Below are 105,707 nucleotides of genomic sequence, written 5' to 3'. Positions count from 1 at the left end.
CTGTAAAATGACTCCTGAAGTGCTAATAACTTGTAATAACTTCTAAAGGGAGAGAATTGAACTGTGGAAAGAGCAGCTCTGTCGTATTCTGATTATTTAAACACAAGCGTGGTGGGGATGTAATGCTGTTTGTATTTTGGCTGGAAGAAACTAGTGAGAAAGCTTTGAACTAAGGAAGCTCCAGACCAAAAGTGAAAAAGAAGAACCAGATTGGATGAATCAGTCTTCCGAGCGTGAGTTGTGTCCGCACAGCCCATAGACAGCCAGATGTGCTCCTGCTTTCCTCGTTCCTGTTCCCTCCAGAGGAAGGAAAGAACACCTTTAGAAAGGACCATAGTTTTGTTTCTATGTTCAGTAAGTTTGATACAATGTTCCCCTACTCTTCAAAGCTGTCTCAAGAACTTTTGTGGCTTTTCCTGCCTTCATTCCTCTTCATCTGCTTTCTCGTCTTTGCTCCCTCTAGTGTCCCCATGCTGGTGCTGGCTTGTTCTCCTGCTCTAGTCAGGGAGACACAGTATGAAACTATTTCGATTTATTTTCCCTGCATTTCACATAAGACGAGAATGACATCAGCCTGTCACCCTTCAAAGAGTCTCTGCAGCCTCGCTTGAGCTCCTTATGCCATTCTAGCACTGCACTAGCACCAGCTTTGCTCAGACCTTGAGGCCAACTTAAAATTCGTTAGATTTTCAAAACTACACCTGCGTCTTTTTGATTATTTCCAAGTCTTTAAGTCATTCTCAGTTCAGGGTCTAGGATTTATTTTACAACCACTAAAATTCCTTTCTCCTTCAGGGAGCTGGGAATACAGGAATAATGTAGGATATGACAATTGGGTTAGAGCCACAAGATTTTGGTAACTGCAACAACATCTGTTGCATCTAGATATTGTGCTGGCTCATTTTGAATGCTTAGATTTGCTCTACCAACAAAAGCTTCCATCCCTTGTCCATCCTGCTGTGGACAGCAGGATGACCATGAGCCAGCACTGGGCCCTTGTGGCCAGGAAGGCCAATGGTACCTGGGGTGGGTTAGAAGGGGGTGGTCAGTAGGTCAGAGAGGTTCTCCTGCCCCTCTGCTCTGCCCTGGGGAGACCACACCTGGAATATTGTGTCCAGTTGTGGCCCCTCAGTTCCAGAAGGACAGGGAACTGCTGGAGAGAGTCCAGCGCAGCCACCAAGATGCTGAAGGGAGTGGAGCATCTCCCGTGTGAGGAAAGGCTGAGGGAGCTGGGGCTCTGGAGCTGGAGAAGAGGAGACTGAGGGGTGACTCATTCCTGGGGATCAATATGGAAAGGGGGAGTGTCAGGAGGATGGAGCCAGGCTCTTCTGGGTGACAACCAGTGACAGGACAAGGGGCGATGGGTTCAAACTGGAACACAGGAGGTTCCACTTAAATATGAGAAGAAACTTGTTCCTGATGAGGGTGGCAGAGCCTGGCCCAGGCTGCCCAGGGAGGCTGGGGAGTCTCCTTCTCTGCAGACATTCAAACCCGCCTGGACACCTTCCTGTGGAACCTCAGCTGGGTGTTCCTGCTCCATGGGGGGATTGCACTGGATGAGCTTTCCAGGTCCCTTCCAACCCCTGTTACTCGTTGAAAATCAGAAAGTATGAAAGGAGATTGGAGATGTGTGTGTATCTCTGAATCACTGCTGCAGAGAGAATGTGGAATCAGAAATGAGGGACTCCTCTTTGCATCACATAAAAATATTCTTTACAGAGTTTTTACTGAAACTTAACTGTTTGGTGTGCTCTAAAACTGTGTGTTACTCTCATGCAAATGGAACGTATATGAGAGTATCTGCATGCTTGTATGTGCACATCATAGGTATTTCAAAGATGAGAAAGTACTGTGAGGGCTCTCTTTTTAACTTGGAGTCCAGATCTAGACTGTAGAGATCAGTCTTTCAGGTTTTGGGATTACTTATTGGCATTTAACAAATAAGTTTGGAAGGTTTTGAACAGCCTGCTTAAAAACCACACAAAGTTGTCCATCGTCACTAGTGATGAGCTGACGTTTCTTATGTTAGGAAAGAAGACTACAGGTAAGGAAGAGCAAAACTGGGCTTCCCGCTTTAGTTTGCAGAATGATGCCTTTGTTATTTAAACTATATAAGGTTACCAAGGTGAAGAGGCTTAAATTACTGTGACTTGCATGTATTCTGTGGATAACAATACAGATACAATATAGATAAAATACAGGTATAATATAGATAAGTGTTTGAGTCAAGTCAAATAGTTCTTTCACTGTTAGAGTACTAAATTTAGTAAAAAAGAAAAAAAAATAAAGAATATAGTCAAACTATAACAAATTGAAAATGGGTCCAGCAGAAAATTGTTGGATGACGTGACATTAACTCTCCATGGACCACTCAGCACCTGATGTTGAAATCTGACGTGATCTTTGGGTGGGATGCAGATTTATAACTATGAGGAGGATCTGCTGGGCAGATCTGGAGTTGGTTGGCTGGAGACAAGTCATCCTCTGCTTTTGCAGGAACAGCGAAGCGGAAGAGTTTCCTTCACAGATGCCCGTTTGCACACTCCGGGGAGGGATGCTATCTCCAAGAGGCAGGAATGGCTTCCACTAGTTCCCAGGAGCGCGTGAGTGGGTGAGTGACAGCTGAACACGAGTCCATGGTGATGCTAATTACCACCTCCCTCCACTTTCCCTTCCGACAAGTGACTTCCTGAAATCTGTTTCAGGGAATTTTGTATGTTTGTCACTCTGCATTAGGCTGCGGTGCAGCGCAGCTTGTCCCTTTGCATTATGTGTGACCGTGCTGTCTGGAATCGCACCCAACCTAATGGAAAATGACGTGGGTATAGTGGGATTAACTCCTCGGGTTGCTTGGAGAACATCTTTCGCGTTGTGTCATTGCTCTGTTGCAGTGCTGGGTGCTGCTGCATCACAGGGGAACAGAACAAGTGATATGATACAATAAAATACCCTATCTAGACCAAAACGTTTGTTCTCCAGGAGTACATGGACCTGTTGCTTCTAGCTCAATGGAATAACGTTGCTTGGTCACACATATTAAAAATGTAGAAAACCAACGCTTTTTTGAAAAGCCCAAAATATTACTGTATAGCATATGGCACCCAAGATATGAGTAAACTTGCAACATCCGTTTATGTTTCTCTTCTTCTGGTACACTTAAGGTGTTGCTTTGGGATTTTTAGTGTAGAAATGGAGTTGCTGCAGGGCAAGGAAGGTGTTTTATGCCTTGTGATCTGTGAGGAAGCAGCGAGCAGATATTCTGCTCACTTAGTTGAGACTGTGTGTGTATTGCATGTGGGTAAGTGCACTGGATATGATGATCCATAGGGAGACTTGGCTCCTAATTACCCTGTCAGATAACGCAGCCGCATCCTGGTGACCCTGTTTTTTGGGGGTGTCTCCAGGGTGGGCTGAAGGCTGGACACTGCTGCAGGCCAGAAGGTGCTGGAACCTTCTCCTGTCGCAGAAAACTAAACCACCACCGCTGGTCCACAGCCCAGTGAAATTACTGTTCGATGAAGTTACTTGTCTACTTATGTACATGCATAACTCTCCCAGTGTATTTAGGATCATTAACTGCACTGAGTTTCTGCAGCATGTGTAGATTGTGTGACATTGCTGAAGATGCCATTCGCATTTTCAATGAAACTCTTTTACCAGTAGAGCGGCTGTATGATATTTTGGGCATTCAGGAGCCTGTTCTGGAAAAGCAGAGCGTCCAGATTGCTCTGAGGATGATGCCTGTTACAGCCCTGATTGTGCAGCGTGCGGAGGTTTGCACTTGAAGTGAAACAACCAGCACTTTGCTGATAATAGTCCGTGACCTCTCTGCTTCCCAACAGCTGGCTTACAAAAAAGAAGCACGTGTTGAAATGGCACCTGCTGAAGCCCGAAGCATGGGATGGCAGTCACAGTCCAGGAACGCCTCATTATCTGATCAGCAGTAATACGTATTTTCCTCTTGTTGCTGCACCCTTGAAGAACACAGCTAAATACAAGGCGCTTTAAGGGTTCAGGGAGGGCGTTTTCAACAATGGTAATGCTGCCAGCAAATTGGCATTATTGAGATCTGATTGTAGAATCCTACCAACAGGAGTGAGCGACAGCAGAAGTGCTGCTCCTTTTGTTCCACTCAAATGATACCAATCACTGTGTTAATGATACCTTCGTTAAAACGTGCCAATAGAAAGTGGCTATCTTGGTTTTGGCGTTTGTGTTCCTAGATCACTTTTTCACTGTGACCATAGGGGGCTGACACAAATCACTGTGCTGTCAGCACAGCTGTCCTACGTAATTTGTTGTTGCGTAGAGTTAGAATTAATGATTTTCACACATATCAAGGCAGGGATATGAGGATTGCACACTACAGAGCTTCTCTAATAAGACCCCTCTGTTATAAACCATATACAGCGTAGCAGGAACACTAAACAAGGGGTGGCTCCCTTATTGCAACTAAAGGACGTGGAAAGAATAAGCCCAAACCAGTACAACTGGAACTCTAAACTGGAAGCTGTGAGTGAACCAGTATGATGGCAGCCAGTGGATCTATAAACCACTCAGTCCCATCTAGAATAGAGAACGCTTTCTGTGTCCCATTATTTGCAGAGATTAATATTCTAGAGCTCTGGGAAAGCTGAGATTCACATCCAGAATAAGCAGTTCAGGCCTATTGATGCACAACGTTCACTCTGGAAAGGAGGTTGCAGGAAAGTGTAGAAATAGTAGCTAAAACAATGTTTATATTTTTCCCTCACTTCTGATTATTGGCAATGGCACAGAAGAAAGAGGATAGAAAGCTATATGAGGTGAAGTTTTTGTTCACTTAGTGCTTCCTCATATTTCAGGTCCTGCCAAATACCAACTCTTCAAAGAGATAGGGAAATCAGATGTGTTTAAAGTCGTTGCTTTTTCTTTTTTAAACAGACAAAAATACAAGTCCTAGGAATTTGATTTTATATTCTACTTACTAGACCTTACTAGACCACAGAGAAGTACTAGAAGAAGCTTTATTGATTTGGAGTTTAGGCTGAAGCTCAATGAGTCGTGACTCAGAAGACCTAAGGGAAGGGGAAAAGCCAGTGAAGGGAGAGGAACAAGTTACTTATATTCAAGGTCCAGTCATGGAATTCACAGAACTTCCATCTTCCATCCCCAAGACAGCTGAACACAGTCTTCCCATTTTTGTAAAGAATTCTATTGTTGCTGTTGCTGATTTATTTTGGAGCCTGGTCTCAAGAGGTGCAGGGCACTGCTTGCTGTAGTTGGTAGAAATTCTGGATGCTGATAGTTCACAAGATCAATACTTCTGCTCTCCAGGGCCTTTCAGTCTGATCCCTTATGAAAAACATTTTTCTTTAGCCATGCATTAGCAAGTTATTGCTCAGTGGGAAGAGGAGGTAGAAGGTTAAGCTTGTAAAAGGTGCTCCAAAGGCCCTAAGAAAAGTAAATAATTCCAGTGAGTCCCATTGCAGACTGGCCATTAGCAAGATTACATCTTTATATCTGCAGAACAAATAAGTGGAACCAAAACCAACAGTTTCAGAGGAAGGAGAATCACTCCCTGAACTGCTTTAAATGTTAGCAACAGCAAGAGACAATCAATGCAGACACATCAAGGGGTGAGTTAAAAGCCTTTTGGTTCATCTTCAAGCACTTTGTTGTAGGGGAAACCAGGGTGGTGTCAAGATCTGTTTTATACAGAGCTTGTTTACTCAAGCAGCACAAAGCAGGAACCCAGCTTGGTACTATGAGATGTGCAGAATATTGTCATTTTTGTTCTGCTCGCTTTTATCTGAGACAGTAACATCGGATTCTCTGGTTCTTCCATTCTCTGCAAAGCAGTTTTGCAGTCACTGCTTTCAAGATGCTTTCTGCTGGTGCCGGGAAGCCTGTGAGTTAGTCCTGCTGCTGCACCCATGGCTGGTATCCAACTTCGTCTCCTTACAATCAACAGAGAAAGGCAGATGCAGTAAGCAACCTGAAAAGATCTACCCCCCTCCTTTGTTATACAGTCTGAAGGACGTTTGTTCTCTTTAATGTAGGTGTCTGCAGATAGCTGGTTTGAATTCAGCTTAAGAGCAGTAAAACTTGAGCAGAGACCATTTCCAGGAGATACCAGCACCAGTGGAGCAGATATGAAAGGGTGCAGAGAAGAGGGAAAATAATGGAAGTGCCCAAGGCAACAGGTGGCTTCCTATGCAGCTGTAAACAGGAGAGGAAGAGCCCTTGGCCTGATGAGAAATCCGACTGGAAATTTTGCCAGTGGTGATGCACCCCAGCCTCCCAGTGGGAGATCTGCTGCTGATTGTATTTCTTTGGTGGCATGAGGACGTATGACCGCATCCTTACAAACAGCAGCCATCTCCCACCTCCAGGATGTTAAATAACTGCAGGTGCTGACAGGTCAAATTTGATTGTTGGTCACTGTTATTGAGACCTTCCACACTTAGAGACACACTATAGGATCAGACTGTTAACTGATGCTCCTTAAGATTCTGTAGTTTTCTTTGAAATTGGGTGTTTTCTGGTTCATGGGAAAGGCTTCTCACATCAGTGCTGCTATCCAGCTTCTTCACAGATGGTTACGGAGAGGAGACACCTGGCACTCTCTGGGGCTCTTTGCGTTGCTCAGATGATATTAATTACAGCTCCAAGCGAAACAGCCACCTGCCAACCTTTGACTTGGTGCTGTTTGTGTTACGAATGGCACAGAACACAGTTCTTTCTCGGCAGATGTGCAGTTTACCCTGCTGAGAGTAATTCATTGCCACTTTCCAGGTTTCCGGCTACTCCATTAGTGTTGCAGAGCCTGAGGACACTCTGCAGGTGACAGCACGGGGTGAGCATCGGGGCTGGTGACTGCAGGCTGCTGCTTTGTTCCTGGCTTGCCCTCCTGCACAGAGGTGTCATCTGGCTGAATGTGTTCATGTGTATAGAGAAAGTGGTTTGAGATCACTGGATGAAAGGCAGCAAAACACGCTTTATTCAGAGCTGGGTTTTTTTCTGTGCTTCATCCAGAGCCAGGGAGCTAAATGTTGTCCCAGGTCCCTCTCCTGTCCTCTTGTTAACAACCCCATCCCCTTCCAGCCTGAACTGCCACAGCGATGGCTGCAGGGCAGGGGGTTGGGAGGTAAAATGGGGAGATTTAAGAGGTTCAGCACACACAAAGAGAATGAGCACAGTTGTATAAAAAGGCTGGGCTCATTATGATCGCCCAAATGCTCCTCCCCTCTCTCCACACCCTTACTTTGGCTTTCTCCATATATTTTCTCAAATGATTTCTCGCATTTACTGTGCAACTGCAGTTCTCTCCCATTAGTGCCTCACAGCCATGCTGTGTTTCTTCTCCCAGGGGAGGTTCTTTTTATCTCACTTGGGAAGGGTTTCATTTATCCATAGCAAGGTACATTTACTGGTCTACGTGATGTGTTTGTGTGGCTGCATTTGTCTTCACTGCCTGGAACCGGATGCCTCTTCCCTTCCCCAGCAGTGACAGGGCTCCACCCAAGGGCTTGTTCCTGTGAGTGCAAATGAAGTCAGTGTTTAACCCAGGTTGCTTTTTACTGAGCATCTAGATGCAAGATCGAAGTTGTTTTGCCTTTCTTGTCCCTGCATAGTCAGGTTGTTTCTTAGGCAGAAAGAAAATATAGAGCGAGTCACTGATGTGCAAGACACAGCCAGAGACTTCCAAATCACGATGAAAGGTTTGATGGGAAGCTGTGTGCTTCAGAACCATGTTAACAGACTTGAAATGGTCTGGAAATTTGTTGCCTGCTTCATTTTCCTGCATGTTACTAGGAATCAGAAGCTGTTAATGTCTCCAGGCCAGTGGTATCCTCCAGGAACTCAGTCGCTGATCTCTGTTCTGCTCCCAGAGGATGTGTTGATTCATCACAACTGTTCTCTTTACATCCAAGAAGGGGCCATAATCTTAAAGAAATATGTCTCCCTTCTCATTTTTCAATTCCCTTTCAGGGTTGACTGCATAAAGTTTTAGATGCCACTTCATATGACCAGGTTAGAGAAAATAACACATGCCCATCACTTTAGACTCTGAAGGACAAACCAGCTCATTTGAAAGAATGGATGGGGGGAAATGTCCTGTATACACAGGCCTGAGGAGGGTGGCAGCATTCTGTGAAATCCCATATCTGGTTTTAAAAATCAGAAATGGCATTTAATGAAAGATCAGATCCAATATCCCATGTGCAGCCCCTGGATTTAGGCGTTCTGGGACTCTCTGAATTTTGGGCCAGATTCTTCTTAGCAGGGGATGAGCTGACGGGCCCATTCGTCCCCTAATGCGCTGTGGCATCTGTTGGGCAGTCCTGCGTTGGGCAAAGCCAGTGAATTTCTGCTCCTGTGGTATTTTCAAGGGGCCAGTGAAGTGCCAAACCTTCTGTTTCGCATCCGTGCCCTGGTCACGGTGGCCAACCCTCGCAGCTCTTGCACATGGAGAGGTTTGGAGGGCTTAGTGCTCCCATGGCACTGCATTCCCTGGGCCAAGTCCTGGCTTCATCATCTGCTGAGGAAGTTGCTTTGGTTAGGACTTTATTTCCAAATACTGGAGAAAAGCAGAGCTCTCCTGGCTCCCTTGGTCTCTCAAGGGGAACTTGCTCTGGCGTCATGTTTTCTCCTTCATTTTTTACCGTAATGAAAACCATTCACAGTGTTTTCTCTTTGATTCTACCCCCTTATTCTTCCATGGTCTTAGCACTGGATTTGTTTGAAAGATTTCTACTAAAGCTGGTTTCTATTAGAAACTCTTTATGTAGCCACACCAAACCACTTCACAGGAACATCTACTTACACAAAACTTCCACGAGACAAATGCTCAGACATTCAAGACCTTGTGCTGTGAGCGTGAGTGTTTCACACTGGTGATGTTAGACTGGTTTGTTCACTTCTTTGTGTCCTTTCATTCTTCAGAATGATAAAGCTGGAAAGAAGTGCTTCCACCTAGGAAAGTAAGGCCAATGAAGCTGTTTCCAGATCACCCTTCTTGCGTGTATTTATTTCAGGAGAAATTCCTAAACTTCAGTTTTCTGCTCCGATTTAGGAGAGAAGAAAGTTTGTGGAGCAAAAAAAGTTCAATCGGTTCTTAGTCCCTAGATTCAAAATTTATCACATGTAAATGAAAAGAAGCAAAAAAAAAATCTAGAAAAAAATATCTAAAGCTCTTCATGATCTTTCAGTGTTGTATCCCTGTCCTCCCATACACTCTTACACATCATCTTCCCTTGCTGTACTCTAATTATAGATTTCCCGAGGCAGAGACCTGCAATGTTTCTGTCAGTAAAGCGCCATGCGCATCCATGATGCTTTACAAATAATCATAGAGAATGCATATTTTGTGAAATGGTTAAGCTTTTCCAGTTAAAAAAAGCCACAAAAAACAATCTATCTGCCATATCAGGCATGATTAAATTCCAGTGTGCCATCCTTCCTCTGTTAAGATGTTAAATTGACGTTCTTTTCCTCTGTCATTCTTACTTGTTGCAAATTAAAGGCGAGGACCCCTCTCCCCTCTTCTTCTCACATTTAAGAATTTTGTTTCAAAGCCCAGCAGCTCAGAGAGCAGCCCCAGTCCTGACAAAATCATTTCAAGATCTAAGGTGTGTATTAATAAGGGACAGTAATCTCAAATCTTCTTTAGCTGCCATGGAGTCTTTGTATTTACTGAACTTAAACGCTTTATTACCTAAAATGACACAAAATACCAAGAGTATAAGAATCACCGTGTCTAAGGCTACGTAATTCTCCCTGTCTTCCCTAGAACTCCCCAGGACCTGAACACATTGAGCATCTTGCAGAGGGATGACTGGATCTGGCAGATCATCTGTGCTTGTACAGCCTGGTTTCCAGTTACAAGTCCTGCAGAGAGCTCCTGCGAAACGAGGCTTCTCAACTTTCTTCCCTGAACAAATTATTGATCATTAAAAGCAAACAGGCCTATAGCACTCAGGAGACATGGGGCCTCTCATAACCAGACGTGTCGTTATAAATTTGCCTGCGGGACTGTCTCTGGAGCTGGGTGTCCTGCAGCACTGACCCCTCCTCAGCAATCAGCCCTATCGTAATGCTGTTACTGCTTCGTAATCTACACTGGAGGATGGGAAAACGTTTATTCGTGCCTCTATGCAGAAGCAAAGGAGATGAACACCAAGATTCTGTGTCTGAAGGAGCTGGCAAAGCCTTAAGTGTCTGTGCGAAATGCTGACTTGTGTTTGCAGAGGTCCCCAGTGCTATTCCCTGCTCCTGCTTCCCAGTTGCTGGGCCAGCAGCAATGGGCGCTCCCGTCTCGGCTGTCGCGCCTGCTCTGTTTGCAGCAGCGTCCGGGATGGTCTGTGCCTGTTGTGTCACTCAATATGCATCATGCAGGCTCAGCAGTTGAGATTTAAATTGCTTCGTGTCACTGTTTGCTTAAACCTAAATGCAGATGTTGCTGTTCACCGTAGTGAGGTTTGCCTTTGGTTACCTTTTTCCCTGCTCGCTTCTGTCTTTGCAAAGAGAACACACTTTTTCACAGTGAAATGGCAGTTCTTAGAAGAAAAGACTGAATGATCCCAAATGAAGTGAGAATCCACCAGCAATAAAAGCCTCCTACGATATCAGAATTTACGCATTGTGTGAGCACGGGTGTGGGAGCATAAGAAAGGAAAAATCTGCAGTTTTGAGGCCTCAGATCCTTTGCAACAAGATAATGATTTCAGGCTGAAAGCAGAATTTGACTGATGTTTTAATAGAATTCTTGATCAGAAAAGATCTATTCAGGGATCAGAGACAACCAATAGCAGCACTGACCCTGTGTTACATTAGACCTAAGGTAAGTCTTCATGAACACAGTTCTTTTTCAGATAACAGAATGTTGTTTTCTGGTTTACAAATCCAAACATAGTTGCTCCAAATTTGCTTCATCAAAAAGGAGAAAGCTTTATTGGCTTTTTCAAGTCTTTCTGAAGTCTGCTTTGCATGAATTTGCCTTTCTTCATCTGTCAGGAGTCTTTCTTGAAATGAAATGGTTTATTCTTCCCTCCACAGTAAGGATTTGGGAATAAGTAGTTTTTCTTTAAGATCTTTTGGGTTTTGGTAATTTTGTATTAATATCACTGTGTTACAAACTAAATTATACCTGTACATGCTGAAGGAACTTCAAACAGATAGTGATTCCCTTTGTGTCATCACAAATAGTTCTGTGGATATTTCCAGACCTGTGAAATTTGACCCTCCAGCTCAGAGTGATTCAGGATAGTGACATTAGGGATATCAAAGTAAGAAAAAATTCCCTATGGAAATCAATTTTATCGCTTGCCTTTATAAAAATAATTTATTAGTTCCATGATGTATTACCAATGAGTCCTTACCTCACTGTCAGGCTACATAGCTATTAGCTACCCATAAATCCAGCCTGTTAATGATTTTTGCTGCTGATCTGCAGTCACAGAATCCCAGAATGTCAGGGGTTGGAAGGGACCTGGAAAGCTCATCCAGTGCAATCCCCCCATTGAGCAGGAACACCCAGCTGAGGTTCCACAGGAAGGTGTCCAGGCGGGTTTGAATGTCTGCACAGAAGGAGACTCCACAACCTCCCTGGGCAGCCTGGGCCAGACTCTGCCACGCTCACCATGAAGAAGTTTCTTCTCATATTTATGTGGAACCTCCTGTGTTCCAGTTTGCACCCATTGCTCCTTGTCCTGTCACTGGTTGTCACCGAGAAGAGCCTGGCTCCATCCTCCTGACAATCACCCTTTTATATATCTGTAAACATGAATGAGGTCACCCCTCAGTCTCCTCTTCTCCAGCTCCAGAGCCCCAGCTCCCTCAGCCTTTCCTCACACGGGAGATGCTCCACTCCCTTCAGCATCTTGGTGGCTGCGCTGGACTCTCTCCAGCAGTTCCCTGTCCTTCTGGAACTGAGGGGCCACAACTGGACACAATATTCCAGGTGTGGTCTCCCCAGGGCAGAGTAGAGGGGCAGGAGAACCTCTCTGACCTACTGACCACCCCCCTTCTAATCCACCCCAGGTACCATTGGCCTTCCTGGCCACAAGGGCCCAGTGCTGGCTCATGGTCACCCTGCTGTCCCCAGGACCCCCAGGTCCCTTTCCCCTACACTGCTCTCCAACAGGTCATTCCCCAACTTACACGGGAACCTGGGGTTGTTCCTGCCCAGATTCAAGACTCTACACTTGCCCTTGTTATATTTCATTAAATTTTTCCCTGCCCAGCTCTCCATCCTGTCCAGGTCTCTGGATGGCAGCACAGCTTCCAGTGTCAGCCACTCCTCCCAGCTCCATGTCATCAGCAAACCTGCTGATAGTGCACTCTATTTCCTCATCCAAATAATTGATGGATGTATTGAATAGTACTGGTCCCACTATCGACCCTTGAGGCACTGCACTAGGTACAGGCCTCCAACTGGACTCTGCCCCATTGACCACGACTCTCTGGCTTCTTCCCTTCAGCCAGTTCCCAGTCCACCTCATTACCCGCTCATCCAGACCGCACTCCCTCAGTTGAGCTGTAAGGATGCTGTGGGAGACTGTGTCAAATGCCTTACTCAAGTCCATGGTATAACCCTCAATATCTGAAGAGGTTGGTCTGAATTCAGGTACATGTAATGATCATTTTGTTCCTCTGTGACACACAGTTATTCGTAAGGCAAAAAAAAAAAATCAAGCACCTGGGCATTATTGCATGGAGAGGTAGAGAGACATAACTGTTAAATCAGGCAGCAGAATCAGAAGATGTGGTGAAGGACGAGGATGATCACAGAAGGAGACATCCAGCATCCCAGCAGAACAGCCTCCTCCTGAGGCAATCACAGGCTGATTATTGCTGGTTATTTGTCTTAATAAGCAGATTATGAATTTTTTTTGGACTTCTGAAGCATTTGTCAGTGCTCCATTGCTGGAGACAGGATGCTTGAGGCAAGCATCTGAGTGAGATGAGCTGTGAGCTCATCTCGTGAATCATGTCCCTGTAACTCATACTTCTGTTAGATACTCATGTTCCCCAAGATGAAGATGATGTTTTCTAGGTTACCTTTCATGAGCAAAGGGGTTTTACCTATGAGATCCAAGTTTATGAAAGATTTTTGTCATGGCATGAGCTCCTCAAAGTGACCAAAGGAGGGAGAAGAGAGTTGGACAAAGCATCTCTAAAGGTCTCCCTGAAAAATGTAGGTTGTGCTGGGCTACAGCATTGGCAAAATTGTGATATGAGATGAGTGGAATTGTTGAATAATGTTATCAGAATTGTGCTTTTTATGATTTCTGTCATGACAGTCCTCAAAATGTTGTGGTCTGCCAGAAGAAACCCGCTGATGGGAAGAGTGCCGCTGGATAGTGAGATTAAGAATATAAGCAGGTGGTAATGCTGTTTTGAACAAGAGAGCAGAAATGGAGCAGGTTGCTACTCTGTGTAGGTGTGGTGGACGGAGGTATCCAAATGCACCAGCTTTAAGGTCTTGCCTTAAGAGATAGTGCTCAAGGTGTGTTTTCAGTTTGTAAGCTGTGCCTTGAGTTTGTATGGCTAGTGCATACCTCAAGGATTTGAGATGACAGCTGGGGAAGAAATTTGGCGCTAAAATTACATTTTGGTTTATTTTCTTCTTTTTGTAATCTTCTTTCTCACTTAATTATTAAGAGCCAGCCTAACCTTTTTCTGTGCTAGAGTTGAATTACAGGCTTTCACCTTTAATCTGTTTGACACTGAGTGAATTCAACCGAAGCTAGCAAAGATAAACCAGATTACTTCTCCAGAGGAAACATATCCATTTAGAACAGTGAATGGTGGAAACCTTTCGATGTGTATGTGCCATTTGAGGTGAACCTTTCAATGGAATGTGTCTTCTGCTCTTCAAGAATGAGCTTGATGCACCTGTGGGGTGCTAGAAACAAGTCTCTCTATCAGTAGAGATCAACAAATTATATCAGACTATGAGATTGATTGAAATCAGTCTTGCATTTCAACAAAATATGCGGTCTCTATATATATTTAGAATATTATAGAGTTTAGAATATTATAGAGTATAGAATACTATAGAATATATAAGTGGAGCAACAGGGTCTTGATTTCTCACATGTGGTTTCCATACCTTATACAACATCTCAACATTGTGTTTTTTTCATTAAAAGCTTAATAATTAGATCCCACCTCACTGGGATTATATGCTCTGCTTGTCCTCAAACAAGGCAGCAATAAACAAGACCTTCCTGCTGATCACAGCATGGCTCTGTGCTAATATGCTAATAAAACCATCCAGGCAGAATAAAGGCCAGTAAAAGGATTTGACGGGGTCGTAGGATCTGTGTGGGGTTGGTCTGCAGGCTTATTCCAGTACTGGGGAGAGAAATTCTCCCCCTTCTTATGCCACATCGGCCAAACCTTGAAAAATCCTCAAGCAAAGGTGTGTCCCCAAGAAATAAATTATTATTGTCATTCCAGTGGGATAAAAAATTAACTCAGTGCATATGTGTGTGTGTGTGTGTTAGGAAAGAAGAAGAAATGTTCACTGTTGAATGTAATGCAGTTTCAAAAGCAGTTGAAGCTGGAAGATGCAAGATAAGACCCTGAGCTACAAAAATAGTTGTAGAAGCAAATGCGTAATGTGACATTACACAAAAGGATCAGTGGGAGTGAGAGTAGCGTTAAACTTTGCTCTTTAACAGGCAGTGTGGGACACAGTCACGCTCAAAAGAACCAGACTCAAATATAATTACTGCATCTTCATCTAAACGATGGACCCCACGCTTGTAGTTGAACAGAATAGCTCACCTTGGCGTAGAGGAAAATTATACTCATCAGGCTGGAAGTCAGAGCACCAAATAGGGGCAGGGAGCTTTAAAAAATGTCCTTGAAGCTTGAGGACACCCAAAAAAGCTGCTGTGACCTCCTGATAATACTAGCCTAGGGTGGCTGCCAGCAGTTTCCTTCCTTGTGTAGACAGGAAGATGTAGGTATGAGAACAATGATCTCCAGAAGTGAGAGAGGATGAACTGCAGAGACAAGGCAAGCAAGACATGGGCTGTGAGCCCCAACGGACGTGGTGCTGTGATACCCAACGGGCTGGCAGACACAAGTGTTTCTCATCACCTATTTGCAATTTTTTCCCTCAGCTGCAGAGCTCCGGGCTGCCTTTGGTGAAATAAGGATTGCCCTATAGACAGAGCAGCACCCTCCTGGTGACAGTTGCAGGGAAATGACACTCGGCAGATCCATGGACAGGTGAGATTTCGTGATGCAGATGCATGGCAGTGATCGGTCTTTCTTGTCTGAGCTGATGAATGACCTGTATTAAAGACCCAGCGTAGAAGCTGTGGCTCTGTAGGTACATTCATACGCCATCCAGAAGGGTCAGGGTAACTCAGACACACTGGCTGTTGTATTGCCACAGTTTACAAAGGATAGGGAAGCAAAAACTTAATCATATTCCTCCTAACCTCTTTGCTGTCTTTGTGACCAGTAAGTAGGGACTTGCCCCCTCTGCATAATCCCTCTTCCTCCTTTCTTGTCCAGTAAGAATCTCCAGTTGTGGCTTTTTTGGGGAGCAGAAGCTACAGACAAGAGGTTCAGACTGTGTCCCCCAAAGCAGCTATATCTGTATGAACACAGTAGGTTTCAGCAAGTTAAATCTGTTTCTAATTCTGTATTTGAAAATGAGCTTAAATGCCAGTGGTGATGTAATGTTCATTTACATTTAGATTCTGTTTCTATTTATTTTTACTCCTATTAGTTGAATCTCAATTCTAACTGCTTGATTTTTTTATCCATCCAGGCTCTTTTTGATATGAACAGCTCATTTTTTACTTAAAGCCTGCCAAATTTCATGCCTTATTGATTCAATAAACGAAGAAGAATGACAGGTAGAAGGGGAAATGGATGTTTCCTCCCCAAGGGTAGGCTTATAAATTTGATATGAACTGATTCTCTAGGAAATGTTTCCCCCGATTGCCACTAAAATGGCTCTGGAAGAAAGTTAGAGGGTATCATTCACCTCAGGTTTGCCCTGGATATGCATAGCTGGAGAGAGGCTTTGGTTTTAAGATATCTCCTGCGCCGTATTCCATAAACATGAACTGCCTGGATGTGAGAGAGGGCTTAAAAATAACTCCATGTCTCTGCAGCCTGTCTCTGCGGTGCTTTGCTCTCGGCGCTGCTGCGTTCCCTGCCGCTCCCAAGGACTATCCTGGAGGTAGGAGCTACCAAAACACACCGCAGTTAGTTGTGTCCTCGTTTGCAAATAGGCGCAGTTCACACGCAGGTGTTCCAAGTAGTTTCTCAACCGCTTTGTACCCCCAGAGCATGAAGCAAAGACAAAAGAGCCCCGGGGAACAGATCAGGAGGTGGCAGCTGGAAATCAGAGGAGCAGCCCAGGGAATTAAGGCAGAGACCCAAGTGCTTCTGTGTCTTGGGTTCATTTGTTCTCCCAGAAAGATCAAGGGGATTTATCATTAGAAGAAACAGAAGTAATAACAGCTAGGGCCATCAACAAGATTTCTCCAAGTATTTCCCCCCCAAAATACTCTCTGGGCTGACAGGGTTCCCTAATGGGATGGTGTTAAAACAGTTGCCAGAATAATTAGTTTTCTATTAGGATACACATGACATTTGATATCTCTCAAAACCATTGTTTCAGGCTCTCCACAGACACAAACATGCTGGTTACACCGGCTTCGCCTACTCACCCTTTTCATCACAACAAAGAGGTTTACAAGAGTCCTATTTTTTAATTTAAGATACTGAGATAATTACATGACTTCAGGAGGCAAGAGACTCATTGTGCTGTGACTCAATCCAGGCAGGCATGCAAGTGAGAGAATAGACAAACCACAGCTAATAAGAAAGCTCTTTATTGTACACAAAAAGTTACATTAAACTAGTATTAAAAAGGCTGCAAATTGAAGAACTCTGCGATCAGAAAATAGCAGAATGGAGGTTGATTTTATGAATTTAATTAGCCCCTTTGCCCATTTACATTATGATATACTCCTTAATTACATGATCACATCTTTTTCCAGAGGACTGCTGTCTTGAGGTTGGATACTGTTGCCAGCTTTATGTATCATTAATTTACTGTTTTAGTGGAGCAGACAAACTGAATGTGGCAATTGCTTTCTACTCATTTTTTCTGTTATGGTGAACTGTTCTTACAGAAGAAGGTTGCAGGGAATATCAGAGTGTGGAACAAATAAGATGCAACCTATCCTACAGATTTCCACAGGCCTTGCAGAAGAGGTTTGACTTTCTTTTATTTACTAGCAAGGTTGCATCGTGTTGATGAGCTCAGAGATACTGGTCTCCTCAGTTAACCAGCTTTGCTCATAATGAGGAGATGTGTAGTGCCATTATTTCTGTGCTGGGCATTTCCAATGTTTCAGACACAATGAGCCATATTTACAAATGATGTAAGCTGAAGTAGTTCCAACAAAATCTGGAAATCCATATACCGGGATGAAATTTGATCCTTAAAATAGATTCAGTCAGATTCACAGGTAGGAATTCATCAAACCTCAAAAGATACTTTTTGTTTTGTTTTGTTATAGTTGTGGTTTGTTTTTTGTTGTTTTCTGTGTTTGTTTGTTTTCCGTTTTTTAAACTTGATAGAATCATAGAACCATTTTGGTTGGAAGAGACCCTTAAGCTCATCAAGTCCAACCATAACCCACCCCTGGCACTGCCCCATGTCCTCAGAACCTCATCTCTGTCTGTTCAGCCCCTCCAGGGATGGTGACTCCAGCACTGCCCTGGGCAGCCTGTTCCAATGCCCCACAGCCCTTTGGGGAAGAAACTGTTCCCCAGATCCAACCTCAACCTCCCCTGGCGCAACTTGAGGCCATTTCCTCTGCTCCTGGCGCTTGTTCCTGGGGAGCGGAGCCCGACCCCCCCTGGCTCCAAGCTCCTTTCAGGCAGTTCAGAGATCAGAAGGTCTCCCCTCAGCTCCTGTTCTCCAGCTGAACCCCCCAGGTCCCTCAGCCGCTCCCATCACACTTGTGCTCCAAACCCTCACCGGCTTTTCTTTCCTCATGGTTGCTTGCAATCTGAGTATTTCTCAAGTTAACTGCCTCTTCATTTTCCACTTTCCTCTCTTGCTTTGCTCCTCATCAGGACTAACAAGAACAACAGGCTTTTAGAAATACCCTCTGTAAAACCTTCCTCGTCAGAAGTTGCTCCGTATCCCCTGTCCGTGCTGCTCTGATGAGGATGTGAACAGGACAGCCCTGCACATTGGCCCACACAGCGTGTGACTGGGAACACGGCTCACTGTGCGCTGGTCTGAGATGGTCATGTTCTTCCTTTGCCACTGAGTGGGGATCCTTCAAAATAGTTGCAATTCTGTTCTTCTTCTTGTGTTGTATAGTTCTAAGTCAGAATGGAAAACAGCCCCTGTCTGACAGTGTCCCTTGTGGCAGTGGAAGCATTTTTACCTTCCTGAGCTGAACCTCTTTGCAGTTGTCGGCCAGCACAGCTCCCAGCTGAAAGGCAGGAGTAGAAGTAAAATCAACTCTGCTTCTGAGGATTGTCTTCTTTTTCTCTACTTCCACACCAGCTTGAGAAAACCAACCATCCCCGTTTGATCTTTGTGGATGCTCAGTCAGAAGCAACTTTGCCTTTCATTTGAGGATCGTCTCTGCAGACAAAGAGAGCGATGGACTGTGCATGTCCTCACTGTGCCAAGAGCCAAACGCAAACAGAGCAACACGTACGTGCAAGGAAGCGCCACACGTTTGGAGTAACAAAGCAAGCGGCAAGCAAGGACATCAGATTTATGGAAGAGACATTGAGACTGATTCTCTACCCAGTTCTGCACTTTATAGAAATGGACCCTTTCTTTTTAGCCTAATAATGACTCCAGAATGTGGTCTAATGAGTGCTACCCCTGTCAGACAACAGACCTTTGAGTTTTCTCAGCCTTTTAACAGACACAGACAGACTTCCAGCCTCTTTGTCTGAAGCTTTGATTAAACTCTTGCTGAAGTTTCCCTTTGTTGATGCGTTTCTTTTCAGGCAAAGGTGAAGCGTAGGAGAAAAAAACAGCCGATGTCTGAGAGCGTGTCGGCTCCCGTCCCCGTCCCCAGCACCACCATCCAGATCTAAGCCACTTGTTGCCTTTCCCTGCTCAGTGTCTTGACTGGTTGGGTCATGTTCCTTATGAAATGTCCCACTTAGTGAGGGCACTGGCTGAGGTGATTTATAGCGTTTCTATGTCAGAAGACCAAACTGTCTCGATCCATGGAACAGAGCTTCAAAGCCTTAAAAAGAGCAGAATCTCCAGTGGCCACAGGAGCCCATTAGTGATTTTCTGCGTTTGAATCTCAGCTCAGGATGTACCATTAGGATCCCAGACAACCTCATCAGAGATGTCCAAAGGAGTTAGCAAGAAACTTGCGCTGTTTGATTCCTGTCTGACCACAGAAGCAAAAGAAAAATAAGAAGATGCAGACAGAGGAGGAAATACTCCCATGGGGAGGGTTGTCCTTGCCTCTGAGGGAGTGTTAACGAGCATTAATAGATACTAGATGACAACATGTTAATAACAAAATATCAGTGTTTATCAGGTATTACATGATAGGTGAAACTCCTCATCCCAGTGTTGATAACAAGTCCATCCAAGAGAAGTGTTTCAAATTGGCTGCAGATTGTAATTAGCTTTTCCCTCTGCCTTTTTTTTCCCCCTCTTTCCTCCTCCCATTCTGGTCTGTCACTCTCATTACTCACACAATTTTTCCTGTCAGGATTCAAGAGTAAAACGAAGCCATTTCTGATCTTTCACCATGAGTGGTTCCTGAATCTTGTTAATATTGTCAGATCTTATCAGAAAAGTGACGCAGACGTCTGCATCAGCCCTCTGCCTGACCGCGTCTGCCACCAAGCCTGGCAGCAGAGGGATGTGGCACCTCTGCCTATTATCTTTAGCTAGCATAAGTCATGACACAAAAGTTGTGTTAAACTTTTCCCATACCTACTTCTTGCAGAACTTATATGGTGCTCTAAAATAACAGAAAGAGAAAAGGCAACTTTTGGTTTTCTTTGCAATTAAAGGTTTCTTCTTTCAGGCAGCTGTCAATGTGAAACACAGCTGCTGCTCCGTTGCCAGCTGCCGTAGCCTGATGTGGAGCCAGCACAGCTCGGCTGCAGTCACAATACACTTGAGAATGCCATTAGCGTTTGACCTTAATTACAGGGTAAGTGTTAACTACTTTATCTGATCTTCATTTCACCATATAGCCATACCTGTAACCCAGGTGTCAACCTAACTAGGATCTGATAATTCTCTTCTTGCTACACATTAAGCTCAGCAGAAGGATTAGGATGTCTAGTTGAGGCAAGTAATGGCCTTTCAACCTAAGCCTCTGCTTGGTTGCTTTTTTTTTTTTTTTAATTTCCTCTTCAAACTAATCCAAGACCACTGGTCTTAATTTTAAATGTATAAGAGCTTTCAAGCTTTCAGCATTAAGATCTGGGCTTAGGAGTCTGGTTACCCATCGCTTTGCCTACAAGATGAGATGTCCCTTGCTTCTTACCTCCCCTTCGTGTGTCCGGAAGTTTTCGTGATCCAGTGGAGATCTGAGAATGTAGCAGGATGATGGAAGGACAATAAAGATCTAAGAAAAAAGGTTGGGAATCTGTGGGCAAGGGCTTCTTAGGTTGCTTATTCCTGTGCCTGCTGAGTGGAACATCATGGGACACTTCCACACTGCCTCAGGCTCCTCTTCAAAAATCCTGAGAGTATGTTTTCCTCTGACCTTGTTAGGGCAATCTCCCAGACCTGAGATACATTCCCAGGTATTTGTGGGGGAACCTGGTAGTTAGTGATAGTCATGAATACCTTAAAAGTTTAATCAGAAGGCAGAGGAAAAAGAGTAAAACCAGAATTCATGCACATTGGAGCTTCATGAGCATGTAATGATTGCTGGTACTTTCTCAGGAAGCAAGCAGACTGGTTCATACTGTCCTTGCTATAGTCCACAGAAAAACCCACCGATTTTCATGCAATTCCCAGTTCTGACTATGGATATTTGTGGCAGGAGGGGGGAAACAGAGAAAATCAGTGTTTTTTCACTCTGCGCTGCAATGCATGATGAAAGCATTTGAAGATGAACAATCAGAGGTTCTGAAAAACCCTGATTCTTCTACCTCTGAGAACAGAAATAACATAACTGTACCTCGACACGTTATCATGATGTACGGCAGCAGACACGGCTGTTGAAATGTCTGCACACACTGCAAGTGTCTTTCCACTGTCATCCTGCCTGAGCTACCGCTGAGACCTCAGGAGAGAAATCAGTTCAATGCCTCCTGTTTGTGTCCTTCTCCTTGACGAGGATCACGACTGAAGCCTTTCAGCCCCTGGAGATATTTGTTTCCCAGTGGCCAACAAACCCTGGCAGAGCATTGGGACAGGTCCTTACAACGAGGCACTTGATCCTCAAACAGTCATAGGGCTGGCCTTCACGCCTCTGCCCAACCAAGACTGTCCGGTGACATGATATAGTAAAGTCCTTTGAGTTCATGAGAGAAGATTGTGGCAGGATTAGCAGAACGCTTGCATCTTGATACAGAAAGGATAACATTACACAAAGCTGGGACAGATCTAAACCCAGCCTGTTAGGTGACTCAATTCTAGTTGTGCTCCATGGAAGGCTCCTTGGCAAACCCCGCTCTTCAGGATTTTGGCTCCTCTCCATCAAAAGCCAAACCCATGCCCAGGTATTGTTATTTCTCAAGATGACAGAGTCTGGAACAACCGTGAGGAGCGAAGCCAGCCTGAGAGATTCAACAGGTCTGAGGAACCTGAGTGTATATTGATGCCCTGGGCGAGCAGCCTTGGGATGGTGTTCTTGACAAAGGGCAGGTACCGGTTTTAGCTGTGAAGTGTTTGATAAGGGACAGGGTAACTCGGGAATGAAGGATGTGAAACGGTAGGGATGCCATCTCTGAACAAAGCATATGAAACAACTGATTTCCACTTAAACAAGACCCTGCGCAGGGATTGTCTTCCTCCGTTTTCCCCTTGATGTCTCTCTTCTCGTTACTGTGTCACTTCATCACTGGGAGGAACGTGCTGAGGTGCAAGAACATGCTCTGTCTGCTCACAGTGCAAGCAGCTGGTAGCTGAGAAATGAGCTGCTCAGAGAGGTGTTTTAAAATACGGCGTGGTTTTGATGAACATTAGATTTCTGTTAGAGGACAACACGTTTCCATACAGAGACACCAGATCTCTTCCCTGTGAGTAGACAGCAAAGTATCAAGCCTTCCTTTTTGTTTTTATAGAAAGGTTTTAATTGTGAGACAAATGGATGTGAATGCCTCCCCCCCTTTCATTTTACAGAAAAAGAGTGACTAGGAAACTTATTAAGTGGTTGGTTAACTTTATGCATATAAGTAGCTTCATTTAAATTTAAGCTACTGCAGCTTCCTATTGAAAGGATCAGCAGAAGGGCGGGCAACGAAATCTCCATAAAAATGCTGTTAATCTTGAGAAGACCTTGAATGGCTCCTGCGTTCCCTAATGGAGCCTTTCATGCTCTTTTCACAGTCTCATTCCTATGAGGTGCATTTTTGCTTATGTGCCAGTAAAAATACAATAATTCAGGGAGAACCATGAACTGTCCTTGAAATAATAATAATCTGTAACTCCTGTTGAATAGGAATTGAAGTAGGATGCATATTATGAACCTGATGTTGGCTCAGTGGTGCAGCAGGCACACAGGACAGTGGCAGCTGGTACCTCAAATGAGACACCTGCCGGGTTTCTTCAATGCAGGCTACTTAAATTGTAGAAGAATTGATTCATCATGCGAGATTTTTGTAGGCCTACAGTGAAGTTTTATGGTGTTTCTCATTATTACATGTCCACGATGTGACTTTTTGCACAGGAAGATGCCAATTTATGCATATTCATCCTGAAGGAAAAGGAAGATTTTAATGTATTTAGGCTTGCGCTCACATCAGAGACGGCAGGTAAGTCTATATCATATTTTGGGTGTGAGGTTGCGTCAGTGCTTGAGTCCAAAGGCCACTTATTTGCCCTCGAAGCGATGCTGAAGCACAGCTTTTGGTGAACTCTGGGAGATAGGGAGGGAGAGCCTTTGGGTGCACACTGTAGATTGACATATGTAAAGCATTTTGACATATTCCAGGCTGGGCCTGAGGCTTTGGGTCTTTCAGGAAGGACAAAGGGCAAACGAGGTCTTAGGCTCAGCCTGCTTGTGACTGCGCAGGCAGCCCGGGTCTGCTGGACTCGGGGGCGAGCAAGCGTGGGGCCCATGACAGGTTTTAGCACTTTCAAACAAAATGCAAAACGCTTCTGATTTTTCCATGCTCTTTTTCATGTTCTCTCTTGCAGAAATCATGCTCCCCTGGGAGAGATCCCCTGAAAGTTTTGCCTCCCTCTTGCACTTTGCCCATCTTGTAGGACTCAGCACACCGAGACACACATTTCTCACTTTGAGCGGCGTGGGCGGCTGCCACGGGGCAGGTGGAGAGAGCGCGGAGCCCCAGGTGCAGACAGGAAGGCTATGTAATCACCCAAGTAGAAACGTTAGCAGAAGGCAGACGCTGAGCCAGAAGCAGCCAACAATGCAGAAATATCTTCAGAAAGAGCAAAAGCAAAGGGTAGGGCAGGAAGAAGACGGAGCAGCAGCTGAAACAGGGACGGCAGCATCTCTCTTCCTCACATGCTCTGTCACACAAGCCACGGGACACTTTTACCCACCTGTACCCGTCACCGTGAATGGGTGACACCTTGTTGCTGCCGCAGATAACTTGACTAATTCGTTGAGCTTTCAGGGGTATTTAGAATGGAAAAGAGCCCTCATCTGTCATTCCCACGTGCCCTCTCCCATGTTGGCTGTTGCTGGCAATATTGCTGTTTGTCATTGCGTGGTTCAGCTGGTTTGCCTGCTGCTTGGGTTTCATAGAGGCTTTCTGGCTTTAAAAAAGAGTCCAGTTTTAATGCCAGTGCAGAGGTGGGGTTCCAGTGCAGCGTGTGAAATGCCATCTACCCATTTTATTTTAATCCTGTGGGGCACCATGATGTGGGGTGGCTAAGGTTGGAGAAGCAGGCCATCCATTAGCTTGATGTATGGCTATATCGTTACCTGCATACCCCTCACTGTTCCTGAACACTGGATATATGTGTGTTTTTAATTTCTCCTATTCCTTTGAGTATACCCTCTGTTTTTGGTGTGCATCTGTATCTCTTTAGGGACTGGACTGAAGAAATCAGTCAGCCTTCGCCCTATTCCATCTTTGTTGTGGTTTTGTTACAATCAGCTGACGTGAACTGGAGAGTTGTTTATCCCCTGAGAAAGCCCTTTACTGTCAGGCTCAGTTTTTGTTCTAGCAGTTTGTTCCACTCACGTACTTTACCCTAGAAACTGCAAGATCCAAGGCTATCAAGTGCAACACAGCATTTTATCCAGGAGCCAAATCTAAGATACAAAAGTTCAGCCATGAATTTCCCTGGGTTTTTCAGATAATCCAAGAGGCAAGAACAGAACTTTGGAGGATGATGGCCAGAGGAAGAGGATCACTGCCACCCTATTACAGGTAGGATAATATTTATGACAAGTTTAGAAAAACAGACTGGGTTGCACTGGTTCCTACCAGACATTGAGTGTGGACTTTGAGGAGCAGCGTTAGTGACCAACTTGGTAGAAGCTTTATTCCATGCAGCAGCTGCCTGCACTGGGAGGAGCTGGGGTTGCGCAGATAACGCTGGCAATCGAGGTCACTTGCACTTTTTAAAAGATGAGGTGGCACATTTTCTGATGATATTTGAAGTCTGGGGCCTTGGCCGTATTCCAGGGTGAGTTACTACATTGCACTGTTGTAAGACTCATTTGGGGTCTATGATTTTCCTTTTGTTTCCTCTTTCAAGCCATTATTTGCACTGTTAAACCTTTGTAACTTCATTCCTGGGGCAGCAGCAAGACAGGGGAGGTGAAATTGCCATTCCGTGGCCGATCCCGTGGCTGTGGGTGGTGCAGAGGGAGTTGAGTGGACAGGGGTGTCAGCCCCAGCTTTACTTTACAGGATGGAAGAATGTGTGAGCTGAGCCCCTCATTAGTCTCTAGATTAATTTCTGCCTCTTCCAAAGCTGTGGAAAGACATAGCAGATTGGGACCTAGTATCTTAGGTACAGTTTTGATATTTAAGATCCCTTTTAAGACCTCAACATGAGGTGTTTTATGGGGTAGATATGCCAATGAATGAAACCCGTGAAGACACGATGCCTTGCAGCTGTATTACTGCCTTTACATTATATTCATATCAGCGTGTACGTGTGTGGTAGGAAGAAAAAGGGGAGATGCTGAACTTTAAGGAAATAATAATGGAATTGTAATTTCCTGTTATTTTAAGCATGCTTTATCGCCAGTATTTGCTAGCACAGAAATCTCGGTAAGTGGAACTGCTCGTTCAGCATATGCTAATTGTTTTCAGGATAGGTGGCATTATGGCACTGATATTAATCGCATGTCATTGTTCCTGAATTAAAATGTTCCTGTTTACCAAGCCCTTTTCTCATTATAGTCCTGAACCACTGGAGAGTTTGGAGCTCAGCTATTTGTCAAGTATGTTTTTTGAGTTAATTCTTCTGAGACTGTTGTCAGGTCTTTGTATCCACTGGTAACAGCCCAGGAATTGCCATTTTACTCAGAAACGGATCATCTAACCTGACTGTGCTCTCAAAGATTACGCAAATAAATAAACAAATAACTTGAGATATTATGTATCCGTGCTAGGAATACCAAGTCTGATGTCAGTGTTATGTTGGTAAATTAACCGGCGTTAATGATTTATAATGATTACAGATAGATGTTCATTATGAAATGTGTTGCTTTGTTTTCTTCTGTTTGTTTTTAGTTATCAGCTGCTCAAATACCAAAGAGCCTGACTGTTTTCAGGCTGACAACTACTTAGGACCCAGAACAAATCATTTTCTTAAATAAAGGCAAGCAAGAAGTTATTTTTTCTGGAAATTATGTAAATTTTTTAATGTGTCTTCCATGCTGAAGTGGAATGAAAGGTCAAAACTCATTAAAACTTTAGCAAAGCAGAAATCTGCATGATAAAATTAGTTTAGTGTTTAATTTTTATAGGCCTTGATTCATCAAAGTGCCTAAATATATGTTTAATTTTCTCTTTCATTTCAGCCGCTTACTTAGGGTTTTATTGAGTCAAAAATTGATGAGATTTCTGGGAGTCTGGTCTTGGAGTGCCTGGGGAATAAGCCTGAAGAACAGAGAAAACCAACGTGCTTTCCAAGATTGCAGTGAAGCCATGAACCTCTGCCGCTCTCTCCTCTACGCCGAGGAGTCTATGATGGTAAGAGCCCATTCTTTGCAAAGCAATGGCCTTGCGGAAATTAAATGGTGCTTTAAATGGCATGTATAACATAAAACTCGTGCCAGACTGCTTGTCTGGAGTACTTGCAGGAATAGGTGGCTGCAATATGTGGAAATGGATCCGTTGTTCAGACCAGTCTAAATCTGGTGCTTCTGGATAAAGAGAGCAATCATGCTTTTTTACTCTCGTGTTAAATGTTTTCCTTTCTGGGACCTCTGCAGTCCCTTTTCTGTAGTCTCAGGGTTCCCTTCCTCTGCCCTGCTAAATAACAGCTGCGTAGTAGAGCAACCAACTTGGCTAAAGATTTCAAATTGTCTTTATCAATGTCAACCGGGATCTTATTCCCATAATCCCATGGCTGTTCTTGGCAGTTTGTAAATCACAGATGTACGTCAGTGGGAAGGAGTGGATTCCCTCTGTCTTAATCCGCAACCTTTTATGGCTCCTTCATATCATTAGTCTTTATTTCATTTCCATCACGTGGAAAAGTGTCTTCTCCCAGCGGTTGCATCCAGATGAATGTGTTTTATTCTCAGCAAGATCCAAGGAAGGCGATTTACAAGGGTTGTGGGCACTCAGGATGCAGGAGTGCTGGTGCTTTTGAAACATGCCTTGTATATGATGGATGGGGCGTATTATCTAAATGCTAATAAATACCAGACCACAAATTGGCTCCATTTTTCTTCATTCCCCTGCTGCCTGTTGTTGTTGAATGGCGCTAAATCCAGCCTCAGACACATTACAGTACTAATTAGCTCCAGTTTCTTTCTTTGTTCATTCTCGTTGGTAGGGATACGGATGTGCTGCCTCTGGGCATGTTTATGCTACAGCCTCATGGCTTTGCCTCTACCAAGAGTGCGTTGAACAGCGTGGTGTGAGACAGCCGAGGTACAAAGCTGCTGTAAATCTCTTCTGGCACAGGACTCTCGAGCAGAATTTAAAAGGGTCGGTAGGTTTGTATTTCTTACTAAACTCTGCAGGACATTCCTGTAGGGATGATGTCCTTTGAGTGTACGTTTGATCACATATACATGATAGATAGCACTCTATCAGATGAATGCTTGCTACAGCATCTTCTGTGTAAACTGAAGAACAAATCAGCTGCTCTTTTTTAGCATTCTAGATTTTAGATTCTTAAATACAAGCTGATGGAAATTGACTTTTTCAATTTACATTTTGGGCCAAAATTTGAGAAGCAGGTGTGTGACTTCTGCTTAAACAGCTCTGCTGCTGGCAGGGGGATACCTGGACCTACAGAACCCCTTCTGTTGAGAGTTAGAGCAGTTTGCACATGGATGAGTTGGAAGTGCTGGTGGTGCTCACCAGCATGCCTACATAAAACTTGCAAATAGATCAGAGCTGCTTTTTGATAGTCTGTCCCCAGACTCTTCACGAGGTAGACCTCCTTTGCAATCCTTTGTATTCAGGACGTTCTCGGTAATAGCACCTGTTGCTTTTTGGCCAGGAAACAAATGAGCAAGCCACTTTGCACTTATGCATCCTGCAAGTCTTACATGTTATTCCAAATTAAATTAAAAAAATAAATAGAATTAATGGCTCATAGCAACCTCTAGACAGGCTCTCTGGCACCTTCTGTGAGCTTTTGGGACCAATGCTGACTTAGTAGCAGTTGAAAACTTTGAATAACTTGGCACTTCAGTACTAGGAAATAATATGTCCTTTCGTAAAGACCCAGTTATTAAAGATTCAGAGTCTTTTCAGTCTGCTGTGAGTTGAGATCACTAACAATTTTCCATCTCAGAGAACTCAGATGTTTGCTGGGTACTTGGGGAAAAATCTTTGCAATTTAGTGCAGTGGGAATGGCCCATCCGAAGCGAAGGCAAAATGAACAAATACGCATTTAAGATACCCACCACTATCATGTGTTTATCCTATGAAATACAACAGCAAATTTTTCCATCAATTGCTTTTTGGTCTCCTACCAAGACTCCAGAAACCGAACGTACTGAATTTAGCAAGCAGAGGTTATGTGTGACTTCATGACAGCCTGTGCACAGGGAACAACACTTGTTTTGCTCTTCAGCGTGGCAGACAAAGGCGTAACATAAACTGCGTTGGAGCAACACTGGGAGTGGGGTTCTCATTTTTTCATGATGCCAGTGATGAACTGCAGGAAACCCTGTCCAGGCATTGCAATCACTTCTTACAACCAGAGCTTTTGGTTGGGCTCACTTTCTGGACTCTTCTGTAGCTCAGATAAGAGGTTTGTATCAAGGATATAGTTCATGCTTTTTTAATGCTTTTTGTTATAGATCAGATGAAATTATTCAAACGATTCTTTCTGGCCGTGAAAACAGAGTTTGGGATTCTTATAAAAAGGCCACTGTGTGCCATCCTCGCTAGAGGGTTCTCCCAGGCTCGCTTAGGACGTTGGGTTATGGTCTGAGACTTACACGAGCTGCGTTATGACATTAAGTTCTGAGATGGCTGCGTTTGTGGTTACCCTGTGGTACAAGTGAGGCAAATCATGCGGTGTAAAGACAGAAGATCTATTGGGACGTTCCCTTCAGCTCCTTCTGCAGAAGAGGCTGACGGTTGTGTGCATTTATCCTGGGGAGTGGCTGATGGACCTTCTGTAAGTGAAACAGAAAATACTGGAAGTGGGACAGATCAGTGTCTCCTACCGACTCCTATGGTCCTTCTCTGAAAGATGTTTTCTAACGTAATATTTCTCTAGCTTACAAAATGGCTAAGGGAAGGCATTTCACATTCATCCCATTTTAGACATTTAAATAGCTCAGGAGAGTTTGATGGTACTGAGCAGATGATACGATCTGGCTCTGGTCCCTAGCAAAACTATCCCCTACTCCAGATGCAGGTGTGCATGGTGTGCATTTACTACCTGTACTTCTGTGTTATTACTGTCATCTGTGTTTATTTGTTTAGAGCCAAGTCTGGACTCACCTGATGTCCTTCATTTCTGTAGGATCAAGCTCAGTTCTGAGCATCTGGCTTTGGTTTTTTGGGTTTGTTTTGTTCATCTTTTCTAGAGAAGGCTGATAAAAAGCAATTCAGAGGTGCCCAGTGAGTGCAGAGGTACAATATGCCAGTGCTGTCTGTAAGCAGTGATGAGATGACCTCAGCAGTCCAGAGGTTTGATCATACTCATCCAAATACATAGACGAGACAATCTTGTTAAATAATTGAAGTGGTATTAAGTTCAGGCCTCTCACATTTAGTGCTTTTCAACTCTCCTGCCACTTATTTCACTGCTCTTTGCAGAGAAATTACACTTTTCTAGTTTCAGCATTTGTTCTGCTCTGTGCCACCGGCTCCCAGCAGCTTCTGAGACCTCCCGACCTCCCTGGTGCAACCGGTAAGATCATGACTTGTTTCCATGGAGACCAGAGTAAAGTGATAAATAAATGTGGCTGGGAATAGCAAGCTTTCACCTTCTCTAACCAGGATAAAAACAGAGGGAGAATCGTGGCCTCATTGTGTAGTTACACAAAGGGGACGCAAGAGCCCCCAGTTCCCTCTCCTCCGTGACCCCCAGAGCCACGGCCACATGGCAGCACCAGCTTTGTGCAGCCTCAGCATCACCGGGTGCAGGGATGAGCAAGCCTCAGCCAGCGGGTTGTTCTTCACCACAGCTGCCTATCGAGAAACCATCTTGAGCCCCTCAGTTCCAGAAGGACAGGGAACTGCTGGAGAGAGTACAGCGCAGCCACCAAGATGCTGAAGGGAGTGGAGCATCTCCTGTGTGAGGAAAGGCTGAGGGAGCTGGGGCTCTGGAGCTGGAGAAGAGGAGACTGAGGGGGGACTCATTCGTGGGGATCAATATGGAAAGGGGGAGTGTCAGGAGGATGGAGCCAGGCTCTTCTCAGTGACAACCAGTGACAGGACAAGGGGCAGTGGGTACAAACTGGAACACAGGAGGTTCCACCTAAATATGAGGAGAAACTTGTTCCTGATGAGGGTGGCAGAGTCTGGCCCAGGCTGCCCAGGGAGGCTGTGGAGTCTCCTTCTGTGCAGACATTCAAACCCGCCTGGACACCTTCCTGTGGAACCTCAGCTGGGTGTTCCTGCTCCATGGGGGGATTGCACTGGATGAGCTTTCCAGGTCCCTTCCAACCCCTGACATTCTGGGATTCTGTGATCTTCAGCACCCAACAGTATTTATTTCAGGGTGTGCTTACTTTCACTGACCAATGTTGAAGACCATCAGCTGGCAATGCACATTTAGGTTATGCAAGTGAAAATACCTGTGCTGCTTTCCTTTGACCTGGCTGATGGAACTGTGGCCTGAGAGCTGGACAAACTCAGGTTTGTATCCCAGCCATGTTGCTGAGTTGCTTTGTGGCCTTGAAGGATCATTTCTCATTCCTCCCATTTTACTGGTGCGGTTATAACACCTTTGGAGCAGGGAATTCCTTTCTGAGGATAGTTTATATGCTGTCTGTCCCAGGGATGACTTTGTCATGGTTAAAAGCTTCTAGGTGAATTGTAATAATAAAAAATGAAGTTCAGGAATGCTCCTCAGGGCCAGTACTATGTTTCATTCTCCCACATACGTCTGGTTACAGGTCCTGCAGGGATTAGTAGGGGCTGCTCATGAACATGGCTCTTGTGAAACTGCCCCGGCAATGAAAATAGAAATCTAGTCTCACACAACTCCAATTTGGTGCCGAGAGGGAGCTTGTTCTCAAAATACAGGACTTTTCTTATCAATCTAACCTCACCCTGCAATGAATATTTTCTCATGTGGTAGAGTAGGTGAATTTTGTCAGACTGAATGGTGTTCTTTAAAGTTGTGGTAGGTTCTTTCCAAAAATTCTAACCCCAGATCCTCCTCACTTCTGGTGAAACTAAAATCTGAACCCAGATCTGAGTGCTGAGGTGGTTTGGCTTTAAAATGAACTAAACCATGAAATTCAGAACTTAGAAATTGAGAGAGGAAATTTTAAACTGCATCAGATCTGAACTGTAGTGCGTTCATGTTTTGCTTTACTATCAGGTCCTTTCAGCCTGGTCACATTTATTAATTACCTCAAATACCACATTTGTCTGTAGGCAGGCAGGCTTTTCTGGGCCTTGTTATTACTCATTACTTGAATCACTCTCTCTTTGTCGTGTTTGATTCTGCTGGGACACCGAGGCAATTTTCCAAGGCTGTGAGCACAGGATTGTGCAGAAATCATTGCCCGGCATTGACACTTCAGCTGAAGATGCTCTCTCTTGTGATTTACCAATAAACCAGCAAGGTACTTTGCTGCTAGCAGCCTTATAGTGCTGAAAATTGTTTTTCGGGTGAGATGGTAAATGATGGTTTTTCGCTTTCTGTAGACATGGCTGTTTGATAGCTCTAGTTTTGGTATCTTATAGAGTCAAACTGAAAGTCCCTTGTGCTTTCTCTCCCTGATGTTAAAAAACATAGTTCTTTTGTGTTCTGTGTTTCGCAGAAGAGGCTGCATTTCATTAGTATTTGTATATGCAGTGTAGATGGGGAAAAAAGATTAGCATAGCAGGAAAACCCTCTTTCTTCTCTGCTTGTTCCAAAAGCAGCCAGAACATGTGTGCCATGATGTGCTGGGTATTGTGCTACACTCATGTCTAGACATCAGAATCACGGAATTGTTTAGGTCGGTAAAGACCTTTAAGATCATCAAGTCCAACCATTAACCCAATGTTACCAAGTCCACCACTAAACCGTGTCCCTGAGAACCTCATCTCTGCAGCTGTTCAGCCCCTCCAGGGATGGTGACTCCAGCACTGCCCTGGGCAGCCTGTTCCAATGCCCCACAGCCCTTTGGGGAAGAAATTGTTCCCCAGATCAGACCTCAACCTCCCCTGGTGCAACTTGAGGCCGTTTCCTCTGCTCCGGGCGCTTGTTCCTGGGGAGCAGAGCGCGACCCCCCCTGGCTCCAAGCTCCTTTCAGGCAGTTCAGAGATCAGAAGGTCTCCCCTCAGCTCCTGTTCTCCAGCTGAACCCCCCAGGTCCCTCAGCCGCTCCCATCACACTTGTGCTCCAGCCCCCTCACCAGCTCCGTTCCCTTCTCTCAACTCGCTCCAGCACCTCAAGGGCTTTCTTGTCATGAGGGGCCCAAAACTGACTCCAGGATTTGAGTTTTGGCCTCACCAGTGCCCAGTACAGGGGACGGTCACTGCCCTGCACCTGCTGGCCACACCAGTGCCAAGATGCTCTTGTCATTTTGACCACCTGGGCACACACTGGCTCATGTTCAGCCGCTGTCACCAACACCCTCAGCTCCTTTTCCACCAGGCACTTTCCAGCCACTCTTCCCTGAACCTGGAGCGTTCATGGGGTTGTTGTGACCCAAGTACAGGACCCGGCACTTGGCCTTGTTGAACCTCAGACAACTGGCCTCAACCCAACAGTCCAGCTGGTCCAGATCCCTCTGTATGGCCTTCCCACCCTCCAGCAGATCAACGCTCCCAACCCAACCTGGTGTCACCTGCAAAATGGCTGAGGATGCACTTGATCTCCTTGTGCAGATCATTGATAAAGAGATTAAACAGAACTGGCCCCAGTACCGAGCCCTGGGGACACCACTGGTGACACCACTGTGAGGCATTGCAATGATTTCTGTACGTTCCTGGTTTTATGCACTCCGATCTAGTTCTTCTGTGGTTTATGTTGCTAGTGGGGTACAAGTCTTATGGCTGAAGGGACAATGAAGGGAACCATTCCTTCCACAAGCCTTTGGCCCTCTGAAGTTTGTCCTGTGGCGCTGCCTTATACCTTATGGGTCCCTCATTTTCGGTTGTCTGAACAGGTCTGTGTTAGCGGTTTACTGCTAGTGAATACTTCTTTCTCTCTCCTACCCCCTCTGCTTCCTTCTTGTAATAATTTCTAGTTTTATCATTCAGATTCCTCGTAATTGTAAGTTCTGAAATGCACTCCTGATTAACCATCACCTGTGAATGCCATAAAAAAATGCCAGGATCATCCTTGAACTTTTCCTGCTCTGATGGGACTGAATACCTAATATTAAAGAAGGAAAATTGAAGAAACTGTTTGGTCCTTTCTAGAATCCTGTTTGACAGTCTGATTATCCTCAAGAAGAAAGAACCATGCTGGTGCAGCCCCAGAGGAGGATTAACAACCTTGGAAGCAATGAAAGAAGATTCACACTGATGTGAGGAAGACAGATGCGTGTGTAGTTCAAGTTCAACTTGGCAGACTCATGCAGAAAATGCCAATCTGACACTTTTAATCCTGGTAGGAGAGGAAAAGTATGAGAGGGCTGGGTAAATGATGGCTCGTTCCAGCTCAGCGTGAGCTGCTGCATTGAGGCTGCGCTGCCAAACAGCCCCCGCGTGCCCAGGGTGGCTCACATCAGGCTGACAAAGGACACCAGCCCAGAGATGATCATTCATCTTGGGCTGTTGCTGCGCAGTGGTGGCAGAGATGTGGGCTGAGGTGTTTTTGCCTCGAGCAACAAGATTGGATCTACAGAGAAGACACAGATGTAGCTGAATGTGCTTTGAAGTCGCCAGCAGGTGCTGATGGTGGGGCAGGTTCACTGGAGAGGTGGGTAGAGCAGGAGAAAGCTGCTGCTGGAAAATCCTTCAGTGCCAGTTGGTCATTGAAACGGGTCTCCTTTGAACACTCATCTCTCAGGAGTTTGGGTGTATTTTTGGTCTTCATGGTCACAAAAGCGGTGTAGATATTTGTCCTTCTTCACTCTTCTTCAATCGCATGCACAGGACCTACCACCACACAGGGCTCTTGTGTGCAATTGCCCTGGTACTGGTATGGCACGTTATTATTGGATTAACAGTCTTTAAGTTTTAGTGTTGTAACATTTGGATGTGGTTCTGCAGAAATACCTCCGAGGCTTAATGTCTGCCAGTCCAGAATCCTTTAGCAGGTTCTCAGGAGGGATTATATCCTATGGGAAGCTGTCAGTATTTCATCTGACAGAGAGCTGAGGAAGGGAAAGCATCCCTCATCTTTCTGTCCAGTGTAAAACAAGATGATGCAGAATTTCTTCTGCTTTCTACGTTGGGAATATGGACTACCATAGTCTTTGCTGTAAAATAAAGGAGGATATGGCCATGTAATAATTCTCTGTGGGTTTGGTTCGCTGCAAACAGTTTCTGTGAGGTGCCCAGGTGAAAGAAGGGAAATGGGGCCTTTTAACACCCTGTCTTGCACTGCACTGAACAAAGTAAATAGAACAACACTAAATAAAGTAAATAAAAAGCACAACTGCCCCATCCATCTACCAAAAGGAGATTGGCACGCCCTAGCCTTCTTACACAGTGGAAGGGAATGAAAATCTAAGCAAAGGGTAGGATAGTTTTGTTGTGTTTTGTTTTGAATTCAAACACAGGAGTGTTGGATACCTACTGAATGTGGCAGAGCTGGAAATCCAAGCACTTTCTTTATAAAAGTTTCTGTGCTGATGGTAGAAGAGAAGAAGGCTTGGATGAGGCTTCCAGTAATCTTGTACTGCCAACTTCAATCTGGGTTATTTTTTATGCAGAAAGAGTCCATCGATGCGCTCTGATTTGACTGAATAAAATGAGGCAAATGTCTGCTGGTTGGAAACCAATGAAAACCCATTATGTGTATGTGCATTGAGGGGAAGCTTTACCACTCTTAGGATGTTTTAGATCACAGTTGGTCTCCCGAGTCTAATGGAAATGTGGTTTGCATCAGGGAGAAAGAAAGAAAGAATGTCCCAAAGCAGGGGACTTGTAGGAGGCAGCAGGTCGGGCTCTGATATTAATATCTGTTGTGCTGTCTAAATCTCATCAGTAGCAATTGCCATTCATCTGTGAACCAGCTGGCACACTGGCAAGTGGACACGCAGGATAATGGGATTCTGTCTCCACAAATAACATCATGTCGTGATTTTGAAATTTAAGACAGGATTTCAGCAGCTGAGTAAACCCAGGTTTTGGTGGTGCTGGTTTTATTAACACTGGTCCCTTTCCAGTGTAACCTCCTGAAGCTGGAAAGTGTTTCCTTCTTCTCCTCCCCTTTTGTTTTGCCATGAACACACAAACCCCAAATCACCATCTTGCTGCTCTGCACAAACATACCATGAGCATGAGGGTTGCCCAGGCAGCAACAATTCCTTGCAGATGTTCTCATAATCTCTTCAGTTTGGTTGTTGTTACCGCAACCTGCTTTTATAGGTTTTGCATCTTAATCCAAGCTGCTTTTCTAGCCCCATCATGGACTGTCACATTTTTTCTTCTGCTTTACACAATTTACTTTTGCAAAGCTAACTTTCCAATCTAGCTCTGTCAAAGAATTTATCAACGCAGCCGCTTCATGTTTCACAGATCACGGATGTTATGGGGAAATCTAAGGAAATACATCACCTCTGCTAGGTGAGCTCTGCCTCAGAGGACAGTATGAAGCGTAATAAATATGATTTATTCCCCTGTTTCTCGAAAGATTCTCTTCGTTAAGATACTAATCTGTGCTAATCTCTCATGTGGCTACTTAACACAGGTCTGTCTGTATTGATTTTCTCCTGCAGATCACTTCAGCCCTTGCACACTTGCGTGCCTGACATGGTTTGTTGCCTCTGGATATATTGCAGGACCCAGCAAGCTGCTGAGTCTCTGAAACCAATTTTTTTCCATTTGAACATCCAAGGTCTTCTCTTACCATGAGATTGACAGGCAAGGGCAGCTCTAGCTGAGATATTTTGTAACCTTCTGGCTGATTTCTTCCCAGCTGTTATAATGAAGCATCTGTGAACGGATCATTTCTGGGATCTAGAGCTGGACTGGCTTGTAGATGACAGCCAAAAAGAGTCTGTCCTTGGAGAAACGGAATTTGAATTTTCTGCTGCGTGTCAGCTCTGTTCTCAAGTATAAATCTAAAATAAAGCTTGTATGGAACAGAACAGAAGAGAACGCATTCCTCATTTCCAGTGGCAAGCTTTGCTGAGATATTGAGACAAATTAATTTTTAATACCATCAACAGAGCTGCAGGATACAATGCTAATCTCCACAACTGTCTCATACTTCATGTGGCAGATTTTTGGTTCAGGGTCACTTGTTACTGCAACAGAGACCTCAGTGAAGAGGAGGAGAAACTAGTGATGGGAAATGTCACTACGGGAGCCGCATCAGGCAGGGTAGGACAGGGGGAGCATGTGGCTGGGGAAATAATGGTTAAGGAATTGGAAGGGCTGACTTGGAGAGGTGGTTAAAATTGCTCAACCTGCATCATTTGCCTTGCGGCCAAGCGGGGAGGGTACGGCAGGGAAGGCAGGAGCTGGGAGGACATGAAGACAAAGGAGAAACAGGCTGTTCGTAGAGGAGCTGCTGCGGTCATTGAAGAAACAGCAGGAAAGCAGGCAAAGTATATTCTGTTCCCAGCACTGAAACTGATTTCTGGGATGATCTTGAACAAGTTACTTAATTTATTTGTCTGTCACTTGTCTTGTACAGTGCTGGAAACTCGATTTCTTGTTGCTGCTGGAAAAATTTCAGGTGGAGTTGTGAAGCCACGTTGGATGGTTGCTGCTGTGGCATCTCCTTCAGTTCTAGTATAAGAATTTAATTGAGTCTTCTCGCTCTACATTAAATATTAAATATTACAAGATGCTTTGAGTTCTGTGGATGAAAAAGCATTTATATACGCTAGCATCTTGTTTTAAAATTACTGGAATGTGTAAAGCTATGGTCTGAAATTGCGTCATACACAGCAAACACGAGGTATTGTTGTAAACTGTGTGTCTAGATATACTGCTGCTAAAGACAAAGCTCTTGTTGCACTTAGGTAGGGGTTGTAGCATGGAGTAGCAGATCAATTAGAGATTGAAAGTTAAATACAAGGTGGAAATGCAGGCTCAGGAGATCCACAAGCTGGGGATCATCTCCCTGACAAGGCGCTGACGCAGTGGCTGGTGCACTTGACATTACAAAGGTAGAGAATAATCTCGTGATAACACAGCGGCATACTAAATGAAATAAGAGTCCTTTCCTGTTCGCTTGCTGAGACACATGGCAAGGCTTGAAGAAGGACAGAAAATGCAGAGCATTTGTTTCCCTTTCCTCTCAGACTTGTGTTTCAGGGCACAACTTACATGGCTGTTGAACTCTGCCTGGCTGCCACCCCTCTGCTTTGGAGAAATAAGTGTTTAGAAAACAACACAGAGAAGGAAAGCAAGTGTATGTGCATTGTACAAACGGCTATCGTTATCAGTGAGCATTCAAAACAAGTCTCAAGAATATCCTGGAGCCCAGGTAAGGTTAATGGGCTGCTGGAGGTTGTTGCTGCAGACTTTCCAGGAGAGAATGATTTTTATGGGCTAAAATCAGTGGCTGCATGTCACCTGTCTGTGTGACTGTCAAATGAGCACTCTTCTCTCTTGAAACTGAATTTTCTAAGGTGGCCAACTGATACAGAACTGGTGAAAAGCCGTGTTTGCAGCACGTCTCAGTGCAATTGACATGTTGTTTAAGGTGTCTTAAATGGGAACAGCAAGGTGCTGGAGAGATTCCGCGCAAAGACGAGCAGCAATAAGTGGAATTTTTGGCAGTAGACAGATCTTTCCACATCACATCTTTCCAGTCACTGTAGACAGACTAGTCATAGGTGGCCACAGATATGTCAGAATATTAAACATCTAATTATTTCATATTCAGACAAGGTTCAAAATTGTATTTCACAAAACCAATCCAGAATAATATTATCCTGTGACTTAAATGCCAGCACTACAGAACTAGCTGACTTCTGCTTCAGGGCTGGTGCACATTTGTGATAATAATTCATCACATCTGAGTCTCATTACAGGAGGGTGAGCTCGTGCTTAAGGTGTAAGTGGAAGCGATGAAGGAAACTGAAAATGTAAGTCCACATCTTTTAGTGATTCAGAAATTTCTGAGATGGTTTGCACATTCCAAGAATGATCTCCAAGGTCCCTGCTCTACAAATCAGTATCTTGTGATTAATGTTCTGTAGGAACAGTTGGATACTTATCTGAATGGTATGTTCACCTGAGGGTTTCGTTAAAAAGTTGTCACCATGTCAGTGAGTTTAGTGCTCTCCCAAAGGCCCATAGAATCAAAGAATCATTTCAGTTGGAAGAGACCCTCTAGATCATCGAGTCCAACCATAACCTAACCCAACTCTAGCACTAAACCATATCCCTAAGAACCTTGTCTAAACACCTTTTAAACCCCTCCAGGGATGGTGACTCCAGCACTGCCCTGGGCAGCCTGTTCCAACACCTGACAACCCTTTCTGTGAAGAATTTTTTCCCAATATCCAATCTAAACCTCCCCTGGCACAACTTGAGGCCATTTACTCTGGTCCTATCACTTGCTACTTGGGAGAAGAGACCAACACCCTCCATGCTACAACCTCCTTTCAGGTAGTTGCAGACAGTGATAAAGTCTCCTCTCAGCTCCTGTACTCCAGGCTGAACAGCCCCAGCTCCCTCAACTGCTCCTTATCAGACTTGTGCTCCAGGCCCCTCACCAGCTTTGTTACCTCCTCTGCGCTCTCTCCAGCACCTCAATGTCCTTCTTATGATGAGGGGCACCAAACTGAACACAGTATTCAAGGTGAGGCCTCACCAGTGCTAAGTACAGTGGCACAATCACTTCTCTAGTCATGCTGGCCACCCCAGTGTTCATACAAGCCAGGATGCTGGTGGCCTTTTTGGCCACCCAGGCACGCACTGGCTCATGTTCAGCTGCTGTCACCAACATCCTCAGGTCCTTTTCCACCAGGCACTTTGCAGCCGCTCTTCCCCAGCCTGGAGCATTCATGGGGTTGTTGTGACCCAAGTGAAGCACTCAGCACTTGGCCTTGTTAAACCTCATAGAGTTGACCCAACAATCCAGCCAGTCCAGATCCCTCTGTATGGCCTTCCCACCCTCCAGCACATCAACACTCCCACCCAGCTTGGTGTCATCTGCAAACTTAGTAAGGGTGCACTCAATTCCCTCATCCCGATCATTGATAAAGAGATTAAACAGAACTGGCCCCAGTACTGAGCCCTGGGGACACCACTCGTGACCGGATGCTAACTGGACTGGGCTCCGTTCACCACAACTCTTTGGGCCTGGCCCTCCAGCCGCTTCTTCGTCCATCAGAGACACACCATCCATGAGCTGCAGCTTCTCCAGGAGATGCTGTGGGATATGGTGTGTGTGTCTATAACCAGTGACCACGTAGGTGAGGCTGTCCACATTTCCATCTGCAAACCTGACTGTCTTCGAGCTGCAGGATTTTCTTTTTTGCCAGTTTTTCAAATGACCACATTAATTCTGTTCACAGCAATCTCAACACAAACTGATTTTGGAGAGAGAAGGAGACTTGCCAAGTTCAGAACAAATGCATTTAAAAGTATATTCCCACCATTGAAAAATGGGTGAATAAGTTTTCAGTAGAGCTTACATTTCTCTACAGCTGTAAGGCTGTTCTGTATATTTCAGACACTTTAGTGCTGTCTATGGAAACAGTGAGTCAAGTATTGAGATGCTTAAAGGGATTTGTATTCAGAATCTCCGGGGTCTTCTGTATTTGAAACTTCTATAGTCTCTGCTGAATCACCAGCAGAGCTGAGCCCAGAGGCTTTCAGCACCGCTAACGTAAATCCCAGGGCTGGTGGTGTCACTGGTCAGGGGACAAATGTGTTCTCAGGAATATCTGAATCTGACAGTGCAATCCCTCCACCCCCTTTTGTGAGCAGTAACCGCAGTACAATAAAGCTTGTTAAAATTATTTGCATGCCTCTCAATATCTTGTTCCGCTAAAAACGTTACAAAATACAACCAAGTGAAGCTAGACTTCTCATCACTACGTGCCTGCTTTTAAAGATGTTTAAGGCATAAATTATGCAACAAATGTAGTTTGCTACAAAGGGAATAAATGTGCACGCCGAGGCTGATGTGCTGCTCAGTTGTACTAGAGCTGGAGCTTGAGGAAGCAGAAAGGGAGAGAGGAGGAAAATGGGTGCAATGTCAGCCCTTCCTAAGGGCTGGGCTGGGAGGAGCGAGTTTCAGGATGCCTGTTACCATTTATGATGACATATGATTTCTTTTTTGTTTCTTGCTGTCCGCATCAGGAGGAATAGTTTAAGTAATGAGTTTAAAGAGACCGGATCAATAACTGGTTAAGCAAACAATTGTATTCTTGTTTTGAAGCATAGATTTAGTTTTCACTACTTCTGGAAGGTCTTCAGCAATTTGGCTAGGCCTAGCGATGCTGATAGTGTGCTTTTGTATGATTTTGGTTGTTTCTTTGTTTGGGCATTCTTTGCCCCCGTTCATTTGGCATGCTTTTAAAGTTTAATATATAGCAAGATGAAAATAGCAACCACACAAGAAATTCTACTCTTGCTTAAGGAAACGGATCAGGAGGACAATGGTCTGCAGGGGGTTTAGAGTGGATATTGAGATTTCTGTAGTACTTTAAACTCAACCAGTCCATCAGTGCTTGGTAACTCTTTTATCCACATGAAATGGCAAGTGACAGTGCACATCAAAAAGCTGCTCATTGCTCCTTCCTCCTCTTTAACTCTCAGACCCTGCAAAGTGCTGAAGTACCTTGCCTAAGGCTATGGATGCAATCAATTACAGGGTTGTAATTACCAGTCTTAGCCTGCTGGTCGTTCTTTTGGTCTCTCTTATCTTGATTTTTCAGACTAAGAGCCCATTTGAGGTGCTCTTCAGAAAATCCAAGTCAAGTTTTTCAGCTCTTGGAACTCTAGGAAACTTTGTGTTTAGTCCCAGATTTGATATTTAAATCCATCTCTTATCAAACGAACACAGAGATGAACCACACCATGAGCAGTCAAGACCTGAAACATGGTGGAGGATCTGAGGGATCCTATCATCTCAAAGAGATACCCTTTTAAATTCTATATTGCATATTTTATATTTGTACTCTATGTGATGGAGCTCAAGTATACTCCACTACTAAGACATGTAACCAGCCTATTAATTTAGCATTCTCAGGCCTTTCACATCTCAGATACTCATGGTAAGTAGGTCTTTCTACTGCATTTCAAGAAAAGAGCATGTTTCTTATCAAGAGTGGAATGCTAACATCATTTACAGAATCTTCCATAAGCTTCTGGTGAGTCAAGAAAACCAAGTATGTTCAATTTCTTGTGTTTTTTTTTTCCTTTCTTTTCAGAATATTGGGAATTTGTACTTTCCAACTTCCAGCAATATTCTCTGTGTACGCATTTTATGAATCATTCTATCCTGTGGACTGTTTTAAAGGGATGCAGTGTGCTTCCAGACTTGACTCCCCTAAACTTTGCCTTCTTTCCTTTTTAAGGTAGCTGAATCCCAAACCATTTCTGCTTGGTGCTTGACACATGCAACATGGCACGTCTGCCTGTTTCTGCAGAGGATGTGAGCAGAGAGTGCAGCAAGAAGAACAGGTAACAGATGCACAATATTTCTCAGACGTTTCACTGCGATTATTAGGGGCTACAAGAACGGATACCACAAAAGGGAAGATCCATGTCTAGGGGGTAGAAAGGAGAGGCAAAACTCATTTAAAACCAGCTCCAGCTTATTTGACCTGCTGCATATTTACTTCCTGTTCAACACAGGGAGAGTGAAATAGAAGCTTGTGCTTCTGCAAAGGATTTTTCCTCTCTAGGAAAGCTATTTTCTGATTTGTTCAGCATGCCAAGATACAGGACTGTCAGATGGAGCAGAGATGCTTACAAGGCCAGGCAGATCAGCGCTGGCATAGACGTGCTGACCCTGACATGCATGCCACTAGTTTGCGTCTGGTAGGCAGACAAATCTTGCTCTCTGCGCAGGCTTCGTGACAGAGCTTTGTGTTGTGTGAGGCTGCAGAGAGACATCGGAAAACAAAGTGCACCCCAGGGGAGCGCCCGCTGCCGAACCATCAGAGATGAGCTGGCAGCGCGCCAGCCCCAGCATAACGAGATTGAAAATGAGCTCTGAGAGGTGAGATGTGATACTGCAGGGCCAGCTGTGCTGGGTATCAGCCTCTGCGCTGGGTATCAGCCTCCGTGCTGGCCTGCAGAAGGATTTCAGCTGCGATAGCTTGTCCAGGGAGAAATATGCATTCCATTGTAGGATGGAAGCAACAGTGTCCTTGGCTGCTGGGACTTTCTGAAGGCTGGATTCAGAAGAACAACTTCTCATGAAGCAGGGATTAAAATCCAGTGCCTCTGCTAAATGTGATAGAATCACAGAATAGTTTGGGTTGGCAGGGACCTTCCCAGCTCCCCCAGTGCCCCCCCTGCCATGAGCAGGGACATCTTCACCAGCTCAGGTTGCTCAGAGCCCCATCCAGCCTGGCCTGGGATGTCTCCAGGGATGGTTCATCCACCACCTCTCTGGCCAGTCTGGGCCAGACTCTCACCATCATCAGTGTACAAAATTTCTTCCTCATGTCCAGCCTGAATCTTCCCTCTTCTCGTTTAAAGCTATCAGCCCTTCTTCTGTCTTAACAGGCCCTGCTGAAAAGTATGAACAGCTACAGGGCAGCCTGTGAGAGCCACAGTGCCAGGACTGCAAGCTCTAGATCTCTCTCTTTCGGGAAATGCCGTTCTAGCTTCCAGCCACATCAACCCCTGAATCCTGCCAAATGGACACACCTGCCTTTCTGTGTGTAAGCCCTTCAGTCCTGGAATAAATTGCATGGTTCAAATAGTGACTCAAGTGAAACCACTGAGCTCTAGCATGGCTCAGGAGGCAAAGGCAGGAGTGGGTGGGGATGGAAATGCGCTCACTGCCCAGGGAGTGTTTGGACAGAGGATTTCAGCACAGCCAATGCTGTAAATCTGGACAAAGTGTGTCGGCGGAGCTGTGTTTTGACAAGAGCTCTCCAAATCCGAGATCATAAAGGAGAGTTGGAAGGAAATGGTTCTGAAATGGTAAACTACTGACAGACTCGTGTAATGAGAAATATCTGACAGCTTCTCCATGCACACTAGATTTATTCACTTAAACAACAACTTTGCTAGGAAATTTATAACCATCCTACTCCAGTGGAAAACTGAGCCCTAATTACTGTGCTAGTGTTATTCCTCACTCAGGGCTTAAGAAAAGACTTCCAACCCCTCTTAAGTCTCTTCCAAAATTGAGAAGAATTTAAAAACGTGACCCAAATATAGCTTGGTTCCACACCAAGTAGTGGTTTAGCTTGCTGAGTGCGGCAGCTGTATCCATTACTCTCCAAACCAGGAGAAACACTGGTGTATGGGTCTGGTATGACAGGGACTGGCTTTTAGCAGAGCAGAGGGAAAGCTGGGCTTAAGAAATCCTTTCATTCCCTTTGCTGAAGAGTTCTGCCGACATGCAGGCTAAAGAAATAAACTAAAGGTTGGAGTTGGTGCCACTAAGCAGTGCGTGTTGACTGTGGAATGTGTGGACTTGCTCTGAGGTGGAATAAGGGACACGGGGTGAAAATAAAGGATGCGAGAAGGGTACCACCCCACTTCCACAGCACCAGTGCAGCTCGTAGTCCAAGTCTGGATATATTAAGACCAAGGTAAAGGATTAGAAGCCTTATTTTTAATGGCTTCTACCCCACTGAGCTTTCTGACAATTGCCTTGAACTTGGGCTTCATGAGATCATTGTGACATTTCCCAAGAGAAATTCAATGTACAGCATTTCGTGCTAGTGCCCCTAAGTACAGCTTCCTTAATTGAAAATTAGTTTTTCATGTGGGCACAGAGAGAGGTTCGTCTTCACCGTTCCTGGAACTGCCTGATTATTCACACCAGCTTCCAGCCTCCAAACAATTTATAAGTTCTTATGTATCCTTCTCTCAACAGTCTCCACATTGATTAATCAACTTTTCTAAGCTGATTAATGGCTTGACAGAGACCACATGAAAAGTAACTCTTATTCTTACATCAGAATTCCTAACTGAGGTCCCAACCGTCTTTCAAGATCAGATAATGGCAGCAACAAAACACTGATGTGGAATTTGTCTTTAAATGCAAAATCTTTGAAAATTAATACTAGAATCTGAAACTCTGTCTATCCAGGACTTTCTTGGCAGACCTGGGCATGTGTTGCAGCCTGTTCTGAAGTCTGGTTCGGTTTTCAGCTAAAGGAAACTTTGTTTTTCATGTGGACATAAAGAGAGATTTTCTGTCTTTTTAAAGCTGTTTTCCTCTAAGAAGATACATTCAATTGTCCATCAGAAGGTGTCATTGTATTTTACATTAAAAAAAAGCTTTGCAGTGCCTTATGAAAAAGAGCTGATGCTTATCTTACAGGCTGAGAATGGGAAGTAGAAGTAATAAAAGTGATTTACCAGAATGGATGAAGAAAATCCATGATGGAGCTGAGATTAGAATCTGAATCTGTTTCCTTCTCTATGCCTTACTCTAGATTTAGGTCAGCTCTCGCTGGGCTGAAGCTGGGATCACTGAAAGCAGCAGCAAGCCTTCCAGCAACTTCAAACGCAACAAGTTTTTCCCCTTAATATGTCTCAAATCGTGATATAGAAGTTTATAATGGTCCTTTTGCTACATGTCCAGTGCAGACCACCAGTAGTTCCCAGGCTAGTTTAAAATTTCTCCATGGCATTTGTCTTAATTTAATTTTCATTCCAAAGCTCTTCATCTTTGTGGTGATACAAATGTTGGGTGTTAAAAGTTGCTGGCCCAACAGGGGTTGCTGCAGTAATGGTAAAGGGGAGGAACGCCCTTGATTCCCTGATTTGATCACTGAGTTTGGTGCTGATGTCGCATCGATGGGAATTCAAAGTGCAGCTGCAGCTTTCTCGCTCAGAGAAAGAGAATTTATCTTGCAGGGTGGGAGTTTGCTTTGGGCTGCAGTGATTCAGAGAGGGATTTAAAGACCATCACAGAAAGCAACTTCCATACCTGTGCTTGGTGCACAATCACAAAGACAATCTCTCGGATTATATATATATGATAAAGGCATAAAAAGGAATATGAGCACAGAGAGGAAGATGAAGTCTTGATTCTAGGAGCTGACTTAATTCCTTGCCACTGCCACCAGTAATCAAGCCAAGTATTTTCCCGTGTATATTGGTGTAAACTGTTTGTTTTCCCTGCAGTGGCTGTTCAGAGAGGGGGAGCATGTGGAACAGTCTTCTGGACCGCAGAGCTGATGGCCCGTGTTCTGCCCTTTGGAGAAAGCAGAGTTGCATGTTGATGTGCTCCCCTCCATGGCCAAGCAGCGCCGTGTACAAGTAAGAAAGCAAAGCAGGAAAAATTGGTGAGGAACTGTGACAGCGTATAGAAAAGTCTGGAGTCTGTGTATTTCACAAGAGATTTTCTTTAAAACTTACCTTAATCACAGAATCACAGAATCGACTGGGTTGGAAAAGACCTCAGAGATCATCCAGTCCAACCCTTGGTCCAACTCCAGTCCATTGACCAGATCATGGCACTAAGTGCCGTGTCCAATCTCAGTTTAAAAACCTGCAGGGCCGGTGAGTCCAGCACCTCCCTGGGCAGCCATTCCAATGCTGACCACTCTCTCTGCACAGAATTGCTTTCTGATCTCCAGCCTCAATTTCCCCTGGCAGAGTTGAAGCCCATGCCCCCTTGTCCTATTGCTGACTGCCTGGGAGAAGAGCCCAATCCCCACCTGGCTAGAACTGCCCTTCAGGTCGTTCTAGAGAGTGCTGAGCTCACCTCTAAGCCTCCTCTTCTCCAGACTGAACAAGCCCAGCTCCCTCAGCCTCTCCCCATAGGGCTTGTGTTCCAGTCCCTTCCCCAGTCTTGTTGCTCTTCTCTGAACCCGCTCCAGCACTTCAATCTCTTTCCTGACCTGAGGGGCCCAGAACTGAACACAATACTCCAGGTGTGGCCTCCCCAGTGCAGAGTACAGGGGAAGGATCACTGCCCTTGTCCTGCTGACCATGCTATTTTGGATACAGGACAGGATACCATAATATTTCATCCATCTTGCCCATATAGTTCCTGCAGGTAACAGTCAGGAGTTATGGTTTCAAATGTCATGAATATTGCTTAGTTCTTTTGTGGCATAATCTTTTTTATTTATAAGTATTATCAATATATAATAAGTTTGTGGGTCGGAGGTCTGGCATTGCCAACAGAGAAACTGAGGCACAATCTGATACGGGTGTACAAGATAGAAACAGAGTGTGCAAGACTTCTGGAGCAAGATCTGGGCAAAACGTGATGCTGCACAAGGGGAAAAAGGGAGTAGGTGGCGGAGCATGGAGGGGAAAAACTGCAGAAGAGAAGAGAGAGGGAGCAGTGGATTTGTAGAGGCGAAGGAAACGCAGAAGCCAAGTGTGTATGGAAGGAAATGAAATATTGGGTATGATAAAAGCCAGAAAAGGCTGGGAGAGACAGATTGGTACTGGGGGAAGACAGAGTCCACAGCACTTGCCGCAGCACTTACTCTGCTGTTGGTCCCTCGTGCCGCTGCGTCGTCCATCTCAGCCTTCAAGATTCGCAGAGAAAATTCCAGTTCAGCCTCTAGTGATTTAATCCATTGCTTCTGGCTCTGAATTCTCCAGGAGGACTAGAGGGCAGCAAAGGGCTTAAACAACAACCACTTTTGTTGTTGTTCTTGTTTTTAAACTCTCCATTGAAATCCATGGTCTCTTCCACCATTAGTCTGAAGCCTCATTTAGTAGAGAAAACTTTGCATTTAATCCAGAGGCCTATTAGGGAAACAGCACAGTGGGAAACTAGTTAAGAGTGTTGAGTTGAAAACAGACTTGCTAATAAACCTCTTGTTCTCATTACAGTCCCGAGGTGCTGAACATTTTTTGTTCTAATAAACACGGTGATTTTGGATGACTTTTTCTTTTCCCCTTAAAGTAATACCTTGCAATCTGGTTCAAAGGCAACAAAATGGGGTATTTCAGACAATTACACATTTCTTGTCTATAACTCATCCCTATGCTTGACATATATAATCACAAAGAAAACAAAAACCTGGGTTTTTTGTCTCAGTGTAACTTTTTTGTCTAGCATGTCTTGGGATGGCATAAATAAAAGGAGGACAAGGCCCCGGAGGTTCTGTTTCACTCATTGTTTTGTCCTTTCATCTCGCCAGTCCTTGTTTTAGTTTATGTCTGTCTAGAGCCAAATTTCAGTTTGCTCTATATGCCCGTTGTTTTTTGGAGACCTGTGTCTGTGAGTGTTTCTGTGACTATTTGTGTTTTCCTTAGGAGCTGAGAAATACCAGCTTGGCGATGCCTCTTTCAGAGCTGTCACCGAAGGGCTGAAGCGCAGCGAGTCGTACAGCTAAGGATGTGGCAAAGTCTGTGTCCAGTTTGGGTTGGGAACGTGGATATCCTCATCCCCAGATCTCGGCTTACATCATTTCTTTTCATTCTTCCCCAATACTTTTTGGATGTAGCTACAATAAGCAGGAAAATTCTTCACAAATGTTCAAAGGTGAGGCTGCTGAATTTAGAAATAATCCCTTAAACCTGTTTTGGGGCACTGGTAGCCCAGAGTGGCTTCTTTTTTTGTTTCCACATGCAAACCTGTCTCTGTTGTAGCTGGGTTTTGGGCATCACATCAAGGAACCTGTGAGGGTTATGTTATTTTAACTGGGAAGAAGGAGCTTGTAAGTTCCCATCGATGTAAAAGAAAGCAATGGATCTGTTTTGGAAGACAGGACAATTACAGACGCACAGAATGATAATCCAAACGTCACCAATGTACAGGCTTATGGGACAAGAGCACCTACCATCGGACCAGCATAGGGGTAGAAGGCATATGTAGAGATCGCCTGTATTCCCTTAAGTGCTATCTTATGGAAATTCATTGGTTTCTTTTGACTCTAATCAGTGTTTATTAGTCTTAGTAGTACTGATTTTGGTAGTAATCACTGTCATGGTTCTCACATGAACCATTCCAGATTTTTATTAATTTTGTGTCATAAACTGAATACTTCATAAACATGCCATCAAAGGATGTTCTGCTTTCTTCGCAGAGACGTACATTAGGTAACTGAAAGTCAAATCCAGCGTAAGGACGAAGACCTCACCTGCTTTTATAGCACTTCTGAGGGTAAATCATGGTTTGGCTAGAATAGGTGGGAATTTCTTTTGATTTCACAGTTCTAAATATGGATTTCATATTTTCCTAGTCCGTTCACACAGTTAAAAGAGGGGTAGCACTGGCAAAAATGTAGCCCTTCTGCTGACTAAAAGATTGATTTGCTGACCAGTTTTGCTTGTTCATGCAAACCGTGGGACTGGCAGGCAGCGCCAGTAGCCACATATAGAGTGTGAAATCCTACAGTTCCATTTTCTTCAGGTAGTTTTGGCTGCAGGGATTATAGCAAGAGCCTCATCTCATCCTTTCTCCTCAAAGAGCAGCCACCTGCCCTTTAAAGAGTCTTGTAGAGGACAGTTACAGAGGTACCTGTCTAAAGAGCAAGGATGTCTGACACACACCACATTTATGCATATATTCTGATCATATAACCATATACAATGTCTCTGAGGCAAATTGTCAGTGAGCTGTCATTGCTCCAGTGGCTCTGAACCCCTCCGAGCCTGCTCTGCTGTCTCTGCAGCAGCCTGTTTCTGAAACCCACTCCCTTTCTAGTTGTGTTCACTTTTCAGTCCATCACAGTACAGGGCTCTCATCTCCTGACCCCACATGCCAAGATTCAGACAACTTGTTTTAGCCATCAGAACCATCTTAAGAAGGAATTTCCTCTCCAGCCTGTGCTCAGGATCAGTTACCGCCACCGAGGGATCCAAAGCATCAAAGGGAGGCACCATCCTCTCCCCGCTGGCTGCAGAGGGGCCCTAAGTGGCATCAGCAGGTAATTTTGATGGGTTTGCTTTAGTTTTATTCCCCAACTGGGGCAATGTGCCTGCATGTCCCTGGACCTTGTGTGCCTGACATGGGGCTACACGCCAACACAAGATGCAGACACAACCAACCGACTGTAAGGTCAGAGGGGTGCACAGAGCATCAGTTTTCTGAATCCTCTGCAGGACCCGAGTGCCACTATGGCATCAAATGCAAAGCTGAGGGATGTTTATATAGTCTTAATCTCATCCTAAAACAATTAGGAGGAGTTTTTCAGTTTCTCAATGCCCTTATGAGGTAGATCTCATCAAATGCAAACCTGAGGGATGTTTAGATAGATAGTCTTAATCTCATCCTAAAACAATTAGGAGGAATTTTGCAGTTTCTCAAAACCCTTACAAGGTAGATCTCACCCTGTCTGTAACAGATAATTTTGTTGATATGTTCAGATGAGGTGGCTGCTATTTCCTATGGGGAAAACAGTGCATGAAATTCCCTTATCATCTGATACAAGTAAAGAGTCTGTAGCTTCTTTCTCGTTCATTTTCAGGCAGTTTATCTGTTTGAGTTGCAACTCGATTAATTTTCTTAGGACTTGGGCTTCTTTAAGGCCCCCTTCTTCTTGCTGTGCTGCTAAAACCCATTGATTATCTGGAGAACAGCAATGACGCCACTTAATTCATAACTCTTTTCAGAAGTCTTAGCCATTCTATGAGGTTGTTTACTCTGTGTTTATTTTCGTTGCGATTTGATTAGCTCAGTCTTTCATACTTCTCTTTCTTTACTGGAAGATACAGTTCTGAAGTACATATCTCCACAATGCGAGCTCTGAGACAAATCAATCAGTTGGCTTCTTTGCAGTATCTCTGCTTGGATTAGTTGCTCTCCGTCCTTTCTACAAGGACTTGTAGCATCAGCCCCAGATGAGCTTTTCTTGATTGGATCATCTATCTTGTAAAAGGCATTTTCTTCTCTTTTTTGCCGCTCTGAGCTGATGTTCATGGAGATGACTATGAGAACCTTAGCTTCAATCCTTAGGAGAGTTTTATCTTGAACAGTATAAGCAGCCAGAACTTTCTTTGGAAGCCCAAGGATAACGTCTGTTTAGGTTAGAGAATGTGAAACTCTTGAGAGAAATTAGCGCTCTTTTGCACTATTAGAAGTAACTTAATCACGGGTGATCAGTAATAAACTGTGCCATTTGTTGGGCAAGTTCTCTCGTAGAGGGCACTGGAATGAAGACTTTGGCACTAGAAAGGCAGAGACAACTACATTTATATAATTTAGGAAAGAGATTTCTCTGAGGAGACATAACCGGAGGCTCTAACTGTCTTCAAGGTAACCCAGTATATTTCCCTTACTTTGTTAATTCCTTTCCTGTGGGACAGCGTAATCCATTTCACACGGCGATAGGACAGAGAGTGATGACCTGAAGCTAAGGCAGCAAAAATTTAAACATCCGTCAAATTATTCAGGAGCTCTGAAAGCACCAAGAAAAGGCACAAATGGTGGAGAGACAAAGTACCATTTCTTAAGGGAATCAAAACTGGCAACAATTAAGGGTGACACACTAACACACCAAGGTTATTTAGAACATATTTAGCACATTCAAGAGAACATCTGTGTTTTAGAGAGCCAAAGCACTCTGTACAGTTGTTGGTGTGAAAAAGCATTACCTTCCTTAGCACCGTACACTTCTATCCCTGCAGCGAATGTTGCCAGGATTAGCATTATTTATGTGTCATTAGGTGGCCAGGGAACATGTTGGATGGGAGCAAAATTCCCAAGAGCATGAGGGAGCACTGATTGGTTTTGTTTCTGGAAACAAATAAAACCAGGTACAGACCAAATTTTATTTTCTGAAGTAAATTCACCTAAGAATGAGTTTAGCTAATTACCATCCAACAAAGCAACCTATCAGACTAAAGTTATTTACAGGCCAGTAACGAGGTCAGTGCAAGGAACTGAAAAGAAACGCTAATATTTGAAGGCAAAGAACTCAGAAAGGTTTATTTTCCTTGCTGCTTTTTGCTGCTTCCGTTTCTGAGTTTGGTTTTACTAATTCAACCTTCTGGGGTTGACTTTAATTGTTGGCAGAGCTCGTGTTTTTGGAAGGTTTCAGAAACCACTGTCTGTGGCATCTTCTGAAACTTTTCTGTAGTGTTAGGTTGATTTTCCAAAGACCTAAATATTCCAGTGTCACTATTTGGAATGGTACACAATTACATATACCACTGATAGCAAGAATTAAACCAGGAGAGTGAGTTCAGGCTGGTCTGTGATGACTGGAGGAGCTGAGGGGGTTGTTCCTGTGGGTGACTGCAGACAAACTGCTCTCTAACACCTATTTATGGGTCTGTTTACCAATGAGAATTCTGCTGTTGTCAAGACGCAAAGCTAAAAAGGGGTTTGGTCTGTCTGAAGCTACTTTGCACCCAGAAAATCCTCTATCTTACAATCTACCAGGCTGAAAACAACCCAATAAATCAAACCAGAGGAAAGGACTTCAGTTCATTCTTCACTTAGGTGGAAGGTTAATGTTGTCCAGGTAAATCTAGTTCTTGTGAAGCTAAGAAAAATGCCTTCTGAAATAACCTTAAATCAGAAGTTTTGTGCTGAAGGTCGTGCTTAACACGTGTATCATGTATAATTAATTTTTTATTCCGCAGGACACAGTTCAACTCCCTGATTAAAGATCATACTGGAAGTGCACCAGGCTTATATCTATTTTGGTAGACAAAAATGGATTGAAAGGGAAGGGAAAGGTTAAAATATTCCATTATTTATGGGGAAAACATGAACCAAAGCAGGTCATACTGGACCAGTGCCTGAAAAGCCAAGCAGTGAGAAAAACTACAAATGCAAAGGCAAACTAAACTGATATATTAGTATGTCAGCAAAAGAAACCAAGTGGCTTAGCAAATGATTTCCTGTCAACTGAGCTGCAGAAACAGTTCATATGCGTGTTTTCAGTCTACGCCAGTGGGGAGATCACATCCATTTCACACACACAGTGGCCTAAGAGCAAACGTGTGCTTTGTTGTACAAGTTAGCAGCCTGGTGGGTATTTGCAATAATATATTCATTTTCAGCTTGTGCTTTAAGATGATGAATGATGATAAAATGCAGATAAACCACTACTTGTGACAGCGAGAAGAAGCAGGTAACTGATTTATTTTTTTCCCTTAGGTTTTACCTCACAGAATCCCAGAATCCCAGAATGCCAGGGGTTGGAAGGGACCTGGAAAGCTCATCCAGTGCAATCCCCCCATGGAGCAGGAACACCCAGCTGAGGTTCCACAGGAAGGTGTCCAGGCGGGTTTGAATGTCTGCAGAGAAGGAGACTCCACAACCTCCCTGGGCAGCCTGGGCCAGGCTCTGCCACCCTCACCGGGAACAAGTTTCTTCTCAAATTCAAGTGGAACCTCCTGTGTTCCAGTTTGCACCCATTGCCCCTTGTCCTGTCACTGGTTGTCACCGAGAAGAGCCTGGCTCCATCCTCCTGACACTCCCCCTTTCCATATTGATCCCCATGAATGAGTCCCCCCTCAGTCTCCTCTTCTCCAGCTCCAGAGCCCCAGCTCCCTCAGCCTTTCCTCAAACGGGAGATGCTCCACTCCCTTCAGCATCTTTGCGGCTCTACATGTGTCAGCTTAAGTTGGTACGGACTCCTGGTTTACTGTGCAGCAACAAAAGCAGAGAAGCCGCAGAAATACTGCTCAGCATGCTCTAGGTACGTACTGTTATTAAAGCCACCCCTGGTACATGAGCATCTTTCCTTGCCAAGATCCCCAAAGCCTGGCTCTGCCTCTGGAGACCTCAACCAGCAGTTTGTCACCAGCTCTTTGCTGTCCTTTGTCCCTTGTGCAAATTCATTTCTCGGCTGACTCAGCTTTACTGTTTTCCACTAGAACACTGTTAGCGAGTTGAGTCCCACTGGGTGCTTAGGGGTTGATTGTTTTTGCACCCCCGCCCTGCATAGTTATTAATGTAATGGCTGCGTTATAGAAGGTGGCAGCTGTTGTTTTTTATTTTGAATACAGTGTTGATTTCTCTCAAGGAGTCTTAGTCCCTGTATTAGGAGGGAATAGAAAGAATACTGTACTGGAACCATCTCCTGATATTTTTACTACATCCTACTCATTTTTTTTCTGACAGAGGGTTATATATCTTAATTATCTTTTTGCAAATTGTTATTTTTTCCAGTTTATCATTTCATGTGTTTGAAACTGAAGCTATTTATGGCCTTCACTTTCACTTGCTTCCGTCTAAATATATTTTAGGGTTGCTTGCAAAGGTTAAGAACAAATACAGACATCCCCTTTTAAGAAAAAGGAGGAGACATATCACAGACTCCTCTTTTTTCCTTTCCTCTCAGACACAGTCACATACATTCTACTATTAATTATCTGGTCGTTGTGGAGAAACAGAATGAAAATAAGTGAAAAGGGGTAAATATACTCCAAACCCACTTTTTTCTAAGTTACTTAATATGGCCACATGCGATGGCAGTTGTATGCTAGTAAGGTGTAAGATACACAGGGCATCATTGTTGGACAAAAGCAAACGTGCATTCCAGCGCACTCAGAGCACTTACCTAGGAACCTGCTCCCCACTCTGCTTCAAACCGTTCCCTGGACAATTCAATCTGCAGTAATATTACCTCCCTCAGTTCCTCATTCATGTCTTGTTCAGTGATGATTTTCATCACCCTATGAAACAACTGGAGGTTTTGCTAAATTTGTCATGTTTTTTACACGTTAACCAGGGCAGTCTCCATGTCAGGACTGCACGAGAGCGGCTGCGTTTGAGATCCTGGTACGAGGTGCTGAGGGAGCAAGCTGCAGCACTGGCACCAGGTGAGTGAACCGCTGGGGGATGGAAGTCTGTTCCCACCCACTTAAATCTATGTTCCCTTCATCTCCGTGCTGTGGAAACACCAAAATTACAGTCATTTCTTTTGGCCAGGCCTCTGAGTCCCTTCACAGTTCACCCCTGTCCATAAAAGAGTTTTAAAAGGATGCAGAAGATGGTAAATCCATCAGTGTGGAGCATCGGGGAGCAGGGGAGACCTTCACAGTGCAGCATGAGTTAAAAGTCACTGTTTGTAGGAGGGGCAGCAGCGCTCCTGAAAGGAGGCGCCACTTTTTGTGCCCCTTCCTTTCCCACCACCTTTGTTTCAAACTCAGAATTTTCCTGGAAAGGGCTAAAAGGAGACAGATTCCTTCATGTGGTTACTGCTGGTTTAAAGAAGAAACTCTGCAGTACTGGCCTGGAAGAAGAAAGAGACCTGCAGTTTCTAGAAATGACACGGCCAGTTTATTTGGTGATGTTCTTGAGACATTTTGTGAGCCAGCTAGCGGGGGCTTGGACGAGTCCCACTGAATCTCTGAATTAACGATAAAAGCATAATGCAAACGCCAATTCTTCAGCCAAGGCTAACAGCCAGATTTGCTCTGTGCTTCGTTAGAGTAAAACGTAGGGATTTCAGTGTAATCAGCAGACTCATCCCAGTTTTACACTCAGGTAATAGAATTTGGCCCAAAGAGACTGGAAAGAACTGATGTATCACTTTTATTTAGTTCAATATAGCTGTCGTGCTCCGTTCAGGAGAATATTTTAATCAGGCCCCATATAATATTGCCTCTATGACTAATTTCAGCAGCAATACTAATTTAATTCTGTAGCAATTTATTGACTAAGAAAGAACTAAATTGCTTGGCAGGATAATGGAGAGAAGAAAGAACCTGGCAGGAGGGTTAAGTATGGCAGATTACATTGACTACAAGATTACTAACTGTAATACAATCCAACAAAGTTCCTGTAAGAACAATAAATAAGGAGCTTAATATATCACTATCAGGTACGAGCTGCATGATTGCTAAAGGCATTGTGCTTTTGCCTGCTTGGAAGCCAAGCTCTGCTTTGCCCGACATCAAAATGGTTTCAGAGCCTCAAGCCATCAGCTCATGAAGAACACAGGAAATAATAACGTTGTTATTGTAGTACTTCAGCTAATTTCATCCCCATATCATTCCCTTGCTAAAGCAGAAAAAAATATGTTAAAAGATGTAAATTGTTCTTAAAATCAAGGGGGAGAGTGTTTGTGTGGTTTTATTGGTGTTTGAGGTTTTTTTAAACATTATGGATGATGTTGGTAAACTCAGTATGTGGAAAGTGGTTTCACTTCTTCCCCTGCAGGTTTTACAATTATTAAAATACAGAGGTTATAATGTAATTTATTTAAATCCGTTCTGAGGAATGCAGAACAAAATATTCAAAATTACTTGGACCTGCTGAGTTTTTGAGGATCCTTTCAGAAAGATTTCTAAGTGTCTGAATGAACCCAGGAAGATTAAGCAGCAGAAATACACTGTTTAAATAATGAGCTTGTAATTGCAGCTTTTATCTACTAGGATTTGGTCATCTGCTCTCTCCTCAGATGGGATGGAAACTGGCTCCCTGTAACTCACTGCTGCTCTGCTGTGGAAGGTGGTTTACACAGAGCACTGAGGCTCTGGTTGCCTCAATAGTGAAGCTATAACAGCAAACTGGATCAACAAACATCGTGCTTTTCATTTGAGTAGCTCTGATTTCAGATTTCTAACTTGACAAAACAGAGACCAAGATCAACAGTTACTGCTGGTGTAAGCAGATGGAAATCCATTGGTCTGAAAAGGTTCAAGATCCTTGGAAATTATCCCAGTACAATCTTGAAATACCAGAACTCCTCCTGCATCATGCGTTTCATTTAAATCCAGCCCTCCCTCTCCACCCCCTAAAAAAAAGCAGTGGTCGTGCAGCCCTTCAAATGAACATATTCTCAGAGCTGGGTCAGGAGAGGATTTCAGGATGATGAAGAAAAATAAGGGGGTTTCCCTCTCTCCACGCAGCTGCTCCCTTTGCAGAGCCAGCAGCTCAGCCCCATGGGGGGGCTTGTGTGGCGCCTTCCAGCCCCTGGGGCCCAGGTGTTGAAGCAGCAAGAGCAGCTCAAAGCGTCTCTGTAAGATGGCGCCACCTCTGCCCAACCTTTTTTCCACACAGGTGGAAGAGTACAGAGCACTGAAAGGTGAGACTTTTGCATTATTATGTCTATGTGGTGCTGCACGGGGTAGGTAGGTTAACACACAGCCTTTGGCTAATTAGTGGTTGTGCGTTTGTGGCGATGGCACATGCATCTTTCAGCCACAGTTTTGTATCTAAACATTCAAAACATTATGTCTAAGTCTGCTGTTTGAAAAAGCAGCATAGTCGTGGCTTTGCTAAAGACAGGCCATGCGTCCTGCCCCAAAAAGCAACGTATCGGACTTAAATCCTGCCTAGTTTTTGAATCTGTACCCAACATGTGATGGTTCTCACGTAACTTTTCTATGTATTCTTCCTCCTGCTCCTCTGCCTGTGAACAGGCTGACCCTCTTGCAGTGTAAGAAGGTCCAGCCGCTGTGTGCAGGTCAGTTCTGTGTTACTGAACGCGGATTCTGTGCAGGGTGAAACCCAAAATTGTTCAAGAAATGTATTCGTGACATCCTTTCCAAACCCAAAGGCTTGAATCCAGTTTTGATTAGAAGCTGGTGAGCTAATTTCTTGGAAAGATCAATCTGGGTCCAGTCCTCCCTCCTCAGTTCCCTTCGGTGGCTGCTGGCCCCAGGTGGCTCCTAAGTCACATCCAGCTGGATGTCACCCAGCGCCCGTCCCTCTCCACCAGAAGCCGAAAACGTGTTTTGATGCAGATGAAAATTGCGTTTCCATTTCATCTGCAGGCTCCAGTCTGGTGTGCCTGTGACTGGAATCGAGAAGAAGGTTTTTCAGAGCCACGATTGCTTGCCTGGCTGTTCGAGGGGACAAACAGCTATCAGCTCATTACCTGGCCATAAAAATACATTCCCTGTATAGAATGTGTCAAATCCTTTTTCTGGGATGACTGTAAATGCTAAGAGGGTTGTCAGTGTGGGACAGATGAACTTGAAATGGTGCTGTAGTGTTCAGGGGGGGGAATATAATGCTGGAAAACTGAAGCAGCTTTGCAGTTTGGGTATATTAACTCCATTAATCAACAGGGCAGGTTCACCCATAGCTTCAGGAAGTCAAACTTTCTTCTGTGATCTCTCCTCAGTGTAGCTCAGCCGTGAGTTGGGGAGAAATCTGCTGGTGTGAAGAATCAGAAAGTGACTTTGAAGCTGTTCAACACCCTCAGTCCTTGACGTCCCCAAAAATAATACCAAGAGGCAGTTACAGGGCTGTCTCACACTGACATGAGTGCTGCCGTAAGAAATACCTGTTCTTTTCCTACTGCCTGAGGAAACATTTGGTTCTCCTGAAGCATTGTAAGAGCTGACAGGAAAGGCTTTGCTTTTCTTTCTTATTTTCAAACATAACTTCCCGAGTAGGAGCTGTCTTCCTCTCACTTCAGGAGTGCACAGATCATGTTGATTCTTTCCAGCTCTTGGCAGCACCAGCACAGTCTGAAGTAACTGTTTCCCCTTAACTGCCCTGGAGTCAAGCATGGAAGAACAGGGGCGCAGTACTCAAACTGGGTAGAGGGACAACAAGGACAGGACATGTTAACATATTAAAAAGCAGCAAGTTTCCAACAGCGAGGGGGCACCTGGGCAGCACGAGCACTGCCCAGGGCTGGGAGAGAGGAGATCCGCTCTGTCCTGGTTTCTGCAGGCAGCGGGGATGCTGCGAGGTGGGGAAGCCAGCCCTGCAGCAAAAGATGGGTTGGTGCTTTGGAGCAGCTGCGTTTAATTGGACTCAGGCTCCCTGTACAGTTTCCTTGTTCTTGCACTTCTAACAGGAGTAACCATGGTGTAACTGTGGGAAGGAGGTGATACAGGATTGTGCTGTACCTACCAACTGCTCAGTGCTCTGTCTGCCACCATTTCACTAACAAGGGGATGTTATTTAACTACACATTTTGTGGTTTTGGCTTTGCTGTTTTTGAGGTATGGATGGATGATAGTGGCGAGAATAAGGCACCTTTTCTCAGTCACAAGGTAGTTATGAGACGTTGTGTCTTCTCCATCTGCTCTCCTCTCCAGAGTAGCAAGTGATAGGACAAGAGGAATTGCCCTCAAGTTGTGTCAAGGAAGGTTCAGATTAGACCTTGGAAACAATTTCTTCCCCAAAGGGCTGTGGGGCATTGGAACAGGCTGCCCAGGGCAGTGCTGGAGTCACCATCCCTGGAGGGGTTGGACAGAGGGAAATGAGGTTCTCAGGGACATGGCTTAGTGCCAGAGTTGGGTTATGGTTGGACTCGATGATCTTAAGGGTCTTTTCCAACCAAAATGATTCTATGATTCCATGCTCCAGAAAAAGATCACAAGTTGGGCAGATGGCTGGACTGAAACAGGTCAAACCTGACTCTCTCCTTGGGTCGTTGTCACTTGAGGTGGTTTATACACTACCCTGTTAAACCACCCCAGATACAGCCCTTAAGGTTTGGCTGTATCTGCTGGATGCCTCTTCAGCAGGTTCCAAGTTGGCCCTTGTCTAAAATACTGTTAATAAATGGCAGTAGGTGTCTTCCCGTCCTGGAAACTCTTCCCTCAGTATCTTCTGGGTCGTACATAGGCTGTGCTGTTCCAAACCCAGATTCACATTTCAATGTAATTAGATTGTCATCCTTATCTCAGTCTTAATTAAATAACAAGCCAAACACGGGCAGATAGGAGACTTAATGTTGCTGGGCTGCCAGCTTTGGAGAGGAGATCCAGGTAATTTGCTTTAACGGGACAGTTTATTACCAGCTTTTCTTCCCCTTAGACAGATGACCCTTATTTTCTCCTGCCTGTTGACGACAACAAAAAAATGTGAATGAAAAACTGTTTTCCGGCAGTTTGTTCAGAGCACAGCCAGTGTGGGCAGCAGTCGTCTTAGTGCACCAGTCACCTGCACAGTGTCCCTTGTCTTGCAGCTTGACAAGGAGTTTGGGCACTGGGTAATGCAATGACTTCGCCTTTGTTTTTTTTAAGTCTGGGAGAACAGGGAAGCTTCTGCTTTTCACTGGGTTCAGTTCCTGCTGTCTCATTGCCTTGTTCTTCCCTTCCATCCCCCCAGATCTCTGGATGCCTCCTGCTTCCTCTGGCCAGCTGGCAAGCGCGGCGTTTCCCACTCCCCCGGGACCACGCGGATCCCTGCGCCAGCACCGCCCCACGCCTGGGATATCGGGGACATCAGGTTGAACCGAAACACCAGGCAGTGAGAGCTCCGGCTGCTCGGGGAGCCCAGGGGAGCGGCTCGGGGGTCTGACCGGCACTGGGCTGGCGATGGATGCGTGGAGTGCGATAGCGAGAGGGACAGTGAATCGGGGCGGTGTGGGTTAGACCTGGGCAGAGCTGTGGGTCTGGACACAAGCGCGCGGCAGAGACTAACACAGTAATGAAGGTTTAGCACAAGGGGTTTTGACAGCAGGAAAGATTTCTTGCCTTTAGAATGGGGGATGGTTAAACAGGGAGAAATGAGTGGAGGAGGAGCAAGTACAAAAAAGCCAAAAAGAACCGGGCAGGAGGGTGGGGTCTTTAAACAGGCATTTGGAGCTAAGGAACATCAGTATATACCTGGTTACGCTGCATCCAGGCAGATTCCCAGTGTTCCAGTCACTACAGAGTCTGCTCAGCGTTTGATGTGAGGCTGGAATCGCTCTAGACCATGTTTACACCCTGAACAGTTTGGATGTGAGACAATTCCAGACTCAGACGTGATATTCTGGCCCAACTCAAACAACGATGTAAACGTAGCTGTGATTTACCTGGTGGCACTGCAAGTTACGGAAGTGTTGAAAGGCCTGTGCCATACATTAAAATGCATAACAGAGCCGTTGAAATACTTGATTTTCTTTTTCCTTAGATCATACATTCCTATAACCAGTGACATATTGATGAGTATTTTGGCACATTAAGAGACTATTAACTTTCAGCTTAAGCCAACTTAGCTAAGAATTTGAGGGCTGCGGCAGCTTCATAAAAATTCTCTGCTCTCGATTCACTCCTCACATGAACAGTACCCCAAACTCATTTCTCCCTCTGGCCCCAGCTGCAGCACTTTGGCACAGGAAAAGGGCACCCACTGCTGCTAAAGAATTCGCTGCTTTACAGATGAAAACCAAACGTCTTGAATTCCACCTGGAGCCTGCTGGCAGCGAACGCAGGGCCGCAGCAGTTACATGATGTTTTCTCACGGTGATGCGTGATTTGGTAAGCAGGATCCCGTGTTACCTTTTGCTCCCCGGTAGTTTCAAGGTGCAATCCCACAAAGAATGCAGTGCACAAATCTAATCTTGAGGTGACAAAAACAGATGGTTGCAGTGAGATCCCTGCATAGGCAGGGGGTCCCAAGGCTTGTCTGCAGGACGCTGCAGCTTGTGAAGCCTTGCGTGGTTGCTCCAGGAGGAGTTCTCAGGTGTATATTATATCACATTGCAGGTGGGTTTTGCTGCCTGGGTTCAATCCTGCTGTCCCACCGGAGCAGCCTTTCTTGGACAAAAGCCTGGGCTAGTGCCCTGCACTTAGGACAGTGTGTGTATTTAGTAATTACAATTAATAATTTAGTAAATGTGTGCCTGCTTTACCCAAGTTTCAAATGGCTCAGCATGTTTGTATTTCCTGTTTTCTCATAATGAGCTGTCTACAAAAGCTGTGTCTTAAATTTCATTCCAGACCTTTAACAAACTGAGCTCAGTGAGAGAAATAAACTGCCAGAGGAAGCAATTAGCTTAAATTTACCTGAAACCAAAATCTTACCCAGTGGCATGAACGAATCCCGAGTGGTTCATGCCTGGGAAGGAGTTTCAGCAAGTGGAGATCAAGTTGCTTTTCAGCTTGGATGCTCTCACTTTACATCCCTTGTCAGACACCAGCTGTCACACTCTTTTCCTCAAGAAAGGCTCCATCAGCCTAAACTTGGCCCAAGGCCCTCCCTGCATTAAGAACGAGGTCTATGGATATAGAACTGGATTTGACTGATAGAACAGACACTTCGGGTGATGCTTTGGATTATCCTTTGGTAACTTCACAACACTGAAAGCTTGACTTGTTTATTGGCCCAGGCCTGATGGCCAGTGACAGACCAGAGGATCCTGTCCAGCAGATTCCCTAGGCGAGCTTAGCACCAGATGGGAGAGTCGGTGTGTGTGACCAGACAAGAGCTCTGGGCGTCAGGATTTGATTGAGCCGATGGGCCGGGTAGTGAGATGCGAGTCCTGAGCCACTGGGACTTTCCTTTGGATTCTATTTAACTGTGTTTGTGTGGAGGCAGAGATTACATAAATGAGGGGGAGACGGGGTGGCGTTATTTATAATACAGGCTCATCCTGTATGTGTGAAGTGCTGGGTGCAAATAGTGTGATTTAGAACCCGGTGGTGCTGGGGTCTGGCACTGTCCTGAGTGTCCCACGACACTTCAGATGCAGACAGCACACCCTGGGCCGGGGATTCATCAAGGGATGGTAGAAAATAAAAAGACAACAGTGCTAGGAGAGCTGATACTTAAAACCCAATCTGATTCTGGAAAATTATTTCCCACCATTACGATGCGCCTGGGATTTGAAAACCGCAACACGCTGAAGCGTGCAGATTGCAACCCTGAAGAGAGCACGCGTGCTGCCACCGCGTGCTAAGGAACACGGGAGTTGTGTGTCCTTCCTGCCTGTTTTGACACTGCCACCCTGTAAGCCTGTGTACAACCATGCAATCAACGCAGAAATGGCACGGGTTTGGTTAATAACGCTTGGCAAGCAGCGTGGCCTGGGTATCAACGTCATGGTCTGATCTCTAGGCAACGGCTTCTCCTCTGCCTCATCCTGTCGCTCTTTCTGAAATGGGAGGGATAAAGAGTATTAATAAGAACCCAGGCGGGCTGTGAAGGCAGCACAGCACTCGGGAAGAGGGTGCTGCTGTATCTTCACTAATAAATCAGGATTGTTATCGCACCAGGGGAGAGAAAGAGAACCTAGAGCAAAGGCATCTGCTGTGAATTATGTCTCTGGGCCTGCCGGAGCTCTCCATCTTCCCCCAGCACTTGCTCAGCGCAGCCGTGCAGCCTGCCAGCAGCCATTAATCCCTCCACTCCTGCCAGAAAGCTGATACGGGGCCGAGGCAAATATTTCTTGTGTCTGACGGTTTGGGTTGTTTTTTTCTTTTTAATGCTTGCTGTAATGAGCAAGGGCCCAGAAGTGCTCGCAGTGCTTTCTGCAGGATCTTTCCGCAGGGTCTACAGATGTGTGCGCCAGCGAAATACAGAAACCAGTGAAGCTGTTTCTTTGTTCAGGTTCAGTCGCCCCTTTTGGCTTCAAATCCATGTGCATATACAAAGAGAGGAGCGTCGGCTGCCGAGCACAGGGACTTCACAACAGCACTCTGTCTCTGCAGAATCCATTTCCAACACAGTACGCTTCCTTCAGGGGAATTTGGGGGGAAATGCCAGTAGCAAAACTGATTTCATTAGTTGCTGATTTCACCCAGACTTGTGCTTTTCTAAGAGTAATCCTGACTTATGCAACTAATCCTGTTTCAGGTGATGTGTGGTACCATAACACAGCATGTCAGAGAATATTTTATAGATATTTGCTCAGTATTTACGTCAGGCTTTCCCAGGGTTTACCATGGTACAGTACTAGCACGTATGGAAGTACTTGCATTTTTCAGCTAGTAAAACCTTATGGATTTGTTTGATAGTCTTCTGTTCCTCAGCAAAGAAGGTGGAACCTGAACCCTCATAACCAAGTGTGTGTGTTTTCAAAACAAAGGTGAGTCACAAGAATAGACTTCAGGTACTTCTGTAAAATGACCCAAGTAATGCCAGCAAGGATGTCTGTAGGAAGCTGTGTTGTTCGGGTGTGTGCGGTGCCTCTGCTCTCTAACAGAACGTGCTATCTCATGTCCCTCACGTTTTCAGCATCCTCACTCTTCCAGCAAATCCCTCTGCTGCTCGTCTGGAATCCAAATACTGGATTCCCAACACTCATCATGAGGCTGTAACGAAGGAGCTGGGTCTCCCCCAGTTGTTTGTTTGTTTGGAGCTGGATCACTTGGTGTGGCACCACAGGACAGGGGTCGATCTCAGCTGCTTTTCTCCTCCATGGAGACTGACTGTGACATGTTGGAGAGGCGGGCTTGTGCCAACCTGGTGAAGTTCAACAAGGCCAAGTGCAAGGTCCTGGGCAATCCCAATCACAGGCTGCGTGGAGAGTGGACTGAGAGCAGCCCTGAGGAGAAGGACTTGGGGGTTTTGGTTGATGAGAAGCTCAGCACAACCTGGCAATGTGCACTTACAGCCCAGAAACCACCCGTGTCCCAGGCTGTGTCACCAGCAGTGTGGGCAGCAGGTGGAGGGAGGGGATTCTGCCCCTCTGCCCCGCTCTGGTGAGACCCCCCTGCAGTGCTGGTCCAGCTCTGGGTCCTCAGCACAGGACACACATGGACCTGCTGGAGAGGGGCCAGAGGAGCCCCATAAATGATGCAAGGCTGGAACAGCTCTGCTGGGAGGACAGGCTGAGAGAGCTGGGGTGTTCAGCATACAAAAGGGAAGCTCCGGGAAGATCTTATTGTGGCCTTTCCATACTTTCCATACTGGGCTGATAAGAAAGATGGGGACAGACTTTTTAGCAGGGCCTGTTGTGACAGAACAAGGGGTGATGGTTTTAAACTAAAGGAGGGAGATTCAGGCTGGACACAAGGAAGAAGTTGTTGCCCCTGATGGTGGTGAGAGCCTGTCCCAGGTTGGCCAGAGAGGTGGTGGATGAACCATTCCTGGAGACATCCCAGGCCAGGCTGGACGGGGCTCTGGGCAACCTGAGCTGGTGAAGATGTCCCTGCTCATGGCAGGGGTGGCATGGGGGAGTTTAAGGTCACTTCCAACCTAAACTATTCCGTGATTTAGAGTAATTGTTTCCAAATGAATATACCCAGCAGTTGGGCAGGGTCTTGAAGCTCTGGCTGTCACTGGTCTGTCTTGTGTGAAACGTGTTTTGATGACCTGAAGCGGGCGAAATGAATGAAATTCTCATCGCCAGACTGTTGATGTGCAGTGCCTCCTGCCAGTGCCCTTGAGAAGCTCAGGAAGGGCCGTGTGCTGGATGTTTACCAAGTGCTGAGTGATGCACAGTAGTGAATCACACACAGATTTCCTGCTCTTCCTATCAGAATTATGGCAAGCTATAATAAGATGGACCCAGAACAAAAATAACTCCACCAGACTATGGTATAGTGAGGTATTAGGGGACTCCCTATCTAATAACCAAAGCTTAAACTGAATTCACTCTTTCAAAAAAATTTGAATGGCAATGCATTACAGCAAGTGGTGTACTAAATACAAAGTTTATCTGTTTGCTATAGAGATGGAACTAACAGTAACAAATGATGACAGGTAACATGAGAGGGGATGGCTGAATGGGTTTTTCTGATTAACTCCTAATGAACTGGATAAAATAACAGCAGGAATACGATCTTTGATATCACCAGAAACTCCTCCCGAAGGAGGTGTCCCAGCCTGGGTAACAGTCGTCGGTTACTTCTTTCCTTGGGCTGGCACAGAGGACCAAACAAGCCATGGGGATATTGTTAATTGCTCCTGTTAATGTCACTGTTTGTTTTGTTATCAGATTGCCTGTGTGAAAAGAGTATTTATAAATTCAAGAGACGACAAAAAGGTGAACTGTCTGAAGGAGTAAAATCAAACGGATCCAAATTACAGCTGCCTCAGTCTCTCCAAACAAGAAAAACCATTTCTGGTGGAGAAGGAGCAGGAGGAGGGTGCTCCTTGCACTGCCAGTACTAGTGATGAGGTAACACCGCACTGAGACACCTTTTCCTGCAGCACCTTTCTCTTCTGGTCCCTCCAAAAAGCTTCTGCTCCCAGTATTAATAATATTGAGCTGTAAGTCGTTCCAGTCAGCAGGTTCCAATATTATTTGTACTCTCGGGGCAAAGGACCGTGACAACTGATGTGTTCTGTGGTTTTACACTCTGGATTTTGTTCTCGTGAGTTTGAGAGAACTCACTGTGTCGTAGCAGGGACGTGGGGTTACAGCCCCGGCAGCACCAGCGTGGCAGCACACAGCACCACCGCAGTCTGCGGTAACAAAACCAGCCCTACAACACCCTGCGTGGTACTGAAACATGGTTGTTTCCACTAAAAATCACTAAATGCTGCTGTTATGCACCTGAGTCCAGTTCTGACGGGCTGTGCAGAACAAGCAGCTCCGTTTTGTAGAGCAGGGGTTTCAGCTTCAAAGCTGTTTCTGTCTGTACAGCTGCTGCCTGCGCTTTTTCCTCACTTAGGAAAAAATCTTGCCCAGATCAACCGGCTTCCTCGCAAGGACTGACAGCTGCTGCTGTTTTCCCCAAGACAGGAACATCATAGCTGCACATTTTTGTCATTTGCTCTTCATCCCCTCAGTAACAGGAAATCTCTTTGTTGTGAACTGGATGATGAGGACGTCCCGCACACCCAGCACCGTGCGATGCCTGGAAGGGAGGGACCTCTGGCTGCCGCCCAGTGCAGTGTTCTGCTCTTCCCAGATCCTGATTTTGTGTTACATACAGAGATGCCGGTGACCTGTTAACCACCATAGGCAACAATAAGCCAAAGCACATTGATCCCTAGTGAGAGAAACAGGATTTCTCCCCTTTGGAGGTGGAGGTGAAATGAAGAAATAAACTTAACAGCAGAGTCAATTATACCGTTAAGTGACATTCATTATTTTTTCAGCTCTGGGGATCATCCTCCATAAGTGCTCCAAAGACTGGATGCTCTTGTGTTGCTTATATTCACAAAATTATTACATATGCATTACAATTTTTGAAAAATTTGACATAATTATGTTAGTTATAATTGTTTCATTTCTTACTTAAAATACTTCTATTAATTATTAGTTAAATATAAACTAGGCATTCTGCTTCTAAACAATGTATCACTTAATCTTTTGTCTCCTTGTCATGCAGAAGGATCTAAAACTTGAAAAACATCCCCTTTTTTTGCAGGTGGTCAGAAAACATTATTCTCATGTCAGCTGGTCAGCGATGGGTGGTATGTCCTTTGTAACTTAATTGCAGTATGCATGAATTTGGCAGCTTCTCTTCAGTGGCAGCTTTTGAGTTAAATCCATGTCTTGCTGCTTCTCCTTTTGGTCGTTCACAACTTGCTCTTTAACTTCAGCCACCGTAGTTCATCTTTAAAAGTGTGTTACACACACGCTTATCCCAGAGTTCTCTCAGTTCTTCACTAACTAGAAGAGGGACAGCGCTTCATCTTCCCTCTCTTTCCAACCTGTTGCTTTTTGATCTCTCTCTTAGATTCCTTCTGTACTCGGGTGCTTGCTTCAGGGAAAATTACTAAAATGAACCCAACTGTACGGTTGTGTTGTCATTATCACATAAAAGAATGAATCCTGTCTGCAGCTGCTAACCTAAAGCTACGTAAAGCTACGTGACTTGCAAAACACCCAATCACAGACTGACCTTGCAGCTTTAGACATTGTAATTTGTTCAGTCGTGTTTTAACACAGATCTGTTTGAGAAAGTGTCCATTAGCTGAATGTTGCTTATTATATACACTGAAAGGACTGTGTAATGCGATACGCAAATGTGTAACCAACTGGCTCTTCAGGGTGTGAATGTGGTGATAAGATTTTGTATATAATAGCTGTTACTTTTCTTTCTGCTGTGCTGGCTTTACTCCAGCATCCAGTTTTGTGCAACTCATCAAGTCCAACCATTAACTACTACCCCATGTCCCTAAGAACCTCATCTCTGTCTGTTCAGCCCCTCCAGGGATGGTGACTCCAGCACTGCCCTGGGCAGCCTGTTCCAATGCCCCACAGCCCTTTGGGGAAGAAATTGTTCCCCAGATCCAACCTCAGCCTCCCCTGGCGCAACTTGAGGCCGTTTCCTCTGCTCCTGGCGCTTGTTCCTGGGGAGCAGAGCCCGACCCCCCCTGGCTCCAAGCTCCTTTCAGGCAGTTCAGAGATCAGAAGGTCTCCCCTCAGCTCCTGTTCTCCAGCCTACGGCAGGTTTTGAAAGAAAATAAGAAAACCTGGTAGCCATGCCTGCTTCCCCTCCCTTTCTTCATCAAAAGGTGCTGAAAATGTCCCTTTTCTGTAACACAGACATCCCGTGTTTCCTGGCGGGTGGTTCGCGATGGGGCAGCGGCCGGCAGGGGGCGCCAGGGAGCCGCGCGCTGACGCATGCGCAGTGCGTGCCCCGGCCTGGCGGCCGCGCTCCGTTGTCCGCGGGCCCTCACGGCCCCGGCGAGGCCTCCCAGGCCCCTCACCCGCCCCGCGGCAGGCGGGCCCTCCGTACCGGGAGCGGCGCGGAGGCAGAAGCAGCCGGTGGCGGTGGGTCGCGCATGCGCTCTGCGGCGGGCGGCGCGCTGGTGACGGCGCAACCGGAAGCGCTCCGCGACACTTCCGGGTGGAGTGGCGTGTGTCGGCGGGGCCGCGGTCGGAGCGGCGGTGAGTGACCGGGGAGAGAGCGGGGGCCGGACCGTGGGGGCTCTGGTCTGCGGAGCCGGTTCAGTGTGACCCGAGGGGCGGCTGGGCCCGACCGGCGGCAGCTCTGGGCGAGGCCGCGGCTTCGTGGTGCGTGTTTGGAACGGGGGGAGCGGGCCCGGGGCCCTGCTGCGGGGTGTCAGCTCGGCCGGGGGGTGAATCCCTCACAAATGTTTATCTCTCTCCTAAAATTTTTGTTTTACCTTCGGAATTCCTGTAATTTCGTGTTGTTAAGTGTAGCGGGCAGTTCTGGGCTGGTTCCTGAGATTCAGGGCAGTGCTTATACAATCCCAGAATGTGAGGGGTTGGAAGGGACCTGGAAAGCTCATCCAGTGCAATCCCCCCATGGAGCAGGAACACCCAGCTGAGGTTCCACAGGAAGGTGTCCAGGCGGGTTTGAATGTCTGCAGAGAAGGAGACTCCACAACCTCCCTGGGCAGCCTGGGCCAGGCTCTGCCACCCTCACCCCGAACAAGTTTCTTCTCAAATTTAAGTGGAACCTCCTGTGTTCCAGTTTGCACCCATTGCCCCTTGTCCTGTCACTGGTTGTCACCGAGAAGAGCCTGGCTCCATCCTCCTGACACTCCCCCTTTCCATATTGATCCCCATGAATGAGTCCCCCCTCAGTCTCCTCTTCTCCAGCTCCAGAGCCCCAGCTCCCTCAGCCTTTCCTCACACGGGAGATGCTCCACTCCCTTCAGCATCTTGGTGGCTGCGCTGGACTCTCTGCAGCAGTTCCCTGTCCTTCTGGAACCGAGGGGCCACAACTGGACACAATATTCCAGGTGTGGTCTCCCCAGGGCAGAGCAGAGGGGCGGGAGAACGTCTCGTACCTACTGACCACCCCCTTCTAACCCACCGCAGGTACCATTGGCCTTCCTGGCCACAAGGGCCCAGTGCTGGTTCATGGTCCCTTTCCCCTACACTGCTTTCCAACAGGTCGTTCCCCAGCTTACACTGGAACCTGGGGTTGCTTCATGTTTAGGCGAAGATGATGTTTCTGCTTAAAAATCAGTTTTTCCCAAAGCTCGAATAGTCACTGATCAGTTTCTACAAGACAAACACACTGATAAGAATGGGCTGGGTGAGCGTCTGTCAGTGCTGAGGCTGGAACGAGTGCCCTGGTCCAGACCTGCAGCAGTGCTCGCTTGTCCCAGGCACAGGGACAAGTGGGAGGATGGATTTTCTCCTCACACATTCAAGTTTCGCATCTCATTCGTCCCCACAGGTGCGTGTCCTTGTGTCACTGTGGATTGTCCCTGGCCGCAGGGAGGGGCCTGCATGTCCCTGATGTCACCTCGGGCTCTGTCTGCAGCTCCTTACGTTTTATTTTGTCCTGGTAGCAGCAGCGTGTTCTCTGCCATCAACATGGTGAGTTTAAAGAGTTGCAGTCACTTCCCCGCTGTGTATTTTACATGTTCTTTTTGCAGAAATATTCTGTATATTTATTCTCATCCTTCCCCTTCCCACCCTGACCACAGTTTCGTAGAATTTTACAACCTCTATTCGGCACAAATCATGGAATAGAGCGGTGATTAAAGTCGAACTAAGTATCTCATCATGAGGCCACGACCCTTTGGAAGAGACACAAACACCCTTTGTGGTTTGTAAACTTTCTGCAGTGACTCTGGGGAAATCCTAATGACATTTTGCATTGTTTCTACAAATTAATTACTTTGAAAGCTCAGCTTCAAGCTAAGAAAAATGTTGTCTTGCTTCTAACAAGAGCGAAGCCGACAGTGGGCTCAGTGGAAAAATCTGTGTATGGTTTCACATCTGTAATTTCTTTAGTTCTTCTCATAATTATTAAAATGCTTTCTTTTGGTCATATTTCATGTAGAAATATATATGTATTTACAACAATATACAGTACACATGTGAGCCATTATGTGATAAACAAGTAAGATTCAGATTATTTTAAGAGTAATTTTACTTTATTTTTTTTCTGCTGTCACTGTTCGTAGCCAAAATGTTTGTGTCAGGTTCTGGAACAACTGAAGAAAATGTCCATGGGGTCACAGCTGCTGCCGAAACATGAAACAGAATTTGTGGTAAGTGGAGTTTTTAGAGGCTGGGGATAGGAAGGGGGTTACATCTCATAAAAGAAGTTGGCACAGAGACAAAACATGGTGTTTAATTGATCAGAGTTGTGAAGTTTTGATGTATTTTTGCAAGGGGTGCAGTGCCCAGTGAATTAATCTGGTAAAGATTTGAGTGCTAGAAAAACTACAGGTATTTCTATGGTTGTTCTTGCACATTTTAGAGTTGAATCCCACTGGTACCACAGTCACAACAGAGTTGTCCCCGTCTTTATTTTCCCCGAGCTTGACACTGCCACGTTTCTTCAGCCCACATTCCCTACCCCTCCAGTGGTTTCAAGATATTTAGGACAGAATAACATGATTTCTGATTTCAGGTGCATCTTTATCTTGTTTTGCCTAATGTTTAACCTACTTTCTTCTCCTTCCTTGTGGATTTTTTGGCAGAGTGGGGATAGCGGATACGCTGGTAGGCTCGGGATGTAACACGGGAGGTGTCTGGTGAGCACAGTGATTCAGGTGTTGCGTTTTGTTAGGTCTCTTACTCACAGCACTGAAGAGTTTTTAAAGGCTGGAGCTCTCCCAGCCTGGCTGGCTGCGAATAAAACAATTCTAACAGCGAAGTAAAACCATAAGCAACAGCAAGTGGAAGTGGGGAGTGATGAGTGGTGGATTGATCTTTAGAGGAGTGTTCCTGCAGAACCATGAACCAGAAGGCTCTGCTGTATGAATTCCTACTAAAGAGTAAAAATACTACATTCAGCTTATCTTTTGGAAGGTGTAAATGCTTAGAGACATTTGATCTCCTGAGGTGAGATTGTTGAAAGAAGAGCTAAAATAATCTGAAGTAAATTTGTCTTCACCAGTTTAGCTACGGGGCTGTCTGAAGGGGAATTACAGTTGCTTTCTTGGCCTTTAAGCGCAAGTGTCACAACTTCTGGGTTAAAAATCTCAGTGGAGGGAAAGCACAGAAAAGAGGCTCAAGTTGTGCTGATGCCGGTTGTGCCTTTAGCGGAGCAGATCTAGTCGAGGGATGTGGGAGAGGCGGCTGCTCAGGTGTTTCGCACCATGATTCCCTTTGTGTTCCAGAGCTCAGAGGCGGCGGCAGCAGAAGGGCAGTGACTGGAGTGGCTGTGGTGGAACCCTGGCCAAAATCTGGCCAAAATCACCTTCTGTGTGCAAAAGCTGGGGGTGGTCTGACTTACCGCACTCTAATAATCCTGGAAAAGTCCCTCACTGGAGAAGCTTCTGTGGCTTAGCTGGGTGAATGCAAAGAGCTGCTTCAAGTTGTGATTTATCCATGGGGTTTCGCATCAGATGAGCTTCCTTAAATCACTGCTGTTTGTGCTCGTGCTGCTTTTTCCCTGCTGCCTGGCACAGGTGATTAGACCCATCAGATTTCCCAGGACAGTTATGTTGTGAGGGGAGGAACTGCTCCTGTTCCTGCCCGTGAGTTAGAGTGTGAATGTTGTATCGATTTAAAGATAAATGCACGTCTGTGAGCTAAAGCAGAGACTCTCAGCATCCCAGTTTGCGTTCGGAGCTCATTAACAGTTCGGCTGCTTGCTCCGTGTAATCCTGACAGGTTTTAGAAGGAATTTTGTAATCGTTGTCTTCAAAGTGGAAGATAAGAAAGGAACGTTGCAGAAAACAGAAATGTGATTATAGCTGAGAATGGGAGAAGAGCAAAGCCTTAGCGTGGAGACTGACGGCACAATTTGAAAAGCAAAGACAGTGTCTGGCTTGCAAAATAAAGTTAATAATAGAAGGGGAAATCTCAGCACGAAGCTGGAGGATACATCTTAGAAGACTTTTGTGCAAATAAGCGTTCATTGATTTTTCTCCTTTTTTCCTTCCACATACTACATGATCATTTTAGGTGATAACAGATGACACATAGCAAAGCTGAAAAGTGGATTACACAGAGGCTACAAAGCTGTTTGATACAAAAAGCGACACAGGAGTTCTTTTGAAAGAGCCTCTTGTGTCAGCTTGAATTTTATGCAGTTTTATGACATCCAGATTTTCTTAGAAAATACAGAACTAAGCAGTTTGGCGGGGCATTCGCTGTGCCCTCCAGGCTGACGGGTGATCCACCCCAAACCCGGATGTAAACTGACCCTAATGGAGGTGCATTTCAGGAATTAGCTGAGCGCAGCTTTGCGCTTAGGCGGAAGGGCAGAGTCCGGGTGCAGATGAGCCAGGTTCGCATGCTGTCGAAAGCCTTCAGGACCTTTCCGAAGTATTTTGCTTCTCCTTTTTAGTTTATCATAATGTTTGTGTGGTGAATCCCTTTGAGATTGTTGAACTTCAGTGTTATAATTTCATTCCACTTTAACAAGCGCTGTCATCAGCCCCTCGAGACTGCGTGAGGTCACAGAACTAAAAGTATTCAGAGACATGGGCTTCAAAAAGCAGTGGGGGAGAGGCCATTGAAACTCTGTGACACTCAAATCTGTTTATCTCAAGTTTCGTAGTTTTGCTTTATTCACTTTCTCATAGGGTGTCTGTCACCTGCTGAATGAAGAAGCTGGAACAGCCTGTCCACAGCCAAGCTGACGAGCACGTGAGATCTCTGCTAACGCCCCGAGCCTTTGGTTGGAGATGCGCATTTGGGTGTCTCTTCCCACGCGCAGAACATGGTATTGAATCGTTTCCCAGCTCCTGTGTTGTGGGGACGCCACTGTACTGGTTTCTGCAGCGGGCTGCTAGCAGGAACGCTGGGTCTCAGCTCACAAACCAGCTGCCCCGTTGCGCTGCCCCGATGCTTTAGCGTTGGCTCTGGGCAGATGTGCGAGCACCACGGCCGCTGCTTGAACACCATTGATTCACAGGCCAAGGCAGTTGTGTGGGGCTTTCTGTGCATTGCAGCCTAGCCTCAGGCTTCTGAGGAAATAAATGTACAGAGTTCTGATTCTGTGCACTTCACAGGCAGTAAATCGAGAAGAGTGGCTGAGTGGCTGAATTCCAAATGGCTTCTGTTTGTATTTATCTTCCATGTGTTGGGTTTTTTTGTTGCTCTCTTATTCCAGGCTCATCCCTTGGAGAAAACCATTACTGCAGCACACTGTATTCTGCAAGTGGTGATATATTCAACAAGAACACAAGAGTTCACGCTGTGGAAACGGGCTTCAGCATCAACATGCCCCTGAGCCGCCCCATGGGCATGACACGTCAGTTCATGCCTTTCTGCTGGGTATTTTTCCTAGTTGCATCCTGCCATCCTCTGCTTAAATTGCTCTCTCAGTGTCTTGGAAACGCTTCTGGTAATGCTGTAGTTCAGTGAAACGTTGCCTTGTCTCCTGGCTGACAGTGGGTGCTGCTGCAGCAAGGGGAGGCAGCGCTGGCACGAAGAAGCCACCTCTTCAGCCCACCTCTCCCACTTCGGAGAGTTTTACTGTTAACGTACAGCTGGGGTGTTTGTAAAGATGCAGCACTACACACAGCACACTGTTCTCCCGTTCTTTTAAACAGGATTTATTGATGTCTTCAGGCTGGGGTGGGGGGAGAAGGGAGGGCTGGCTGGATATTTCTCTTGCAGTTAAATTCTCTGTGTTGGCTCTTCAAAGCGTTAAGTAATGAGGGGAAAAAAAACAAAGCTTAAAAGCCTAAAATCATCTGGGGCAATCACTTCCATTCCAACACCATTAAACAGTTAAGGGTCATTTTGCCAGAGTGAAAATGTTGAACTATTTTGACTGTACAATTCATGCTTTTTAAATTAAACTAGTAGTAATTCAGCTTACTTGCCTAAGGGAGGGGAATCTTCTAGCAGTCTACCAGCCTATTACATATTGTTTATCATTTGGGTGTGTGAATTAAAACAACCCCACGCACCAGTACCTGCTGTGGCTGAGCAGCTGGAAAGCAGTTTTGCAGAGCTGGGTGTCCCAGTAGCCACCAGCCATGGGCCAGGAACGTGTCCTTGAAGCAAAGGCTGCGTGAAGTGGCACCAAAACATCCAGTGAGGTGACCGGAACTGGTGAGATCCCTGGAGTGCTGTGTCCAGGTCCAGGCTCCCCAGTGTGGGACACATGGAAACATTAGGCTGTTCAGTTTGGGGAAGCAAGAGCTCAGGGAGGAATTTCTGTGTTATAAATACCTGCTGTTCAGACTAAAGATGGCTCCAGACTCTTCAGAGTGATGCCTAGGAAAACTAGTGGACACAAATTGAAATATGGGGATTGCCATTTAAAAAAACCCCAAAACATAGTGAGCATGATCAAGCAGTGCAGCAGAATCCCAGAATGTGAGGGGTTGGAAGGGCCCTGTAAAGCTCATCCAGTGCAATCCCCCCATGGAGCAGGAACACCCAGCTGACGTTCCACAGGAAGGTGTCCAGGCGGGTTTGAATGTCTGCAGAGAAGGAGACTCCACAACCTCCCTGGGCAGCCTGGGCCAGGCTCTGACACCCTCACCCCCAACAAGTTTCTTCTCATATCCAAGTGGAACCTCCTGTGTTCCAGCTTAAACCCATTGCCCCTTGTCCTGTCACTGGTTGTCACCGAGAAGAGCCTGGCTCCATCCTCCTGACACTGCCCCTTTCCATATTGATCCCCATGAATGAGTCCCCCCTCAGTCTCCTCTTCTCCAGCTCCAGAGCCCCAGCTCCCTCAGCCTTTCCTCACACGGGAGATGCTCCACTCCCTTCAGCATCTTGGTGGCTGCGCTGGACTCTCTCCAGCAGTTCCCTGTCCTTCTGGAACTGAGGGGCCACAACTGGACACAATATTCCAGGTGTGGTCTCACCAGAAAGGTTGTGGGACATCCTTGGAGATACTAAAAATGCAATTGGCCACAGCCCTGGACAACCTGCTCGAGGTGGCCTTGCTGGGGCAGGGTGGTTGGACCAGGCAGGCCCAATGTCCCTTGCCAACCTCAACAATTCCGCAATAAGCACAGGGTAGTTGGGTGTCATCCCGCTTCAAAACTGGTCTTTTCAGTTGCCATTTACCCTCTTCAGAAAACATTTTCATTCAAGAAACTTGTTACTGGTTAAACTTATATTATTTTGCATGTGTTGCCTGTAGGTGGAGACACTCCTTGATTCAAAAGAGATTCTTCTCTGTCTCAACTACCCTGGCTGCTACGTTCACTGATTTAGAAGCATTGTGCTTTTCTTCCCAGTAATGTGTGTTCATCTTCCCTACAGAGCCCATCCAGCTGAAACCGGCTGTAACAACTGCTCTGTCTGTTGAAGCTTTTAAAACCATACAGGCGCTCTGTTGAAGCTTTTAAAACCGTGCAGATTGTGCTGCAGACAGTCAGTGAGCCCTGACATTGCACCCTTGCCTTCTTTGTAGCTGCATATTCTCTAGTCCTCTAAAACAGTGTTCTTAAGCATCTCTTTCCACAAGTAGTTGAGCAAATACCTGCACTTTGTGCAGGGACCTGTTGAAGTAATGGCTCTGTAAGCAATGTAGATAAAAGCCTGTGGCTGTTGCGTGCTCCTTTATTTACAAAAAGCAAAAGGGGAAACACCTGCCTGAGTCAGTACAGAACAGCACTGTGATCGTACTGCTGTGGCTGATGGGAGAGCAGTAAACAGCCAGAGCTTTGCAGATATATTGGGAAGGGGATGAGCACTGGCCTTCCCCAGAGACTACAGAGAGATTGTACGGTCAATATTTTTGACGCTGATTGACCTGGTAGACTGAAATACTTTCTTCCTCTTAAGATACATCATACATTCCCCCTTTGAGATGTTACCTTTACTGTTTTGAGATCTTAAAGGAATTCTCTTGGTTCTGGGATTCGGTTGCTCCTCCTGCTCGTTCCTGGCGGGGCCGGAGCAGGAGAGCTGCAGTGTCACACTGCTGGGGGATGCACATGGGTGTGCCTGTTTGGAGAAAATTAACCTTTCTGTAACTACAGAGAAAAACAACCTATTCCAGGCCTCCCCCTTCTGATGCTCACGAATATCCACAGATCCATTCCTGCATAAATTTTAAAGACAGAAGAGTCAATTCTTGGCAAACATCACAGATTCTATTTTTGATGTTTGATGTTTCCTGGTTTTTGTGTGATTGTTTTAGAGGACATAAAACCTTGACCTAAAAGCTTCTGCTAATGAGGAATAAGCTAGGTAACTCTTATCAATTCTTTTTTAAAAAAACACTTGATTTAACAATACAGAATTGTCTAATGTGAGCTTTTAAACAGACAATTATTTAATCTAGCAGCAGGAATCCTGCCGCTGAAAATGTCCGAGACTGGAGACTGCACCAGACTGCACCTCTTCTCTTGGTTAACCAGTCTTCTGGTTACGAGATGAATCTTTGGAGCTGCTGCAGGTGTTCTTCCCTCTCAGAGCTGCAGGCTGCTCTGCTCGCTGTCTCCTCTGGTTGGTTTTCAGTTCTGTGTACCCTGTTGGATGTTAAGACACCAAATGAGACAGTTGTCATGGGTGCTGTGCCGAGTTACCCGAGGTAGATTCTCATTATCTTCACCCCCCTGCGAGAGGATGACTCCGGCAGTGCTGAAGCTCTGGCCAAGCTGGTTTCCCCGCTTCTAAACCCTTTCAGCCTGGCAGTGCGCTGTGACCCTCTCCTGTTGCACGACCCACACTCTGCCCCACGTTCGCTGCAGTACCGTCAGTTGTAGAGCTCCAAGTTGTGCTCAGCTCATGGTACCCGAAGCCCAGCCTGATTAACTCGCCCATCTCCACCATTCCTAGAGCCGGCTTCCCTCTTCATCCGAAAACCTGACAGCTCTGATTGTAGAGCTCCTTTTAAATCACTTCAAAACGCAATCAACATTTTGGACTTGAGTGCAGATCCCATTACCGCATTAGTGATTAAGTCTGGGACAGCAATTCTGTTCCCTCATTTCTGATGGAAGCTCTCAACCAGCTGATTTTAATTCAGTTCTTATACCACATCAGCATGGCATGTGTTGCTATTTGAATAGCTTGGGGGATTAAGACAAATGTGTTGCAGAAATTGCAAGCTTGACGAGGAAACTCAAATATTGGCTGTGACTGTGGGACTGTTGTGTGGTTTGTTAACAGTCAGGCTCCCTGTCAGCCTTTATGGGGCACAGAGGGGTTCACACTTACTGTGATCAGGCTGCTCCACCTGCACTGACTTACATCAGAATTGATTTTCGTTTTCCGTCCTGAGCCGACAGAACTACCACATTTGCATTTATTCTTATATAACTACAACTGATTGCTATTAGTAATACAGGGTACATAGTGATACTGTTAATTCCTTGGTTCTGTATTTCTTAGCAATACTGGCTGTCAGTGTTGCGCATCCATAGGCAGAGGTGCAGGATGTAGTGGTTCATAACATGACCAGATTTACTTGATAGCACCTAGAGTCTTTAGTCCTTCATAGTTAAGGCGTTTAACTGCTGTTTTTAGTGTTGCTTACTGCTGGCTATTGCACACAAAGAACTCCATCATGTATCTCTAACCCTATACAATTCTCAGCTATTTAAGTAGTATCAAAAACAGCAGCAGGGACTTACACATTCAAGACATTCCCTGGGCACCCACCACTCTCCACAACCCTCAAAGGAGGCACAGAAACCAGCTCACCAGGGGGCTCCAGGCAGCGGCGCTGGGACCCCCCAACACCCACTGCCCAATTCATCCCGTGGGGCATAACCCGAATAGCACTAGGAAGAAGCCCAGCCCTGCTGAGAGGAGCCGGGCGAGACCCTGGGGAGAAGACCCCAGCACAAACTGCCCTGTTTATCACCACCCAGGCAGGCTGGGAGCTCCTTACAGCCGAAATGTGCAAGGTGCCAAGGCTCGGGAAGGGAGGAGGTGCTTTAAATGAGGTGCTGAGGCTCTGAGGGGGGTGATATGTGAGGTGATGAGGGTCTGAGGCGGGGAAAAATACAGAATCCCAGAATGTCAGGGGTTGGAAGGGACCTGGAAAGCTCATCCAGTGCAATCCCCCCATGGAGCAGGAACACCCAGCTGAGGTTCCACAGGAAGGTGTCCAGGCGGGTTTGAATGTCTGCAGAGAAGGAGACTCCACAACCTCCCTGGGCAGCCTGGGCCAGGCTCTGACACCCTCACCAGGAAAAAGTTCCTTCTCATATTCAAGTGGAACCTCCTGTGTTCCAGTTTACACCCATTTCCCCTTGTCCTGTCACTGGTTGTCACCCAGAAGAGCCTGGCTCCATCCTCCTGACACTCCCCCTTTCCATATTGATCCCCATGAATGAGTCCCCCCTCAGTCTCCTCCAAGCTCCGTGAGGTGATGGGGCTCTGAGGGGAGACCCATGAGGTACCGATGCTCCGGCTGTGTGGCGGCAGCAGCTCGGGGGCTGCCCAAAGACCTGCAGATGCCAAGTTCTCCGTCACCCCAGACAGCTGGTGACGGGCTCTTTGGGGTGCTACAGCTTCGAGGGGTCCCAGGGGGCCCCCAGCCTCTCCACACAGCCCAGCGGTTGCCCTGGCTGAGCTGGGGCCGTTTTTGGTGGTAAAACCCATGGGCAGGTCTGTCATGCACACCCTGTGTGCCTTCTGTCAGAGTATATACACATTAATGAAAACTTGTTGGACATACCTGGCTTTGCTATGGGATTTCCCTTCAAAAATGACTAGCCCTACACATTTATTTATATATATAATGCATGTATGTACGTACTTCTATGTATGTGCATCTTCTGCAGATTTCTGCTGCTAGAGTTGCAGTATGATAGTATTTGTCTTGGACAATAGTCGGGGCGTTTAAACCGCGCGGGGGGACACCAGCAGCAATTTTCTGCCTGCGTTAGAGAACAATGAATTAACCCCACGCTATTCAGTTAAGTACTCTGCTGTCTCATTGACTCCAACATTTTAAACTGAGGCGGGAGATGGGGTGTGCAGTGGCAGAGCGCTTCCTACAGCTTCAGGAGACTCGGGGTGGAAAAAATTGGCCACAAAGATATGAAAATATGATTCAAAAGTCCAAACCCCGCGGAAAAATGTGGGGATGAAAGGCGCTCCTGCCGGTAGAAAACGGAGGGAGCTTCCCATACCGGGAGTCGAACCCGGGCCGCCTGGGTGAAAACCAGGAATCCTAACCGCTAGACCATATGGGAGGCGCTGAAGAACACCTCTTCCGCCTGCCTTATATCGCTGACTCCCACACCCTAGTGCCGCTCAGTGCGCTCTGCAGCTCCGGCGGGGCCCGTCCTGCCGCCCCGCCCGCCCCGCTCACGTCTCCATAAAGCCCCTCCTGCCAGAAAGGGGCTGCCCACACCTAAGATGGCGTCCGGCGCTTCACTGCCGTCTCGCCCTACTTTCTTCCCCCTCGGCCCGCCCGCTTCGCCGTTGGCGGCGCCGCGTCACGTGACGGGAGGGGACCCGAGCGCGCTGGAGAGGGCGGGGTGAGCGCTCACGTGACCGGCGGCCGCTGAGCGTTGGGTCTCGTGAGCGCCGCTGGGGGGGGCGGGGCGGGGGGTCCCGGGCGCCGCGGCGGGAGCGGGCGAGACCCTGGCGGCCGACGGGCCCACGCGAGGCCGTGGCTTTGAGGCCTACCCCGGAGCGGGAGCTGCTCTGCCCCGCTGAGCTCCGCCGCCTCCGGAGGGCAGGCCGGCAGGCACCCCCGCCGCCGCCCGTGGGCACTGCCGAGCCGGCCCGGGAGGCGCGAGTCGCGGCTGGAGGTAGCGGGGGGCGGCGGGGCCTGGCGGGGGCTGAGCCGCGGTGGCGAAGCCGCTGCGGGCCCGGTGGGGCGGGGGGCAGCGGGGACTGTCGGCGGGCGGAGGCGGCGGCCCGGGGGTGGCGGGGCCGGTGCCGGGCGGGGAGCGGGTGTGGGGACGTGTGGCCGCGGGTCGCCCGGTGCGGGCTCTGGCGCACCGCGGGGGCTGCGCGGAGCCCGGCCCGGGCTGCCCTGTGCCGGGTGTCTCCCAGCGCTGGCTGCTCTCATCCCGCTTGGGCCTGGTTGGGCCGTGTAGTCACGGGAACGTTGTTCGTTGTGGGGGTGTTGGGGATTGGAGGCTTTTGCTCAAGTTTCCCCACGCCGTGTGGAGGCGGAGGTTGGGGGAATTATGTCAGTACGGGAGCGTTTCCCCTTTTGCACAGGGCTGCTGGGGGGGGATGTGGATGTTGGAGTGAAGCCTGCGACTGAGGAATGTGGAGCGATGTAAGAAGGTGATCTTCTCTCTGTAGGTGGGTGATGCCAAGCACAGCCATGAAGAAAAAGGTAAGAACTGAAAAGCGAATCCTTTGCAGTTGGGTTTTCCTTCCCCATGTGCAATTGCTGATGTCGTTCTGTGTTTGCATCTGTACCTCGGTGTGTTCTTTGGCTGTTGAGTGCCTCTTGAGACGGAGTCAGCAGATGCATCCTTTGCTTGAAGTGCTAGAAATCAAAATCGAGTTGGAGTTTATCCGCAGGCAGGCTGGCTGCGGAGCCATCGGCGATAACCGCCGCGGGAGCCGTGCTGCTGTGCGCCGCAGAGCCCGGCCCTGGCTGCAGTGTGTGCTCTAACCTGCTTTGTCGGTCTGTGGGGAGACCCTCCTGATGTGTTACACAGCCTGTAATTCACTGAGGGCTCCTGGGAGGGTGAAACAGCACACGGGGAAGGAGTAGCACTTTTACTGAGAACCTGGGGTGTTATCCTAGCAGTAAGCATATTCAAAGCCGTTAGAGCAGCTGTGTAGAGAATACACGGCTGTGTTTGTGAGGTGTGCTGGGATTGGGTTTCCTGCCTCCCCCTACATCTGACCCCTTTGAAAGGCCTCTGCAGTCTAAAACTTGGGAATTGGGCTGGCCTGCAGGCTGATTTGGGCTGTGCTTTGGGGCCATATTGAATTTCTGCATGTGGCTTTTCTGCAGATGGTATGAAATAAGAGATGTTGATGTTCTCTCTTCTCTGTGTGTAGCTCAGGAGAGAAGACAGCGTAGCTTTCTAGCCCGATAGGCTGGTAGATGTGACCTGACCAGCTGCCTTTCTGAGGAAAAATCCTTTTTACCAAATCATCAAGGCACATGGGCAGCTTCTTTTTGGAGAGGGTGCTTGCCAGCCTGTCGGATGTCGCAGCCGCTCTCAGAAGGATAACTTGTGCAAACAGGACGCTGCGATTCTGCACCTTCTGCTTTGCGCTGAGGTTCTGGCAGCTGTTGCTGTGCGGTCGCAGAGCCAGGTTGGGAGTCGAGCAAGTGACTTCCCCGCTGGCGTTTGGCCCCGGTGTGTGCCGGGCAGGCAGACTCTGGCCGCTTACACTCTCGTTAAACCTACCCTGGGTGATAGATTTTCAGGGCTGATGCCAAAGGCTGAACTTGACTTTGTAACTGAACTTGTTTAGCAGCTGTTTTTGTGAGCAGGTCTGTGTTGGCTGTCACTGTTGGGGGTTTTTCAGTTTTTATTTTTAGATCGCAACGTTGAGTCTTGCCTTGTGTGATACTCTTCCCTCTTCACCTCCCACAATCATCCCCTAGTTTTTGGCTACCAAAAGGTGCTGCCTCTCCGATGATCTACAAACAGGACTCTGGAGTCAAGTGTCTCCCCACACAATAGCCTGGTGCGCTTGAACTGGGCTGTCCCATCTGCTTTTAACTTTTGCTGGTCTTCTGACACGCAAAACTTGAAGTGTAACTTGTATTTCACTTCTGTTGGGGAAGAGAAAATGAGTCACGTTACAAAAAGGAAAATATTGTGATTAGGAGAGAAGTAATAGGTAAAGAATACCAGTTGTGAGTGGGCAAGGGATTGTTTCCAGCCTGGTCTTAAAGGCTTGAGATAAAGCTGTTGTTTTGCCTTGGCAAAGGCCTTAGCTGTCATCAGAAACATCAAGTGTCCACCTGCGGTGCCCGTGTGTTTGGAAAACAAGCAGGTGCCAGGGCACGGGGATGGGAGAGGCTGCGGCAGCTTCGGGAGCGGCTCCCGCTCTTCCCGGGCACTGGTGACGAGTCCTCTGCCAAAGGGTGCTGGGAACGGGGACTGGGGGGGCTGTGCTTCCTTCTGGCTGCTGGGCAAAGGAACAGCAGTGTGAGCAGAGAATCCTGAGATTCATTGTTCCGGAGTGCAAACGAGAGGGAAGGGTTTTCAGTCCGACCCCAGTTCAGTGATTGTGGATAGCAAGTAGACATCTGTCTCCTGCTTTCCCAGCTGTGGGACTCCTTTCCACCCTCCCACCCCCCCCATGTCTCTTCTGAAATATTTGCATCTGAAATATGTTGTTCCTGTGCTTTGGTGGATATGGCAGTAATGTGTTAGCCCTGGGGGAGCTGTGAAGGACTCAGTTTTCTGTGGTAGCTAATTTTTATTTATATTTTTTTTCTTCCAAGGTGCTACTGATGGGTAAAAGTGGGTCTGGGAAGACCAGCATGAGATCCATTATCTTTGCAAACTACATCGCCAGGGACACACGGCGCCTGGGTGCCACAAGTAAGACTCCTCTTGTCTGAACTGCAGGTTCTCAGGGCTCAAAACCCCTTCATTAAAGGGGCAAGGCTGTTCCCTGCAGCAATCCCTGCCTCTCCTCCGGAGCAGGGGAGTGTCTGCTGGTCCTCCCAGCTGCCACACCTCACAGGGAACCTCACTGAGTTCAGCTGAGGGCAGGCAGGAGGCTGGAGCGAATGGGGAGGCAGCGCTGGGTTCAGTTTTGCTGCTTTATCATTGAGCTTTTATCCTTAACTCTTTATTTTTTGATTAGGAAGCCTTTGCTGCAGCTACACCCATTATTGGAGGAGTGTCCTCCTTGGTGAAGCTTTGCTGTCCTTTGCCAGATGATCACTAGCGCAGCTGGAGGTGCAGGGATCTTGCCGTGCACCCGTGGTTTTGGCAGCATGATGCACTAGGCTTAATTATTGTCTTCTGCCTTATTTTTTTCTCTCTGAAGCCACTGATCTGAAAAAGCGATAAGTGATTCCTCTGAATTGGGAGTGCGAGTTGTCAGGATCTAACTGCACTTCCCGGAAAGCACCTGTGAGGACTTAATGTCATGGATAGGTGTACATTTCCCTTTTGCTGTAAATTTGGCCTGTTCATGAAGTTTACACTCTTCGTGTTACTAATTTATTTTTTAAGGCCTTGCAGAGTGTGCTGGAACTAAAGTCATTCTTAAAATATCACACAGCTCAGAGAACATGTTGTTAAAGGGGAACCACCTGCTGTGTGTTTCAGGAGAATAGTGTCCTGGGTAGGGAGGCTTCAGTTACCCTGGGAACTGTCATTTTTCCTTCAGCTACAGATTTACATCCAACAACGTTGTTTAATGGGATTTTACAGACTGTGGGCTGTGTTGAATGGCATTTTTGGCTGCCCTGTGATGCAGCTCTGATCTGGGGGTGTGGTACAGTTGGTAAAGCCCTGTTGTCTCTTTCCAGTTGATGTGGAGCACTCCCATGTTAGATTTCTAGGAAACCTGGTGTTAAACCTCTGGGACTGCGGAGGGTAGGTACTGCTTATTCTTTTGCTTTTAAAACTGTTGGGGGTTAGCTCTGGGGAATAAGGCTGGGATGCAACAAAACGGAGTTCGTCCTGCCCCGGAGGGATGAGTGTACTGCTCGTGTGTGAAGGGACTAGAACAACCTTCACGAGAGCGCTGTAAAACTGGTGAGACAACTGTGGAAAGAATGGATGCCACATCTTAGGCTTGTGGGTGGAAGAGGTCGGCACGATTACGCTGTCTCTGGAGTTATCCCTACATAAAAGGCGCGGTATGTGGGTTCTCCCTTCCTTTGCTACCTGCTTTCTTCTGCTGCCAAAAGGCCTGAGCCCTTCACCTGGCCGTTCTCCTGAGGTGGTGGGAGGCAACGCTGTTTGATCCCAATGGCTGTGTGCTGAGAAGTGATACTGAGGGTAGACAGTGATCCTGTGGCTCCTGGAAGCAGCTTTTTGAAGAGCGCTCTCCCACTCACAGAGCCTCGGCAGAGCTGTGCGGCTTTGCCACGTTTCACCAGCTCTCGCGTCCTCGTGTGTTGTCTGAGCCATATTCAGCAAAAGCTACTGAAGGTTTTGGTTATGTATTAGCTTCTGCTGCTATATCTTTTTATTACGTGCGACTCTCTAAAAGCCGGTCTGGGTCCAGAATTAACACAGCCCTGTCTGCACGGGACCCTGAGCAGGCAGCTCTGACACAAGGAAAGCTTCAGCTTCCTGGGAGACAGGTGAGCAGATGCTCTTCAGGAGCATCCAGCTCTGCTGGGTTGGAAATGCCCGGGGAGCCGTATGTCACGGGGAGTTTATCCACCTGTGGGGCTCTTGTCTAAACTCCTGCGAGGGGTCTCTGGCTCAAACTGCAAACTTTGCCTTTTTAGCAGGAGATATTTCACATGTAGCACCTTTCCTGACAGTGCTGAGCAAGACCTGGTTGCCCTCATGGGAATCTCCTTGCTTTGTTGCTCTGCTCCTTCTCAGACAGGACACCTTCATGGAGAACTACTTCACCAGCCAGCGGGACAACATCTTCCGCAACGTAGAAGTCCTCATCTACGTCTTTGATGTAGAGAGCCGTGAACTGGAGAAGGACATGCACTACTACCAGTCATGCTTGGAGGCGATTCTTCAGAACTCTCCCGATGCCAAGATCTTTTGTTTAGTGCACAAGATGGACTTGGTGCAGGAGGATCAGCGGGATTTGGTGAGAAGCTGATAGTTGCTGTAGAGATGCTTCCACATTGAGCATCTTTTGGCTGTGCTCATGCATTGTGATTTCATACTTCAAATACAGCCCTATCAGTGCTGTTCCCAGAAGAGTTTCTCAGATGTTAAGAACTGTCAAAGCCCTCTAAACTTTTTCTGCCTCTTCTACATTGTATGTCATCACTATGTCTTGCATATAATCTAGTGCAGAGCTCATGATTTTTAGTGACAACTCCTCTAAGCCTTTTCTTTTATAGCACTGACTCTAGGATTTTCCCCAACCCTTGGCTCCAGAAAGGAGGTAGAACTGAAAGAAAGCAGCAGCCTTAAACTTGCTGCTCACCATTTGGATGGCTTTAAGGATAGTGACAATGACAGTTGGTTTCTCTTCAGCCGTTGCTTTCAGTCCAGCATAGGCTCTGTTCTAAAGCATAAAGAAAATTAAGAAGTTGAAACTTTCCCAGTTAACTAGAAGGTGGTTTCTGTTGGTTGATTTTGCTCTGGCAGTTTGGCCTGCCTGCCCAGACGTCACCTCTTATGCACTCCTCTGCTCCAAGAGGCTGGCGATCAACCTTGCAGAGACTTTTGGTGATTTTTCTCTTCTTCTTGGAGCTTTTAAAAGGTTGCAGGGAGATGGGAAGACGTTGAGTTCCTACCAGCCTTTATCAGCTTGGACTGAAAAGCAACCAGCTCCCGATACCAAAAGAACAATGAGCTTTGTGGGTTAGACAAGTACATCTGCGGCTGCCTGGCCACTCCCAAGCTTGCAGCAAGTGTGGAGGCCCCTTTAGGCTGTTGGTTTTTGACTCCAGTAAGAAGTCTTACTAAATTTTCTTCTGGTTCCTGGTGAGTATGTGCCTGGGCAGCTGCGGAGGAGGCCACGCGAGCTCCTGTGGCTGAAACCACACCCTGACCTCCCTGCGCAGATTTGTTCAGCATGGCAGGTTGGCTTCAGATCACTCGTCGTGATCCTCCTCTTCAGCTTTAGTCCTGCCCTCCAGCCCAGGGCAGAAGTAGCTCGAAGAAGCTCCTTCATAGGCTTGATTTGAAGAGCTTTTCCTCACTTCTGTCTGCATTAGCTCCAGACTGAAGGATGAGTCTCAAATATTCTTGGTGCTGTCCTGTTTGTTTAGGGACTAGCGGACAAATCCTGGTTTTATATAGTTGTGTGGATTCTAGTGAGGCCCTGAAGTGAGGGGTAGACAGAGGAGAGGCCTTGCTTCTTTTGTTTTTAACATGTATCATTGCACACCCATCAAGATCTGGTTTAAGGTATCTGCTACTCAGAAAAACCTGTAAATACTGTGCAAAATCACTCTGTAAACCTTACTGAAGCCTTTGGTGTCCCAGGACCCCAATGTAAGTGGTGTCCTATGCAGGATTTCAGGGGTCTGGGTTAGTGCTCTGGCACATTTCTAAAAACAGCAAGCTGAGGTGAAGATGATGATGGTGTTTTCCCTGCAGAGGCGGGTTGCTATGTGTCTTGTTGTGTTTTAGCAGTTCTGTAGGAACCTGGCACAAGGCTGCCTGGTCTTTGCTGTTCCCACTGCTCCCCTTTTTTTGCTGTAGGTACTCGAGATGTGTTTGAAATGCATTGTAAATGCATTACAGCAACCACACCAAAGGCAGAAATATTTACACTCGACTGCTGATCTTTTTACTTTTTTATTTCCCAGATTTTTAAAGAGCGTGAGGAAGACTTGAAGCGCCTTTCCCGTCCCTTGGAATGTGTATGTTTTAGAACTTCCATTTGGGATGAAACACTCTACAAGGTTTGTACAGCTTCTTCTTCATATCTGGTTTCTCCCCTCCCACTTGAAAACAAGGGCACGAGGAAGGCTGGTGGTTAGTTGCTGCTGGTTTATTAGTGACGCCCTTTGTAGTTCTGCAGCAACTACTTGTGGAGGTTGTAAACAGCATCTGAGCATCCTGGTTTTAATTAGAAAAAGTAAAACTCCTCCACACTTTGGAGTCATGGTGTCAATATCTTAATACTGCTGAAACACTTCACCCGGCTACTTTAGAAATATTTAGAAATACTACCTAAGCACTTTACCTGGCGACTTTCTGCATCTTTAATCATGTTCATCCAGCATGGAATTGTTGCCTGGCTTTCTCTGCAGCACTGTGAAAACAAGAGCATTTTCCCTTCTGGGAATTTACTTTGCTTTTAGCAGTGGGTGGGTTTCTCGCTGTGACTGCAGTGTCAGAGGTTGTGCAGGTGTGGGAGTGGCGAGTGCTACCTGGGCTAGAGCAAACGATTGATATAATTGCCAGCTAGTGCCAATAAGCAGTCGTAGTGTTGTGACTGGGCTGCATGGCTGAAGGTGAGGACCATTTGGTTCTTTGTCTTGACTTCAGTGGGACTTCACATGGCACATTTCCCCATTCTGGCAAATCCACCCAAAACCGTAACAAATTCCCCTGCTTCAGCGTATGACGACTCTGGCTGAGGCTGATTCGGTGCCGTACACCAGACACCGCTCTTTGCAAAGCTCCATCTAGAAATCAGCCTTCACAAGCAGTTAATGCTGATTAGTCTGAGCAGCTTATACAGAGGTAGCCGTGTTCTGGACGCAGCCCTGCCGACGGTCTTCAGAGCACCTGCCCTTGGGTTGGGCTTTTAACTTGGCATTTGGCAAGTGGGCTGGTAGGAGCGCTTGGTAAATATCAGGTACTTGGTAAACAGGAGACACAAATATCCACCCTGAGCCCTGGAGAGAAGCGTGTGGTCGGGCACAGGCACAAACCCGTGTTGGTAGGTAGGCAGTGAGGTGAAGCTGAGGTTGGAGGACCTGAGTCTGAAAGAGGACAGATGCTTATTACACCATCCCCAGTCCTTTTCTGGGCTTGGTCCTGACTCATTGAGTTAAATTAGAGCTGTTTGGATCAGTGACGAGCTGCCAAGGGTCCATCTGCATGTTGACCTTGCTCAAGATTAAAAAAAACTGATAACTTGAGCAGGTTTACCTGGGAGCAGTAGATAAAGCATTGACAGTTTAAAATGAGGGTGATTCAAGCCTGTTTTATCAAACAGTTTCTTTGTGACTGATGTGGAGAGAATCTTGATTTAGTGAAGAGTTTACTCAGGTCTGGGGTGCCACTGGTAGTCTCTACTGTACCAGAGGTGGGAGAAGCTTCTTGGTCTTGCTTAGGTTGTCACAATCCAGCTCAGTAAATAATCAGGTTTTGAGCACCTCGCATGATGAGACAATGAGGTGGAGAAGTGCTAATGTAGCTTGTGTTGTGTCTTCCTTTGTCGACAGGCTTGGTCCAGTATAGTCTATCAGCTGATCCCCAACGTGCAGCAGCTGGAAATGAACCTGAGGAACTTTGCTCAGATCATCGAGGCAGACGAAGTGCTTCTGTTTGAGAGAGCCACTTTCCTGGTGAATACAGCAGTTCTGCCCCTCGTGTTCCTCTGCCCAGCCTAGGACCGAGTTCCTCGGATGGAAAGTGCTGTTGTGGCCGTAGCCCAAAGAGTGGTGCCAGTGCCAGATGGCAGGACACGTTGATCCAGGCCTTGCGATATTGAAAGTAGCTGTTGTGACTCCATGGCTCATGGCACCTTCCCAAAATTTCCACTTCCAGCAGGTGCACTGAGCGCTTGATGGGTATTTCTCTCTTCCAAGCTGTGAGAAGGTTTCATATCCCCATTCTGTTGTTGACTGTGGGATTTTTTTGAGAATTCCATTCTGCCTATGGCAAGAACCTTCTTTAGCCTGAAGTCTTTTCAGTTCCTCCTGACCTGGCATTTTCACTGGTATTTATTCCTCTTTGTTTTTTTCCTGATGCTCTACAAACCCAGAGCATGGACAGAGGGTGACAAGGAGTTGGATCGCAGTGGTTTTTGAAGGTACCAGCTGCATGGTTCTCTGCTTCCAATCTGTTGTCTCTGCAAGGTGGAATGTGTTGGGTGAAACCACCGATGCTCCTTGTCTGTCCATGCTCTTGGTTTCCGGATTGTTCTCATTAGACTTCACACCAAAACTCTTGCTGACCTGAAGGTTTGGAATTTGAGTGCTTTCCTTGATGGCCACATGTCTGATTTTTGAAGGGACAGAGGGAATGTAGAAGAGGAGTCATTACTTTTCTCACTTCTTAAACTATCAGAAGTAAAAACCTGCCATTTCCTGGCAAGTTCTGCTTTGTAACCTTTTGTAGATAAGTAGTTCCACCTCGGTGGTATGTAACTGAGCTTCTATTCTAAGTACATTTCTTACTGAAAAAGAGGAATCCTTGCTACAAAAAAATCTATACTTATTTTCAGTGTGATGGTAACTTTTTAAAAGACTCTTTCTTCTCAGTTTTTTCATACATTTAAACTTCTCCTGAAGTGAAATCTTGCTCTGAAATCGTATTCAAATCACAGTAACAGGAAAAACCGATCTGAAAAGTTAAGGAATGAACTTGCATGCGAGGAAGGCTTCGGTATGAATGTCACCCTTGAACCTGGCTAAACCTGTACCCGTATGAATAATCGGGCGGGTGTAAAAAGCAGGAAGTATACGATGATCTTTTTAAAGTGCTCCAGGAAGAAAAAACAAACCAGGAAAAACAAAAGCTTCGTTCTCACAAGCCTGTTAAATGTGACTCCATAGATAGAAACACAAGAGTTTAACATCCTTGTGCAAGGGTGTCTGATGCTTCCTATAGCAATTGGTTTCACGATTCTTAGGGTCTTAAGGCACACAGCATAAGGTTTTTAGAATACTCCTTTTTAGTTTGCTGTGGGAACAAGGGTGATGTAGCTGTTTGATTGTGTGCCATTCCCCTTATGCAGTAATTGCAGTTCTGGGCCCGTTAGCTGATTTGGGTGAAGAGTAACGGTGTGTGAATGGTGGGGGAGAGGCAGCTGTGGGTCACGCTGCAAGGATTCCAGAAGACTTTTGATTGTCTGAATCCCAGTCCTTGAAAATCTTCAGTGCAATAGACTTGGGAAAGAAAAGCTATTCCAGCATTTGTCAAGGGTCTTTCACCTACCTGAGGTGATGGTCTCGCATTTTTTTCCTCTCCTTGCACTTCCTTTTTCTTTGAATCAAGATGTAAATCGCTGTTAAGTTGGAGTATTCAGACCTCACTGGACAACAGTGTCTCTTGTGTATCTTTTATACTTGCATCTGCATTTGTGAAAGGTTTCTTAGTGACTGTATTACTGAGTTGTGTTTTGCCATGAAACACAAGTATTGTGGCAAATAGTTTCCAAGATTAATCGGCAAAAGGCGAAGGGAATCCCTGTCTTGGTCACCACCCGTTTCCCATAATTGCTGTTGAGCCTGAGAAACCTTTCCTGAAACAAATTATGAACTCTTACACTCTGTCTTTCTTCCTTCCAGGTCATTTCTCACTATCAATGCAAAGAACAGCGGGATGTCCACAGATTTGAGAAAATCAGCAACATTATTAAACAATTCAAGCTAAGTTGCAGGTGAGCTGGTTGAATCATTAGGTGGGGAAGAAACCTCCAGCAGGTATTTAAGCTTCATCCAGAAGCACAAAAGTTCTCCAAATTATTACTAGTTCTGTGACCCCTCAGCAAGCTGGGGTGCCATGGTTAAATCGCACCATGCTCAAACACAACTGAGTTAATTGTTGTGGTTTTAACTTCTTCCTTTGCTGATGGTTGAATGAGGTTTGTGTTGAAACAGTTGTTTTCTTGCAGACCTTGTTCTCCTGGACAAGGTAGGGAAGTTCAAGGACTGAACTGATAAATTGGTGACAGTCAACAGTGCAGCAGAGGGTTGGGTGTAGAGTTCTGCTTCAGCCCCTCTGCCGCAACGCTGGTTTGGGAGGAAGAGGCTTGCAGACGCTATTTGTTGGTATTTCGAATGGAGAAGTGCAAAGTTTGCTTTGGAACAGCTGGGCTTTTGAACAGCTTCCAAGTCCCACGGTCTGTCGGTGATACCGAGCCTCAACAGGGTGGTGAAGTGGTGGTTTACAGAGCTGCCTCCAGATACTTCAGTTTTATACCGATTTCGGCTCGGTTGCCCACAGAGTGTTCAGCTGCCCTTTGGGATGACTGAGCTGTTCTATCCTGGGGCAAGCGACACTCACTGCTTGGGCACAGCGACTCAGACAGTCTTGAGTTGTCTTCACCATTCAACGTGCAGATCATTTTGTGGTGTTCTCATTTAGCCTAAAAGCTAAGGAATATTTTATTTTAAAATAAAAACATATAAACAAAACAAAAAGCTTGTAGTCGCACCTGGTGGTGGTTGCCGAATGAGGACTCAAAAGCTTCTTTGTTACCAACAACTCCAAAATGGGATGTTGGCTATGTGGGTGCAAAAGCAGTTTGAGCAATGTTACAATAATAGTTCATTTACTTTTGGTTTTTCTCTCCTCTTAGTAAGCTGGCAGCTTCTTTCCAGAGCATGGAGGTCAGGAACTCTAACTTTGCTGCTTTCATTGACATCTTTACATCAAATACCTATGTGATGGTGGTTATGTCAGACCCTTCAATACGTAAGTTGAAGCAATAATAAGCTGCTTTCGTTTGCAGGGACAAAAAGCCAAATGAGTCTAGTTTCAACTGTTTTTCTCTTGAAAAACGCCAAATACCAGACAAAGCAATAAAAACTATTGTAATTAAAAGAGGGAGAGGGATGGATAGTTTTGCTCTGAGCAGAGGGTGAGGGAAGGTGGTTAAAAAGTGACTTACCGTGCAGAAGGCGAGCGACGTGCCTTTGACAGCTGAGCTGTTTGTCGCTGTCGAGCGGAGGATCGTAGCAGCGGTGGGGAATCGCTGTAGCAGATGTGACCTGATTTAGTAGGTCGTGTCTAATAACCTATTTTGGGCTGTTCTGATCTGGCAGCCTCAGCGGTATTTTTTTGGAGAGAAAGCAGAGATGGATCATATTGGAGTTTTTGCTCTTGCTGCCTGAACTGTCTTGGTGGGCAAGGACTCTAATTATAGGAGCATCTATTTATTTTAAAAAAGAAGCTGCAGTGCCAGCCCTTACAGGCACTGTGTGACTGTTTAACTGTTTACACCACTCCAACTGAAACTGCTCCTGTTAGGACTTGAAGTGCTGAGGAGACACTGTCCAGGCCAGCCTTGTGCTCCTCGCATGGTTTACTGAATTAGGGAAAACCTGTGTGGACCTTGTGACCGAACGACCAGCTGTGATGTTACCGTGCTTGAGGAGCTGGGGTGACTTGTGCGAGTATCCCGCCTTGCTCAGAGTTTACTCCGCCTCTTCCTCAGTGTTGCGCTGGGATCAGCAAACAGCGCAGACCTCCCAGCGTTACGTTTTGCCCAGCCAGGGAGCGATGGGGTTGAAATAAGAGAGCTTGCTGACAGGGATGTTGTGTTTAGGCAGCGCTTAATTTCTGAGGACTTGGCTACTCGCATCCCTTTAAACTTCTGTTTTATCTCCCCTGTCCTTTTTTCCGTCCCAGCTTCTGCGGCTACGCTGATCAACATCCGCAATGCCAGAAAACACTTTGAGAAGCTGGAGAGAGTGGACGGACCAAAGCACAGCCTGCTCATGCGCTGAACGTTGGCCAAAGCACGTGGTCTTTGGGGGCAGAGGAAAATGAGTCGGAACTAGTTATTTTTAGGAGAATCTAACAATGTCGATGTCTTTGGGCTTTGAAATGAGTGTGCTGCTTTATTTTTTCTCCTTTTAACGTTGGACACTAGTCACTCAGAGGATGTCTGCATACACTGTGGACCTTCAAAAGAGCCCTCCCTGGCCTGCGGGGGCTTGGGAAGAAGTGAGGATGGGTGATGTGCACGTGGTCTCATACTCCTCGTTGTCATAGTGGCACACGGCAAAGCCATTCTGGATGTTTTCCTCCTGGGTGATCATATAAATCGCAGGAATGGAATATTTACTGGGTTTTTGGTGGGTTGTTAGAATACGTTTATAAAGTTTTCCTTGTCTTCAGTCATGACAATAAATTTTTGCTACCGGGGATTTCAGATCCTAGAGCTTCAGAAAATGGGTTATCTTTCTTCTAAAACTTGGGGCAGCTTTGGCAAGCAGGTATGTAATAGCTGTATTTCTCCTTTCACGTTATTGGGGGTTGTTGACTGAAGACCATTCCAGAGTTTCATTTAAGATAATAGGTATTTTTCCCCTCACGTGGAGGCAAAATTCACTCAGCTGGTGAAGCGGTCGGGCTGGCATTGGCCTCTTTACACTCGCCAAAGCGCTAGAAAGACCACGGTAAATAAAAGGGGCCAAAGACCCTCATTGACCAAACAGCAGGATGGTCCTGGTGCGCCAGGACGGGCTGGCGCGGGCACGGCGGCGCCGCGGGGCGCGGTGTGGGTGGTGTGTGCATGAGCTATATTAGCTACGTTTGCGATGAGCCTGTCGGACAGTGTTTGGCACCGATGTTACTTGACTTGTCTATTTTTTAATGAATTTTTTGTGTGCGTTTCCATTAAACATAGGAACAACAAAAGCGCTGTGAGTTGGAGGAATCTCTGGCTTGCTGGGTGGGAGCTGATGCTTCTCAAGGTCTTTTTTCCTTTTACTGCATCAAATTCCTACATGAAGAAGGGTGTGGTGACTGAGCCTGGCTCTGTGCTCTGTACTCTCCACATCAAGCTTTCCCCCTGTGTCCCTGTGCACACACGTGCTGGGAGCATGGAAATCTGAGCGGGTGAGTCTTACATGAGATTGGGGAGCTAAAGGGCACATCTTGGCTGGAGAGCTGAGGACCCTTCCATCGGTTCTCAATCTTTACATCGTTAAACACCTGCATCTTGCACCACCTGCTCAGATGTGTTGGTGCTCTGTCAGGCTGGGCGTGTTTTCAATTATAATCAAGTCAGCGTCCCTGTGGGAGAGGAACTCCTAATGATTCAGGTGCTCGAGTTTCTGGAGAACTGGTGAGTGGGCTGGAGATGCAGCAGGAGGTTTCTGTCTTTGGTGCCTGCGGGTGTGGAATGCTGTGCCTGGCCTGGTGTGGGGACGGCAGATCTTGGCTTCTGTCTGACGCCAGGGTGGAGGAAGCTGAAAGGCGACTACAGTTCCTGCTTGGACGAGGTCAGTCTCTGCCTTTGCTCTGGTTGGTGGAGAACCTTCACAGCTTCCTGCACCCAAGTCCTGCCCTGGGTGCTGGCCAGCAGAGCACGAGGATGAGTTGCTGCTGATCTGGATGTTGTCAGAGCCTTGGGACTGTCACCTCCACAGGATTATTGGGAGGGGTTCTGCTTGCAGCTGTCACAGCTCCACGGGAGCAGAAGATGGCTCGTGGCTGCAGTTCCAGTGCAGACTGATGCACCTTCTGCTGCCGGGACGTTTTCATGGATGGCAGCTGTTCTGCAAGAGATGGGGGAATGGCCGGTGGGAAATGCTGCCTTATTTCTATTGTTACAAGGAGTTCCCTCAGGTTTTCTTTGGGGATAAACTGCTCAGCATGTGTAACTGGGATAACGTTAAGGGGGGAAATGGGTGGAGGAGCAGGTACCAAACCACTGTGAAGGACGAGCGGTGCCATAGCTGATCGGGACCCAAACCCCATGTGCAGGTAGCCTGGCTTGCTGAAGCCTCTCTGGGGCCAGCAATATGATGGTGGTTGCTAAAGCCCTGCTGTTCCCTCTACCTGCAAACCTGTTTTCCTAAAGGAGGTGTATTTTGGGGGCTCTTTTGAAATCAACGTTTCCCTTTTGCTCCCTGGCAAGCGACCACCAACAGTGTGGATGCAAATACGCAGGTGGCTTTAAGACAAACACCTTGCCGTTTTCAACAGTACGGTGTCATGTTTGGGTTGTTTCCAAAAAGCAAATCTTGGGGCCTTTTCTGCTGGCAGCGACCAACCCTGAAAATGCATGTCCAGCTGTGCCGGGCAGGTCCTGCCCGTGGCCGCTGTGAGCTGGGACTGAGCTCCTTGGATGTGTCCGGTGGTGACGGGGGTTCTGCAGGATGGTTTCCAGGTCCCTGTCAACACTCTTGCTCGGTGTAACTGTGGCTTGTGGGCACCCCCAGGTAGCATCTGCACCACCCCTAAGGGCCTGGAGTTCACAAGATCTTGTGTCCAGGTCACATAGGGAGGTGGCTTTTGACCAGATGTGAGGTGGGGAAGGGATAATTTGAAGTGTTTAAGAACATATAGTGCTGTATCTCAAAATTGTGGGCAAGGCCCTGGCTCTGTGTCCACCGTCCTGTTCCAGGCAGATGCTGGGAAGTTGGCCTGAGAATTTGGCATCTCCCAGGATGAGGTTGCCTACCCAAGAGCCCCGTTCCACTGTGTGATCACCCTCGTGGGTTTTAAACGAATAATAAAAATCCACGTATTGGAGCTTCCTACACTGCACCTTGTGCCCTTGCCCCTCCTGTCACCACCTGGCCCCAGGACCAGCCCGGCTCTTCCCTGTGCCTTCCTGATAAGCACTTGCAGGCAGCAGCGCGAGCCCCTGAGCTGCCCTGGCATGCTTGGCGTCTCCTTGCACCTCCTGACCGAGCTCTGGTATCTCCATGCCTGTTTTGCTCGTACTAGGGAGCCCCAAACTGAACACTGGGTCCAGCTGTGGCCTCAAAAGTGCTGAGCAGGGAGGAATAGTCACCTCCTCCATAACCGGTGCCCACTGGGACTTCCCAGTGCTCACCCCAACCCTAGGAATCTAATAATTCCTTCAGTTTTCCACCTCATAATCCATTTTTTCCCATACATTTCTCAAGAAGACCATGTTGACGTAAGTGCTCAGCACATCAAGAACAAAGTGCGATGCATGAAATCGGGCTGGAAGGAGACTTGTGCTTTGAAGCCACCCAAAGCGCTGGATTGAGCCCCAGCTCAAGCAACAGGTGCTGTGGTTGGGGATGGACTTTGCTTCTGTGACAGAGCTGGGGGAATGGATCATGTCCCCGCAGAGCCACAGCGGTTTGTGTGAACAGCTGCACACAGCTGGAGCTTGAGATGCCAGCGGTGGTGGATCGGGTTCATCGGGGAGGAGAGAGGCAGGATGGTGCATTACCAGGATCCTGTGCGTTTCATTTTGTGGAATCACTGATGGCATCTGTGGTCAACCTTGAAAGCGGAGGCGTGGAGCTACTGGCCTTGGTACGATGATTGAACTGAGGAGGGATCTGGTCTTCAATGCAGAGCTCCTTGCCTGGGGGTGCTGGGTGAACAGCAGAACGCACCCATTCCTGGAGCAAAGCGTGGTGTGGAAGCATGGAGACGAGCTCAGCGCAGCGGGGCTGTCCCTCGCCTGCAGCCTGGTGCAGGGTGCGTGTCCCTACAGACCTGGATTGAGTCTTAATGCTGAACCCAACAGTGCTGCTCTTGAAGCCAAAAGGCCAGTGGTGTTGGACCTTCCCTTTGGGGCTTTACGTGCCCGTTGCTGTGGCAAAGCTCAAGGGACCACTGGGCGCATAGACACCTGTGGCCCCTTTCCTGGGGGCTGTCCCCATCCTTCCCTCCTCTGCACTCCCCTGCACCCCTGGCCTGGGACACCCTGCCCAGGGGGGGGTGAGCACAGGCGAAGGCTTTGGCTCTTCTCAAGGTAAATAAATTATTTTGGGATCCAACGCCCTTCCTGTTTGATGAGGAAAAGGATGAGCCACTGCCCTGTGTCTGGTGGGTGCAGCGAAAGCACAGGTTAATTTTTCTGCCTGTGGAAACTCAGCAGGAGGCTCAGGAAGGGGTTGACTCAGTAAATAAACACGGGCTCACCCCCAGCCCCTCCTGCTCCAGCCTGGGGGTGGAGATGCTGTGGGGCTGGGACCCCCTGGAGCTGCAGAGCCCCCCCAGCACTAGCAAGACCCCCTGCCCAGGGCTCCTTGTCCTACCCTTCCTGCCCAAAGTTGTCCTAGAAGATGCGCGGCTGCCAGGGAGAGTGGGGGGGTGCACTCCAACCACCCCAAACGCTGGCAGGCAGCTGCAGGCGCTATGTCCCGCCCTGGGCTGGTGTTTTTCCCCAGGGCCGTGTTTCCCCCTTTTTCCTGTCTCTTTTGGGAGGGCTACCTGACATTTCAGGATTTGCAGCTGGTCCTTCAGCTCGGTGGGGGTCAGGGTGGGGGTCCCTTGGGCGCAGCACCTACTCTCACTGCCTGGCTCTGTCCCCAAAAGGCTTTTCTGGTCCCTAAAATCTGGGAAAGGTGAGAGGCAGAGCTGGGCCAAGGGGTGCTCATGGAGGTGAGGGGGGGCCCCACGTGGGCTCAGCCCTGTGCCTCCCCCCTACACGTTTTCCTGGCTGAGCCGTGGCAGCGGGGTGAAGGGCAGGGTGTCGCTGGGGTCCACGTCCTTGGTTGACATGTGGCAGCTCCGCGTTGGCGTGGAGCAGCTGTGGCTTCAGCCAAGGTCACTGCCAAGGTGGCCGTGACCCGCTCCTCTGAGTGGTGTCTGGAGGGGACAGCGTTGGTGGGGAGCACCTGGCCCTGTGCTCGCTGTTCCCCCACCTGTCCCACGGGGCCACTGGTGGCAGTGCCCTCCGCATGGGGTGGATTTGCAGGCAGGTTTCAGCTCAGAGGGGTTCGGTGGAGAAATGGGGACCCCAAATCAGCGGGGACAGGACATCCTGAGGGTGGGGGTCGCCTTGCTGGGAGCCACAAGATCAAACGGCAGCGCTGATGGTGGGGGGGCAGCGGTGCCTGTCATTGTCCCTGTGCTGGTGTGGTCACTGCTGAAGGGGTCCAGGGGGCACTGAGTGGGGGGACAGGCTGAGGGGTGGCCCAGCGGCAGGTCTGGGGGTCCGCGGGGCCCCTTCCATGTGAGACCCCTGCATCTAAGGGTGGGGGGGCAGAAGCAGCCCCTGGAGCAGGTCTGTCCCCACTGTCCCCACCCTGTCCATGGAGCGTCCCCATCCCTGTCGCTGCCCCCATCCGTATCAGCCTTTTCCCGCCCAACACTTCCCATGTGGCGCCTCAGCCCTGAGACCCCCAGGAAGGAGCTGGGGGACTTCCTGACCCCCCCCATATGGACCCCCCAGTGTCACCAGGGCCCCAACCCCTTAGGACTCAACCTGCCCCCCCCCCAGCTGCACCGATGCCCCCTTGGCTGGGATGCTGGAGCAGAGTGGGTGCTGAGGGGTGCTCAGAGTGGGCCAGATATTTGGGGGGGGGTTACATGGGTGGTGGGGGCGTGTGGGCAGCTGGGCAGGGCTGCCCACTCCCTGCCGTGGGAAAGTCCCTCCATGGGGGCCACATCGTGACCCTGTCCCCCCAGGGCACCCATGGGTGCTCGGCCTGGGGTTTTGGGGTCCTCTGTGCCCCAATGGGGTGTGGGCTGCAGGGGGATGCTCCCCCTCCCATCACCTGCGAGTGGGGAGACACGGCCCCAAATGGGGGTCTCTGCCCCCCCATTGCTGAACACGAGTTTCCCAGGTCTCAGCCCGGCCAGCAACGCGCCCCTCTCTCCCACCCCGATTTAAGGGAGGCCTCGCGTGGGGTGCGTGGGGGGGATGGGAGCAGGTGGGGGAGTCCCCCTCCCCAAAGCCTGTATCTGTTTCCATGGCAACGCCGGATGCGAGGGGAGCCGCCCATTGGCTGCTGCTGATGTCACCGCAGGGCGGGGCACCCCTTGATTATTTTATTTTGGGGGGGGGGGAGGAGGTGTGGTGCCCCCACCCAAAAATGGGTGGGGGAGGGGAGCTCCGCCCCACGCGGCCCCGCCCCTCCCCGCCCGTGGGGCCCCACCCGCCCCACCCGGCACCGCCCCGGGGGCAGCGGCGGCGGCGGCAGCGGGGATGCGCTCGGAGGAGACGCGGGGGAAAGTGAGTGAGTGGGGCCTGGACCGGGACCCACCGGGGCCGGGGAGAACCCGAGGGCGCGACCGCTTCCATCTCGAGTGGGGTCTTAAAGGGGCAGCGCCCGCGGGTGGGAACGGACCTGCTGGGGGGGACATTGTGGCAGCGCGGGGCCCGGCGCCGGGGGGGAGCGGGAGGGAAGGGCGGGGGGGGGCGGAACCGCCTCCCCCCGCCCTTCCCTCCCCCTCCCCCCCCCGCCGGGCCCCGCGTGGGCCCCCCCGCCCGTGGCCTCTTCCGGGGCGGGCGCCACCGCGCGCTTGGGAGGTCACGGCGCGGGGGGGCGGGGGGGGAGGCGAGGGGCGACGTCGCGGCGCGCGCCCCGCCCCGCCCTTCCCTCCCCCCCCCCTCCCTCCCACGCCCTTTGCTCTTAAAGGGCCCGACCCACTTCATGCGTGTCGTGCGTTCCCCCCCTCCCCGCCCCCCCCCGCGGGCTGCTTGGGAACGGGACTGCGTGGGGCTGAGTCCCCCACCCGCGGGGGGGTGGATCCTCGGTCCCCACGACCCCCCCTCCCCGAGCATCCCGGGTGGCCGCTGCCAGAGGGTGGAGTGGGGAGGAAATTCCTCGGGGGGGTGTGACGGCAGCGGGGTGTGCCCCCCCCCACGCCCACGGGTGGAGGACACAGACCCGGGCGGGGGGACACACACACGACACAGGGACCTTTCTGCGTTTTTCTGTGCCTGCCCTCCCCCAAGGTCACTCCGTGGTTTCGGGGCACCCCAGATCTCTCCCGGAGCTGTTTTAGGGCAAAAAGGGGGGTCACTATTTATCCCAAACCGGGGGGGGTGCACAGCGGCTCCCCGACATCAGGACTTGCCTGGAGGCTGGGGGGGTCCCCTCATTCCCCCCCTACCTGCGTGGGTTTCGGGTGTGCCTGGGCTGAGCTCAGAGAAACTCAGCCCAGTGATGAAAGGCCAGGGGGGTGTGGGGGGGCAGCGAAGCTGGATTAGGGGGGCAGACCCCACTGCCACATCTCTCACCCTCAGCTCCGTGAGGCTTTGGGTTCAAGGCCCCCCCTGCAAAGTGGGGCTGGGGGGGTTGCCCCTTTCTTCCTCCTCCCCAATATGTGGGTTTGTGGAGACCCCCCCAGGTGTGAGGGGGTGAGTGTGGGTCTGGGGGGGTGTGCTGGGGATCCCCAACCAGGGGGGAGGGGGCAGCTGTGGGGTTGTCCCCAGGGGGAGGGTACCTGGATGTGGGTGTGTTTGGGGGTGCCCTGGCCGGGGAGGGGGGAGCGTTTTGGGGTTCCTAGTGATGTGTGTGTTGGGGGGGGGCCGTGGCTGAGAGTGGGGTGTTTGGGGGGCTCCTGATGATTTGTGAGTGTGTCTGTGTTTTGGGGTCCCTGGCTTTGTGTGGGGGTTTTGGGGGGGGTCCTGGCTGGGAGTGGGGGTGTTTTGGGGGATTCACTGCCTGAGTATGTGTTGGGGGTGTCCCCAGCTGAATATGAGGGTGCTGGGGGGGGGGGTGTCTGGCTCCGTGTGGGGTGTTTGGGGGGTCCCTGGCTGTGTGTGAAGGTGTTTGGGGGTTCCCTGGTGATGTGTGTGCGGTAGTTTTGGGGGAGTGCCTGACTGAGTGTGTGTTGGGGGGGGTCAGCAGCTGAATATGTGGGTTCTGGGGGGGGGGTGTCTGGCTCCGTGTGGGGTGTTTGGGGGGTCCCTGGCTGTGTGTGAAGGTGTTTGGGGGTTCCCTGGTGATGTGTGTGGGGTAGTTTTGGGGGAGTGCCTGGCTGAGTGTGTGTTGGGGGGGGTCCCCAGCTGAATATGTGGGTACTGGGGGGTCCCTGGCTCTGTGTGTGTGGGTGTTTGGGAGGGTCTGTGGTGGCGGTGTTTTGGGGGTCTCCGGCTGAATATGGGACTGTTCTAGGTTTGGAGGGGGTGTCTCTGGCCGTGGGTGTGTATTTTAGGGCCCCCCCCCCCATCTGCGTGAGAGGGCTGGGAGGCTCCGGGCCGTGTGTGTGTGTGCAGGGTGTGTGCGCTGGGTGTGGCCGGGGCGGGGCCGGGCCGCGCGTGTCCGTGTGTGTGTGTGAGTGTGCGTGGGGGGCTCGGTGCGCTGGTCCCGGGGGGGAAGGTCTCTGCTTGCAGGCAGGTACGTGCGGGGCGGCCCCGGGGGGGCTGGTGGGGGTGTCAGTGCTGGGGTGATGAAGTGCTACTTTACGGGGGTGTCCCCCGCGGCGTCCGCGTGCGGGGCACCCCCACGCGTGGACGGAGGGACCTCGCGGGAGGGGGAGAGTGGTGCTGGGGGTCCCTGTCGTCGCGTGCCTGTTTGCGGGGGGCCCCCTTGGTTCCCCGCGTATTGGGGCACGGCGTGTGTGCAGCGTTCTGGGGGGAATGGAGGTGTCCCGGGTGGGGCCCTGCCCGGGTGCCTCCCGCGGGGGCCGGGCCGGGCCGTGCCCGCAGCCCCTCCCTGCCGCGGCGGGGCCCTTTTAAAGAGCTCCACCCCGGGCCGAGCCAGGGTGGAGCCGCGGGGCCGTTCACACCTCTCGCTCGGCTCGGCCCGGCCCAGAGCGGCTCGGCTCGGCCGGTGAAGCGCGGCGGGGAGCATGATCCTGCCCGCGGAGGGGATGAGCGCCGCGCACCCGCGGAGGAGCCCCCCCCGCGCCGCCGGGGCGGTGAGTGACCCGCTGCCGTGCCCGCTTCACCCTGGCCGGGGGAGGGGGAGGGTTCGCTCGGCGGCGGCGCGGCCCCTTTAAGGCGCGGGGGAGGGGAGGTCGGCGGGGCGCGCCACCGCCCCGCGGGGGCCCCGCCCACCCCCCGCCCCGCCCCGCCCGGAGGGGCGCGGGGGGGCACCCGCCGCGGGGCGGGGCGGGGCCGGCCAACGGCACAAAGGCGTGCGGGGGGCGGGGCCTGCGGGGGTGGGGTCTCCTTCCCGCCTTCGGATCGCGCCGGGCCAAACCGTCGAGTCGACCGGTCCGACCCGCTCGGGTCCCGCTCCGCCCCACCGGGGTTTCTCGGCGTCCCGCACCCCGCCGCGACCGTGGCGCCCGCCCCGGGGCAGCGCCGAGGCCGCTGGTTGGGCTGAGGCCGCCAAAGCCTCTTGCCCCGCCCTTCTTCCCCCGCCCCGTGCCTCAGTTTCCCCGTCCGCTCACGGCCCGCGGGTGTTTTGCAGGGCCCGGGGAAGGCGACACCCGCCATGAGTTCGTCGGCGCTGCTGGCTGAGGGCCCCCTCGACCCCCCGGTGCTGCTGGCCGACATCAAGACGGAGCCCCCCGAGGAGCTGCTGGCCAGCGACTGCGGCCAGCCCCAGGCCGAGCCTGTCGACCTCTCCCTCAACAAGTCCAAGGTGGCGGCGGCAGCCTCGGCCCCTCCACCGCCCGCCCCCACCTCGGTGCAGTCCTCCCCTTTGCTGGTGGCTCCCCCCCTGCCTGCTCCCACCACCGTCTCCATCTCGCCCTCCGGCCTCAGCTCCACCTCGGCCATCCCCGCTGTCCTGTCGCCCGGCTCCATCCTGGCGTCCACGCAGGGCAGCGGCGGGCAGCAGATCCTCCACGTCATCCACACCATCCCCTCCGTCAACCTGCCCAGCAAGATGGGCAACCTCCAGACCATCCCCGTGGTGGTCCAGTCCCTCCCCGTCGTCTACACCACCATGCCCACTGACGGCGTCACCGCCATCACCGTACCCCTCATCGGAGGGGACGGCAAGAACGCTGGGTCTGGTAAGGGCACGTGGCGGGGAAACACTGACATTTTGGAGGGAGGGTCCTGCAGCAGCACCCCTGAAGGATGTCCAATTTTGCCATGCTGGGATGCCCCCCCACCTACCATATATCTGCCACCTCCACCCAAAACCCCCCAGGCTGTGTCCCCAGGAGGACACAGGTAGGACAGGGGACACGCTGGCTGTCGCCTGTCCCGCTGCTGGCAGCCTGCCTGCCCTTCCCGCTGCCCGCGGCTCTGGTTTCAGTTGGGCTGCACCGCCCCCCTGTCTCCTTCCCAGCACATTCCCACCTTATCCAGAGTGGGGGAACTTGGACCTCCCCTCTTCTGCACAGGCAGACCGAAGGGGTGTCCCCCCTCGCCCCCATGGCGCAGGAACCTTCTCCATCTCCCCAGTCATATTTTTTGGGGGAGGGAGCAGCATTTGGGTTGCTGTGGGAGTGGTTGTCCCTCTGGCGTGGGGGTGGGTTTTTGGGGGGGAGGTGTCTCTGTTCTCTGCTCACAAACCTCACCCCCTCCCTCCTTGTTTCTCAATAGCTTTTCTTTCCCGCCCCCCACCAGTGAAAATTGACCCGGGGTCCATGTACCCCATGACCATGAGCAGTGACAGTGAGGACAGCGCCTCTGAGAGCGGCCCAGCCCCTTTCCAGGACCTCCAGAGAGAGTGAGTCTCACCAGATGTGTGTCCCCCTCCTTGTCCCCCGGCTGTGTCCCCAGGCGCTCCGTGGGGTCCGTGGGTGCAGGGCCATGCTCTCCATCTCTCTGTCCTCCTGGCAGGCCAGTGGCGAGGGGGCAGCGAGCCGATTCCCCCGACTTGAAGAAGCGGCGCATCCACCAGTGCGACTTTGACGGCTGCAATAAGGTCTACACCAAAAGCTCCCACCTCAAAGCTCACCGGCGGATACACACGGGTAGGGGCCAGCGCCGCACACCGCCCTGCCCAGGAGGGTCAGGATCGGCACCCCCAGCTCCTAGTGGGCTGGGGACACCCAGGGATGGGCTGTGGGGACAATGGTTGTCCGTCCCTGCACTCAGGGAAGGTCTTTGAGGATGCTGGCACCCTGTGCTGGGTCTGGGCTGGCTCTTCAGGGGTGCTGCCGAGGGCTGAGGGGGTGGCCTTTGGGGGCTTGGGAGTCTTTAGGGGTGTGTCAGCCTGTGTCAGGTTGGAGAGGCTTTTGGGGGCTCAGGGGGACCCTTTGGGGGTGCTCGCACCCTGTGTTAGGTACTGGGGGTGCCCTTTGGAGTCTCAGGGTAGCCCTTTAGGGGTGCTGGTACCCTCTGCCAGGAGCTGGGGTGTCCTTTGAGTGTTTGAGGAGGCCCTTTGGGGATGCTGACACTCTGTCAGGGACTTGGGGGCTCAGGGTGGCCCTTTGGGGGTGCTGGCATGCTCTCCCAGGGTTTGTGGAGGCCCTTGGGGGCTGGGGGGGACTTTGGGAGCACTGCAGGCCTTAGGGGACACTTGGGTTCTGTGCCGTCCTTTTGGGGGTGCTGGTACTCAAGGCCATGCCCTTGGGACTTTCCTGGCCCCTGCCCCAGGTCTGGTTAGGGCTTGCTCCCTTGGGTAGCCCTGCTGGGGCCCCCCCGCTACCTCCCAGTGCCTTGGGGTCCCTTTGCTGGGGGGGCACCCCCTGGGCTGGCACCCTGGGATGCCATGGGGTGCTGTGGGTTGCCGCCGTGCCAGGCCCTGGGGAGGACAGCGGTGCTGCTTCTACAGTCACATGCAGGGTGCAGGGCACCCCGCTCCCACCCACGCATCTGGTGACACCCACGGCCTGCGCCGGATACGTGCCAAGGTTGGTGAGGGCTGGTGCAGAGATGCTGAGGTGCTTGCATGGCCATGGCGACCCCGCTGCAGCCAAGAAACCTGCTGTTGTCTGTGAGCGGGTGCTGGTGACTCCGGCCGTGCTGACCCCTCTCTGCTCCCCGGTGCAGGTGAGAAGCCCTACAAATGCACCTGGGAAGGCTGCACCTGGAAGTTCGCCCGCTCCGACGAGCTGACCCGGCACTTCCGCAAGCACACGGGCATCAAGCCCTTCCGCTGCTCGGACTGCGACCGCAGCTTCTCCCGCTCCGACCACCTGGCCCTTCACCGCCGGCGGCACATCATGATGTGAGCCCCGGGGCGCCCGGTGGCGATGGGGAGGGGACAGCAGAAGACGGGGGTGTGTGCCCCCACCCCTGCTCCTCCGTGTGCGGTGGAGGGACTGCGGGAGCGGAGAAACTGAGCTCTGCCTGGCAGCAAGTGAACTGTGTCCGCTCCAGGAGCCTCAGCGACGCAAGATGTAAAAAGCTGGTTTCCGGACTGGTCCTCCTTCTCCCTTGCTCCCATTTCTTGTTTTTCCCGGGCTTCTCCTTCCCCTTCGCAACGGCTGGAGGCTCCTCCTTGACTCCTCACTTGGAGGCCACTGCTGGGTGAATCCCGAACCTGCGGATCTGCCTCTTCAGCCTCTTGCCCATCTCCATCCTGTGTGCTCGCTGTCCCCCGCCCCACTCCCAGTCCCCAGGGACAGAATCTGGGAGCCACAGCAACGACGGAAGCCCGAGGGAGGCTCTGTCATCTCCCTCATGCAATAGCTGTTGGCCTCTTTCCTGATCGGAAGCCGCTGCCTCTCCATCCCCAGCCACTGTGTGTCCCTGTCCCCATAGGACAAGGCACCCTGGCACGTCACCTCCCTCTGCATCCTTTGGCACGTTCTGGGCTTCACCAGAGGTGCCGGGGACACGCAGGAGGGATGGGAAGGAAAGAAAAAGCAAGAAGGGGTGGGGAAATACAGCCACCCATCAGCAAACCACAAACAAGATCGCCACCAAACAAAAGGGAAACTTTTGCGGAACATGGAACTGTGATTTTTTGGAGTTTTAAGGGGGGGTGGGGGGACGGGGGCCACCAGGTCTTGTTTTTTTTGAAGACTGTGGGACAGTTGAACCATTTCTAAGTTAAAAAGGCATACTGTGGCCACACGCTTTTCTTTTTAATTGTAATGATTATTTTTGTGGGGTTCCCCCCCAGCTGCTGTGAGAGCAGCCCTGCTCTTGTGCTGGGAGGGTGGCAGGATCTGGGGTTGGAGCTTTGTGGTTGCTGGGTGGTGGGAAGGGTGATGGGGGGGCTGTGACACCCCCTACCCCAACCAGTATCTGTGGGGCTAGTTAGGTGTGGGGGGGGGCTTCCCAAAAGCTCTCTGTGAACCCATGCCTTTGGCTGGGAGTTGCTAGGCTGCTTGGGGATGGGGGAACTGGTGTGTGGGGGGCAGAGACCCCCCCAGTCCCCGAAAACAACTGACAGATATTTGGGAGATTACTTTTCCTTTCTGTTTCCATCCACTGTCCGAGGTGTTTCAGGGTACAGAGCTTGTCCCTGGTGCCGCGGTGTCTCCCGACCTTCTTGGTGCTGGGCATGGCTGAGGATGAGTCTTGTTGGTGGCTGGTCACCTGTGGTGTCCCCAGGGCTCAGTACTGGGGCACTTCTGTTTAATCTCTTTATCAATGATCTGGACAAGGGGATGGAGTGCACCCTCAGTCATTTCGCAGACGACACCAATTTTGGGGAGTATTGATGTTCTGGAGGGTGGGAAGGCCATACACAGGGATCTGGACCGGCTGGATGGGTGGGCTGAGGCCAATTGTCTGAGGTTCAACTAAGCCAAGTGCTGGGTCCTGCACTTGGGTCACAACAACCCCATGAACGCTCCAGGCTGGGGAAGAGCGGCTGGAAAGTGCCTGGTGGAAAAGGACCTGGGGGTGTTGGTGACAGTGGCTGAAATGAACCAGTGTGTGCCCAGGTGGCAGTGTTGTGGCCTGCAGGACCAGGGCAGTGACCGTCCCCTGGAGGTGAGGCCAAACCCCAAATCCTGGGGTCAGTTTTGGGCCCTTCACACCAAGAAAGGCCGTGAGGTGCTGGAGTGGGTTGAGAGAAGGGACCGGAGCTGGTGAGGGGCTGGAGCACAAATGTGATGGGAGCGGCTGAGGGACCTGGGGGGTTCAGCTGGAGAACAGGAGCTGAGGGGAGACCTTCTGAGCTCTGAACTGCCTGAAAGGAGCTTGGAGCATGGAGGGGGTTGGTCTCTTCTCCTGAGTAACAAGCAACAGGATGAGAGGAAACAGCTTCAAGTTGCACCAGGGGAGGCTGAGGTTCGATCTGGGAACAATTTCTTCCCCAAAGGGCTGTGGGGCATTGGAACAGGCTGCCCAGGGCAGTGCTGGAGTCACCATCCCTGGAGGGGTTGGACAGATGCAAAAAT

At 48.3% G+C, this 105,707-nt stretch overlaps 4 protein-coding genes, 1 long non-coding RNA gene and 1 other non-coding gene across 13 annotated transcripts in view; 5 read left to right on the top strand and 1 right to left on the bottom strand.

The window, feature by feature from the left end:
* Positions 1-15,136: 15,136 nt before the first annotated feature.
* LOC139828832 (uncharacterized) lies at positions 15,137-45,503 on the top strand. 4 transcript variants are annotated; one of them, XM_071813395.1, is made up of 8 exons: positions 15,137-15,228; positions 20,058-20,186; positions 22,881-22,965; positions 23,351-23,505; positions 24,482-24,555; positions 26,163-26,334; positions 41,611-41,716; positions 45,356-45,503. In XM_071813395.1, exons 2-7 carry the CDS (start codon positions 20,112-20,114, stop codon positions 41,689-41,691), a joined length of 642 nt encoding a protein of 213 aa, XP_071669496.1. In that variant the 5' UTR covers positions 15,137-15,228; positions 20,058-20,111; the 3' UTR covers positions 41,692-41,716; positions 45,356-45,503. The 4 variants fall into 4 exon arrangements, with proteins under 4 accessions (XP_071669496.1, XP_071669497.1, XP_071669494.1 ...); XM_071813396.1 differs by lacking the exons at positions 41,611-41,716; positions 45,356-45,503 and adding an exon at positions 33,371-33,874; XM_071813393.1 differs by lacking the exons at positions 41,611-41,716; positions 45,356-45,503 and adding an exon at positions 27,146-27,369.
* A 7,048-nt stretch (positions 45,504-52,551) lies between these two features.
* On the top strand, positions 52,552-60,850 carry LOC139828885 (uncharacterized). Its single transcript, XR_011740943.1, has 4 exons — positions 52,552-52,791; positions 53,827-53,917; positions 55,501-56,127; positions 59,118-60,850. It is a non-coding gene; the product is annotated as an uncharacterized lncRNA (long non-coding RNA).
* A 6,247-nt stretch (positions 60,851-67,097) lies between these two features.
* LOC136106341 (uncharacterized) lies at positions 67,098-76,897 on the top strand. The gene is made up of 4 exons (XM_071813668.1): positions 67,098-67,506; positions 68,771-68,913; positions 69,507-69,593; positions 72,084-76,897. The coding sequence occupies exons 1-4, from the start codon at positions 67,098-67,100 to the stop codon at positions 72,138-72,140; spliced, it is 696 nt and encodes a 231-aa protein (XP_071669769.1). The 3' UTR covers positions 72,141-76,897.
* Positions 76,898-78,554: 1,657 nt separating this feature from the next.
* Positions 78,555-78,626, bottom strand: TRNAE-UUC (transfer RNA glutamic acid (anticodon UUC)). Its single transcript has one exon. It is a non-coding gene; the product is annotated as a tRNA-Glu (tRNA).
* A 349-nt stretch (positions 78,627-78,975) lies between these two features.
* Positions 78,976-92,528, top strand: LOC136106470 (ras-related GTP-binding protein A). Its single transcript, XM_065846803.2, has 10 exons — positions 78,976-79,190; positions 79,696-79,729; positions 81,815-81,914; positions 82,856-82,922; positions 83,889-84,111; positions 85,790-85,885; positions 87,380-87,502; positions 89,450-89,541; positions 90,463-90,578; positions 91,515-92,528. The coding sequence occupies exons 2-10, from the start codon at positions 79,703-79,705 to the stop codon at positions 91,610-91,612; spliced, it is 942 nt and encodes a 313-aa protein (XP_065702875.1). The 5' UTR covers positions 78,976-79,190; positions 79,696-79,702; the 3' UTR covers positions 91,613-92,528.
* A 5,153-nt stretch (positions 92,529-97,681) lies between these two features.
* Positions 97,682-105,707, top strand: part of KLF8 (KLF transcription factor 8) — an 8,584-nt gene continuing 558 nt past the window's right edge. Inside the window, exons 1-5 of one of the 5 annotated variants that reach the window (XM_065846336.2) lie at positions 97,682-97,785; positions 100,919-101,468; positions 102,007-102,133; positions 102,247-102,380; positions 103,402-105,707. The exon at positions 103,402-105,707 is cut by the window's right edge and continues 558 nt beyond it. In XM_065846336.2, the coding sequence (XP_065702408.1) occupies positions 97,759-97,785; positions 100,919-101,468; positions 102,007-102,133; positions 102,247-102,380; positions 103,402-103,583 (1,020 nt within the window). In that variant the 5' untranslated portion in view covers positions 97,682-97,758 and the 3' untranslated portion in view covers positions 103,584-105,707. Of the gene's footprint in view, positions 97,786-98,231; positions 98,512-99,701; positions 99,899-99,944; positions 100,422-100,918; positions 101,469-102,006; positions 102,134-102,246; positions 102,381-103,401 lie in introns of those variants that run through there. The other 4 variants (XM_071813392.1, XM_065846338.2, XM_065846335.2 and 1 more) reach the window with 4 other exon arrangements.

This window comes from Patagioenas fasciata, chromosome 11, assembly GCF_037038585.1.
Source record: "Patagioenas fasciata isolate bPatFas1 chromosome 11, bPatFas1.hap1, whole genome shotgun sequence".
Lineage (NCBI taxonomy): Eukaryota > Metazoa > Chordata > Aves > Columbiformes > Columbidae > Patagioenas > Patagioenas fasciata.
Note: the sequence above shows the minus strand (reverse complement) of the source record. Positions and strands in the feature narration are given on the sequence as shown.

Excerpts from the sequence above, each read along its gene's own strand:
- LOC139828832 (XM_071813393.1), top strand. The coding sequence starts at position 20,112 with ATGTGGAGCCAGCACAGCTCGGCTGCAGTCACAATACACTTGAGAATG. Across the intron at positions 23,506-24,481 it reads GAGAGAGCGCGGAGCCCCAG|ATAATCCAAGAGGCAAGAAC; the intron begins GTGCAGACAGGA and ends TGGGTTTTTCAG. Across the intron at positions 24,556-26,162 it reads TCACTGCCACCCTATTACAG|CCGCTTACTTAGGGTTTTAT; the intron begins GTAGGATAATAT and ends CTTTCATTTCAG.
- LOC136106341 (XM_071813668.1), top strand. The coding sequence starts at position 67,098 with ATGCCTGCTTCCCCTCCCTTTCTTCATCAAAAGGTGCTGAAAATGTCC. Across the intron at positions 68,914-69,506 it reads TGTTCTCTGCCATCAACATG|CCAAAATGTTTGTGTCAGGT; the intron begins GTGAGTTTAAAG and ends CACTGTTCGTAG. Across the intron at positions 69,594-72,083 it reads AACATGAAACAGAATTTGTG|GGTGTCTGTCACCTGCTGAA; the intron begins GTAAGTGGAGTT and ends ACTTTCTCATAG.
- LOC136106470 (XM_065846803.2), top strand. The coding sequence starts at position 79,703 with ATGCCAAGCACAGCCATGAAGAAAAAG. Across the intron at positions 84,112-85,789 it reads AGGAGGATCAGCGGGATTTG|ATTTTTAAAGAGCGTGAGGA; the intron begins GTGAGAAGCTGA and ends TTTATTTCCCAG. Across the intron at positions 90,579-91,514 it reads TATGTCAGACCCTTCAATAC|CTTCTGCGGCTACGCTGATC; the intron begins GTAAGTTGAAGC and ends TTTCCGTCCCAG.